Source organism: Mugil cephalus, chromosome 19 (genome assembly GCF_022458985.1).
Source record: "Mugil cephalus isolate CIBA_MC_2020 chromosome 19, CIBA_Mcephalus_1.1, whole genome shotgun sequence".
Taxonomy (NCBI): Eukaryota; Metazoa; Chordata; class Actinopteri; order Mugiliformes; family Mugilidae; genus Mugil; species Mugil cephalus.
Window position 1 is genome coordinate 16,928,937 of NC_061788.1, and position 144,179 is coordinate 17,073,115.

At 41.1% G+C, this 144,179-nt stretch overlaps 4 protein-coding genes across 6 annotated transcripts; 3 read left to right on the top strand and 1 right to left on the bottom strand.

Moving 5' to 3' along the window:
• Nucleotides 1–18,176: 18,176 nt before the first annotated feature.
• Nucleotides 18,177–47,775, top strand: phf24 (PHD finger protein 24). Of its 3 annotated transcripts, none has more exons than XM_047570398.1 (9): nt 18,177–18,529; nt 28,296–28,723; nt 30,114–30,299; nt 36,676–36,754; nt 37,853–38,055; nt 39,268–39,434; nt 42,787–42,819; nt 44,164–44,241; nt 46,293–47,775. In XM_047570398.1, the coding sequence occupies exons 2-9, from the start codon at nt 28,298–28,300 to the stop codon at nt 46,387–46,389; spliced, it is 1,269 nt and encodes a 422-aa protein (XP_047426354.1). In that variant the 5' UTR covers nt 18,177–18,529; nt 28,296–28,297; the 3' UTR covers nt 46,390–47,775. The 3 variants fall into 3 exon arrangements, with proteins under 3 accessions (XP_047426354.1, XP_047426352.1, XP_047426353.1); XM_047570396.1 differs by lacking the exon at nt 18,177–18,529 and adding an exon at nt 18,639–18,909; XM_047570397.1 differs by lacking the exons at nt 18,177–18,529; nt 42,787–42,819 and adding an exon at nt 18,643–18,909.
• A 6,408-nt stretch (nt 47,776–54,183) lies between these two features.
• On the top strand, nt 54,184–61,976 carry prkab1a (protein kinase, AMP-activated, beta 1 non-catalytic subunit, a). The gene is made up of 8 exons (XM_047570141.1): nt 54,184–54,284; nt 55,908–56,090; nt 56,187–56,356; nt 57,137–57,230; nt 57,597–57,711; nt 57,922–58,055; nt 58,143–58,211; nt 59,677–61,976. The coding sequence occupies exons 2-8, from the start codon at nt 55,941–55,943 to the stop codon at nt 59,752–59,754; spliced, it is 810 nt and encodes a 269-aa protein (XP_047426097.1). The 5' UTR covers nt 54,184–54,284; nt 55,908–55,940; the 3' UTR covers nt 59,755–61,976.
• Nucleotides 61,977–62,112: 136 nt separating this feature from the next.
• LOC124996814 (phospholipase A2-like) lies at nt 62,113–65,398 on the top strand. The gene is made up of 4 exons (XM_047570142.1): nt 62,113–64,213; nt 64,320–64,467; nt 64,544–64,677; nt 64,796–65,398. The coding sequence occupies exons 1-4, from the start codon at nt 64,165–64,167 to the stop codon at nt 64,912–64,914; spliced, it is 450 nt and encodes a 149-aa protein (XP_047426098.1). The 5' UTR covers nt 62,113–64,164; the 3' UTR covers nt 64,915–65,398.
• Nucleotides 65,399–67,996: 2,598 nt separating this feature from the next.
• Nucleotides 67,997–69,599, bottom strand: ppp1r3c2a (protein phosphatase 1 regulatory subunit 3C2, duplicate a). Its single transcript, XM_047570034.1, has 3 exons — nt 69,484–69,599; nt 69,295–69,372; nt 67,997–69,165 (listed from the first exon to the last, which is right to left on the bottom strand). The coding sequence occupies exons 2-3, from the start codon at nt 69,306–69,308 to the stop codon at nt 68,166–68,168; spliced, it is 1,014 nt and encodes a 337-aa protein (XP_047425990.1). The 5' UTR covers nt 69,309–69,372; nt 69,484–69,599; the 3' UTR covers nt 67,997–68,165.
• Nucleotides 69,600–144,179: the final 74,580 nt, after the last annotated feature.

A 144,179-nucleotide genomic window follows, 5' to 3' on the forward strand; every position in this document is an offset into this window, starting at 1 on the left:
TCTTGATCTCCTTCTGGGATGACTATGAGTCAGGCCTTCTCATCCAACATCAGTGTCTGACCTCACAAATGTGCTTCTGGGAGAATGATCAATCTATCTGTACTACATGTATCCCCTAAATAGATTGTTAATTGATGGGGTCAATAAATATGATTAAGTTGCTTCCTGTCTATTCTGCTTTGCGTAATCTATCCCAGAGTATTTTGAGGCGATCCACATAAAAGGTGGGAGAATGGGAGGACTCAAATAATCATTTTGACGTAAAGTCCACCACCCCACAGGTGGACTTTGTACTCTTTTGATGCCTTCGAGATTTTTCTTAGAGCAGATGCCTATCGAACTTTCCTCCCCAACCCATTTTGCACCGTTACACGGGCAGGTCGCGCAGAGCCAGTGGGCACAGAAGATGATGGATTACTCGGAGTAGTCATAAAGCAGCTTCAATAACGTATCAAATGGAACTTTCGGGGGAAAAAATGAGCAGTTCTTGACTGCCGCATGAACCCTTTCTTAAAATGACACATAGGATCCACAGATGGTCGAGATATTGCGAAACCAAAATGCAACGGATGGCAGTAAAGCCCAGTGTGTCCCTACTACGATCGCCACGGAAACAGGCTACGCTACACAACATCAATAAATATTCCAAGTCATTCATTGATCAATGTAATGTGACGGCTCAGGCATCTGCATATGTGTAAAAGCTGACAGAGCGATGACGTTTTTTCTAATAATTTGTCGCGCATACATCTGCAAAGTTAATGAAAGCTATGCAAGGCTGACATGAAATTGCGGTCATAATTTTAAAAAAGCCATCGCAGGATTTTGATGTGCCATAAACCTCCAATATATACTGTATATACAAATTTAAAGACACATGCAGGAATTCTGCCACGTCTTGTTCTTGATGCAGCATCTTAAAGGGGACTCCATTGCAGATTGAAGAACCGATTCAAAGATGTTTTATGAAAACATGTCCTGGGCCCAGTAAGCTCCCTCCATAACAAACGGCAAGCTCAGATGTTCCGCATATGACTTGATGTGCAGTCCTATTTATAAATCCGTTGTGGCAACAGCCAGAATGGCTTCGCTCAAGAAACAAGACAACCATAACAGTGCTTCTGAGATAAGTGGCAGTCCATTTCCCTTCACATTAGGGCTCGGTCAAAGGGAAACATGTTCTTTTTTTTCCACCTTCTCATTGTTCACAACTGCATATCCGTCTTTCATCAGCCCGGAGACTCGATCAATTATGCATGCAGGCTGAGCACGCCTTTCTTACTCGAGTACATGAGAGCTTCACGGCTAATATGACGATGTGGCGCCGAGGTTTTCGCGCGTAATGACAGGGCGTCAGTGGCTGCTGCTTGTGGCTACACCTTCAACCCTAACACATGTCGCCATGGAAGTTTGCAGTCTGTTGAGTCACATTTTGGAGTTGGACTTTAAGTTGTAAGTTTGAAGTGTAAAAAGTCATCTCAAGTTCACTGAGGCTGAAAAGACGACTACAAAGGGAGTTTATAAGCTGAGTGCTGTCGTATGTCTGAGAATTAATGACGATGTTAAAAGCCCTGAAAGCTTCGTCTCACAATCAGCTTCTCACAATAAGTGACTGGCTTCAACGTGGAGTACACACGCTTTTGCTTTTCAAATATAATTCCCTGCATTTTTCCGAGGAGTGTTTCTGTTATCCTGCCACTGGCTTGTAGTGAGCGGGGCTCATTTAGACAAAAACAATCATCCTGCTCATGTTGACACCACTGTCAGTCAAACCTAATCAAGCTATATCCGCACAGTGCTCCCGATGAGGCAGATTACTAGTTTTTCCCTGAATCTTGAACTTTCATTATTCACTATTTGGTGACTCATATGATTTTAGGGTGCTGTTATAGTATTTTCTTTTTATGCCACTTTATGTGTAGTTGGTTTAACAGTTCAAATCAAATCCAACATTGTGAAGGTGTTACTTTGGCCTATAGTCACTGTGACATTATCTGTCACTAGTTTCAAATTTTGGAAACAATTAACTCGTCTTTACAACAATTGCAATTAGTATCAGTAATTTTTTGTGCTTGTACATTACTTAATTAACAATCTAATCGATAGAAGTCACACAGCCAAGCCTGTGGGTGACTTGCTGAGAAACACTGAGAAACATTCTCAATGTTGACTCAAGTTTACTCCCTTCACAGTTTGTAAACTATGTGATGTATTTTGAGGGGCTTAAGTGGAGGCAATACATCTCAAACATGGAAAAAGAAAACGCATATTTAAGAGAATATACTAATACACTCACTCCTTGAGACCACAAGTGCTATTTTAAAAAGTTGACTCTGACTGATGGGACTGTATTCAGCGATCCCTACACTCTCACTCACTAGATGGACGATTTGACCAAAGGAGGACACAGATGGTGTCTGTGCTGTCTCTTATCATGTGAAGCCTCTCCAAGAAAGATATTACAAGAAGTAAGTGGAACCACTGTGGAGTGTAACGTAGCAAATGCAACTTCTGCTTGGACACCCCATACAACTAGCGTTAGCGTTAGCTATCCTAGCGGTTAGCATTAGCATTAACCTTTAACAAGAATCCCCCAAATAATTATTAACTTAACGGAATTTCAGTCACATTTAGTCCATTATCTAGGCTGAAACTGATGAAGCATTACATATTCTTACCTGATATCAAGTGTGCGCTGCAAACACGAGCGTTGTTGGTGATTGTCTAACTCCAATCCTTTATTTTAACTGTATCCAACCGAAGTCGTATATCACTGGCAGTGGCTGGTATGTAATAAAACCTTGGCACCCAAAAATAGAGCAAGATGACATTTTCCTGGTTGACAGTGACTGTTTTCGCCTCAAACTCTCATGTTGTGCCTCCAGCTAACGTCATGATGTCATACGTTTACAGTATTTGGAAGTGGTTGTCTGTAGAGACATTGCTGTGCAAAATCACAAGCTCGCACACTCGACATCATCCACTGCTCATTATTAATTTTTTTTCTGCTAGAGACAATAAGCAGATCCAACATTTAACTGATGTCACAGAGGCTACACAGTTATGACCTCTGTGAAGTGAGTTTAAATAATAACACATGCAGTTACCACTTATTGCCACAGGTGTCGACAAAGAGAACAAAAGGGGTGTTTTTGAGATTGCTGCGCTAACTGACGTGTTCAATGCTGGATTGTGTGGTGAAATAATCGGAATACTCCCTACACCACTGCAGTTTTAACTGAATCTTTTATGACACTAAAAGCCCTGCATATCTGAATTCACTCGCACTCAGCTGTCCACTAGGCAATTGTGTTGGATGGAGCAGAAGTCAGAGCTCTTCCGCACAAAATTGGAAAAAACACTTGTTGGAAGTTATTGGAGAAAATTATTATTTGATGTGGCAGCAAGATTTTCTTTTAGACAACCCGTAAATCTTTCCTAATCATTCCAGATTTATTTTTTTTCTAAAGTAAACATTTGACAGACTGAGATAACACTTTCATGTTGAGTTTCAATTATGAAAGGCTGCTCATGCGGTGACCTCTGTTTGTTTCACTGTAATAGAGTTGTAGCATGAGATATTTTACTTATTAACATACCCAGTGATTTGGGGAGGCAGCTGTACTGTAATTGTGGAGGATGTGCGGAAGAAAGTAATTAGATCATTGCAACGCTGTGTTTTGCCTGCAGCTGTCTGTTTTTCATTAATTTTTCCTAAATGAGTTTGTCAGATCCCTCCTTCTTTGTTAGTACAGAAGTCCAATTATGTTTTTATTTGTGCATGATTATTTGGGCACTGAATGGTGGCTGTTCACAGCAATGGATTGTACTCTGTGACACCGGGGGGTTGTTTTTGACTCAAATAAGCAAAATTGAATTCATATTAAGAGAAGATTGAGGTGATGATGATTTTGTTACCCACCAGCAACTTACAGATGATACAATGATCCTTTATTTTTGTTTGTTTTTGTACTTGACGTGCAAACTGCTAAGCACGCTCTTTCTTATTGGTATCCTCTCCCATCAGCTGGTCCTGAAACATGGCGTTTCCATTACAGGAAGGGGTATTATCAAATATTAAATTGTGCTAAAATGCTCTGTTGGGCTGCTGCCATGGAAATACGCACTGTGATTTGTGCTTCAAACATTATCCACTTCTGATTTCAGACTGATTGTCTACCCATGAAAGGGTGAGGCAGTTGGTTCTTATATGCACGGCTAATAGCTTTTCCTTTCATTACTGCCTTCCTTGGAGTGCACAGAAATTAACCTCCATATGTTAAAAGTCTAAATAAACAGCAGGAAGAAACCTCGTGGAAAACTTCTCTGAAAATAGAAGAGCGAACCCGACCCTGCCCATTGGTCTCGGGTGGTCTAAAACGTTGTTCTGTTTCTGTCACTTCATGTCTAATTAATTAAGCCTGCCAGGTCCTGTCAGAGTCCCCAGCAGCAGAAGCAGGTTACCTTGGTAACCACTGATCACAATACATGCTGGTGTAAGTAGAAAGGGCTGATGCTAGAGTAGATAAATATGTCTTCTTTTCCGAAGTTGTTAGTTGAACTAAAAGGCAGACATAGACAGCAGGGGTTCTACAAACGTGCATGTGAACTGAGCATCTTTATGCTTTTGCTCACTTGGTAGTCTGGCATGTCCACACTCCAATTTGGTACTGAATCTGGTAAAATGGCATTTGGATTTCTAATAATACAGAGTAAAAAGAAATGGCTTGGCACACAATTTTCCAACCAATCAGAGCTGTTTACCAAACAACAAATTCAGATTACAAGACTCTTCTGAGCATCACTGCATAAAGAACCAAAATGGTTTCATTAGCAGAGCATGATCAGTTCCTAACGTTAGTGACTCCAGACCAACTTTCCCACCAAAGTTTTTGGGCAGGTTCAAGATGGTTTAAAAGCCATGAGATTAGAGCTCTCACAGGTATTTTCCCCTTGTTTCTAGTCTTTGAGCTAGGCTATCTGCCTATGGACTCCTCTAGGTCTTAGGTCTTGGGATTTTGTTTAAAACTGCATTTGTTTTTTACCTCAGAGCCATACAACAAAGAGGGTGCATTGAGGTTGTATAAAGAGTGTCGAAGCACACCAAATATATGATTCTAAGTCGCATCTACCCCTTAGACTATACCATAGCCTGATATACACTGCCCTAAAAATGTAAATACACAGACTTCAGCAGCTGTGCTATTTGTCTGAAATGTATTTCCTCATCAATGTCTCTCTGAGACTGGACAAGCACAGAAAATTTGTCTTTCTTCAGCCTCCTTCTTTTGACATCTTTTGTGCACTGCACTGGAGTTGATTTCAGCTGTTGTTTAGCAGTTATTTGCTCCAACCCCAGTGCACAAGGAGGCCACCAGCCTAGGCTACTGCATGCCTACATCACAGGGACATTAACAAAGGTTTATATAGGACGCTTTGGTAAAAGAAAACATAAATAACTTTCACTTGACAAGTTCTGTTGGCTAGGCTAGTTAGTTGGTGTCTTCTAGTTGGTTGCTAGCTGGTGGCTGACTGCTAGCCTGCTGGTTGGTTTTCAGTTGGACTGGGCTTCAAAATGTGTTTTACCTGGGATCTTGGCACAAGGGATGGTAACATCTGATCTTGTGTATCTTGCAAAGGCTTCTGTCCTATTCAGGTAAGCATCTATGACGACAAATAACTACTAGACTTGGTGACTGAATATTGAAAGCAGTTATTAAAAAACAACCTGATTAATAGTTTTGTTAGGTAACAAGATTATTTTAGATTGCAGAATTGGTCTTTGTTTGGCTTAAAATAGACTACGTATGAGAAAAGCCTGGCTGCAAAATGCATTGCTGACTACTCGCTACATTTATTCATTGCTATTTATATGTGAGAGTGCTTGTTTCCTGTAGTTGACATGCAAAGGGCAACGTATCTTATGCCGTAACTTTTGATCTGCATTACAATGTTACAAAAATAGATGAATCACAACACATTCACCATCAAATATCACACTACTTAGCATAATGCATAACGCCGAAAGGAGATGTGAATGATTATCAAGCCTCAGATATGCCTCAAGACAGAAAACATTTTTTTAAATTTTTTTATCAGAGACAAAAACTTGCTCTCATCAGATTTAAAGGGTGCTTTATTCTGCACAGATTGATTATTGCTGCCATAAAATGCCGTTCTGTTCATTGCTAATGCCCAAACAAATCTAATATGGATCCATAAAGTCTCCCTCCGATTTATTATTGTCTGAGCAACTTTTTGGTATCGCTGGAATTTTTACTCACAGATTTAGTTAATGTTCAACTTCTTTGAACGTTAACCAATTTCTTTGTTTTTAAGAGTCTAACCAAAAAAAAAAAAAAAAACTTATTTGATCCCCTTCATCTTCTCTCTACCCATTTATTTTACAAGTATGGCATCTTGTTAAGGCAATATCTTCAAGCACTCACGTTCTGAAAATATGCTGCCTGGTCCCACTGGGAGATAAATGAGGTAAATTTTCTTGCTGTGCGAGTTACAGTCTGTCCCTGTTACTTTATCCCAGCCATAAATAGGCAGAACCCTGTGACACATTTAATTAAATTCAAAAGCTCAAGCTGTCAGATGTTGTACTTGGCCCTCCCTTCTTTGCGTCCTGATGGATCCTTGTGGTCCAAGATGCCAAACCGGTGCCAGATCCACAGTGTCAGCTCTGGGGATTGATGCTGAATAATGGGGCATTGTCACATCTCATAATAAATCTACGTTGCCCGATGAGGACGTCAAATTGTCTGAGGAAAAGAACCCATCTCCAAATCATTAATCAAGCCAGAGGATTGCGGAAATGAACAAGCACATGGACATTTTAGATTCGATTTAGAAAAGGCTGAGCTTGTGTGACACGTGATGGGTAATTTGCGAGGTAAACAATGCTCAGTGTGTCAGGACAAATCCGCTGATCTGGTTTGATGAGGGAGAGGAAGGACAGCACTTCTTTCAAAGCCTCGATTTAATGGGAGGTCTAGCGTAGCGCGATTTGACAGGTAGCATCTGGATAAAATCACACCAGCTGGGCTTAGTCAGAAGGTAAGCCACATGTTGATGATTGAGCTCCACGGTGTGACAAAAAGCAGCTGTGCTCCAGAAGTAGCACCGCTACCAGATTAGTCTGTGTTCTCCATCTCTGTTTTGTCATACTGTTCTCCAGTGATGGACAGGTAGATAAGAGATTAGCATTTGGCAGCAGTCTATCGGCTCGCAGCGTGAGGACGGAAATCCAATTACCACTTCATTTTATCATATCATGTCGGGGTGCGCAAGAGTGGGATAAGCTGCTCCAGAGAAGAGACATTAAGAGTAGTCTTAAAGGGGACAAACACAAAATTTAACACTACAGTATGCTTCAGTTACACATTTAAAAGTGTTGTCTAACGTCTTTAGCGTCCATGATGGGATGTACTCGGGGGGTGAAACAAGTGCAGGATATGGAAGGCATCAGTGAGGCATGATCAAATTGTTAAGGGATTTAATTTGATTGCTCGGATGTGCATTACTCAGCGAGCGTGTAATCTTTGCTCAGCCATGATGATTTGAAGTTGGATAACACCCTCTACTCAAGTGATTGATCCTGAACCATTCCTTTTTCTGTTCCAACACGTTGCCATGTCGGACAATTTCGGGACAACAATGTGGTGATTGAAATCCATATACTGCATGCGACTTTTGCGTATCCGTATGGAACACCCTTTGGTCTTCTTCTTCTGTCTAGTGTTGTTGTTGTTGCTGGCTAGTTTCCAACATTGACTGTGCACCATATAAAGATGGATGAACCCTCTGTGACATCACTAATAGCTCACTGTGCATGGCGCCAGTCATCTCGGCAGTGTCTGACTCGGCCAAACTCCCGGCTAATTCAAAAATGGGCAAAGAGATGGAGTGGGGACATTAACTGCAGAGATCAAAACAGTGTCGTTGCTATGTTTTTTTGTCCGTTTCTGCTGTGACGGTGGGCATTTTAACTTTGCAGACTATGACCACAGATTTGTTGTCAGAGGAACTCTAAAAGATGATCCTTTTAGAGTTGCAGTTTTTGACAGTTTTTTGAATGTATGCTAGACAGTTTGGAAAGCAAATGAACTAACACGCTTGTGTTATTCAGTTCTCTGATTAGGCTGAGAGTCCAAATTGTTTCCAAATTCCAAACAGAAACCTTGCCAGAAACTGTGTTTAGCTGCACTTCAAATGTAGATTTCAGAGAGCTGCTGTACAGTGCGCTCACTTGCCAGTTCATTAGGTACACAAGTGAAAATGAATGGATTCTAATATGTCATGAGCTAATTCTTCGCTTCACAAAGGTTGTGGTTTTCAGTATTTGTTTAAAATAACTGAGAGAGATCATGATTCAGCTGTGTTTTCATTGTGGTTTGTAGTACTATTGTTTTGACACATTTCTTGATTGTTTTGTTGACCTGTTTTCAGTCAATGAAAGGCTAAATAGCACAAATACTTTTGTGGTTAATTCAATCAAGTTTAAACCTCTATGGGGCGAGGAACCACATTAGGTGTCTTCAACACATTTTAAATGATGCCCCTCAGTGAGGCTGAGAGGCATGTGGTTTTCACCCACCCAGTCAACATTGTTCAAGGCGACAATCTCAAGTCAAATCTCAAGTCAAAATATGGTCTTCAGCAGATGAATGCTGAACGTGAAAAATGCCTGAATCAGCACTTGTGTTCTAATGCTCTAAAAACATGTTTCCATTTGTTTACCACTTAAGGGCAAGGAACCATATATGGTAACTCAATGGATCTTGATTTTGTACATGAATATGGAAAATAGTTTTTTTGAAAAAATCCACAAAAGTAAAAAAATAAATAAATAAATAAATAAAAGTCCTCTCATGACCTACAATAACACTTTAGGGTTGAAGTTTAGAATGTCAAAGTATTTCAATGAGTAAAGGGTTAACAGCATCACAAACTACATCCTCCAAAGTTGAATGACCACCTTTCTGATTCTGTCTCAATGAAAACTGCTCCTCAAAAGTGAAGCCAAAGCTAGTAGAGCTCCCCCTGGAGGCTGACTGCAGTATAGGTCATAAGCTCCACCTCCTCTATGTAAGGATGAGACGTGGGCTGAACTAAAACTTTTTTTAATATAATAATAATGGATTGGATAAGTTTCGTTTTAGTTATTTGATTCTAGAGAAACAGGATGTGACATGATGGCGACCACCAGTTGCCATGTCTACCACTCTGTAAAACAGTTCGGTTGGACCGTGAGACTTGTAAAAAAAATAAATCAATAAATGAACAAGTACAACGTATAATCCAATATTTCCTTGTGGGTACAGTAGAGTTTAGTATTAATTATACAAAAATGCTAGTGAGTCTGGCAGAAGTGTGACCAGGTCGTCGATATTGGTCGCGCTGCGCAGACTTTGGCTTCGAACTCGCAGATGGTGCTGCCCATATCCCTGGGAAAATAGCATCAGTTTGGCCAGTGCAAGGAAGTGGGGACATATTGTCCTTATTTATAGTCTATGCTTTTCACCTGTGTAGCCAATGAACTGGCAAGTGAGTGTATTTGTTTACATGCCCCAAAATTTAAATCAGAATATAAAGATATAGTATTATGAATGGGGGACCAAATGCTGGACTGTTAGGATGCTTCTATTTTCACTGGTGTACCTATTTAACTGGCAAGTGCATCCATGGTCAATAATGTTGTTTTAAGGCATACATAATTTACATAAAGGCAGAACACTACTCTATATCTATCATCTATTTTAAGACTAAAGGCGACCGTTCAGGCAGAGGCACCGTAGCAACATAATTCATGACAGCAAACCGCAATAAAATAAAAGCCTCAGAGACAAAGCTTTTTTCGCAAAATCTTGTTCAGTGCCGTCGCCACTTCGATTCATTCCAGAGTTTATGGGCTATTTTTTAATCAGCTGCTCCAACAAATCCTATGACGCAGTCAGCTTCATGACACCATTTCAGATTTATCGCTAGATGCCGTATATTTTACATAATGTGGTGTCTTTACCTGACCCCGTTTGACTCCAGAAAGTCCCAGCTGGAGCGTTTTAATGATGTTCTCCATGCAAAAACATTAATGCCCCTAAGAAATGGATGTTTGTGCAGCTGTCAATTCGTTTTTGTAACGGATGTCTCTAACCTATGTGCTATGCTATCAAGCTCATTAGAAGAAATGGTACATGTGTCACACTGCATTTTTGTTTTTATCTGGAAATGTATTCGGCTGCTTTAAATAACAAAAACCTGCAATCCCTTTTATCAATGTAATTTTTATTCTTGATCTGCAGCTTGTGTATGTATGGTGTAAACAGTATGCACAGGTTATGTACAGTTAGATTTTTGTTTCACCTTGAGGCAAGGAGTATATATTCACAACTTCCTCCCCCTCAGATATTTCAGTAGCAACGATATTTTAGGACTGCACCAACGCTTGACAGGCTGTCTGCCTTGAAATGCCTTATGAGGGTGGTAGTGAGATTAAAAGAGCAGTAACATATAAATGTTTATGATGGTGGTTTGAGAACATAATCTGGAGCCGGTGCTGTGTTTTTAGTTTCTCTGAGGATATGGAGACTGGCTTTTGAGAGTTCAGGATTGCGTCTGCTCGCAAGTTATATTAGAATTAATCATTATAGTGAATTGGAGCAAATGGCTCTTTAGGGATAATTTACTATACAGTATAGGGCAACATTTATGGCACAAAACGGATGTTTATTCCTTACAAATTGAGTTTTCTGTGGCAGAGTGTGACAAGTCGCCTGCAATAACGCTTATAAAACGGAACCGCATCAGACTTGCTGGTGTCTGTTTCGAAAAAAAAAAAAAAAAAAAAGACTCTTAAACTTTCACTCCGAAAGACGCATAACATAAAGTTGGCTAAATTGGAGCAAATATAAATCAGTTAAGGGTCTGATCAGTTGCCTGGCAACAGTATTAGTATTGGCATCAACAGGTATCGCAAGCTTAGACTCTTTAAATATATACTTAGGAAGGTTCCGTGTGACCACAGCAGATGTAAAGTGTAGTGCAGATTTCTGGCTGAGAATGAAATATTAAGTAGGATCATCAGCATAAGTACAGTTTATGTGGCACAAATGGTTTTATCCATTTATACAGAAGTTTTGCAACATCTCTTCCATCTTCCTCTCCTAATCCACACTGTGTTGAGAAGCAAGGCTGAGTCATTAATCTGATCAAACAAAGCTGATTTCCATCCGCAGACTTCACTCTGACTGATGCCAAACCCGTCCAGTCACGATCCTTCTATAAATGTTTAGTCAGTGCGGCTTGGAGAATTCATTTCAGTTTACCAAATGAAAGCATTTTAACCGAACACTTCCGTGCTTCAACTGCCATAGGCAGTTCACATCTTTGACCTCTTCCTTTGACTTCCTTTGACTGCGACCGTCTGCTCTGTTCAGAGATTTGAGCTGAAACGTAAAAAATAGAGGCAAAATGATAAAGTTTTTTTTTGAGTCGACACAAAGGAAAAGGATTGCATACAGTAAAAGGACAAAAAGTTGCAACGATGAAGAATGTAATTCACTATTTGCTGAGCCTAACATGCCTTTACAATCATTTACAATGATCATGCCACTGGAAGATTTAAAGCTTTACTTCATTCTTATGCGCGGTTTATGCCGCTGTATCAAATTAACAGCCCGTTGGTTTTGGATCAATAACACAGAAGAAGGGTTAACTGAGGAGGTTAGGAGACAGAAACATTTGTATGACTCGGCTTTTCTTCTGTTTCAGGCGCCATTGTTGGAAGTAAAGCAGGAAGTGGAAACAAAAACTAACTCACTGACTAGTGTTTACAGAGCAAGCCAGACTGACGCACAAGTATAAATGCTTTGCACCAAAGTAGGCTACACACGTAGGTTACACCATCTACATCCCCCAGAGGCACAAACAGTGCTTTAGATAGCCGTAGACAAAAGCAAGCTTCTCATTTCTAGCTGTTGCTGATCCTAACATGTATATAGCTTGAGTACTTTAAGTGCTTTTTTTCTGTGGGCCACTTACTTCCTGTACATTTCCACAGAGAAAGACAAGTGCCACTTAAATCAAGTCAGCCAGACCTGGCTGTAGTAAAGCATCCTAAGGACACATCCTCACGCACAAAATTCTCTAGACATCCCTCAAGGTTTTTGTGAATGGATGCTAAGTTCTTATATTGTCTCAAATCAAAGGCTCGAAAGTTTCGCATCAGATCACAAGCTGCAGGTGTAGCTCTGTGGTGTATGTTGGTTCTGGGGGCCCCCAGGCAAAGACGAGCACACCGCTCCATCATACGTCGTGATCAGACAGCCCCACCCCCCAAGCCCCAATTGACAATCTGTCAGTAGATAAAAGGAGGACTCCTAGGGCTGTTGTTGGAGTATCATCAAGAGGATTTATAGTTGCTGTTGAAAATTATTCCAAAAAGTACCCATCTGGAGCCCCCGTTCCTTAATTGTTTTTGTGATTTATATTTTATAATTTCTTGGTTTGCCTTTTCTGACGGTGCACCCCTGAGGGTGTACTTGGCATCAAAAAAAAAAATGGTTTCAAGAATACAATTAAACATTTTGATGGAGCACAACTTCTCTACTTTCGACAAAAATTATTATACAAAAATCTGAGCCAAACAAAAATGATTTTCACTGGAGCAGCTCAAATCTTGATTGGGCCACCAATAGTCCGGGCCCAACGCCAATCACAAGACAACGTGATTGAAACCCTTAACTCATTAGGAGAAAAGCCTTAGTGAGGTAATAAATGAAATGAGACGAAGGTTTCTCTGACTTATTTATTTTGTGCAATCAGACATTTTGCAATGAATGGAGTGGCCTGCAGTGGCTAAACGTTTTATATTTCCCATCAGAAGGAAAGAGCCAAAACTTATATATCTATAACACACAAAGTTAGTTTGCTATGCTAAGACAGGATAATTGCTTTTGGGCAGCTGTGTTCTTTCATAAGTCATTTCTGGGCTTTAAGATATTGTCTTTTGTAGGATATATGTATAGAATATATATCTTGGTACAAGATAGTGGTACAACAACATTACTGTGACTCTAACATGAACACGTGCATGTTTTAATAGTCTTGGGAAATTAATGCAAACAAATGCAGTGCAAGCTCTTGTTTTTTTTTTTAATTACTGTGAACACTGTGTCAAGGATCACATGAAAAGAACCAGAGTACTGAGCTTCACTCTTCTCAAGTGTCTGAGCAAAAAGAATAAAATGGTGTTTGTCTGCTTTAGTGTTCACTAATATATTCAGCCTCTTTCATGTAGGTTCGAGAGGACGAGCAAGTTCCAAGCGACACGTTTTGTATTAAATATCATCTGGTACAATGACTGAGGTCGTAGTGTCAGTGACGAGCGTAAGGAAGGTTTTCCATCTGAGGTTTTCCGACAAAGGCAGCTTCTTGAATGTAGCGACACCCTGGTGATGTTGCCATATAGAAATACAACCACAATGCAGGAAGTATTCTGTATGAACATAACAACCCATTGTGATTCATGAATAATTCATTAAGTGAACTGAATGAAACGGGAGTGTCTGAGATGAAATATGAGAGCAGTGTACACAGGCTTATACCTGAGCATACAGAAAGAAACCTGAGGCTAATGACTGAAATGCGAGACTTTCTGTATGAATGACAATGCTGAGGGGAAAATGCCATTACACCTTGACTTGACAACATCACCTGTGGATGAAGACTGTCAGCGTTTTTGGCTTAATTAAAATGGTACTTTGAATTAACAAGGTGCACAATTTTTAATTTAAATAGAATTAATTGGAACGCAGGCCAGCTCTGCCTCTGTCACATTCTTAAAATCCCTTAACAGGAGGGATCTAAGAGAATCTCCAGCAACGGGAGCAGTGTGTCACCATAAACTGGTAATTACTTGAATTTGGAAGTTCATTATGTTCCTGGTATAAGTATTCATTTTTATACAAAACTATATGGTCAAAACTGTGTCAAAAAGATTGATTCTACTCTCATACCTGTTCTATAAATAGTGCCTATACACCTCTGATTCATTCGGGTTCAGGGAGTAATTGGTACAATTGCATTTAACCTTGGTTTAATTCATGTTCACCGGGTAATAAAAAAGTTCTGATATGCCCTCAACACTGCACCCAAATAAGTTGGTCTGAAGGATAAACACTCCCAGTTTCAGAACAATGAGCTAGGTGTGATACTACCTTTAGCTTAGCATAACAATTGGAAATGAGAAAATGGTTAAAAAACAATCCAGCAACCTAACCTAAACCTGCAGTCTACCTACCTAGTCTTTATACTACGCTTGTTGTCTTCTGGATGTTGTCATCTACAGCTAGATCTATGTTTCGTATCTACAACACAGGCACATTGTACGAACGGCGCTAGCAGGCCTCAACAGCCATCATTAGTTAAGCAATTTATTTCCTTGTCAACATCTCTCAGTGGCCGGACAAGCACAGAAAACTCACTCATCCGACGGTTTAACAGCTGTAAAAACCATCTACTACACGCGGCTACTAATGCTTTCCATCTTTTCCCTGTTGCAGTGACAGGGCTGACTAGCTGTTGACTAGCATTGTAGCGGTGCAATAGCAGGGCCGTGTCAATTACAACACAGGGTTGTGTCATATGCGGAATGGTGGGGTGTATTAGGGATGGACAGGAACAGGAGTACAAGAATCTGGTGAACAACTTTATAGTGCGGAACGAACCACCTTCCAATCAGTACAAAACCGTGGAGATGGTGGTGGATTTCCGGACGTCCAAGCCCTCCCTGCAGCCTGTAAACAGCCTGTGTAGATATGATTTAGACCCCTAAGTTTCTGGGTCTGAACCACAAGGTTAAAGCCGTCTCTGAGTCTATTTCCTCAATAGGCTGAGGTTGTTTAATATCTGCCGGAAGCTGCTGGAAGAGTTCTACCTACCATCGTTGCCAGTGCCCTCTTCTATGCTGCGGTGTGCTGGAAAGGCAGCACTAGGAAGAAGGACACATCACAGCTGGACAGCGTGATACAGAAGGCAGGCTCTGTGGTAGGGGCAGAGCTGGAGTCCCTGATACTAGCGGCAGATGCAAGGACCTTGAGCAAACTCTGGTCTATCATGAACAATGTCCACCACCTTCTACATGACATTGTATTCAGGCGGAGAAGCTCGTTCAGTGCTCGCTGCCGTCTCTGTCCTGCCCCGCGGACAATTGTGGAGGTCGTTTGTATATTTTTTACACAGTATCATGTATAATTTAAATATCTTTCATATTTATTTCTATGTGATGAAGCTACCGTACACTGAATTTCCCTCGCTATATAACTAACTGTGTTTCTTTTCGGACAAAACGACTGATACAGCGTTCTGAACATTCTGCATTAGTGGTACTAATCACGTCTTTGGTCCAGATTTGTATTGGCAGTCGGGCGATTTATAACATGACAGCTACCACATACTGTAACTGGTCATTTCTTTAATTGCTGCTCTTGTAGGAAAACTCCCTCACAGCAGAAACAAAGCGAATGACATCGGCGAAAGGTGCAATTACGGCTCACTCAAATGGACCAATCAGGTGCCATCAGGTTCATTGTTCTCACTCACAAGAGAAAGTAATTCTGAGCTGAAAGGCGGTGATTGCAGTGCTCCAAAAATCCAGCTCCAAATCCATGGGAATGCTGTTAAGAATGCAACTGGACTGTGAATGGACTGTTAATGCTGACAAACCGCTCCACAGAGACCATTATGACCATGCTGAAAGGGGAACTGAGGCCATTACTATTTGCCTTCCCAGCCCAATTCTTCGTTTTTAAAACGTTCTAAGCTCGTCTTTCCCTCCACCGGATGCCGTCATTTCGACTCCGTGTCTATAAAATTAAAAGTGAAATATCAGTTTTAATAATGAGCTCCAGCAACTTTAAAGGCTCTTATTCATGCTCACCTTCAAGTGCAGAAGGTTTTCAGTGTTAATTTTTAATGAACTGGAGACGCTGATGGGTTTGCCTGTGTGAAAATCTAACTGTGATTATCAGAAAATGCAAAATACAATTTAAAATATTCTGAAATTTGGGGGAAGGAAAGCTTTTTCATTGCTCTGCATAATGACTACACAGAAGAAGTGTCATGAGCAGGAAGGTGAGGGGCTCACATTACTCCTGTGACATACCACAGCTGACCATTCCTTCCTCTGGCCTCCCGCTGAGAAAAGAGGCTGAGCATCACAAGACCCGTGGGTCAGTGTGCACTTACGCCTTCATTAATAATGCATGCCTTTCCATTCGAACCAGCAGGCTATGGAACAACTCAGTGGGACACAGTGCGTACAGTTGTTCATACATTAAACATATACGCTGCTGCTGGCCACTGGAGAACCCGTCTTTCAAACTGCTGTAATGACACTGACTCAGCTGTCACCTTTGTGAATCGTCACTCTGCATGCACATGTATTCTGTCCACGTATGTGCACGCTCATGCTGGGATGTAGCATGTTGATGTGATAATGTTGTGGTGGGTGTTGGAACAGCAGTATTATGGTTTTGTTATTTACCTTCATGAGAAGTATTTATTGTTTGGATAAAGATGTCAATATATGTAAATCAGCTTCAAATCAGTTATGAGCTTCTTATTTCTGAGCAAAATATGGAACAAGAATTTCCCATGGAATTAATAAGGTGGCTCTTATCTTATCGTGGCAAAACGTTACGTATTGCATTGCATCGTGTGGTTTTGTATCATAACAATTTCGTCTCGTTTCCCATGGTATCATATCATACACAAGGTGTCATGTTGTATCGTATCTTAAGATTTCGTATTATATTGTATTGTATCGCATCGTACCATAATATATCGTATTGTATCTTAAGATTTACGATTAAATTTATGATATTGTATCATTTTGTTTTGTTTCATATCACAACATTTGGGATTGTATCGTATCATATCTTAATATTTCGCATCATATTGCACTGTTTCGTAGCACTAGTAGTTATTTCATATAGCATCATTTTGGACTGTACCATTTCATATTGTATGGTATCTTATCATATCGGTATTAGCCATTGTTAGCAATTAGCATTAGCGTTTTTACTATATAATGGCAGTAGATATATGTGATACGTACAGTAGTGTTGAAATTACTTAGATAAACCCAATCCCCAAAGTTTTGAGAAATATTTTAACAGCTTTACAAATTCATCAGGGAGAAAATGTCAAGTGGCTGAAGCTTCATAAATGTTGTATTAATGGATCCTGGTAGTTTCAGCCCTAAAATGACATTTTTATATGTATATTTCATTTGTGAACAAGAAATTCCAACATCCTGCCTGTTTCTGAATGAACTCCAGCAAAAGGCACAATACACGGTAATTGTCCAATCAAAGGTGATTGAATACTTTACTGAATACCTTCTGCCCTCATCATGTGAGTGGAAGTGAGGCAAATATTTAGCTAAACATGGTCCCCTAGGAGTCAACATGAATAGGCTCTCGATTGAAAGGCCTTGGCCAGAAACTGCTTCACTAGTATTCTCCCTAATCATATAAAAGGAGGATGACATTCTCATTACTGTGCTGGATTGGGTATTTCCTGGTGATTAAGGGGAGGCGGTTCCGACTCCGAGACTTTATTCTGAACATTTGACATAAGTTGCTTCTATAATGATCATTATTACAGTCAGGATGACTCACCAAGTGCTTTAAAATGAAGCAGGATATTTAATCTGCGCTCTGCAGATGCAGCTATGCATGCATAAGATGCCTCAATGTCACACATGTGCTAAATTCCGTCTCCAGGCTTTCGTTACTGTGCAGCAAACCACCCCCTCCCCCATTCGAGCCAAAAAAATGTGACTCAGGCAGGATTCAAATAGTCAAGATGCGCACGGGTGCTCAATATGAGCCCCATTTTATGGTGAAACAATTAGCTGCAAAGGAACGTTTATTTTTATTTTATTTTATTTATTTATTTTCCTTTTGGGAATTGCAGGGTCCTGGTGGCTCCGACCAATCAAGACGCTCCGGATTCAAACACCGAAGAGCCCACAAGTTATTAACCTGAGTGATTGCGACTAAGTCACGGGAGATCTCCGTGGAGGGAGGGAGAGAAGGAGGGAGGGCTGCAAATGTGACGGTCATAAATCCGTGATTTAACTTCAGAGGCACGTCTGTGAGTCTGCACCCTGGTCTGCCTGAACTGTCTGCACACTGTCTCAGATGCTGAGGAAGTAGCTCAGAAAGGAGGGGGGAAAAGAAGGGAGGGGGAAAAAAAGATTTCAGCACCGGAGCTGTCCGCGGCTGTCTTATAGAAGGCTCTCTTCCTGCGTCCGTAAATTTTCTCTGCGGGACTTTGAGGACAAGGGGATAACAAACTGCTGTGCCATTCATCTCTCCGCGGGGCTACCGACGGGCGAGTAAAAGCGCACATAATCCATTCGAGCCAAGTCTTGCCATGCTGGACGGCCGGGCTTGAGACAGGAAGGATAAAGTCCCCAGCAAGTCGCGGTGAACGTCAGCCTCTACCCTTTACGGTGAGTTTCCTGTGGGTTCTTGCTCTTTAAAATGTTGCGTAACAAACTGAAAACTGCCTCACACTGGTGTAGATTCAGCTTTTATGTTGCAAAAGCAGTGACGGGACTCGCATAGGTGGACGCCTTATCACAGCTGCTTGTATGGGAAGCATATTTAGGTCACTCTCCATCTGGGTGTGGATGCGCGCTACGGCTGGTGTCTCATTGCTATCCTTGGCATCTGTGTCTGATTTTGTATCCTTCTCATTGTATATCTGTGTCCAAAAACACAATCGGAAACTGGAGTGTATAAAAGGGGAATTCTTACACTTGGCGCATGTGCGTCATTTGGAGGGTATCTGTTAAAGCACTACTGCCTTCTTGTTCTCTGACCTTACAAGGTAAGTTGCATTCATGGGAGATTCTGCAACTAAGTGCATGGCTGGATCATTTAGGACCGGTGCTCATCTCTGCAGCAGACACTCTAGTTGGAGTCCACTTTTCCCAGCACTGTCCCACAGGGGAGTGCTGCTGTCCATTAAGCTCCCCATCAGCCTTTGTTTACTACGCCATTGTTGCCATCCTCTAGCCCATATAGGTGCACAAACAAGCCAGTTCTGGTGTTAACCTTGGGGCGAGTCCTGCCCCTCAGTGTGTGACAGACCCCTGCCGCCTGAGCCGCTTCATCGCCGCCCGCTTCGTGCTTATTGTCAAACTCTCTCAGAGCGCTTGGCTGGCACAGGCTCTCTGCCTGGCAGTGCCTGAATGCCTACATGATGTCTCCAGTCTAACGATGCATTGAGATTTAAATTCCTCCTCCATTCAGACACATTCAGACACTTCCTTTTTTTTTTTTTTTTGGTTGGTTCTACAAGCTGAATTTCAAACTCCCGTATGCATTCGCGGATCCTTGGGCATGATTTTGTGTGTGGGGAATGTTGTTGCGGAAGGATGGGCAGGAAAGGCAATGAAATGCCAGAGGGAGAGTTACTGCTTCATGCACACAGCAGTGCATCTCTTCCAGAAGCAACGAGGAACCGGATCAGCACACGCCAGGGGAAAAGCAACAGAGAGCCATCCTTAAGCTTCCTGATTTGATTTGAACATGTCTGTGTGTCCGAGGGCACGTATATGTTCGCGTTTCAGTCGGCTGTTGATGATTCCACTTGGTGGCTATTGCAGGGATCTGGGTGAACTCGTTAGTGTGATTAGTTCCAGGTCTCTGCTTCCCTGGTTTGTGGGCGAGATCCTCAGCTGAGGGCAGATTCATTCACATGAAAAGGCATGCTTTGTGGTGCTTCCATTCAAAAAAGTACCCCACCCCCCACACCCCCCACCCCTTCTGAAACAAGGAATGAAAAGGAGGACTGATCTGGATTCCCATCAGCACATATCAGTGACAACCAATGTGTCAATCTTTGGGGAATCATACAGTCAGAGAAATACGCATCGACGCAAAGCTAGATACAGCTTAGCACCATTTTCAGGCTTTTCTTATTTAAAATGCACAAATAAACATCAAGTTTGCAGGACAGTGTCACTTGAAAATAGTCTGTTTTCTCGTAAAACACTGTATGCATCTCCAAACTTCTGATGTCACACGAGGCAATCCGAACAGCAAAACATACTCAAGAAGTGTCCATACAAGTGCAGCTGAAATCTATAAAAACTGCTTGTTGTGAAGGATTACAAATCAAATATCTGAGGGAGACAACTCTGGTAAGGTTATCCTAAAAATATGCTAAAAATAAACATTAATGTTTAGCGTATTACACCCGTACAATGCTTCTATGGAGATCCATCTTTAAAGGTGAATTTACTTTATCTTAACTATTCAGCCTGCCACGCGGACTTAAAGAATAATCAGTTCCTGCAGCTGACTTGTCGAGCGGCGCTTTGCTGTCGATGTTTCCTAGCAGCATTGGGCTGTTTTCCTTAACCGACTAATGGCTGCCATGTCAGCTCCTCTAATTTTCTACAACTTCCCCATAATGGTCTCAAATGACACCATGCAAGACTATGAAATGACTCAAGACATTTTATTTGTGACCCATCTTCAGGGCATAAGGCTGATACAGGTCACGGAACGCAATCTTACGTTTCCTCATTAAAAATAATCATTGGTAGGAAACGTTGATTATTCATGGATTGTGCCCTGGAAATTGAAGGCCGGTCCATCTTTAAAGGTGAAGTTTCTTAATCTTAACTGTGGGTCACGTAACCACCCTGACCTTAAAGCAATATCCTCTCGGGTTTTAGATGAGAATCTGATCAAACAGACCTGCATACGTGGCTAGTTCGAATTTAAACAATAATTACTTCAGCAGCTTTGACATTGGTATTTCTCAGCAGTGGCGTCCTATTTTCCTTATACTGATAAATGGCTGCCCTATCCGCTCCTCTAATTCTCAATAACTTCTCCCCATGGTGACACATGGACAGCCGCTCTGACTGAATGCTAATATAGACTTTAAGGTGTCCCCGTTGGCCTCTGCTTACGGGAGAAAATGGATTCCAGCTCTAAAGTAGAGATTAATTTCCTGTTTAAGCACAATTCACTCAGCTCTTGCTGCCCAAAAAACGACTTCGGCTCCGATTTTTATAAACGCGACGATAGAGTGCCCACAAAACTGCACAGTGCCTTATGATGTAGTGCAAGAAGTTAGTGGGTTTCACCCAATTTGTCCGACGTGGTTCGGTAGTGTTAAGAAAACACAGAGGAAGGGAGGGAAAAAAGATTTGTAGAGCACTTTGGGGCCTCCTACTTCCAAAATGATCAATATTTAATGAAACCTAGATGCTCCTGAGAGCTTCATCCTTGGTGAGCTTGTCATAGTCCATTACTGACATGAATCAAGATCATGAATGCATACTGAACTCAGAATGTTCCTCGTGTATGTAATGTACATGAAAATGTAATGATGAATAATGATTCACTTCTCCATGTCACATGGACGAATTGAGGACATGTCACCTTAGACATAAAAATGAGGGAATTGCTGATCGTGATGTCCAGAATATTCTCTTGCAGTGCAGCTCTACAAAAAAAAAACACATATGCCAGGTTCTGCCCCAAGGAGTAGCCCTGTTTTCCCTCCCTTTGCCCTGATCTTTTTATATCCAGGGGCATTTAAATCATTCAGAGGGGTCTAGGATGGAGAGCAGAGCAGCGGAGGCAGCTGCTCCTGCAGGAGTCTAGCAATCGTCAAGCCTAAGGGACTTTTATCCCGCCATCCTCGGCTTGTATTGCCCATCAAACGTAATTCGCAGGGTGAATCTGGGTGACTGCCGGGGCCTTAGCGGCGTCACTTTTTAATGCAGCTGGCACTTCAAAGGAAATTGGACAAAGAAAAAAGTCACTACAACAAGCTGCGATAAGGAAAGAGACGCGGATCGGAGGATCACGGGGGGCGCTAGGAAGTGGCGAAGGTTCCAGCAGTTAGCTAAACAACTGTTTGGAGGTAAAACCCATGCAGTCAGAGCTGAAATGTTCCGTCAGAGTTTAAGTAGTGTGAAGTTTTTGACTCCCCCTTCTGGTGTGAGAGCAATTACACAGACACTGTTGAGTGTATTACATACAGTATTGCCTATAGTCTACGGTCCCTAAGTAAAGCCATAACAAGAAGATTGAGCTCATGATATAAAAATTCTTCTTGAACTCTTCCTAGGTACACTTTTATGATTTCTTGATGATCAGAGATCATCAGAGATTCGTGGAACCCAAGTTACATTTGTAACCCTCGTTTTTCTACGCACTCCTAGTTGCCGTAGGCTACTCTGCCTCCATACATACATACATACAGCAGCTCTGGCAGACAATCACTGCTGGCTAACACTAGCTAACACATTGTTACTGGTGCACCGACACATAAATGCTGCCACCAAAAACAAATGGAAAACTCCAGTTTATTGAAAATCACACAGATTTACTCGAGGCTGATTTGCTTAATTGGTGTACACTAGCTCGGCAAGGCCATGAACGCATCGGATGGTCCATTTATATTTAAAAGTCCTGCACAGTTGTTTTCGTTGCCAGAAATAACTCTCGAGAAGATATATTTAACTTTTTCATTACAAGCATTCAAGCATTCATTTTGCAGTGACAGAGTCCGAAAGACACAGATGTGTGCGTCTCCCTGAAAAACACAAACACACACACACACACACACACACACACACACACACACACAGGTGTTGGGCTGCGCATATACTACTGTCTGTCAGGCAGGAAAAGGGTTGATCAACTTGACAGGCTTGCGGTCAGAAGCTTTGGGATCTCAAACTTGCAAAGCAACAAAGTGACAGGATACTCAGTGGTATCTAATGCACCGAGGTATCAAAGCAAGGCACTGACCCATTTGTGTCACAATCGACTCGTGCTTGAAAAGAAGGGGGGTAGGGATGGTGTATTTAAAATTCATAAGTTAACCTGGAAATGACGACGTCCTCACTTCTAGCTCTGTTACATGTAGCTACCGCATCCCGTCCTCATTATCACCACACAGAAAATTAGACACTACTATATTATTAGATTTTGCCTTTGACTGTCAAAAGGATATTGACATTATATGCCTTCTATCTATTGCTGATATCGTTCTGATGGAGTCCACAAAGACCTTAAGGCTCGTAGTAGCACTTAGCTTATTGTTTTCGGTCCTTATTTCACCCATGCTGTTTATGGAGCCTGTTCACTTTACCGGCTATTAAAGAACAATTTGGTTCAATAGTTGATTATCTCATTTATAATGGCATAGCCCATTATCTGCGCTGCACAATAACTGAGGTTCCAGCTGAGGTTCCTGCTGTGCTAGCAGCGTCTAACCAGTGTGTCGGCCATGGGTGAGGCTATTTTAAGCTCTGCCTTCGAGCATTCAAAAGCTTTTAAACTTTCTTTGGTCGTGTGAAGGAGAAGAAAAAAAAAGTGCAGCAGTTCACAAGTTGCTCTTCGCAGGCGTCTCTGGCATCCACAGGCTGTTTAATATCCGCGCCAGCACTGCTCTGAGACCAAGTGGGAAGGTCACTTCAATGGATAATTAAGTCCCTGTAATAATCACTATGCCATCCTCCTCTATTCAAAGCTTAGGTATGAGCAGTTTAACAGCAGGCTTCTGGGAAGAGATGTTTTTTACATACTCGAGTGGTCCAGATCATATCTAAGCTATTGCTGCTAGATAAATTACATTTTTGTTTGCATCTTTGTGCAAATGTGCACTTCTTTCTATGTAATTGTCGTTGGAGTTGGCAGAGATTGGGACAGTAGGACAGGGTGTTCACGTACTAATCAAACTACTACCGCAAACATACGGACAAATTAAGGAATATCCTACTGTCACTTTAAAATAGTTTTGACACAGACTATTGTATGCACTAAAACAACTTGATCGCTGGCTACAGACCCAGTATCATGTTCCTTCTTGCCTACATATTCATATGCAAATATCTGTCTGTAGAAATGAATGAAGCGTGGACTTGCGTTTGTTGTGTCATCCTCCATGGGTTATGTAACCCTCGAATTACAGATAGCGTGTGATTATTACTTGTGGACAACTGACAGCTAAGGCAGCCAAAGGTTGAGATTTGGGAGCTCTCTAGACAGGGGCTGTATTTACTCTGTAATAAACACTGAGAATTCATGTGCTCATAGTCATGTAAGCACTATACCAGCTGTCTGCACGCAGTACATGCATGTTTTTTTTTTATGCACATTTTCGATATAGGTGTCCAAATGCTTTCATCCAAATAAAAAAAAAAATGAAACCTTAAAGGTAAATTGTTCTTGATTTAAAAAGAAAGTTTTTATTTAAGTTTTACCTTATAACAAAAGTGTAATGCCAGCGATCATTCCATACGTGTAGTACTAGCTGAAGTTAGTTTGTAATACTTTTGAAAACCATCACAGTGCATTCACATACACATTCTAGGTGTTAAGGGTATAAATCTTGACTTCATGGGGATTGGCATTTGGTGTGTGACCTGTCTTTGTTATGAGAGTGTTTAGATGATCGTAGTTTATTTAGTGCATCGTAAACTGACATTTTCTTTATTTCTTCAAATTGAGTCATTCCTCTGTTAACCTGAAAACCAATCACAACTGCAAGCCGAACCTTTCAGTCTAATCTGATCTGTGCTACGAGACAACCCACTGAGCCGACTGCCGTCCCTGCGGCGGGGACAGCAGTCTGTTCAGTATTCCACGGCCCTGCGTACGAGTGTTTCGACGCTCGTACATGCTCGGTGTGTTTCTGCCGTGGATCCGACTGCAGCTGCTGCTACCGTGGCTGATATTTTAAATGAGGTGGTCGTCCTTCAGGGAGACAATCATTTCGTCCCGACTCTTCCACGGAACATGACTTGGGAATCAATTTTAAATGAACAAAGGATTCCGAGTGGGGGCATAATACACTTGTGAGATGTTGTTAAAATGAGTGCGACGGGGAGCGAGCATAAACCCTTACCCACTGCAAGAATGCTATGGCTCTGATGACTTGAACTTTGACCCCACCCTTTTAGAGAAATGCCACGCAAAACAGATATTCAGTCCAATCAATAAAGTGTCACGTTTTTATATAGATTTATCCCATCTGGCTATCTATCCCTTCATGGCTTGCATCTCGAAGTTTAAACGCATGAAACTAGCGAGAGCGCCGACGGCGTTGGAAGTCTGCGCGATGCAGATCGGTGTTTCGTCTTCTGCAGTCCATGGAGCGCAGACACCAGCGGCAGCCCAAGAACATAAGGCCTTGCATGCTATTAGAGTGGTAGCCTGGGAAGGAAGAGAGGGGGAACGACTCCCATTTCACTTTGGATAAATGCGATTAAATTTCACACAGGCACTTATGTGGAGCATGGACGGATGGGATTGCATATCAGAGCAAAGACACATGTCCCATAAGTACCCTATAATCAACTTGAATCCACGATGCAGCCTTTTCTCCAATAACACAATTCACGGGCGAGTCTCTTTTTCTCCGACTTCATCTTACAGTGCTTGGTTACACTTCATATTTAAGTTAGAATGATGCAGTCATTTGACAATATTAAAGGACATGCTTTATTAAAAGTGCAGGCAAAGGAGTACACCTGTGCCACTTTTCTCACAAAAGTCATATCTCTCACAATTCAACCATGATTAGGTCCAAATGATTTTTATTTCCCATCTATATCCCGTGAATCGACAGATCCCACTCTTTAATTGCCAACGACCAACATTAACGCTGCCAGAATAAAATTGCGTAAGGGGTTTCAGAGATATGCCGCAGTCTGAAGGTGCTGCCTTTAATAACCAGCATAACCTCATCAAGAACCTGCAGGGAGAGCGAAGTTAATTTTCTCTTTGGGGATCAATAAAGCAGATCTTACCTCATTTCATCTCGAGCCATTTCATTTGGCGAACAGTCGGAGCTGAGGGGAGAGGCGATGTCAGATATCCACAGCTGGCTGAACTCAGCAAGATGTGTTGACTGATGCTGTGCATGCACCGTGGGAGTCTTTTAAAAGAAAGTCACTAGATTCATAAGGACACACACACACTGAAGGTTACCTCTCTTGGGGTTTTCGGGGCTCTGAGCCGAAGTTAACCTCTTGACATTATTATAGAAGTTAATTTACCAATAAAGGATGAGGTGGTGGTTTCAGCTGACTCATAAGGTTGAAGAGCAGGACCTTTTGGGAGCGAAGCCCCTTCTACGGCTCACAACAACGTTCTCCTGAACATGTATGAATGTGAAAGTTGGCTGAAAAGTCAGCACATGTGTGTAGTTGCAATGATTAAACATGGGCTTATGAATATGTCTGGACAGTTTCTGGGTTTTGTTGTTGTCACCTTTTTCTTGACTGATGAAATGGTTGTGTGCGTCCAGAAAACATGAATTACAAAGTCTTTTACTTTATAAAATAGTTTAATTTTGAGATATTCTGAAATTTTATACATTTTTGCTGCTCACAGAACTGGAAATATATTAATGGTCAACAGCTTTCAAGGGACTATTTCTTTGGGGGGAAAGTAAAGTTCCAGTGAAAACTCTCTATTCCGTGAGCTCTTCCAAAAGTAAGTGGGGCATTGGTTCACATTGGAAAACATACTGCTGGGATTTTTTCACTGATGTGAGCCTCACAAGCAAAATTCTATTCATCTCCATCGTACTGGAAGGAGAGCAGACAGAGCTCAGCAAATACAACCAAAACAAGGTCAAACACCTGAAGGGTGTTAGTGTTCTTTGTTTGACGACCTTCTGCCTTTTTAAATGTGGAGAAAAGTTAGGTTTATTTCCAGGCTTTAAATGTGTGTGTTCTACACTAATGGGTGTCGCTTTGGTTTATTGTTTAAATCTAAACAGAGAGGCTGTTAATCCCTCTATCCAAACATCAGGGCAAACCGTCACAGACATTCATAGTATGGCAGCATTGGATTTGTCAGAGCTGAAAAGCAGCTATTTATTGCCGTTCAGACGTACGTCATGCTTGATATGATGAGCTGTGGAGAGCCGCAGACACATTAGGGCAAAGTATAGATTTCTGCGTCAATATGCACCATATACTTTTCTCTCCTTGTTATGAGCCTTTTAGGGTGAAGGCAGTGCAAACTCGCGCATGTTCTCTCAAACATCAGCCGCTGATTCACGAGAGGTCTGAACTCTTCATACCCGGCGTATGTGCAATAGTGCAATGTATCTTTTTTTTTATTTTTCCAGTGGGCTGTGGGATTTACTTTCCCCATCCTTATATTTGTAACTTGAATTGTGCAAATAATAATAATAAAAAAGCAATCTCAGTCAATGCCCACATCTTTGTGTGGATTCAACTGCTTTATGAAAAACTAACAGTGAGCCCCAGAAACGTGGGAGCCGGAGCAGATGGGCCGGGTTTATTAGTAATAAGGAGAGGAGTTAAGGGACTTCGTTGCTGATAGAATTTGAGGGACCAAGCTGTTCAGCACATGCAGAAAACAGCAAGACCTGATGAACAGATATTTACACAGTGTGATCTTTTTTTTCTTTTTTTTTTTTTGCTCTTATTGACTGCAACATTGTGTACTTACAGTGTTACTCTTCTTTGAATTTTTGTCAACTCTTCTTCAAATGTGACCAGTGTACTTCTATTGTATATATAGAGGTACCACGATAAGATCTTCATGTGTGTTTGAACTATAGATGAGCAGATAGTCATTAGGAATCCACAAACGTCCCTTTTTATCAAGTGCTTATACTTGGGTACTCTCCAGTGCTGAGTACAGATATGAGTACCTCATAGTAACAAACACACATTTATTAGCCTGCAGCCAAGGTTGTCTTCATTGCTTCAATGCTGTGGGCTTCGTCTGTTTGTTTTTTCGGATCACAGGAGCCCACTTTTCTGGTTAATTCCACATCGGCAACCCTTCTCTTCTCAGCTAACCTGCCTACGGCTGGTTTCCTTCCTCTTTTGGTTTTATTGGCGATAGGTAAACTGGCATGAAAGTCACTGTGACTGTCTGCAAAGTTAACATTGGTTACTTATTGTAACCCGAGGTTCTATGAGTAAAGGCATGATATGTTTGCTGTAAATTCAAATACAGGATTTTTATTTATTTAAAAACATACTGACATTTTTTGACTTTCAGTTACTTGCATTGCATTACTGATCAATATGGCATGTCTCTAATTTTGCATTATCTCCACACCTCTGTGGCTTTTTTGCTTATTTTGACCTTGCTGTCGGTCAAATGTGTTAGTAGCAAGTGGGAGCCGTGATTAATTTTGTCCTCTGCGTTAATGGCTTTCTGTTTATTTCTTTCTCCATCTGTCTGTAGCCATGGGAGTGCTCATGTCAAAGAAGCAGCAGGTGGAGAAGGTGCAGAAATGTAGCGCCGTCGTCTCTGCTTTCCAATCGGGCCTTAAGGATCGCGCCATCTTAGCCAAACAGGCAGAAGGAGAAGTGGAGGAAGGCGAAGGGCCTGCCAAGACCTCAGCCAACTCTGACGAGAAAAACACAGAGGAGGGTGAACAAGAAGTGACGGACAATTCTGCGGGTCCCTCAACCTCCCAGCAGTCCTCCGCCCCGACGAGAGATGAGTGTAAGGTCAACCAGGAGGCTTGGTCAAGGTTACGGGACGGGAAAGGAGTGGAGCCAGAAGATCTTGACAAGAGTCATCAGCTCACACCGCCAGCATTTGTCCGACCTAAAAGGGAACCAGATGATGACCAGCCTGTGGAAGTGGAGCTGGAGACGGAAGAGAAGGTATTAAATCTTTGCCAAAGACAGCACTGTGTATGTACCGCACATGGAAATAATGACTAGTGAATCCCTAGCTTTTTTAGATTAAAAAGATAATTTCAACATGTCAAAGAATCTCCATGCCGCAAGCACATTATCTCTTTTCCTCCCTTACATTATAGTATAGAAGTGACTCCTCTCTTATTGAAACACTCTTATTGAAGCCGAGGAAGTGTGAGTTCGATGTTGGATGGACTTTTATGTCCACACTATCCTCAATATGTTCTTGCTGCTACATGTGAGGGCTCGTGGGTGGGCTGCTTTGGCTCAGTCGTCCAGAGTGACACCAACTAGCAGGGGATGAAGATCACAAGAAAACTGAAAAAGAGTGAAAAAAGGCAACTGGACTGGACATTTCACTAGTCATCCGAGTAACTTCTTTAGTTCTACTACTCGGATGAGTAGTGAAACGTCTTCAAGAAATTCTACAAGTCCAGTTGCCTGGACTGATGCTGATGTCACAGTTTTATTCCAGTTAAGTGTTATGTAATTAGTTTTTTATTTGTATTTTTGGAGCACCCTTCCACTTGCATGCAGGCAATCTAAAAGTTGTTTCTGCCGTTTCTGTCACTATCCACGTGCACAACCGAGCGTAACTCTATGAGCGCCCTCCAGGAGAGAGCATCTGAAACCGTGGGATGCCATTTCCACATTTAAATCTCTGCCCTGTCTTTGCCAGCCAGCTTTTCACTTTGGGTGGAAAAGCTAGAAGCACTCTTGCCTTCTGACATGTTTGCAAATCATGTTGTACAAATGAATTCTTAACCCAGCGCTTAGAAATACAGAGCAGTCAGTTTAGATGTATATCTGGATGCTGGTTTAAAGTGACGTGAACAAAGGGTTCATGAATTAATACTCTCATGCAATTAGGCCAATATGTTCCGATGAATTTGCGTGTGAGTGTGATGAAGGAACCTTGCTGATGTAGACAGAGGCATCAAGTCACATAAGGTGGGTTGTAACCATAGTTCTAACTAGCTAGATAAACACGACTGAGCATGCTATGACAGCTGTGACAAAGTGCCACCTCGGATTTGTGTCCAACCCAGAAGCCAGAAACAGAGATATAAAACAGCAAGGAAAGAAATGTCTTTATGTGTTTAACCGACCACAGTCTGCAATCATTTCTCCTGGCTTGACAGCCCAGTGCATTCTGGCTGTAAAGTGACTGGCATAGACATAAATATCGCTCTTATATCAGAGGTAGAGATGTTGCAGTTATCCTAGCCGTTCTGCCCAGGCCTATTGGTGGACAGATAAATCCAGGCTCATTTGGGTGTGCTTGGCTGGAAAATGGCATACATGCAGCCTACATGACAAAAATCTTTATGTAAATAACATCTTTCTCTTTCAGCCACCGAGCGACGAGATGTGCGAGGTGTGCGAGGTGTGGACAGCCGACGACCTGTACCCCTGCAGGATCTGCACTCGGGTGTTTCACGACGGCTGTCTGAGGGAGTTAGGCTACCTGCGTACCGAAGCCTTGCAGGAGATGAGAGATTCAGCCCACACTGTCACTGGATGGAGCTGCTACTATTGCGTAAGTCAGGGCTTGCTGCCACCAACATCACTCACTGTATATCAAAACATGCAGATTTTCTCAAATGCTAATGCATCAACGGATACAAAAAAGAAGACACCGCATAGGTTTTAGTGCGCTAGGAATGCTCAGAAAGGAGATGGTCTCCGAAACAAATACGTTTTTGTTAAAATAGGCTTTTCAGATGGTGGTATTGTACAAGTTAAACTATTCTTGTGACATACATGGCATGGTGCAACATATTAGATATGGTCCCAGTTATATTTGGTTTCTAAACACAATAATATTAAATAAACATGTGCATGTTCTTGAAGTCCTACAAGGGTCGGTCAATTGGAGACATATCCACTTCTAAGTAAATTCACTATAAGGCAGCTATAACATCTTCTGCCTTCGAACTATGTTTACTGCACGTGAACACCACCGCCTTGCATTGTTCACAATCTGGAAAGTGGACACCTTTGGTAAGGGCCAAGTTCACAAGGCGCAATCGAAGACATTTTCAGAAAAGGTGGAGGTAATTGGTAAGTCAATACACCGACCAACCACAACATGACGACCACTGACAGAAGTGAATAATATTGATAGTCTGGTAACAACACAATGTTCTGCTGGGAAACTTTTGGACATCATGTGGTAGACATGTACAAGCTAACTAGACCAGACCGGGCACCTCTACCCCCAGCAATAACACACACAAAATCTGTTTAGGAACAACTCAAAAAACATGAAAAACTGCACAAGGTGTTGACCTGGCCTCGAAATTTACTACATCCCAAACTGATCAAGTATCTGTTGGATGCACTGGAACAAGTCGGATCCACAGAGGCCCCTCCCCTCAACCCATAGGACCCAAAGTACCTTAACAACCACCAACAACATTCTGTTGCAACACACCACAGGACACCCTCACAAGGCCCATGACTCAGAACTGTTCTGGAGGCACAAGGGAGACCTACACAGTATTACTCATAATGTTATGCCTGATCTGGGTATATTGTAATTTCTTCATATACATTTTATATTTCTTACATTAAGGTACCTCCTGGTTAGTTCTATAAACTGACAGTTAATTAGCAGCGGTGTTCTCAACCAACTGAACTTGTGTACAAGACTTCTCAAGTCAAGCTCCCAAGTTCCATTTAAAGGCAGCATGTGCATCTGATTTGGTTTTAAGCAGATCCGTGGATTTCGACAAAAACTCACCCAGGTGGAACTAGTCCTTGAAAGTGTTGTTGGTGGATGGTAAGCTAATGTGAATACTGTAATAGTTTAATTTACTTGTTTTGAGTCCTTCTTTCCTTGTAATTTTATAATATACCTGAGGAAAATGTAAACCTTCCCAGTGGCCTCATCCTTTCTTTATTCCCTTTAATTCCCTACTTTATTCCACACATTCGTTAGCCTGAGCACTGATGCCCCCCCAGAGAGAAGGTTCCGGTTCGAGCCCGACTCGGGCCTTTGTGGGGGGGGGGGTTGCTTGTTCTCCCTGTGTCTGTGTGGGTTTTCTCCAGATACTCCGATTTCCAAAGACGCGCTTGTGAGGTTCACTGGTGATTCTAAAGTGCCGGTAGGTGTGAGTGTGACTGCGAATGATTGTTTGTCTCTGGGTTGGCCCTGCAATAGACTAGCGACCTCCAGGGTGTACCCCGCCTCTCGCCCAGTGACAGCTGGGATAGGCTCCAGCAACCCCTGTGACCTCAGTGAGAATAAGCGGTAGTAGAAGATGAGATGAGATGAGATTCGTTGCCAAAATGTTAGCTTTTGAGGCTTCAAGACCGCAACAGCTGCCTAGCATTGTTCATACAACCTTCGGTGGATGTTACTGCATGAACGGTAGTCATTTTGTGTTCAAGCCTTTCCATTTATAACCATAAGCTCTCGAGTCACATTGAAAGGCAGCATTGAGTTCTGCACTATAATTAATACACTCTCTCTTTCAGCTACGAAATCAATCATGGCATTCCAAACAGGCGTTGTATTGCGTGATGAATGCTAACTGGCTGCTGATGATATTAATGACAAGCGATGTCGCATTAATTGTCACCAGACAGGTGAAGGTTTTTTGATGTCAAATTGATGCCACCCAACGCTTTCCACTGCAGGTCCTAGTGGTGCCGCTTTCAATACTTTGAATTGTCATGGCCGGAACATCCCTAGTGGAACGAATGCAGTTAATGACGACTCAGTTTGCGTTCAGTGTAACTGACTGTGAAGTGGCGGCGCTAATTAGCTGCAGCTGACTAAATTTGCCAGTTGTCATTATGGTTTGTGAGTTCAGCTGATGCTGCCTTCAACGTTCGACTTGCCACAGCTACACTGTCTGATGTGCAAGAAGCTGTGCTAGTGAAAATGTAAAATAGGCCATTCTACTCTAGAACTGATGAGTTGATATATTTGCCATGGCTAGCAGGTAGCTGTTATTAGCAATTTTATTTTTTAATCACAAATGTGAGACTGCAGGTACTTGTCATTCCAGCCAGAATTCAAATGAAATGAGGCAACGCTTTGGCAGAGTTTTCAGTGTTTTTAAAACAATACAACAAATGGCAGCTTCTCATCAGGAATTCAAAGCTGGTGCCAACACCCACGACTCTCTGGCGATCATCACCCTGTGAGAGGCTTAATGCAATCTGGCTTAATTCGAGCGTAAACAGCTGAAGAGGGCTTTTGCTGGAGGACCCTTCAGACTAGAGTCTCTCTCGAGCCCTGAGAAGCAAAAGTCCTCGCCAAAGTTGCGCAACAGGGGGATGTTTTCACACAATCCGAGGGAGGACACCGAAAAGGTTCCCTTTCTTTGGCTGACTCCTTCATGTGTGAGGGATGAGGGTTGAAGGAGACAATTCATTGAGGGGGAGGTGAGAGAAAGAAAGAGAGAGAGAGAGAGACAGTGAGAGAGAGAAATGTTTTATTTAAAAAGTGCAGTCTAGTCCTGTACCAGCTATTTTGTTCGCACATATCAGTCAGCTGTTACAAATCCCCTCCTTTTGTTGCATCTGACATTTAATTTCACACAGGCACGAGAGGCTGCTGCTGCTGCTGGCAGATGGGCTGACTTCCCTTGAAGGTGGATTTACAGTCAGCCTTCAAAGTATGACTTCTATAAGTATGGCTCAGAACCAGCCAATCAGATGGGAGAAGGACTCAAAACTGACCCTTTTGCATAGCACTAACTTTTTTTTAATGCTTTCAGCTAGTATTTTATTCTTAGGGGTGAAGGTTTCATGGTTTTACTGAAGTCATAGTTTAGTATTTCCACCTAGAGAGCATTGCTTCCATGGAGTATACGATAAAAACACAGAAAAACAATCCTCTCTTCATTTTTAACAGAATAAAAAAGGAATTGGATAAGTTGTATTATTTGATTGTTTGGCCACAAGGGGGCAATGGAATAAGCTTCTTAAATTTGTTGCGTTTTGGCTACTTACACACCAAGAAGACATAAAAGAATATGTGAACTTATGTGGAATTTACCTGATGAATGGAAGTCCAATATTCACTCTTCTTTTAACTTAATTGTCACCATAATTGGAAAAAATGATGATGCAAAATTTTTCTAGGAAGCTGTTTATCAGAGCTTTTTCATTGAAACCGTCTGCTTCTTCTGCTGGTAGTGAAGTTAATGAGTGTGATTTTGCCAAAGACAATGAGGAAAATTAAGCTAACAAGAGGATGGAGGAGAATGTCAGGGCTCTGTGATAATTCTCGTACAATACATTATGACATGATCCACGGTCAGCTGATTCCCCACAGAATGTGAAATATTGTTAGGTTTGAAATCTGTGAGGACATGACAAATTCTTTGTAGAAATGTCTATTTGCGCTCAAATCTGAAACGCCGTAATTTTTCTCACCTAACAGAACAGCCTCAAATAACCATCAGTGCCGCCAGCACAAGATTAAAATGCGTTGTTGTTTTTGTACTTTATTCCTCAGCAGGGCTTTTGTGTCCTAGAGAACATATTTTTCTAGATGCATGAATCCAATTTAGGTAATTGTAAATAAAAAAAAAGTTTGATAAAATAAAATAAAACACAAGATTCGACAATTTCACAAAATAATCCACAACACATGGGTGCATGTTTGTCACATTGTTTGCTGGCAACTTGTGCTACCATGGGTAACATATTAATAACTTGATAGACCAATCAAATTACAAACGGAGAGAAATTAGAGTCATAATTTGTTTTGATCTCGATTCTTAATTTAGTTTGAAAAATGACAGACAGACGCAGATGAACAGATACCTTATGCCTTCTTGTGGGAATGTGCTAGCTGAGTACAGGCTTAGTAAGATGTAGCAACCAGAGAGCAGCTGACTGATTAAAACCCATGGCCACAAAAATGACTATATTGTGCGAGATGGCAAAACGTAATGTTAAATTATCAACTCAGAAATACAATCATGACATTTAATGCCACACAGACACTTATGCGTGGACTGAGAGTAAAAGCCATGGAATCTCCCAAGTGACTGAAGCTATGTGACGCCTGTGCCTGAGTGGTGGGAATTCCTAATGACCGATGATGAATGTGTGACACAGTAATGCGGAAGACATCATCACCAATGGGAACATAACTCTGTTTCACATTCTGTATTCTATTCAGGACTCGTCGCCCCTTCCTGAAATGTGAAATGTATCTACGCTGGGTTATGGAAGTAAGCCTTTTGTGATAAAAGACATGCAGAAAGTAGCCACTGGAGGACAAGTACAATAAAATGTCAAAGAAATCACCAATGCCGTCACCATTGTGTAGTCTGTTGCCATGGCTCTCGGTCAAATCAGACGGTAATTCTTCCCTGCGCTTAAATGATATACATCACAGTTTGACAAAGGATGTGGCTTCCCAGCTGAGCGCAGTGAGTTTGTTATCTTGGTTTGAGATTTCGTGTTTAGATTTGCTTGACTTTGAAATGGCTGCAGGTCAGTCACGAATGAATCGGCGCTTAAGCGGATGAGTGGAAGAAAAGGAGGGTCGACTCAGCATCGCTTAATGTAAGGGAGAATCTTGCATGTACAGTATTAAGTGCTTCAAAATCTGCAATCCGAGCTGAACCACCCACCACCTAAAGCAGCCACATGTCAGAAGGAAAAGCTCGTGTTTGAATCAGGGTACATAAATAAATGAGTCATTACACATACAGTTGATCTATAAATGCTGCAGACTGTGGGGAGGCAAGGTGTTGACAGTTACTATGATTTTGGTGACAGGTTGAAAAATGCAGGAGAGAATCTTACAGCACTTTGGCAGCACATGTTCAGCTGACATTGGCTGCTATAATGAGGCCAGACAACATTGTGTTAGCCGGGGAATACTGAAGCATTTCCTCACCAGCTCAATGCACACCCTATTTTTTTTGTTGTTCATTAAAAATGGTCATTATAACGCCATTATATCTGGGGAGACCACACTCCGGCAAGAATGATGGTGTGTGAGCATCTTTTAGAGTCAACCGTAGAACAAATATTTTCTCTGTGCTGAAACCCAAACTCTAGCTAGTAATCTAATAATTACGGGCTTTATCCATTTCCCTTAATACAAATCACATTTTGCACTAATTTGCTGTGAGCTCGGGGCTGCTTTTATCGTCCTCCATCGGTTATTTTTTAGAGAGTGGGCGGCTTTGCATTTTCATTTAGATTTCATAATGCGAGTTTTATGAAAGCCCGACAGATTGGATGGGTGATTAAGGGCCATGTAAACAAACTGGAATTGGCATACCTCAATAATCCCAAAGAAAATCATTAAAATTTCATCACGCCGCTTATCTGATAAATAATGCACAAATGAAACATAAATATTAAAAAGAGGTGTCTCCTGCGATTTCCATTACCCATCAGTTTGCTAATGTTCAGACCAGGCTGTGAGGGAACTTAAATACTGAACACATGTTTACATCAAAAATGTATTTAATTTTCCTGTTTGCTTCACTGGCCAATTTATCATTTACCCGCATACTGTAATAGTTTAATACACACACTGCCCATATACTGTATAATGGAAATTTATGTTTTGGTTAGGCTGTTTCAATTCAGGAGATTGCTTTTAACTAAAGTTTACACCAATTGTCGCCACACGGATTGAGTGTTAAGTTTTTCATTATATGCAAATCTGTGATATTTCTCTGGAAACCTCTTGCTTTCTTTTACTAATGATGCCATTTTGAAAAGTGTGAAATAGAACAGCACACCAGTAGTTGTTATAATGGATTCCCAATTCAATACCTAGTGCGCCTGTGGCCAATTTCCAGAAGCACAATCTGGGACTAGTTCGAGCATATTGCTTATTAACCATTGGATATCATACAACCTGACAATAAGCAGTTCTTGATTATTAAGTGGACCCTCTTCTCCCATCTCTCCCTTTCCTGCAGGACAATCTAAATCTGCTTCTGACAGAAGAAGAGATGTACAGCCTCATGGAAACCTTCAAGCAGTGCAAGATCATCCCAGGTGAGAGAAAATACATTTAAAATGTGGCACGTGGAGGTGACAGAATTCATGCAGATATGTCTGCGCAACATCTGAACTTACTAACCTTGGTGACCCCCAGCTTTTCCTCTCACATGATCATGAAGTTAGCATTGAGTTGCCCAATATTTTGGTTAATGCCTTGCCATGAAGTCATCTCAAATTTTCCTCACCCACAACATTTTTGGGCCAGAAAGTAAGTCTGGAGTTATGCTCTGGCCAATTAAAGCGTATGGGTGAGCTTTATGCAATTACACATTATTACAGGAGAGTAACAGGGACATAGTCATACACATCACCTGGATGCTGGTGAGTTGAATTTCTTCATAATAAAATCCTTCTGATTAGTTGTTTGACCATCTCTGCCAGATGGAATTGCTAGCATGGCTGTAAACTCATAGTGATGCCTTTATATTTTCAGTAAAAATAAATGAAATTGTTGTTTAGCTTGGGGGGTGACCTGACTGTTGGACCATTAAAAATCCATGTGGGTGTTTAGATTTGATCTGAGCCAGGTTTGATTCCCGGCCAGCCAGTCCATGTGCTGAAAGCCATTCCTCTTCACTCCCAGTTGCCTGTAACTGTCTTAAACAGTTACATGGATTGCATTCAATCCATGTACATTACTTTAATTTCTTCTGATGTAGAGTGTTTGGTAGATTTGAGTACAGCCTCTCTCTATTGGTCTGTCCAATAAAGGCACAAAAGCCCTAGAAACATTGTGCAATAAACTAGAGGGTTAGTCATAGACCACCATAATCCACAGACATATTCCAGTACTTCCCAGTTTGCTTTCCCACTGGTTGTCCATGCCATAAAAGGCAATGACATTAAAAGCTCAGAAAATTGCCTGCCCACACCAAGTTGTTTTCTTGAGTTCTAACATTATTAGCCTTCAACCCAATCTACTTCAAAATGTTTGGTTGGTCCTTTCCTGCTGCTTGGGCGGACAGCAATCAGTAGGAGGTACTCTTGCTTTTGTTCAAAATGAATCACCATAAGTTAATTATATCCGGAAGACTGCTAGGTGACTAATTAGGTCTATTTGATTATGTGATGAATTGTTCTTTGCTACCGTAGAGTCGTGCCTGGTGTCAGATGAGTTGTTGCAGTACCGTCACTTCGTATCCAAGCAGCAGTTTGATAAGGACCTGACTGATGAGCAAGAGGAGGAAGTTCTGGCCCAGTTTGCTTCTCTGGATCCCGAGAAGAAGGGTCACATCGAATGGTCGGACTTCCTGTACTTTGAGTCCCTGGCAGTGTTGCGGAAGTTTCGTACAGAGGTATACTAGTGGCTTTAGAAAAAAAAGCTACAAACAGTACAAAGCATCATTCTCTTCTGCAAGGATAAATTACAATATCTTAAGAACACCTGTGAAGGGTCTTTACTTGTTGGAATAGGCAGAACTGGTTGACAACATACGTATAGGCTTGTTTGGGCAAAGTTGTACAAAGACCGATAAAGTGTGTTCAACCGTTATTCCCAAAGTCCTTATGTTCTTGATGTGCCGTCTGTAAGTGGCATCTTTATTTGTTTCAGAAGCTAATAGCAACAACAAACTTCCGTGTCACATGCCTCTCACAAACTTGTCCATGGTATGCTAGCAGTGCTCAAGCAAGCCTCATCCAACAGCCTTCCCGTGCTACTTCTACAATAGCTCCTCGCCCCCGAACTTTGGTAAAATTTTGGTATTGGGTTAACAGTTTTTGGACTCTTTTGGACAAGGCTGACTTATTGCTCTCTTTCCTTAAGAGTACTTAATACCAGTTTCAGTTTGGTTTTCAGGTTCGGGTTTGGTAAGGCGACAAAATTACTCCGTTAGTAATTGTGGCTTGAGCAAAAAGATATCCTTTTACAACATTAAAAAAGAGAGACAGAAAAATAGTAGAGAAACTTATTAAACTCAGATATGGAAACAAATCTCTGCCATTTCCTAGCTACTATGGTAACAAGCCAGGAGGACACACAGGACCATGTCATAATCACAGTCTGAGTAAGGGTTATCTCCAAGCATCAGTCATTGTAGCATTTGACAAAAGCACATATCCCTTTGGACACAATAAACACTATCTTAAGCCATTGTGGTTAAATAATATTCTCTGTTGGGATTTGTGAGATAGAATGGCTCGGGGACAAAAACCACCAAAACGTTGGCTCGTATCCATTGGATTGAATTACTGATTTTATTGTCACTTGATCACAGAACAGTTTAGATATCGCCCTTGGTTAATGGCTCGGAGGATTAAATTTGCAATTTGTGGGCCGTGTTTGTCTCTGGGGTAAATCAGCACCTGCAGATTATGTCACACAGCGCTAATGTGATTGAGAACCACTGATGCCAAAGAAATGCTCCCTAAAAATACCTTCACCAGGCTGTAAATAACTGCTAAATTACTGCAATTAAAACCATATAAAATGGATGGAATTGTGATTGATTTAAAAGGTGTTGATCCAGGCCTCCTAATCTCACATTTGTCTGATTTACTTTTCCCAGAACTCACTGGTGCGTCTGTTGACTGCCAAGGAGAGAGACAATGCTCGGTCAGTGTTCCTGGGCCTGGACCTGGATAAGGACGGTGTGATCACAAGAGCCGAATGCCGTCAGGCCCAGCAGTCCTGGTTCCACAAGCTTAACAAAGACTCACAGTCCTGCAATGTGAGGTGAGTGGGCAACACAGCAATTGCATGTACAACTGGCGGTAGTTTGGGTCGTCAGGATCTCATTTGTATGCAAAGCTTAGGGGATAGACAGTGGGAAAAGCAGCAAGATAACAAGTGTCCTTTCCTCATTTAAATATTCTTCTTGTGGCTGACTTAAATCACCACGGCGGCAGCGTCCATTTTCATCACTTCGCAAAAGGATGCACAGCTTTATTTAGAAGAATTACCAAATGCCAAACCCAGACTCTCTTACTGGACTAATTATAATTAATCCTCTTCTTTGTATCGCAATTAACTTGTGTTTTAAAGGTTCACTTGTTAAAAATCATAGCAAGCCCTCGAATGCTGCAGGAGTAACCTTCCACCCTCAAGTTAGAAACACCAAAAGCCACTTGGATTTATTAAAGTGAAGCTACCAAGTAGTAATCCTTAAAAGGCTTTGCAGTCTTTTGCATCTTAACACATATATCATTATTTTTCTGTTGACGCAGCATGCAATGCCTTAATGTCTGTATATATGCAGCTTATTTAAAAAAGACTCCTTTAAAGGATTCTGTAGCTCGCCTTAGCTTTACAGAGCTGTTTATCCTCTCATTAAGTTCTACTATTACTGCTCTTAGAGCGTTACTTTTGCTAACCAGACTTAAAACTTGGGACAATACAGATATAGAGACGATTAGCACATTTGGCAACAGACTGAACGTAGCAGACATTTGTTGCTAAATTATACGTGAAAGTCATGCCGTGTAACTTTAATGCAAATGTTATTCATTTGTAGTGCTAAACTCCCTCTTAGGCAAAAGTCTTTGAATCGCAATTTGTGTTGAGAAGTAGCAGGGCAAGGGGCGACTCGATCACAAGACGCACAAATACAAGGCAGCATGAAGGAAAATCAATTTAACTGGAATTTATTAGAGGGTGAACAAATGGCTTTGCAGAGGCATGGCAACAAAAGAACCCAAAAAAGCCAAAATACAAGGGACCAGGGAACACAAGCGGTACAATCAGGTGGTCTCAACACAACATACAAACAGACAAAAATCTGGCGAAGGACTGGTCTGTATATGAACATAGAACTAATGGGGGAACACAGGTCATGTTAATGAGGGAGGAGCAAACAATCACACAGGCAAAAACACAAGGGAAGGTAGAGGATTCATTCAAAATGAAACAGGAAACGAAGGGAAATGACATGTTCAAAAGTCAATCTTATGAAGAGAAAAGAAAAGGTCTAACTAACTAACTGACATTATAAGGGAACTCCTACAACATTTGGAACTTTTTCATTTTTTTCTGACTTTGTACGAAAAACAGCAAAGTTTCTATGATGTCTCTTAAAATGGAGACGGAATATCATCATGAACACAGACGTCCCACTGCTCCCTGTGCTGATTACATTATTTGCATATAATCATGCTTTGCTTCCTAGATGACGAAAAGGAAATTATCCATCTTCAAACCCAATGGTGTTGTTCAACCTATACTTTCAGTATCGACTGTACATGTGATGAACATATATGCAAATATGCAGGCTAAACAAGAGTTGAACGTGTGTGTGTTTGCCCTGGTGTGAACGTTTAATCACTTAACATGCTCCTTGGCCGATGGAGCAAATAAAAAAAAAGGCCCAGCTATTTTGGAGGCCACAGTCTTGAAGGTGGAGCCGTGTCAACAAATTCACCTCGGGCCTCGGACATCTGATTGCTTTCTCAACAGCGAGCTGGAGTTTTTGTTTACTTCTCCTGCTTTTGTTGACACTGAAAATACGTGCCCGGCTCTTGCGCACTGCAACAAGTCTGGGGGCATAACGATGTTGTTTCTGCGTCCCGCTGCGGAGTAGCCTCTAAGCTTTAGTGCAGTTTTTCAGTTCAACTCAAACGGACGACAGAAGAATCAAAGGCGTTATTTGTCATCGGCATGACGGCTGATGCATCAGATAACTGCCCACAACAGTGCAACACTGATAAAGACTTACGATCAGAACGCTTGATGAAAATCCTGCATATTTAAACGACGTTAAAACAAACTTGCCAGAATTGATTAAAAACCAAATTACATTGGAAGGTTCAGTAATGTGTGTTTCATTACCTAATTTGTATTCCGAGTTTCCACTCATTTCGATCGCCTGCACTTATCTGTCTGCCAGTTTTGATGTTTACCATGACTGAATTCCTGCTATTAATAAATGGGTTGGGCCAGCCGCCTTATTGCTGGAACAGTCAGTTCGTAAAGTCAGTTTGTGTCTTCTTTACTCAATTGAGGTTCTAGTCGTTATGAAATGACTGTGAGGACATGGACACATATTGTGAGGCAACATAATGCAACAACTGGACAATAAATGAAGTCTTTGTAGGTTTTTTTTTTTTTTTTTGAGACTGATCAAAGAAAAGACAGGTTTCACACAATACTGCAACCCAGTGCAACACCGCTACAAAGCATGAATCAACAACGCCATTAATAATGGAGGAAAAAATCTATTTGGAGCCAAACTCTGGTTTGCACTGTTAGTGTAATAGATTTAGATTTGAAAAACAGATCAGAGCAGAATCGTCTATTTCAGATATTCGAAAAATACCCAGATATCTTGAAACATATCGCTGCATATTTAACAGTTTTATGCCCACAGACGGGCCTCGTCGGAGTAATAATGAAAAAGAGCAGTAAGCTCTGATTGTCTGTGATGGGGTTAGATTTGATCATTTGCGTCAGCGGCAGAGTAAGTATTCAGGGCCGTTGCTGGTGAAAATTCTGCATTAAGTAAAAGTGAGAACCTGCCATGAGTCTACAGAATATTCTTCTGTGGCATGCACTGGAAGAATAAATATGCGCCGATCAGGCAGAACATTATGGCTGCCTTTCTAATATTGTGCAGGTCACCCGTGTGTCTCCAAAACTGACTCATCGGAGAAAAGACATAATTTGTTCCAGTGCATCTCACAGATACTAGACTAGTTTGGAATCCAGAGAATTTGGAGGCATTTTTTTTTTTTTTATAATTGTTCCTAAATCGTTTTTGTGTGTCATCAAGGAGTATCATTGCTGTGGGGTTGGGGTCTCTGGTCCGGTACTTGCCTAAGTGACATCCACATGAATGCCAGGTCCAAATGTTTCCCAGGAGAACATTGTATTATCACAAGACGATCAGTGTTATTTACTTCTCCTGTCCTCCTGTTTATAAGTAGCATGAAATGCCAAAACGCTCACTTTTACTCTGTATTGACTGTACTGTCCACCCATGTCTCTGTGTGCATGTGCTCATTTTCTGCTTACTGTAACCTCTTGTGATGTGACATCTCCCATGCCCCATCATTCCATCCCTCTCACCTATTCAACATGCGGCATTCCCCCACAGACTCATGGGATTCTGCTCTCCTATGAATTGTGGGTGAGTGTGACTCAGCACTGCATGGCTCGTCTCTTTCTTCCTCACTCCGACGCCCTCTAGCACTCCGCCGTCCTTGAGTGTTCTCAGACAACCCCCTCGGTTTAGATTTCATGGGTAATTTAAACTTGCACTAAAGAGGGACAAGGGACAGAACCTCGTCCCCAGACTCCCTTTCTTCACGAGCATAAAGCAATCAAAGACACATGAATGAAGTTTAACGAGCATAATGCGATCTCTTCTTCTGATCGGGCCTCGTTTTAATGAGGGTAAGATTCAGGTTGGCCGGTAATTATATGGATCAGAAGGAAGCCTTTTGTTCTCTTTAGGGGAGCATCTCCTCAGAAGTGTGGATGGTGTTCATCAGTTCCACATATAACCCCAAAATGCAGCCTCATTCAGGTTCACTGAAAAGCAAAGAAATATCGGATGGGTCCGAAAGCCCTGCTCTGCATTGATCGTCAGGTGACAGCCGTTGAGAAGCTGCCATACGAAAGCGAAAAAGGAGTTGTTTTTTTTCGAGGAGCCAGATTGGTTTAGAAGTAGAGCCTTTGAATTATCAAAAGAAAACAGGACTCACATAGGTGTGTGTTTGAATTTTGAGTCAAATTGAAAGGGGAAAAAATTCTTTACGGAGCATATTTTATAGAAGCCATTTGATTCTGTATAAAAACACTAACCTTAAAAGGAATTGACATGTCTCCTGCCAGTGCAAAACGAACAAAAAAATAGAGCTCACTTTCAACAATGTATTTGCTCAAACTGAGAAAGCGTTCTCATCTGTCTCATCTGCCGAGCTGCTCTGTTTCAATTTACGTTATTAGATTAAACAGTAAAGTCAATATCTTCAAGCAACTGTCTCAAAAAGTTGGAAAAGACACAAGACAAGACAATCGAGAACAATTTTGCCTTAGATTAATTGTTTTTTGGATTAAATGGGTCGAGCATAAATACCAAACCGCCTTCTGCTTGTTTCTCTGTCTGAGATTAATATCTTTGACTTTTAGATGTTGGTGTACCAAAGCAAGTAATTTAAAAAAGTGACTTTTTATATATTTGATTTTGCAAGAAAAATAATCAGCAGAGTATCCCATCATAAAATAATAATAAACAAAAATGCACCAGAATACTGGATACGCAATCTCAGGGCACATTAAAAAACTGAAGACCATACAGTATTATCCAGGTAAAAACTAGCAATGCCAGCATGTCATGTTAAAAGTTGATGGAATGATAATAACGTTTTAAGGCTAACTTTCCCTTGTTCTTGTCCCTCAGTGACTGCTGTATCAGCTACCTCATACTGTATTTATCTGTCACACTGGTATTCTTTTCTCTTTGGCACAGCATAAGTCACGTTGGCCCCATATGTGAGAGCAGCCCGGCCAGCTCTGGAAGCGAGACGAGCAAGGCTGATGACAGCAGGTTTGTATGCTCATATTTTTAGTGGGTGTGCATAGGGTACGGTTGTCAAAGTTATTAGATACAGTAGAATATAAAACCCCTGAGCAGCTGAATGCTACTAGTCTAGCCTTAACTATGGGGGGAAGAAACTTGAATAAAACTGACGCCAGAGCTGAAAAGCAAAACTTTGCGACCCAAGTCTGATTCTAAATGGGAGTCAATCCCAATCCACCTGTTGAAATCCCCAACTTTACAGCAGAAATAAACATGTTCATAGCTTGGCACAGTAATACAGTTTGGGTCTCCATGTCTAATTTGCCCATACGCTCTATGGTCAGTTTACCAACTTAAACTGTATTTAGGCTTAAAGTGATGCATAATTTAGGGCCAGGTTGCTTTTAGTTAAGGGTGAGTGTCATCTCAGATGTCACCTTAGCTCTAGCTTAAATTAGCCAGCAGTTAGGTAAAGTCAGTCACTGATACGATGGAGATGGCAGGGGTTGCAACACAGTGCATCAATCCCATGAATCCCATGAGTAATGTCACACAGATTTGTCTAGCTTTATATACAGTTAGTGCTTCTACCAGGATTTACAGGCCTGCAGTAACAGTAACTCTATTCTAGCATGAGTAATTCTACCCATCATGGCATGGACCCTCCAGCAATTGGTGCTGATGTAAGTAACCCTGTTGTGTGGTTCACCATTCTTTCACAATGTTCCAGCCATACTTTGAAGCAAATACAAACATATTTGCGATTGACATTCACATATTTGAACTTGGTCATACGTCATAGGTCCCCTGATCTGCCTTCTTTGCTCTTTATTGAAACAGCTATCAGTGTGCTATTTGAAGGCTTTTAGCAAAACAAATACACTTCAGTGTTGTTTCCACATTCTTTCTCTCAGGAACTGACACCATCCAAGGAGCATGTGAATGCACTTCATGTTAAAAAGTAAAAAATTGTGTGGACCCACAAATGACGGTCATAACTACAATGGCTCCCAAAGATATTAGGTGATTCACGGGCAGCAAGAGTGTGAATTTTGAGTGAAACCCAGAACGCTGCAGCTGATGACCAGCCGGCTTTACTATACGCTACAAACATCCTCAAACTCGTTTTCTCGCTGTCGTAACATAACGAGGGCAGATCCTGTTTTGACATATCACGTCTTCTGAGACTTTTCTTCGTGCCACATTACATGATTTTGCAATAATCGCAGCTAATACACCGACACTTCAGGCAGTGACTACGGGGAGCCACAATTACGAAGGGAGCCACGTAACAGAGTTGTATCAAGCTGACTACTAATTAGCAGAGCATGCTTAGACAAAGGCCTGACAGGTTTTATAGCTACGTTCCCAGAGCATCATGAGACACATTAAAGTGAAACAGAGGCCAGATGCAGTATAATTATATTACTGTACTGTATTACAGTAAGCTGTGTGGATGCACGATTCGCACACAGTACATTTAATGTACTCTAAAATATAGACAGAGACAATACACTCAAACTGTAGAAGTACACAGCACTTCTGTTGAGGACAATTTTCAGCCATGGATTTTTACACGTTTGGTTCACTGGAGTGAGGTATGTACAATACCAGTCAAAAGTGCAGTCCCCGGGTGGCCCGGTGGAATACAGATGCACGCTGCAATATTAACGCTAGAGAAGCTAACAATGTAGCTCGCTCTCATAAGCTAACTACTGAGGCCACAATGTTTTGGTGATTAACTGTCCCTACTACATTTAGCTGTTTAAAGTTAAAGGTATGTATCTTAATGGCAGTTGCACGGCCACCCTTCTGTTGCACATTTCAAATTTGAACCTGTATTATTTGAATAGCTTAATATTGAATGCAAAATTACAATAATAATGTATATTTATGAATAGCACTAGGCCAAGCTTAAAATAGAACACATATAGTAGGTCGTGGGTCCCTACTTAATCTCTCCATCAGTTTGGGGTCCTTGGTCTGAAAATCTTTAAGGACCCCTGTTTACAAGATTATCTGTAGCCCAGTTTCAGGGAATTCTAACTAATAAAGGAAAATGCATTTGTTTTCAACAGACCTATAACCTGGGCAGACTTTTTAAAGGAGAGTGCCATCTACATTTTGGCTGCACGGCCCAATAGCTCTGCCATGCACATCCGAATGCCTCTATAGTCCAGGATCCTCGACCCGCAGCCAGCAGAGAGAGGGAGAGGGAGATAGATAGGGCGTACCCCATAGTCTACAGATGAATGGGGGGGAAGATGGATAACGCTGACACAAAGACATTAAGATGGCAACCGAGCGAACTGGATGAAGCACGGCGAGGTAGCAGATCAAGCCTCCGACGAGTTCTCTCCTCCTCTGCGTCAACTCGACATCACAACACTGACAGCACACACCGCTGACTGACACGCCAACAACGCAAGTGACAGCAGCTGCCACAGGTCCCAACTGCAACAACTGACAGCTTCCAAACAAATGGGAGAGATAGGACGAGGCAGACAGCCACCCACTCACAATCTAGTCGGTGGTATTCCTGAAAAACTTTGAGTGAGTACCATGCACACAGTCAGACAAGCACCCAGGACGCTCCCAACAATATGCTAGGCTCTACGGCCCTCCAGCTACACCACACACCTTTCCAACTGGGTACATTAGCGTGACAGGCTGGTACTCTTTCAAGTGTTCTTTCCTTCGGGCCTCATCATGTCCTAATAATACCTCCATGCTTGTGTAATGAAATTGCATTATTCACCATCAGAATTGTTAATCATGCTTCTCAGAAACAAATTGGTTATTGGCACCGCTTAATTTTGAAGAAATTTCAATGAACCCCACTTCCATCCAGCTTACACTTTCAGAACATATACCAGACGAGAATGAAAGCTATCCGCATATATTATACTATAAGAAAACTGCTATACATACCAGTATAAATTATTATCTTGCATTAAATCTGTATTTATTCCTGTATCCTATGATGTATCCCCTGTCCCCCCTCCGCCGCCGCCTCTCCATTTTCATCCAGGAATCTGTGTTCTTCTGAAATACTAACTGTGAAAAAGGATGTGAAGTTTATGAAAGCTAACCCTGTATGTGACATGCCCTGTATATACTGCCATTGTGTTCCTGTTGTGCTCGCAGAGCTGCACCATGAGGAGGCTGGAAAATATCCGCTCCTCCTGTTCTGAAGTCATTACTTGCACTGTGGGAATGGGACGTAGCTGGACGGTGGGTTGACATGCTCACTGTAAGGGAAATACTGAAAGGCGATGCCAGATATGGAGCAAAAATATTTGTCCTTTGTTAATGCAGAAACACTGTCTAAATAATTGCTATGAAAAACAGTTACAGTTACAGATTATATAATAATTTAACTGCACCTGAAACTGCCTCTAGCATCACTGGAAACATGCTGTAACGAGTAGAACTTCATGTAGTGTTTATGCCATGTATTGGAGGTTCTATGCCAAGTGAATAAAGTATGGTAATGATATGAAACTTTGTCCGAGGGATGTGTCTCAGTGCTCAAATAAACGCATGGCATTTAGACTCTTTCTTTGGAATCTTGCTTGGTATTGTTTGTCCATTTTCAATGCATGAAATAAAAATATAAGTATTTAGCAGAGTATTGCAGTGTGTGAAACACAGCAAATATAAAACACAATGTACGTGCATTGTGGTGCATTACGAGCAAAGTCATCTTACTCATGTGAAGATAATAAGGGTTTGAGCCAAGGCAGTTATTTACAAATCCACAAACTCAAAGGTACTAAACTGAAATCTATTTACTAAATAATTATTTCTTAGATTTCTAGATTACCTTTCAGCTGTTAGCTTTAACAGACCTGTTTGAATTATTAAAATATATTGGGCCCGCACATCTGGGATCTTCGTCTTGCAACTCATCTCTGCCCCAATTTAGGGGAAAACAAACACAGATGTTACTGTAATGTAAAGTAGCAGTACGAAACAAATCAACTGAAATAACTGAATTGGTTTCTAAATGGCGTTAAGACACAGTGCCAAGTAAATACAGGCCCTCTTTGTCGTCCATAAAATAGGTACAAAAGATACGTTAAAAAAAAGAAAATCAAAAAAAAATCAATTTTCTTTCATTCTTCAGCATCAAGCTTGTGCAATAACTCCTCTTGACACTGACAACTGATCAAGCTATGTAATATGTGGTACTTTGCTGCTGGTAGTCTGAAAAAGCCCCACTATGATCTCTTCTTTGTTGTAACATGGGCTAAAATCATTAACCACCTTGATTCTGTGAATCAGATGAGACCATATGGGCTCACTGTAAAATGTGCTGTGGTCGTGCTTCCGACAAGCAAATGGTTGTGCTCACAGAAGCGAAGTTGGGGTATCACAAGTGGCTCATTTCACACACACAGCTGCCAACACACCTTCGAGGCTAGAAGACCTCTCATTAGCGCGTTGTCTGTTGTAGCAACTCACCTGCTGCAAAAGTTATTAATTAAAACTGATTTGAGTTGTTTACACTGTGCTCTCGACGCAGCACACAGAACCTGATAGCATGCTCTTCGTATACTGTAACCTATGCAACCACCGTGTGTATCTTAAAGTAAATTAGCACTGAAGAGACCATTAGAAATAATGTTCGAGCAAACTCCTGGATTGAGTTTTATAATAATCTGCTAGAATCTCACCACTTCAGAGATGAGGCTGCTTTAGCTTCAGTGCGTAACTGGAGAACCATCATTGTGCCGTGCCAGAATGGAAAGCTTGACAGGCATAACAGTCAATTTACTGTAGCAACAGAGTAGTGCAGAATTTATGCTTGTTCAAAATTCACTGTCGTCAAACTCCCTCGATGATTGCCGTGGCGTGATAGAACTGGTGCAACGCCAAGGGCGGTTTGAACGGATTATAGACTACATTTCATGGAGTACAAAGAGCTTTCCCCGGAAACCTGGCCCATAAAACCTCGAACATGCAGTATGGATGTCAAGAAGGTCATGGCTCGGGGACAATCTGAAGTGGCTATCATTCAGAGCATGGAAGCTGAGTATCGGCTCTTGGAGCATCACGGCCAATAGACCTTTCACCTGCCTATAATTAAAATGAAAATAACTGTTTCTCACTTGTAGTAGTCAGACACTGCCCTGTAGCTACAACCCCCAGCTACCCTGAGGCCGTTGTTACTTAAGCAAAACAAAAGCACAAAGTCTTCAAAGTCCAAGCCGTGAGACACATGCGGCAGAAAGAGAGACCGAGTGCAAAACACACCGACCGACTGTGTGGGAGAGAAATCGTTCACATGAGAGTGTTACATAATTGTTTCATAACAGATTCGGTGATGACGTTCTTGACCAGGCTAAGTGCTACATAAAATGCTGAGTCAAATGTTAAACTCGAGCTCTGGATTAAGGTTCAATCAAGGTTACCCCACCTGAACCGCCCCGCCAATTACATAATGATGTAATTAGAAACATTTGCTCCCTTCAAGTTACTTGGATCCTTCGTCTTATGATCAAGTTACTCATTTTCTAAACAAAGGCTTGGAGCATGGTACGGGTTTGCAGCAAATCATGAATGAGTAAAAAAGCTTAAAAATTGCTTTTATTTTCATTCCAGTGTCACTTTTCTTTTAGTGGCATTAAACAGAAATGTGCAGACAAACGAGCAATGAACAGTTTTTTTTGCAAACACAAAACGTGTTTTATAATATGCAGCCCTGTGACTGACTGGCATTGTATCAGCTGGTAATGGCCCATACTGTCGTAGTTCCAGCTAATTTAAACCCCAGGTAGACAACATACAAGGTGTACGACTAATTGACCAGAAGAGCTTTAAAACTAGCAACGTGCAATGTGCAGACACATACTGATTATCTTGCTTTAATGGCACCTTCAGTTGGTGAGATGTATCTTGTTCTCAGAGTTCATTGGGTAAAAGCAGGAAAAAATGGGAAAGTGGAAGGATCTGAGTACTTTGCAATGCCCAGATTGTGATGGCAACTCTAAAACTGCTGCTGTCTTGGGGTGTTCCCAATCTCCTGTGGTTAGTAGCAATTGAAAATAGTCAGGGTTGTGAGTGACAATGGCTCATCAATGCAAAGGTGGGCACCGTGTTGTTGAATCCAGTGGTCAATGCCGGGTCTGATAAAATGGTATCCATAACACACAGTGCATAACAGTTTGTGTTGTATGAGGTCTGCATAGCCACAGACCAGTCAGGATGCCACTGCTGACCACTGTCCACTGCTGTCAGCGACACTTAAGCTTCAGAACTGGACCACCGAGCACTGGAGGAAGGTGGCCTTGTCTCATCGCATGGATAAACTTGCCTGTGCCTTGCCTGTGCATCGTTTATCCAGAGAACATATGGGACCAGAATGCAAGGAACACCCTCTAGCTGTTGCTTATTCGGGCACATATCAAAGTAATATCCACATAAATGCCAGAACATTTCATCAGAACAGGATCGTTAGTGTTACTATATTCACCATACTGCTATGGTTGTTCGCCATTGTGATCATCTCTGTATACTTTATAATCTATCTATCTATCATGAAAAAAAAATATGTTCCAAGACATGATTTTCAAGTCGATCCACAGTGTCAGGGCAGCAACTGAAAAGGCGCGGCCACCTCTCAGCTTCCTCTTTGTCTTTGGCATGATTAATGATGACTGATCTGCCAACCCGAGAGAGCGTGAGAGAGCATGAGGGAGCAGGTCGGACGGATACCATGGGCCAAGGGCATAAAGGCATATAAAAACAGAATTAATCCAAAATGTACCAGGAGCCAACAGACTGTCGCCAAAAATGGGTTAATGTGCTTTTGTGTTTTGGCTGAAACAGGTTGTAGTCGAGCAAATGACGTACGGCTCTGCGCAACACGAAGCGTGTTCCAGTTGTCAAAGGGAGTTGGAGATAAATGCTTGGATTAAGATCTGAAGTAATGCCAAGGAAAAAATTGTTTCACTTAGGTCAAGTGTGAAATCTCTGCCCAGTCTTGCACCCAGGTCAGTTGCTGTCTGCGTCAAGTGTTGACTTAAATGGCCCGGATTAGCATGGACTTTGGAAGCATCACTGCGCCCAAACAATATGACCTCAGTCTGTTTATCATACGAGTGCAAAAAATGAATGGATATCAGTGAATGGATTTCCACAAAGCACCCTGAAAGTTCGTTTACAGAGAAAGCATCTTGCAACTTTGTCAACATTCTACATTTTTGCTATAGTTTTATCGATGAAAATCAACAATGACGTAATCCAAGTATTGCCCACCAAATATTAAAACATTAGTGTGATGTCTCATGATTATCACAAACATGGGCCCTCTGCTTATGATCAGTTTCATATACACCATTTTAATCTATACTCATTAGCACATAGCACATATTAACCCATATCTAAAATAAGAGCTCACAATTATGTTCAATTATCAATTATGAACATTAAAATTCTTATATTTCTGTTCTTATAAGGAGGTCTCTAGTAGCTAATCAAGCATGAAATCAAGGACTTGACGGAAAGGTGTCATTTGCGTTCATGCGGAAAAGTGCGCTAACACTAAATTCTTTCCTTAAGCCCAAACAGAAAGACAATTCTGAGCCATAATGTTGGTATTTATTGCATGCTATTTTTTTTTTTTTTTTTTTTACACCGGCATCAAATGTGTTGCGCGCACACACAATATGTGAGCCTGTGAGAGTGCCAGGGAAAAGTGTGAGTTTTTGAGTCATCTCTCCCCATGCCATGTGCAATCCAGAGGAGCTCAGTACAAAGGTTATCGCCGCATGTCCTACAGAGAGTGCACCGCGGCTGGCTGCTGGCGGTGCTCCTGTGGCTGCTGTTGCAGGGCGACGGCTTCACTCAGCGGGGTAATGGGTAATGGTAAACAAGAGTGTCAGTGCGGTCATGGCTCCAGGGAGCCAGAACGGAGCCACGGCAAAATGTCAGGCCTGACGGTTCCTTCATGGAGATCATCAAGCCTGTTTTGAGCCATTAGAGGACTTCTTGTGAGAATTCGAGTCTTCTCCCAGTTTGGGCTTTAGCTTTAATGTTTCTGGCTAAGTAGAGTAAAAAGCTATCAAAGAACACATTCAGGTTGTTTTTTGAATAAATAAAGTCAGACCTTAATGATGTAACTGGGATTTGCAGTGATATCTACATGGAGAATGGAAAATATTTTAAGAAAGACTGAGGTGTGAGTGTCCAACCCCTAATGACTAATCAGCTATTGCTGGATCTCATCCAGTCTTTGTACCACTGCCAGCTGCTCTTCAACACTTCAAGCCTAACAACATGTCATGCCATCCAGCTCCATTTCCCCAATCCCATTTTTAGATCCACCTCCACCTGTAAGCAAAAAAGAAAAAAAACGAGAAAAAAAACAAAAAAAACACCCCACCTCCTCCAGAGAGGTCAATTCTTCCTTAGAGCCCACTCGGTCTCTGCAGCTGACCCCAGCCAATTATATTCTCCAGGTTCCAAGATAGACCTAACGTGCCGTGCTCTCGTTACATTGCACGCCTCTCTCTCCTGCATCATCTGCAAGAAAACATGCATAGAGACTGCGGAATCACGTGAGAACAGTTCCATTGTTTTGGAGCCTAGACAAGCAGATTCTTTTGAGAAGAAGCTGACAACTTAAGCCGGTTATAACAAGGCGTAAAAGCCGTGCAGGGAGAAATTAAATCTCCGTAATTGAACACCCTGTGCGTACTGACATCTGTGTACCGCAATCAAGTGTGACCGTGACAGTAATTTGGGTCTGTGTCTGCTGTGACATTCTAGATAATAGTTCCTTGGGGAATATAAATTATTTTGTTTTAAAAGGGTCCAGTTAAACCAAACTTCCCTTCAGCTCAAACATTTCTGCTGCCGGACATTTTTTTTTTTTAGCTCCTCATTATGTACAAAAGCCTCCAAGCTTTCACTGCCCCCCGTGCATGATGCTGGAGTGCTGTTTGTGTATAATGAACATAGTTAACAATATAGCATCTTTGGAAAAGTTAATGGAAGGAAAGGTGGTGGAAGGGCAAAACAAACATAAGACAATGCTCTTTTTTTTTTTCTTCAGTTTTTGCTCTTGATTCTTCCAACAGAAATTAATGTAAGGGACGAATGTCACCCCATGAGGTGAAGGAATACGACTCTAAGAAGCTATTCTGTTCTTAAAAGTTCCATTTGTTACCATAAGATAAAATAATAGAACCCACATAAGTAATAATACTGATAGCTATTGACTAACAAATGGCCCTTGTATCATGCATGCTAGATTTGATTATTTTAAATGTCATAAATGTACTTTATGTTAGAATATCTGCTTCATTTATTAACAGGAGGCACAGCAGCATCGGTACTGGAGTCATAACAGAGGTCACCAGATACAAAGTGTGGCCTAGAAAAATATGAAATGTGAACATACGCACTGTAACAGATGAAACTATTTCAAATATTTAGTTATTTATTTGAAGTTGCACTGCCTCACTGTGAATGACGCAGTCAAGAACAAAGCTGATGTATTGTCTTGCTCTGTCAATAGTATAAATTGAACTCAAGGTGCTAATAGTAGGATTAGTCATGGAATGTAAAAAATCAAAGACAGACAAGTATTACAAGTATTTATCTAAAACGTATAGCGATGAAATTGCTATATGTAATAGCAATATCATATATTTGGAAATATCATCAAATGCACACTGTGTACTGCTGTAAAGTACTTTGTTATAGAAGATACATTCTGTGGCTCACAATTATGCATCAAGAGCTGCATTGTACTTGACTCACGCTGACATCTAGTGTTGAGTGCATGGAATTACATCTCACCACGAAGAGCAGCAGACGTAAAATATATAAAACGACCATGAAACACTAAATACAAATATTAAAATGCATGTGGCATATTTATGCATTAATAAATGCACCAGAGGGCTTATACAGTAGTTTTCAGAATGTAACTCGTTTTCTGACGAATCTGCGCATGCGCAAGTGGGCGGGTTTGTTTTGCTTGACCGAATGTTTTGTTTTTCTGCTCAGATGGGGTTGCCAGGCTAAGCACGAAGCTGCGACGGTAACCGGTTTCACAGGTAAAATAAAAAAGCCAAATGACGCGTGCATTCATGGCTGTGCCTTCATTCCTTATTCTTTTATCACTTCCGTTTATTAGACACCGTTTGCATCTAAGGCACTTGAAGCCGGCTACCACAGCACTGGGGTGCTAGATGCTATGAACCGTTAGCTTGAGAATACCGTGTAACTTAACCTCTAATCGTGTCTCGGGTTGACGGGGGACTGCGTATATTACCTACAGTGAAGTCAGTTTAAATGAACTGTGCCGAAAGAGCTGGTAATGGAGCCTGTTCGTCGGGTGGGGGGTTAAGATGAGCTACCGTTAGCCTCGCCGGAAGTCGCAGCGTTTGATGGCAAAAACGTAAACACACACTGCCGTTATGTGGTGCGTTATCTCAAAGATAGCATCACGGCAGAATGACTCGAGGTCTAAGCTTGTTTTCAGAAAGTTTTAACATGATATTGCAGTGAAAAGTACCCAGTCGTCAGCTTATTAATCAATAGTAAATGCTGCCACTGTATTTTAAAGTCTTGTCAGTAAAACTGTTATTTTATTTGTATGAACAAGCTCATTGTTTAACAAATGTTAAGTGCAGTCTAGTTAAGTACAAAGTACAGTCTAGAAAACCAGCCCTCCCATAAACCTCCCTTTTGGCTCACCTTAAACTGAGATTATAGATGAGTAGTGTCATGACAATACTATTATGTATAATACCCTAATAATTTTTCCCTAAGAAATCAGGAAGGTGAAGGGATCATAATGGCGTTGCCTTTTTAAGTCTCCAGAGGCCCCCTGGCAGGGCTTTTATATCACTGGATACGTGCATGGCAACATATAATAGGTAATCTATTAATGCTAACTGACATTATTTTGTCAAGGTCATATTACTGCTGTTTCCTTATTCGATTGACCAAACTCAGTTATACAATGCAGGGGAATTATACATGAGTGAAAGAGAAGTAAAATAAATAAAAATACCAGTATATTATTATGTGTTCAACAGTATCACAAACTACATCCCCCAAAATGATTGTTGCATCACTACGTTTCTGATGCTGTTTCAACATAAGCTGCACATTAGAACAGTCATGAAGGCTGATCTAGTGCAGGAAGGCTATATTATACTGATAAATACATCAATTTCCACTAGGTGGATGGCATCAGTGTAAGCCAGCAAGTCCTGAATCTTACAAAAAAAAAACAACAGCGAGGATTTAATGGTGTTATGGAGGAGGTGGCAGAACACCCCGGTCCTTTATAGAGATATAGTGTCACGTTGAAAGGAAATGTTGTGTCATGATCACAGGATTCCATGTGCCCTGGTGGTTTGTTAAAAAGTACCCACTGCTGCTGTTCAGATCCCAGCCGCAGGGAGTTCTGTGTGATCATAAAGTTAGTAAACGTATTACAAATAAGGATTTTGACCTGCTTCTACTTGTATGTTGCTGTTTGCACATTTGGGTCAGTCTCCAACTCACTGTACATCATTTTAAGCTGTAACTTTAGTGTCTCTTTTTGTAATTCCATCTCAAAATGTAGATACTACTAATGATAATTGCTTCATTTAAAATATCCCATCTTTTTCTCTGTCTTTTTTTTCTGGGCTGCCTTTACACAACTGCCTCATATCTATTCACAGTGACCTTGTAACAGCCTACTGGAAGATAAAGCCATGGGGAATACGAGCAGTGAGAGGGCTGCGATGGGCCATGGGGAGAAGGCTCAGCGGAGGGACAGCCGAGGTACAAAAGAGGGAGAGAGGCCAAAAATCCTGATGGATAGCCCGGAGGATGCAGATATTTTTCATGGAGAAGACTTGAAGGTAAATCTTAGAAGTACACATCTGTTACAAGCACAGCACTTTGGTGCCTGCGGAACCCGTAGTCCTCACACGATGCGATGTTTTTGTTTGTTTTAGGCTCCGTTAGAGAAAGAGGAGTTCCTCGCGTGGCAGCAGGACCTGGAAGCAGAAGACAAAGGGCCAACTCTAGATCGACCGACAGTGTTTCGCTGGACTGGTGACGGAAAGGAGGTCTACCTCTCTGGATCCTTCAACAACTGGGCCAACAAGATTCCTCTCATTAGAAGGTGAGAGCATGTCCTAAGCCGATATGCTGTGTTTCAGGTACAACTTTAACGTTTCACAGTCCTGGTACATTCTCTTGTTAATTCTTCAAAAGAAAATGTTTTTCATTTAACCTGAAGAGTATGGGTATTCTTAAAAAAATGCTCATTGTTCTTCATTTCTTAGATTGTTGTCCAACATTTAACTCCATCTCTTAAATATTCGTGTGTAGACATGTCAAATTCAAATGTAATGACAGCAATCAGCTCTCTAATTAGAGAGAGGAGGCTACAAAACTGAAAGTGTTGTTTTAACAAATTAAATAAACAGCAAAATAAGAACAAAATAAGCTTGTGGCTATTTACATGCCTCTGCAGGTCTCATCCACAACTTCTCGTGCTCCACCCACAGACACGTTCACTGCCTCTGCATGGCTTGTGGAGGTGTAGAGCTGCAACAGGCTATGCAAGGAGATCATCTGCTATCCACACTGTTTGAAGTTCATCATTAAACAATATATATATATATACATATACATATATATGGGCAGACAGACAGGGTTACACTCATCGTGAGAAATCATTCCAGATTCATAGCTTAAAAAAATCTCGTGCTTTGTCTGCCTACTGTGCTTGAAACAGACAGGTAAAGCACCCAGAGGAGCCCTGTGTCAGAAACTGACAAGTAACGTTATTGAAGTGTGAGTGGAACCTTTCAGAGTCTGCATCGCTCCTCAAACACATGAACCCGTGAACCAGCCTTTACTCACTGTGCCAAATATTCTCCCTTGTCATCTGTCAAAGTCAGAACACCTTCGTGGCAATCGTTGATCTACCCGAAGGGGAGCATCAGTACAAGTTTTATGTGGACGGCCAGTGGACCCACGACCCAGCAGAGGTTAGTGATCAATCTCTGACCTGAAACGTTTATGTCGCTCACAATTAATTTAGAGCAGAGAGGCCTTGTCAGACTGCATACGGAATATATTACTTGGGAACACCCATGACAATTTTCTGAAGTTATTGCTGTCAGCCTCCGGAAATAAGACAGAGAGGTGTGCTTTAACCCTGAAATCCTGACAGACAAAAGCATATTTTATATTAATACCAGCTCTAAACCTAATGCACTGTGTGGTGGGAGACATGATTAGAGACAGAGTGGTCTTTCTCCTTATTATTGTAAGATGCTTTGGTTCAGTCGAATTAACAGTTCTCACATAATTGGCTGGTTAATAGTTTTATTTGTGATTTTGTTTCCTAACAGCCTGTTGTAACCAGCCAGCTAGGCACAGTCAACAATGTCATCCAGGTGAAGAAAACAGACTTTGAAGTGTTTGATGCTCTAATGGTGGACTCGCAGAAATGCTCCGACATGTCAGGTGAGTGCTGCAAAAAAATGTCCACTCTGTTAGGATTCACTGCTGCAGGAGGCAGTATCTGAAAGCAGCGATGTTGAAGTGTGCCAAAAGAAATAAATATTTTAAATCCATCATTAAAATTAGGTGGTTAGTTCTTAATATTTAAAACGTTGGTTGAACCTTGAAAGTAAAAAAACATTGAACATGATATTCTGCCCTTCCCTTCACTAGACCTATCCAGCTCACCTCCTGGTCCCTATCACCAGGACGCGTATGTTCCTAAACAGGAAGAGAAGATTAAGTCTCCACCCATACTCCCGCCTCACCTCCTGCAGGTCATCCTCAACAAAGACACTGGCATTTCCGTAAGTAGCTGTAACTCAGGCTCATTATATTATAAATGTTTGAGATTCTTTGGGTTAATCATTCTTCCGTGCTCTTTTTATGCCCAGTGTGACCCTGCGCTACTCCCAGAACCCAACCATGTCATGCTCAATCACCTCTATGCTCTTTCTATTAAGGTAAGGTTCAATGTTTCACGCCGAAGTTTCTCGGGACTTGATATGTAGGAAAACTTAGATGACTTCTTGAGAAATGACCAGCTTCGTTAGTGTTTTTAACCTGAAGTGTGAGCGGCCGCCGCTGTTAGCAGTATTGCACAACAGGTTGCGTCTATTGAATGCCAACAGTGATAAGAAGCTGCTAATAGAAGAGAACGGCAATGCTGAAGGACAGATAATTGGACTTATTTCAAAATTGTGAAAGGAAAAACAAACTAAACACGTAATACCTAAATATAGACCGCGCAGTCAGACTAAATGAGGAATAACACTTGTACCTTGAACTGTTCTGAACTTTTTTCCATTTCAGTTGGTCAGTTTTTTTGCCGCTTTCCATTTGGTTGATATTTTTTGTGTGTGTGTGTGTGTGTTGCATCCTCCTAGTAGAGAGGCAGGTTTTAAGAGCTTTGCAACCGCGGTTCAGCAATTAAAATGCTGCACTGAATGTACTGCTATGGAAAACAAAGTCTGTGTGTTCGTGCTGAAACTGTGAGAACTATTTTTGTATCTGACTGATGCTACTAAATGTCAGACTTACTGGAGGATTCTATCGCCACTAGACTAAAAGAAGCAGAAACAACAGAAATAACAGAGCACTACAAACGATCTGAGACCTTGCTTGTTACCGATGCCCGGCCAAGAGTTTCGACTGATGCGAGCGTTTTACAGAGCCGCTGTAACCCCTACCAAAGCACTCGCAGTTCGGGGCCAACCCGATTAATATCAAACATATTGGATGTTTAGGATTAAAGCGTGGGGGATTTGTCGGTGGTGTCCCAACAGCCAGTCTACAAGGACACAGAGCAGTTGATGCGGATGCACAGCCACAGCGAAGATTATCGCCATTTTCTGGGCATTCGCTGCACATTATCACAAAGTTACAGCAAGTTGTTGCTCTTCTTCATTTGGTTTGATTGGCGGTTGGCTTCCAGGGGCATCACTGCCTACCCATCCGGGCTGGAGCGTGTATCAGTAGCTTTACGGCAAGCTGTTGCACCACAGTTTATCTTTTTTTTTTTCCAACCACTTCCTATGAGATCACGTGAGGCGGCACATTCAGTGCTCGCTGATCTGGCACGATAATCTCAGTATTATCCTGCAGTGTGCCTAGCGCTAGAATCCTCCCAATTTTGTATGGTTCGCTTGGCAAGTCTTGAGATTAGAGAGAACAATATCTGGGAAGTTTCTCCTTAAATGTGATGCAACCTGATTTCAATATAGGCCGAATTTTGAAACTCCTCTTCTCTGAGCCCAGCTTAATTTAAGGGAGAGCTATCTTCCATCGCACACATTTTCTTAAACCAGTAACTCATGCACATGGAATATTTGGTTTTCACTGTATCTCAAGGTCCACACGCATTAGAGCTGGAAGCATGTTCTGCATTTCATCTTTGTTTCCCCTCCGTGCTGTCTTTTTCTGTCACAGGATGGAGTGATGGTGCTCAGTGCGACACATCGCTACAAGAAGAAGTACGTCACCACCCTGCTGTATAAGCCCATCTGATTGAAGACTCTCTTTTTAATAACAACCCAGTGTATTACCGGTGCACGGAATGTACAAAATATAAGCTCCGCAAGTTTATTTATTTTTTTCTCCCACATAAAAAAGAGACACGGTGTGAAATGTGAAGAAGCAGCTCTGAACCAGGTGGAGGAAACGGATAAAATAAGGAATTAAGTATTCAGGTATAATAATATGGAATGATAATATTGGAAAGCAAAAAAGTAATGATTAAGTCAAGACAAGGAATGTATAGGAAATAGGAACAGATCAATCATTTGAAAAGATTCCTGTATACATCTTCTTCAAGAGGTCATTTATATGTTGACTTTAAATTATTTAATACAGTCTGGAAGGACAAAGGCCACCATATCAATTCATCTGAAGCTTGAAAGGCTAAAAGCTCAGAGGTTATATATTGTACACTCCTTTTATATCCAGTTATTTTATACATCTGTTTAGGATGGTACATGTCATCCCACCAATCCTTCCTAAGCTGCCTTTATCTGTTCACTGACCGCCCTTTATCGTTCTCTACAGCAGTAGAATACACAGGCAATAATGACTGACGTGTTTGTAATAAACCCAAGTGGAAGGAATCGTGGTGATCGCTAATGCTGGGAAAACCTGACCTCAGATAAACAAGGCTGCTGTCGTCTTTCCCACTGTTGAGAAGGTTCTGTTGGGAATGTGATTCAAGGTCAGAGAGAAAAGAAAAATGCACTGCAGTAGCTCTCCACTGTTTGTCTTTTGCTGTTTATGTTGAACGTGACGACATATCTCGATAGTGATAATCACACAGCGCACATCTTCCTCGAAGTGTTAATAATATCTAATATATCTTTTTCTACACTGATTAACAACGTGGTTTGTTTTGTTGACGCATGTTGTCCTTTAAAAAGAAGTTGAGGCGTTGTGGCCGCGACCATTCCAGTCAAAACTTGAGGCAAAGAAAAACGCCTCGTAGCAGATATTTTACTTTGTAGGATGCGAACACTCTCAGCATGACGAGGTTTCAGAAGCATAATGAATATATTTTTGAACATTTATGCAGGTTTAGATGTACTGTTGCACAAATATGTTTCTTCTTTCTTTTACACAATGTGAATGCATTCAGTTAGGAGATAGCTGATGCCTGCTGGCTTTACTTTAAGATGGCATCATTCGTTTGTGCCATACACCACTGCTGACTGTCACGATTAGGTTTTATATCATTGGAATCATATTGTAAATATGAATCAGTGCACTTTTATTAATAGTATACACAACAAGTGGGTCTTTTTATACGTTTCTACAGTAGCCTACAATGGACAAACTAAACACTGACTACGTAACATGGACCATATTTCTTCAGCACGACTGAAATCATTCTGATGAGTGATTCCTATTATAGATAGATATATGCGTTCACATGCCCTTTACAACACTTTTTTTTTGACATGGGCAATGTGGTTCTGCCTACTGCGGAGCAGAAATATAGAGATATAAGAAAAGAAGAAGTTTTCTTCTACCTTTATCGTTGATACAGAATTCTTTCAAGTGTTTGCATGTTTAATGGTTCAGTGGAATATCAGAGGTTCACACCACCCCTCTCAATCCAGTTCTCAAATCCTTTCCAAGTGGGCCGGATCAGGCCACACTGTTACATGAGGCATTTTGGGCTTATATTCTGATTATTACTGAAATACTAATGTCCACCTTAATGGAAAAAGCCAGTGACTCTAGAGAACGCCTTTTGGGTATTCCGCACCCATGGAAAGACCTGTGGCGTCATAGCTAGATGCCAGTAAATCCTCCACACTGGACATTTAAACAGGAAACACTTGCAAGTAACAACACTGATAAGAGGACCAGCATAGGATCGTGTGGCACACTCAGTACTGTTCACGGGTTTCTTGTGATGGTAAGTTGGGACTGTTAATGGTCAGTGTACGTTTCATGAAGTCTGAAGGACTGCAATGTTGTAGTTTTTTCTTATGTTGTTTTTTTTCCTTGAACTTGAATCAGCATCAATGTAATGATAGTATCTTGGTAAGACTGTGAGAGATTTTATTTTCATTTGTTTGTGTTAGCTCTGCTGCTGTCTAGTAGCCTACATGCTAAGGATCTATAATGTGAAGATGCTAGACGTTCAAACACATTTCATTATCACTAGATATGTTGTTGACCTGTTGAAGCACACTTTCTGTTCTGAGATATATTTCTATTAAACTTTAAGTTACAAATGCTGTTTGTTTTATTTACTGTAGCCATGGCGCTCGTCCGAGCCTTCTGTGGTTATTGTTGATTGATCAAACCTTTCTAAACAGAAAGGATAATGATCATGTTTTATAGGCCTGCAAACACCTTTTACATTCTTTACATAACTGGATGCTCCGACTTCCTTCTGCCTTCCAAAGACATGCTAATTAGGTTAACCGGTGATTCTAAATTGCCCGTAGGTGTGCGTGCGAGTCTGCGAGACTGACAACTTGGAATCCAGGGTGCACCCGGCCTCTCGCCCAATGCCAGCCGCTATCGTCTCCAGCCCCCCTGTAACCCTCTACACAATGGAGCGGTTACAGATAATGAACCAGCGAATTCATTTTCAAACATTATTCTGCTCTCGATGCGGTACAACGTGATATAAACAAAAGAGCCCAGAGAACTCACCACGGTTCGCTGTTATAAATTCACAAACACGCCATATAAAATCTGCATCATTCTCCACAGATACTGTCCACTTGCCTTTAAGCGTTTTGCTCCCAACCTCGAGTGCTCTGCATATCAGCACAACATTGATTGTCCGTGTTTTGCAGTTCGTGCCCGTATTTTTTTCAGACAAGAGGTTATTGCGTAAATTGCCTTTACAAAAGTTATGCAACGCAGTTTGCCTCAGGACTGCTTTTTATACATCTGAATTCTGCTGCGAACTTGCACGTACAGTAAATGTACAAGTGTCAGCACGTTACAAATGCATTTTCGAGACCGTTCTGTCTGTCAAAAGAATCTCGCTTTTGCTTCCGTTCGTGTCAGTGCGACTGCTTAACACGTTCACAGATTCGCGAGATAGTCCCACCAGGGTTTCTGAACCCTTCCCAGACCATGACCCTTCATTCAGGCCGCGACCCCCCCGCTACAGCGCTCAAGCGGGACTTTGGATACATTTATATTCATGAAGTTTGCCCGAACAGATAGCTCAGAGTGCAGAATACCTCTCGGAGAACACATTCCTGGTCAAGGCTGGTCAGCCCTTAACATTATTTATTCATTTTTTTTATCACCTTCATTCCCCCATTTCAATGAGAATGGCATCAGATGTACAGTAGTGATGGACATGAAAGTCCACGGTGTACATCTACTGGATTTTTTTTGTTTTGTTTTGTTTTGTTTTTATTGTTTTTATTGTTTTTCAAGTACAAGCAGAAAAATATAGAACAGAATGAAATGAAAGATGGCCATACAGAACATATTTTCTGTGTCCTTTTCTTCCCCGTTGGATTAGTCGCTGCAGAACAGGTTTTCACTGTCCTCTTGCAGAAAAACACATAAATAAAATAAAACAGATTTCTCCACGCAGAATGGGTTTCCATAGTCCTTTTTACACAGGAAATAGGAGGAGATAAAAGAAAGGGGTCATCTCTCCACACGCATTTCCAGTGTCCTTTTGCGAATAAAAAAGTAGACCGAATATTCAGTGTCTATTATTCAACTATTTCTTGGAATTGAAATTGTTGGACACTCGTTGCTCAGTCGTTTCCTGGTTATTGCTTTTTTTTTTGCTAGTAGTTAATAGTAATTCTAACAAGAATGTGTCTATTTTCCTCATATGGAATGTTTCCAAATGAATATTGATGTGATTACTGCTGTAATGTCTACCCAATTTGAAGAAATATTAGGACATTCTAGGAATATGTGAAAATGGCCCACAGATATTTTACCACGTCCTCTCCACCATTGTAAACTTTTAATTTTAGCAGTTATGAAGAATCTTGAAGAAAAATGAGGAAGTTCTTGGCCAGATCTAGTCATGCTTTTAAGGCCTTGATTAATTCTCCCAAATTAACTTAAAACCTCTCTGAAGTTTGGTAGATATTACATTTACCAGCAAGGGAAGGACCTGAAACATAGTTTATTATGCATTTATGCTTATTAATTAAGTTTTGCTTGTGATCATACAGGTACATTAAAGTGCTGCTTAGACTAAAGACTGTCAATTACAATCATAGCAAACATATCAGTTCAAACAAGTGCGTGAGAACATCTGCCTGCTATTGCATGTGCTTCTGTGTTTGTGTTTGAATCTCAGAGTCACTACACTGGGAGTTGTGTGACCCCGTCTGGTGTGAACAGCTGACGGGATAAGTCTTGATATATAAAAAGGTGAGATCATAGATTGGGAGCTACTCGGTGACTGAAGTCGTGGCTTGTAAGATGAACTCCCTCCACACCTTGCTTCTCCTGGCCGTAGGCCTCTCTGTTGGTGAGTACAACTCGACTAAAACCGCTCACCCACGTGCACGTCTATGAGCGCACGCGTTTTCTCGCCTGGTGCAAACTGTGATTGCGTCCTGTTGCTTGGTCCTCAGCCCAGTCCCTGGACAGCAAGGCCCTCCACCAGTTCAGAGAGATGATTCTGTGCGTGATGCCCGACAGCAAACCTCTTTTTGACTACGCCGACTACGGCTGCTACTGTGGATTAGGAGGCTCTGGCACGCCCGTGGATGATCTGGATAGGTAATAATTCGGCCGCTCAGCCTGGTTTTCAGGCCACACACGAAACCAGCACGTTTCAAAACTTATTGACCTGCAGGTGCTGCCAAGTGCACGACCAGTGTTACAGCGATGCCATGCAGCACTCGGAGTGCTTCCCCATCTTTGACAACCCTTACACGGAGTACTACTACCACACGTGCGACACCGCAAACAAAAGGATCACCTGTACCAGTGAGTAGCAAACATTTTTTTTTTGTGTGTGTGTGTGTTTCTCAAATTATAGTAGAGCTTGTTGGCCTTGCAGTACTCGCAGAGTGATGTGAGCTTTGTTTTGTCTTCTCATCTCCAGGCAAAAATGACAAGTGTGAGATGTTCATCTGTGAGTGCGACAGGAAGGCCGCCGAGTGCTTTGGCCGAACACCTTGGATCCCCGAGCACGAGCACCTGCCCAGCGACCGGTGTCAGTAAAAACCACCACATAAAAATGGAGGATTTGTGTTCGTCCTGCGGGTCATGCTGTGTATTATGTATGGCTAGCTTATTCAAGCGTATAATCCTAAGCATCTTACCAATGAAGGGCACTACCTGTTCTTTCTTTTCCTTTAATCGCTTGCACAGGTAGGAAGAATTAGCATAGGTCGCTACCAGTTTGGTCTGCCTCTTCTGTTTACTAAACTGTGCTGTAATATAGAAAGTTAATTTTTTTTAATACAATCTATTGGCTTTAAATAAAAATATATTAAAAATATATATAAAAAAGATTTTAATTTGGTGTGAAATGCTATCACTTGAGCCTGCCTGTGTATGGGAACTTATTATGCTCATCTGCGGAAGTGTTTTTCATTATAGAAATTCTGAATAGGTGCACCGCATGTATATTAGTTGTTTCTTTGATGATATGGATAGTAAAATACATAAATAAATAAATGAGAACCTGACTCAGTGACACAAAGCTCTGGTCTCAATAGGCAAATGTAAAAATATGATCTTTGACAGTAACAAAACAACAATGCAGAGAGAGAAGTTCAGCTGCATCACTTGATTCTACTGCCCTTGCTCAGTGTGAGCAACAGAAAAATGAGGTCACCATAAATCATTGTGTGTTTTTCTTTCATTGCTCACTGCTCATTTTGTGAGATTCTTCCTGCTGACAATACTTCCAGATTCCAGTACTTAGTTGTGTATAAAAAAGGGATCTGATCTTTAACTTGCAACAATGTTGAGCAAATAATTATTTGCTCGTTGTTGCTGGAATTAGTCTACACGCAAACATCCTTAAACTGGATGTTATGAAACCAAATGATATAACGACCATATTTAATCCCCGCCCCTATCGCTGCTGAGCCAATCAGCTGCTGAGCCGACCTGTCTGAACTGAATGCTGATCTGTCAGGTTCCTCGCAACTCCCCAAGATCCGATACATTCCCCAGGTGAAATCCATGTATTATTTGAATAGCTTAAAATTGAATGAAAAACGATAATAATGTATATAAACAGCACTAGATCGAGTTTAATATAGAACACGTGTAGTACGTAGGGGGTCCCTACTTAATCTCTCTTCAGTTTGGGGTCCTTGGCCTGAAGAACATCGAAGACCCTTGTTATAAATGGCTCTATAACTTTATGTTGCTGTAGACACTGTAGACAGAGCTCTCACTGCTTAGCAGCTTACTGGGCACTATAGAGAGAATCAATCCAGGCGCTGCAATCTGCTGCCTTGCTTTCAGCGAGCCGCCTCTGTTAGCTGCCCACATCCCTCTTTCTCTCTGTGATCACAGCTGCGGCTGTAACCCACTGGATCAGGCTCCAGGCCATTGTTCAGACAACACAAGCATCAGCACTGTAAGCACCGAAAGCTGGCTGCTGGCCACCAGCCAGCTGTGTCTGCTGCTAGCTAAAAGATAAACTGAGAAAAAAAAACTATATATATATATAAAAAATGACAAATGCACGAAACAACAGTGACCAGTGAAAAGCCTTTCTCTAACCTAATACCGTTTGCACATTATAAGATGTCTCACAAACTAAATGACACAACACGTTGTTTAACAGCAGCTTGCTAAATGAAGGTATTTTCCACTGGGGTGTTTTCCTCCCCTGATGGCTGAATGCTTGTATTTATCCATGCTGCTTTCAAATGATGATGTTTTCAGATCCTGTGGTTATGAGGAAAGTTCTGCAGTTTCAAGGAGTGTCTTTGAGATTTAACACTATTGTCCAGACTGATCCTAGAGTGCTGCGGGCATGCATTTGCAAAATCTCTACTGACTGCGTTGCATGCGACCTCACCTTCCTATTTTTCCTTCATTAACAGTAAATCTAGTGCAGCACTTCCTTCTCTTCCTTCGGCTCTTCCTAACTGGTGTGTTTGAGTGCTCACTGGCTTCTTTGGGGTAACCGAACTACTCTACGAATATGTGATTTTTCCTCAGGCCTCTTTTGATCTTGGTGAGCATCCCAGAAAACACCAAACTAGAATGACAAGCCTTTTGGCGTTTAAATTATGAATGATTACACTCGAGCTGTACTTCTGCAACTGCTGGTAAGGTATTGGTTTCACCCTCTCTTGGATTTCACTCTTGCTTCGTACATGCAGCAAGAGCAAGTAAATATTCCACGACCTATCCAAAGTATGAGTGTCTTTTTTAATAACCACTTTGGAAGCCTAATATCAAGTGAGCGTGCCCGGAGCATTTTTTAAATAAGACACAAGCTTATCCTGGCACAGTCGGGGTTCATAAATATATGAGGACTGCATGTGCCACCAGCTGACGTGTAACATCCCAGCTATTATCACTCAGCTGCAACGGTTCACACAGGTGGTGGAGCAGGGAGGACACTAACTTGAGAGGGAAGAAAGTGAAGGACAAAGAAACTAGTCCTACAAGAGAGGAGACTAAGAGGGGGATGGAAACAGAGAGGCTGAGACACTTTCACCGTGTCTGCTACAGTATCTAATGACGACTCCACCCTCACATGTAAACACAAGCCCACGCATTATCCTTAGTACACGCTGGCGCTGATGCTGCCATGGTTACTTGCTATTTGCCATACCAGTCACGTACCGCACAAGAAGTAACAATTCACAGCATGTTCTTCAGCTTCTCACAGCAGGTTAGGGAGTGCCGGGAACAGGCTGCCCAATTTAAATTATGGGTGACAGATATTTATTATTGTTGACTCACTCTGTCTGGTATGCATGACATAACAAATGAAAGCACACACCAGAAACCTGAGCCGAGAGCAGGGATGGCCGTGTGAATGTAGAGCACGTCATGAGCGCAGGCCATTCATTTGTTCCCTCTCTTGGAGGAGCTGTATTAGCAGCTGGCAGAACAAAAGGATTTTCAAATAATTGTGTTGCTTGCCGGTTCGTGCGGTTTCTCTCAAGCTAAGGCAGGTCTTGTGCTTCCGCTTTTCCTCCTGGGCATCTTAATCTGGGCTTACATGTCGTTCTACAACAGGCAAACGGGGATTTCTGCACAGTTAATTTTGAGCTGAGCCAATGTGTACACTCTGCACGGGGGAAGAAAAGAGAAATACAACTTGTTTTTGTGAAAAAAATATTTAATCAAAATATTAATGCAGAAGCTGTTATTTAAAGCAGGCAATGCAGCTCAAGAGGTTGAGCTACAGTATATTTGAACAGTTGGCACAGTGGGCTTCAGACCACCCAACAGACAGTTCACACATCAACAGAGTCTCGTGGTCTTTGCCTTTACTTCGCTGGACATAGAGTTTTCCATTCCGCTCTGACCGAGTTCGATAAACTCTTCTGAAGGTACGGTAGTTCAGCAGGGTTGCGCATGGTGTCGGACACATAGGAAAACAGCGACGCTGGCCGATGCTTTGAAAGTGAAGGGTAAAACCGTTTAGTGCTGACTTGGACGCTGTTGGTGCCTTCTTTGTCCACACACAACCTGTAATTCTGTCCCCTGTTGTTGTCCCAGTGTGTCGTGGAACCAGGTCCCGGCCTGAATGACACGCAAAACTCGATCCTCTCCTTTGGATCTATGTTCTGGGGTAGGCTCAAGTCAAAGGTGTACATGTCTGTGTCAGAACCCCAGCAGCGCTGCTGCTGCATGAACCTGCAGGGAACGTCGTGATGGCTTCGCCAAGAGTCAAAGGTCACCTTCAGGTGCACGGCCTTTTCCATGCCGACACTGGCGACACAAACCTTGCCACTCAACGAGTGATCGGCTATGTTGCAGCTCTCCAGCTGCACATGCGTCTCGCGCAGACGTGCGAGGAAGCCCTTCAGGTCGAGCATAGGCTGAGGGAAATCCAGCCGCAGCTTGTGGCGCTGCAGTTTGCTTGAGGGCGTCTGCTGGTCCTCCGCTTTGGCCAAAAAGGGCCTCATCACCAGGGTAGGGTCCGGGGAAGGCGGCTCACAGATGAACACGCGCACGGCGGTGAGCGCCAATCCTACAGCGTCTGCAAACACCACGCGCTTCTTGCTCGCACCAGCGCAGCCGTCCCTGCGGATGCAGCTCCGCAGCATCGAAGGCACAGGGGAAGAGGACCGCGACGAAGCAGAGGAGGACAGATGCAGAGAGCGCATGCTTGTCCTTGGTAGACTGTCGCTTGGCTGACAACGGCGCTTCAGAGGAGTCTTGGACAGCAGCTGATAGATGGGCTGGCGCTGGCCGAAGCTCAGATACATGGCCAGGTCGACTGGTGTTACGGGCCCCTGGGGGTGACTGAAGGTATGGAGAACTCTGAGAAGAAACAGATGGTGGGATTAAAACTACTTTACAAAGACGCACAATAGTCGCAATCAGTATTGTAGCATATGGTCATGTTTATGTGATCGCTGCATGGACGATTAAATGGAAACATTAGCATACCTTGTACAGCTCATTTTGCAGGCTATAGATGTTGAGTTTGCTGTATCACCAAGACGGTTATTCTGAACTCAGCATGACCTATAAGGAGAAAACAGATGATAAATACCCAAACTTCTCAGCAAGTTCACCCACAGCCAAGAAGTTGTACACATGGCGAGAAAACCTTAATGCAGTGCAAAATATACTCACAATGTAGATCGGCTAATTGGTGAGATGGAAAGAGATGAGTATGCTTTGTCAGTCTGTGCTCTCACTGGAGCTTTTGAGCGGAGTTAAGGAATGAGGTCGCGCCTTCCGTGACGGCACATACGCATGTGGGCACGGTTCAGCCAATGGAGTGAAGCTGCTTTGTTTATGGCCTGCCTCTGTTCTGCGACCTGTTCACTGAGTGAAAGGTATTTCCAAGGCTTTCCTTTCCCCGAATTGTTTTAAGAAGACTTCTAGTGTGTTTAAGGGTGAAGCACGCAGGCCTGTGCCTTTTCCTTTCGCAGAAATGTTTGCAGTGAAATGTTCGTTGGATTCTAGGGGGAGAAAACGGAACAGTAGCTCCAGCACATCACATGCTCCTTTTGCATTGTAGATCACATCAGCAGGTGCAGGGCTTTGATTTTAAGAGGAGGGAAGAGAAAATGCTTTTATAATGTGAAACAACCAACATTCATTTTGGTCTTCAGAGGTTTAGCTGCACACAGCATGCGCCTGCATTTAGCTGGGCACAGTGATCGCTTCATTATCGATCACCTGCAGCGCTTCATCCAAGCGATTCTCCTATTACTCTCCTATTACTCCTGGAAATAATTCAAATTAATCTGCTACCAAAGAATGGTTCTATAGATGCATTTTTGATGTAAGTAAGCGGTAAGAACTAAGCTCACTGACCTACTTCATAACACTAGGTAACTTGAGTTTGGTCAGGTAAATGATTTCAAATGTGAAGTTTCAGTGGTAGGAAATGTTATCTGAGTAGTCTGATAAAGCATCAACATTCTGCATTAATACACCAAGTTTACTGTGTCTCTTTATTGCCACTGTAATGGGAATATAATACAGTTAATACTGTAAATCTTGATCAGTCTTGCAAAATGAAAAACAAAGAAAAACTATTCCTTCAATGCACTGATCGAGCAGATACACATAAATCATTGGTATGAAATAAAGTCATATTGATATTGTATATTGTAAACCTGGAAAAGGTTTATATAATTGCCCTAGTCATGTGTTTTGTCTACAGACTGTAACTAAGTGAACATAAACTAGTGCATACAGGTTTGGGCTGCGATTAATGTGGGAGTTCCTGCAATACTACCCCTGGGAAGTATCACGCAACCTGCCAGTGTTTCAGATTGCTCAGTAGGTAACTGACAAAGGAATATATCAAAGGAATTTTAGGCGCTGGCTAGCAGAAACTTGTTAATCAATTTCAAGCTGAGGTTTCAGGTTGCAATAATTGAGGCCCTCCCTGTTCTTTGACTCTGGCCAATTGGTTCTGGGCGAGTTCTTTCAGACCCACGCCTTTCTCTGCGTTATTACATAATGCCTATTATGTATGTCTTGAGTTTTGTAATGGAAACTTACTTATAACCTATTATAACCTCTCATTCTTTCATCAGTATGAGCTGACAGGAAATAAAAGGGCAGAAAATGAATATCCTGACTGCATTATTCCTTCTTTTGAGTTTGGAACATCTAAACCTAAAATGAGAGGAAATTTTGCATACTCTGTTGGAGCTGCAGGTGGTTCTGTAAAAGAACAGTTAGCGGTCCCTCTCTGATGACCAATACATTCCAATTCTGGTGTATGCATATGATTGGCAATTGCTTCACCACATGCTACAGAAAACAACATAACACTTTATTGATACCCGTTTGAGAAATTCAAATACTACAGCAGCACAAGTCAAGTTGTGTTTTCTGCCATATATTGATAACGTGTGCAATGCAGTTCAGTTTCTTGCGCCTGTATTCTCAACGTGCAGCACGTTTTCTGGTTATAGCCGGGGACAGCTACAGAGACAGAGCTAAGAGTCATGAGGGCTGCATGATGTATTGGATTTGGGGATGCCAGAGGGCTGGAACGGCCTCCAGTGAAACTTTCTCAGGTAAGGTGAGGTAACCAAATAAAACAATGAGTAAGGCCTCCTGCGTCAGTCTATCCATCTACAGTCTCAGTTTATTGATTGGGCTGTCCTCTGGCATGTAGTGGAGGAACATTGTCTGTGTTCCTTTTTTGGTAGGACTTATGTGCTTGTTATTTATCTGAAAAACTGCACCCGTACCTATAACTGCACTAATAAGGCTTCCAGCTTTCTTATATTTATTACTTAGGTATTGTATGGCATAAACCCAAGCCTAACACACGCACATCATTGTGGATTACATCGTAACAAATGACATCAAAAAAAGTAGGGCAATCATGTCAGCTTCACAAATGTTTTATTGACATGAATTTAAATTTAAAAAGGAAAATAAGTCTGAGGCTTATGAGACAAAACGTCAGTAACGAACTTTATGAAAGTTCAACCACACAAATTTCTGCCACTCTGTTCTGTCCATCAACTCCACTGTCCCGCCCTGTTAAAGTGAATTCTTCCTCAAAATTCAGCTTCACCGCTCTTGTCCAGTGATTTGTTTTGCTGCGTTCTCCAAGTCCCCGTTCTTTAAACCACAACAAACTCTTTCAGGGCGTCTTAAGTATTCATCAGCCCTCCATCAACACCAGTGTCTCTCTGGCACATCCCGTCCCGTCCCTATGTCCCACATGTCCCTATCAGTGTCTGCAGTACATCTGGTCCAACCAGTCAGATGACCGATGAAAAGGGAACTACAAGTCATTTTCAGTGGATACGAATGGACATCAATCATGTGTGGTTTTGTCAGTCACCAGTGAGAAACACTTAATAACGATGCAGCTGGCCACAAAATAAAAAAAAGTAAAAATTCACAAGTTCTTGCTACTAAAATGATGCTCTTTACACAAGCTGACTCTGTAACCAATTTATGATTCCGCAGCAAAGATTAAACTCCATTGATCTCACACTGCTTTGCTGTATTTAACTTCACGTTTCTGATCACGTTGCCACTGAACAGTCCCCTTTCTTTTCCAACAAGCAACAAGAAGTTTAATCCATTCTTTTGTGAGTTCTCAGTTCTTCTCAGCTTCCCAGAGCCCTTAGCCCACCCCTCCCGGGCGCAAGAGGAATGAAAGTGAAGGACTCCTGTGTGCAAGTAATAAATCGCCACAGTGAGAACAGCTTGAGAGAATTCATGAAATGTTCACACTTCGAATTCAATGAATGTGGGAATAATCAATCGTACGTAGCCGGGGAGTCTCACCATGAACTTCATCTCCTCTTTCTGTGTATAAATAATGTATATTCACACTATCATATTAACCCATAATTCCTCCAGAGTCGTGTTACTTCTGCAGCATGTAAAGAATGTCAGATGGACGCACTTTGTTTTTCCACTCCAGTACGTAAAAATCTGCCCGATTGTCCCCGACAAGTTGTATAAATTAAAACTTGTTGAAGCCTAAAAGTCCATTTCAGCCATATGGGGCTGCAGATGTGATGGACATTCATAATTCAAGCAACATGGTCATAGAAGTAGGACTCCTCAGTGTGTGCATCAAGGTTCACACAGACCGCTGTTGTGCAAAACCAAACCGACATCAATACCTTTTATTTTATAAATGGAAAATGTTGGTAATCTATTTGATATTTGTTCATCCTTTCATTTGTCCTTAGTCACTAACCATCCTTTATTTGGATTCATTCAGCTGGCACTGCTGTTAAATCCCATTGTGAAATGCACATGAATCCAGTAGAGCACACTCTGAAATGAACTGATCTTTTCTCTCCTCCAGGCTGCTGAGAGAGCGCAGCCCCAAAAGTCATGATGCATACCAGCCGACTGGTGTCTGTTGCCTGCAGATGTTCAATGAGCTCACATAGAGGCATACGGCATGCGTCATTAATCTCAGTCTTTATTGCGTCTGTCTGTCCCTGTGCATTATACCCCGGCAGGTCTGTCTAGTTTTTTTTTTTTATTATTTTTTTTAAGTCATTTAAATGTACCCAAATGGCCTCATAGAGGACATTTGTATTCATAATGGTGTTAGATTTTTCTTTTGTATCAATTACACCTGTAATTTCTCTCCCTCACAAAGTACACTGCGCCCTCCAGAACACACCTCTTGCAAGTAATTGCCACTAATGTCTCTATAACGCATTAGGCGTCCGTGTTAGCTAGGCTGAGCTGTTTGTTCTAACACATCAGGGAGCCGTCGGAGGTTAGCTGCTCATACTTACAACAAAACAAATAAGACCCCCATTTGCATGCTTCGATAGTCATTAAAAATATAGCATGTTAAAATCCTCGTGAGGTCAACTTCAATGTGTGCGGGCGAGTCTTTACATGTCCACTTACGTAATGAAAGTAAAACATCTAACCTGATTCACACAGGTGAATGAGGAGAATGCAGTAATTCAGGAGCAAAGTGTCTGGATTTTCACCCATGAGCTCGCTGCAATGCAATGCATCATGCCTTTATTACTCGCCTCTTGCTCCATTCCTTCGTTTCGCCTCATTTGCTCTCAGTTGAGACAACCTGACACGAAAGCTTAACCTGCTTCATGCCACGACACGAATGTGAAAAAGTGCTGACGTAAGAGTATAACTATGTTGCTCGGTTGTCAAGGCATTAATATGGGTGTTCTTCGGGACGGCTGCACAAACCAAACCGACTTGTCAGGGATGTACTGCATCTATGTCTGTACTGAAGGAAGCTGAAGGCTTAAGTGTCCACAACAGCAGGGAAAACCTTTTAACACAGGTGTGTCGTTATGTTGCCTGTTGAGCAAAGATTGAAGTTATCTACTGTGAATGTGTCCGTTTGGGCTTTTGCATCATGATTTGTGCCTTTAATCTCATATTTGCACACACGTGTTGCACATGTCGGAGTTGACAATAAAGCTGACTTTTGACTACTGGCATGAAATTTCGAATATCGAGATAGAAGCTGTACCTAATATGTGAATATGGTTATAAGAGACATGGTTGAAGAAAGCCTTTATATACTATGATACTTACAGGTAAAAGTTGAATTGTTTTAATGACCATGCGTTTTGCTCATCTCAGCCCAGTGCTGCTTTGTGGTCCTACATGGTTGCAAACAGTCATCATCATTTTTTTTTTTTTTGAACATGCATGACATGTTTCCCGATTATAGACATAGACAGAGCTGCATGATGCACTGATTTGGGGATGCCAGAGGGCTGGAACGGCTTCCAACCAGACTTTCACAGGTGAGGTGAGGTAACCAAATAAAGCAATGAGTAAGGCTTCAATTCCCGATCCTAGATTATCTGCGTTTCCTTATTTGGTATGGCTTATTGCTTATTTATTTAAAATGTTACTTAGGAAATATTCTCTAAAACTGTAGCAGTTCCTATACAGTAGCTGTACTAATAAGGCTTCGTGCTTTCTTATATTTAGTACTCAGGTATTGTTGTTGGGCAGAAAATGTATGTTGTTAGGCATAAATCCAACCCTAACACACACACACACACACACACGTCACTGTGGATTAAAACATAACAAAAAAAAAAGTAGAGCATGCATGTCATGTACTGCATCTATGTCTGTACTGAAGAAAGCTGAAGGCTTAAGTGTCCACAACAGCAGGGAAAACCTTTTAGCACAGGTGTGTCGTTATGTTGCCTGTTGAGCAAAGATTGAAGTTATCTACTGTGAATGTGTCCGTTTGGGCTTTTGCATCATGATTTGTGCCTTTAATCTCATATTTGTACACACATGTGTTGCACATGTCGGAGTTGACAATAAAGCTGACTTTTGACTACTGGCATGAAATTTCGAATGTCGAGATAGAAGCTGTACCTAATATGTGAATATTGTTATAAGAGACATGGTTGAAGAAAGCCTTTATATACTATGATACTTAAAAATTACAGGTAAAAGTTGAATTGTTTTAATGACCATGCGTTTTGCTCATCTCAGCCCAGTGCTGCTTTGTGGTCCTACATGGTTGCAAATAGTCATCATCATTTTTTATTTTTTTTTGAACATGCATGACATGTTTCCCGGTTATAGACAGAGACAGAGCTGCATGATGCACTGATTTGGGGATGCCAGAGGTCTGGAACGGCTTCCAGCCAGACTTTCACAGGTGAGGTGAGGTCACCAAATAAAGCAATGAGTAAGGCTTCAATTCCCGATCCTAGATTATCTGTGTTTCCTTATTTGGTATGGCTTATTGCTTATTTATTCCAAAATGTTACTTAGGAAATATTCTCTAAAACTGTAGCAGTTCCTATAACTGTACTAATAAGGCTTCGTGCTTTCTTATATTTAGTACTCAGGTATTGTTGTTGGGCAGAAAATGTATGGCATAAATCCAACCCTAACACACACACACGTCACTGTGGATTAAAACATAACAAAAAAAAAGTAGAGCATGCATGTCAGCTTAATGAATGTTTTATTGTTTTGAATTTGAACTTAAGGAAATGAGCACAAGGCTTATGTAGCATATTAAGTTCAATAAGGAAGATAGGTCACACACGCACTTCCTCTGTGGTTACTGTACTTTGGGCTATTTCTGCCACTCTATTCGTTTTCTAGGGTGCAAACCCTTCATTTATCACACCTCCAAATCCTGAAAATTATGCTCTCCGCTCCACATCCAAAGCTAATGATGCAAACTCCTTCAGGCCACAACAGGCTGAACCTGTCTTATTTGAGCCTCAGACGTCAAGGTTCCACTGTTCACAAAATCACAAAAAGCTCTCAAAGACCTGACAACACTTTGGATGCCGATGACGCTGGCAAGGGATTAAAAAACAAAACAAAACAAAAAAAAAAGATCTGAAACATATTTGACACTAAATAATTTACACTGTGAGGAAAAAAAGAAAACATCCGTGTGTGTCAGTTTGTCCTTCTTCATTCCATCACATGGTCTGCAATGAACGCTTGCAATGCTTGAGTGCATGAGTCTACAATCAGAAATGGCCAGAAAGAACATTAGCTTAAAATTGCAGTTCACCAGTGTAAATACCAGGTAAAAGACCGGCCCTTTTGGAATAATATGCTCTAGATAGACTAATCAAAGACAGAGTCGTTTGGTCTGCATGAGATGTGTAGTTTTACTGTAGCCAAAGACTTTTCAGAGGAACCTCAAACCAACAGCAATTGAACTACTTTCGGTCATCAATGCTACTGTAATACGCCGCATTAAAAGACAGCTTTTAAAGATAATGCGAGGCCACGTGCCCAAAGATTGAAGTTAACCTAAGAACACGTGAATATACACGAAGGAACGGCTCAGAGAGAAGCTCTGGTTTCAGAATGGCCTGGTCAAAGCTCAGATTTAACTCCCACTGAACCATGGGGAGATTTGAAACGCGCAGAAGCTGCAGGAAAACGCTCAAATTTCTAGCAACCGGATGAATTATGCATGGAATAGCAGTCAAAAACATTAGCTTCTGGAGCCATGGGAAGGATATTGAATCAGCGGATAGTTCCGTTCAATAAATGATTGAAATATTGAAACGCATTTCCCTGTGGTGACGTTAAATCACATTTAACATGAGGATCAAATGGTAAAGCAAGGCGTGTGCAGTATATATCTATGTGTTTTCCCCAATTAAAAGGTATATTCTTGAACTTCGAACTTCAGAAGATAATAGTCCTAAGTGGACTTCTGAAAATCACTTTGTCAGGCATGTTGCTTGAAACACTTTCGAAGTTGTGCAGTTTTTAATCTGAAATGCCTCGGACACTTCAGAAGAGTCAAGTCCGTTCTGAGGAAATAAATAAATTAATACAGTTATAATAATAGCATCTTCAAAGCCAAAACTTTATTTCTTTGAGGGAGAAAAAAAAAACACATCTTCAAAGCCAAAACTGTATTTCTGCTGGCAGAACGATTAGGATTCCTCTTCTAAGAGGAACGATGAGAGAGGCTGATGTAAGCTTGCAGGGGTAGAGCAGCAAATTGCACACTGTAACCCCATTACCACCCTTGGCTGACTGAAGATAGCGCCCTGCAGGACCTCTATCATCATTTGTACTGACTTCCTGTACAGCCTGTGGGGATAAGGGAGGAGCACCCTCCTGCGGGAAGAGAAGGGAGGACTCCTCTTGGCTGTGAGTGCCACTGTGGTGATTTTTATTTATGTATTTATTTTCCATTTAGGTTCACATGGTGGAATGCAGAATTATCCAGTAATATATAATTCTAAAACATAGGTCTTCAATAGGGGGTCCGCAACCGCTATAGAAAAAAAAAAAAAGAATTCTTAAAATTCTTTAAATGCACATTAACATGAACCCAACATATTTTAGTAAAGGGATAAATGGAGGCAGAAGACGTTCTTTATCTTCCAGTCTTCCAGGAGCTTCCTCAACAGCTAACCATACCACACAGAGCGCCACACTAGCTGAGACCTGTCAATCTAAGCCTCCAGTACACAGTAGGCCCCGCCCCTATCGCTGCTGAGCCAATCACGAGGATGCATGCTACACCCAAAACAGTTGTGACTCATCAGAGAATGGACATGGTCCTTCTGAGGGTGTCCCGTGGTGCCTGGCAACAGCATGTTGTTAGTGGTTGTTACCTCTTTCCCCATTAAGAAATGAATGGTATTGATATGGTATGTTGCGTAATACTGCTAAGAAAGCATAACGTAATGTGCAAAAAATATTAAATAAAAAAAAGAAAACATTTTCAATACCAATACACCTAGACCGTTTTAGTCCTCAATTCATGAAATTAATAATTCAACAAAAAATTTGATAAAGTACTCTCCCAACCTTCATAACTACATAACCCCACCCCCCACCCCCTCCCCAATGAAAACATGTAGGAAGTGACATGTCAGTTATTTCGTTCCATGCTTTTAAAATGGCGGGAGAGGAAATCAGCGTCTCCTTAATTTTTTAGGGAATCCTATAATTTGATTTGGCTGTGCAAAACAAGGTGGAGATCATGAAAACCTGACAGATGAAGCCGAGGCTCTTACATTCAGCAGACAGAATGTCAGGGCATCATTTTCATCTAAATGAGGTCTGGGGAATCAAGATTAGATTAACTGATGAGATTTGCACTGCCGTCTGACCACAGAAGCAAAGTGGTTTGTTCTTTACTATCGCTGAAGATGGGGAATATTAAATCTCGCTGGGGTGGTGGAGTAAAAGTAGTGCGCTTGCTGCCATGTTTGCCCTCGCGGGCTGCAGTCCAGTGCTTGGAAAGGAACAGATATGAGCCCAGCTGTGGGTTAGCCTCCGAGATTTTGCCAGCCGTCCTGATTCGCGGGTCGAGGCAGCAGCTGGGACACACGCCGCTGCTGTTGTAGAAGTTGCGGCAACATCTAACAGCAGGACGGTGGATTCGAGCAGCTCGTCTTCCTCGGTCAGGTACACTAGTTTTCACACTAGTTTACGCTAACTCTTTATCATCTGTGTGTGCAGGGAAATAGCCATACCCCATCTGCTGCAGTGGCTTACTCAGTACAGCGTCACAGAGGGCTTACAGAACTGTATATAGCATCATATATCAAAATAGCGGGTTGGAACTATCGGGTTTACAGAAAATGTTACGGGTTTTGGAGGCGGATACGATACAGAAATCTCACATGGCTCCAAACTTGAATTTGTATAAACCAAATATTGGGATAAAAAAAAAAAAAAAAAAAGTGTTCCGAATGGTTGAGCCACTATTTCATCATCAAAGTTTTCTGGTGACCTTCCACAGTAGCTCATGGTTTGCAAAGAAAACCACCCTATGCTGAGGCATTGTAAAAAATGGGTTTTTCAATGGGACTAAAAGTACTGTATAAGTCATGAGGCAGCCATGCCAAATGGAGTATTTCTGGCAGAGTCAAGCCAGAACCCTGTCAGTGCCGGGGGAAACATAACTTAAATATTACGTGCATATAAAACTAAAGGCTGCGTGTGCACAAAAGGAAGGGGACAAATAGATTGCGGGACGGCCACGTTCTCTATAAAAACGCTGTAATGTTTCCCTTTAGAGTAAATTAAAAACATTAAAGAAAAATCTATGAAAGCGTGACACCGGCCTCATGAAGACAACCACAGCTAACTACATTACAATGATTGTAATTTACGCACGCGAGATAAATATATAAATAAATAAAGATGATATCCATGGAGACCCTCATTAAAAACTAATGCACCCCAGAAATAAACTTTCATATGGTAATAGGCTACCATAAGTAGAACAGGGAGGATGTAGATGTGAGAGGCGTGAATTCAAAATCCCACAAGGTAACCATTTCCAAGTGTATGATGTATAATGCACTGAATGTACAGCATAATTATTTATTTCTTACTGCAGGATGCGGTATTTTGTCACACAGACTCACTGATATTTATTTTATTTTGCAGTGAGATAAATGAACTGAATAGGGGGTTTCAAGGTTTTCCGAGCGTTGCTAAAAAAGCATGACTAATATGGGACAAACTTTTTGCGTATAATATATTTCTCTTTCTAGGCATGCATTGTGGAAGCCTGGGGAGGACAAAGTACGTTCACTTACTTTTGTCTGTTTATTTAGGAATTTATTTTTGTGCTAGTTAAAAGACAGCGAGGGATCGGATTGACCTCCAGAAAAGCCTTTAGAGCGTATCAGCCCGTTCCTGCTCACTTTCTACTCCACCCGTCATCTCATTGCAAGTGTGGTGAAATATCTCCAAGAAACTCTAAAAGTCTAAAAGTTGTCCTTGTTTTCAGATAAGTTTTTATAACAAGATCAAAATGTAGGTGAGTATCTACTTGTTACAGACCCTAGTCATGTGAGTTTCAGCAAGACGCTGGTTCTATCCAGTCTTAAATATTAGCCCTCCTGTGTGGTTGAATGCTGCCAAGAAAAATCTGTCTTGCCCTCAAGTGTGGCAACAGGTCCATTGTTCTATACATGCACAATCGTCTAGCACAGCCAATCGTAGAACAAAGATTGCTTGCAAGTCTTACTTTATTCTTCTGAAGCATACTGTATGTGTTAACAAAAAAAACAAACAAAAAACATATTGTTTATATAAGCTGATTAATTACAGTCATGACAGATGTACCCATTCCACTAGACAGGCTTCAGTGGTTCATTTTATTCTGCCTATACCAATTTCTATTGCATTGAAGAAAGCAGTGAAGAAATCAGAGCTACAGTATGTCTGGAACACCTTAAACCATCCCAATGATAGAGACCAAAGAGTAGAACATTTCATAATAGTAATTGTGAGTTATAGTTGGTATTTTCTGTATGATATAGACTGTTACTTCAGGACCGTATTACATAAGACTGTGATTTATTGTATGGATTATGATTTTATTTTATGTTATATTGTACTTTAATTTGTGTGGACCCCAGAAAGAATAGCTGTTGCCTGAGGTAACAGCTAATGAGGATCTGAATAAACTAAACCATAGGTCTTTAATAGCAGGGTTGCGACCCCTAGGGGGTTTGCAGAGGTACTGCAGGGGGAATTGCAAAATCTCTGGTTGATTAGACATTTTTATACTTTTTTTTTTTTAATTTCCCCCCACAAATTTTTATTTCTGTAAATACACATTAACATGAATCCAGCATATTTTTGTAAAGGGATAAATGGAGGCAGAAGACGTTATCTTTAAATAAGCACATCATTCATTCAGCAATTTCCTCCTTAATCTCTCCAGCAGTCCGGGGGTCCTTGGCCTGAAAAACGTTGAAGACACCTGAACTAAACTAAACTAAACTAAATCGCTGGAACCATGGATTCATTTCACCGATGCCACATCCTGTTCTCCAGCGCATCAAAACAGACACAAGGTTCAGTCAAAGTAGTTGACATGTGTCCTAGATAAACGGATCTATTTTTGGCTCCTACTGTATGTGCTCTGATTCGCCGCGTTCTCGTGTGATAGCGTTAAAATGCATTCAGGTCTCCTGACGCTCCTCGTCTGGTTCAAGGCTCGACGAGGCGTCTTGATGCAATTCTACTGATGATAGCTTTGTGACAGTTAATGCAGTTCCATGTGCCGCTGCTTCACACATTCAGCGTCACTTAGACAATGTTCTTTGTAAGGGTGAGGACTGAGGAGGGTTGTTCACTTGGGGAAAAATCTCAGTGAAATGAGCGCGGTTCCAAAACCAGACGTCTCCTGATTTACAGACAGATTTACAGAGCATTTTGTGGACATCTGTGAGGAGCAAAAGACTTTGTACTCCAGCTGTGGGGGAAACGGACCAGTCAGGTGAACCCAGGTGAAAGCTGCCACCCTTCTACACCTTCAAGATGGAAGAAATTTGAAAAAGTTTAAAGACGAGATCACTTTTTTTTCCTTCTTTTATTTCCCCCCACATATGCGGTGGATTGAATACAATGGATCCTCAGAGTGTGTCATCCTGCTATTTGATGGCTTACGGGGATTTGTTATTTATCCATATGTGTGTAGAAAACTGCAGTTTTAATCTCACTAATCACATTTCTGATCTCGTTATGTTAGATCTCACAACCTACAAAGCAAAAAAAAAAAAAAAAAAAAAAAAAAAAAAATCATGCATAAGGCTTCAGCTGGAGAGCTTCCCACCTGTGTTTTCTTGCAGCTCCACCGGATGGCAGTGGAGTATCAACCATAATCATAGCATCAATTGTTCCTTTTTTTTTCTTTTTTTCCCCCTCTGCATCATTAAGGCCCTGCACAAAACTTAAAACGCAATAAAAAAAAAAAAAATGGCACTGTAGCCACTCTATTACGAATCCCACAGTCACAACTGGCCCGTGGCCCGCAGCTTTGGCCTCGGCTCAATCAGCCTGATAGAGCCTCGAGAAACGCTTTCCACAAGCGCAGGCAGTCCTGTAACCTTGGTTGGAATATCAGCGCATGATGTATGTTGTTGAGAACTCTCGCAACTGGAGCAGGTCTTCTGCCAAGCTCTCTTACTGCACTCACTCTGGTTATTAGTCCGAGACACAAGCCACGTGCAAACACCGCCATGTTTATACTGTATATATTCTCAGAAAGTCTCCAGATAAAGAACTATGCTGCATTTTATATTCTCTCTTTCACCTCGTTTTTTTTTAAGTTCTTCAGCTGCCTGTGCCTATATAAGAAAATATTAATGTAAAACATAAAATAGAAGCCACAGATACATTATGCTGAAAGAAAATAATGCACACCAGAGTCATTATTATTATATGCCATTGATGTAGTATGAGACAGATCCCCCGGTGCTCGAGTAGAATACACACTCTCAAGTTCCTCCGTACCGTACTCCGCAAAGCACGGCGATGAGAATGCACATGCAGAATTTATTGCATGAAGGAAAGTTCCCACGCGGTGCAAATGATTGCGGGTAAATAATGGATTCTCGTCTGGCGGAGCGCGGGGACGGACGCGAAAGTCTCGCGCGCGATTGCTCATTTCGACCCATTTTGCAGTTGCAAGCTACACGACGCTGACCTTGCACAGGGCAAATCGGGACAGCTTATTTCCTATAATGTATGTCATGATCCCACAGGCATTGCATGGTTGAGTCTTGTAGCGATCCAGTGGCTTTCTGCATCAAGCGAAGGCCTTGCATCACCAACCAGAGCCTTGGCTGTAGCTTAGCTGCGGTGTTTTTTTTTCTCATCGTACTTAGCCACCACTAGACATATTCATTAAGACAATAATGAGATTTCTGGTTGTAATCTGACCTTAAATGGCCCGCCAAAATGCCTATATACCACTCTGCAGGTCCTTTTGGTTTATCTTAATTACAAAACAATCTAATCAAGTGTTTTATGACTCTCCTGCAAGAACATTGCCGTATCCTCAAAATAAAAATTCCTGCAATCGTCAGAAGACAGTAAATCCAGTGACACAACCCCGGGAGCAGTGCTGCAGAGCGATGGAAGCAGCTGTGCGCAAGTATGTTTTGAGCAGTAATGCAATCTGTTGAACTAATATATCTGATGTTACTGTTTTCCATGTCAGTGTGAGTAAGTCATCCCTTGCCTTGAAAAGAGATAAAGTCGGATTCAAGACGCTTTCAGCTGAAAGGCACGGCTGAATGAATTAGCCAAGGAGGCAAGGCAGGCAGGGAGGCAGAACTGTATTAAAAATTCTTCCTATACTTCCTCATTCCCTGTGATGCCGTTTGATCTCCCTCTTTTATTCTTTGTACCCATGTTCATCACCCCTATCGGCCTTTTTCTCGTTACCTTTGGAACAAAAACCTCTTAGAATTATCGTGCCGATCCCAGGGTTCACAAATGAATTCTGATCATCCAAGGATCGCTTCCGAGAGGTGAATTCCAGTGCACGTGTGTCATTCTTTGAATGAGCAGAGAAGCTGCATTCTTAACTGCCCCTTTCAGTTCTGCTCCGCCAGCAGTCAGTACGTCATTTAAAAGATTTAAAACCAATTATATCGTGTCTAGTTAGTAACATTTTTAATTGAAGCTCACAAATTCGGGTAAAATTATTAATCACTAACTGATCTACATTATGCATTAGCATTATCCAGATCCCATTATAATCTGAAAAAAAATAATACAGCCTTTCAAACTGGGTGAGAGCTGCACTCCTACAATATTTCAGATTCTGAGAGGAATTACTTCTTTTACAAAGTGAACTCTTTGATGAAAAGCTTTTTTTTTTTTTTTTAATGCAACTCTAATTGAATGATGGAGCGCAGACAGTGTTTGTGACCTGAAGGTACAGTGCATTTCGTAAGATAACACAATCATTTTCAAAGAAACCTTTGCTGTGCCCGCCGTCATATCCGCCCCATCCAAACAAATTAACTGTGAATATCTGCACTTAGTGCCTTCGAAGGATGAGTCATAACGAAACCACGTCTGTGTCAGGCTTCGGACAGTGCTCAGATGCGGCAATAAGGGAGAGAAACCTGCAAATGGAACTTAGAAAATTTCATACTTTATTAACTTTTAGGGAAAATAGCACTTAACTTTTTTGACTTACTAAAAATGGTAGCTAACTTGAATCCAAACGTGAGACATTAAAAGAATATGAAATTCTATCTGAAATAAGGTGTGAACACATCTCACATTTTTTTTTTGCCACTATCTTTCACCATTTAAAGCCAAGATTTACACATGATGAAATGTGTAAATGATAAGCGACGGCCAACGATCACTGTAATTAGTTTACTACAATCACTGGAGACAAAGGCAAGCAGCTAGCTGGAACAAGTGGTATTATGAGCTTCCTGAAGACATCTCACCTTCTCCAGATCTCAGTTGAAGAATGTGAGTTGGCCAGGGTCCTGGTTTTAAATACTTGGATATAACATGAGCTGAGATGACTGCAGTAAAACCAGGAGAGTTTAAAGATTTTATATAAATGGTAAATGGTCTTGCTCTTAATGACCTGCACAACAGAAAAATGTATTTGGTGAAGCCGGCTGAGGATAAAGACAGCCATCCTGATTCAACTTATGCTGAACACCTTCACATACACATTTTTATTCCAATTCTATTTAAAATAAAGCAGTTGGATTTCTTTGACGTTCCCCTATCACCCAAAATGCGGTACATTTGTTGTGTTTTAATTGCTCAGTAGTCCTATGAGAGGGATTTATGATGACAAATGCTCACATTTATAAACTTTCTTTGAGCCGAGATGATAAAATGCTCTCTTTCAGTTGTGCAGAATATCTTATTAGACAGAATCATTCTTTCACATTTGTTCCATTGATTAGGAGATAATAAGCGCTGCTCACCCTCTTCACTCCCTTAAACCTATTAAAATGAATGGTATGCTGTTGGAACACATTTTCGTTTCTGATGAATCTCATCTTTTTTGACCTGCTTCGTGCCGACATCCAACCTATTACAAAAAGATAATTTAATAATGTATAAAGTTCTGAGTTTCCTGTGGTTTATTGGTGAAGTTGGGGTTAGACGTGAGGTCAAGCTGGGGTTAGCTTGAAGCCAGGGATAAGGGCGTCTGTCTATTTGCTATAACCTCTGGAGTGTAATGCGAAAGCCTTTTTCATTATTATTTATTCCTGCAATGGTATTCACTAAAATATCATTAAATACAGGTTTAGCACTTGGTATAAAGGCAAACGGTAGGCCTTCCATATATAGTTTTTTTTTTGTTTGTTTATTTCCCAGATCAAAGAATCTAGTCTGAAAATCTTCCCTCTCTTTCATTTTTCCCCCCATGGTATATTGGCATAAGTTAATTCCATGCCTCCTTCTTTTCTCCATCTGAATTTCATTGTGTCTGCCTAATCAGCCAGAAGCAGAAATGATCTGCTAACATTTCATTTCTCCATGAATATTTGATTGTCAGAAATTGTCCCAAGGGAACGAACTGGGGCCCAAGGTTCGGTTTTGATTTGCGATTAAACTATCAAGAAATCAATTTCATCTGCTTTGAATAATTCAGGGTTTAATGGAATGAGAAATGGCAAAAGGGGCATGGGTTATGAGACGGGCTGAAGAGTGTGTATGTGTGTATGCAGTGCGTGTGTGTGGCAACGGGGCAGGCGGGGTTGATGCGGGGGGTTCTGCAGCTTAATATGAAAGCAGGGCCCAGCAGTGTGGTGTAGCGTGGCTGGGGAGCTACTGTCATTTCACCTGTACTGCTGGTGTGGCATGTCAATAAGGTGTCTGTGTCTGAAAAACCAGTGATCGCAGCAGACCTAGTACACATATTTCGGATTACTTATTCGGCCAGATGTGTTACTGCACCCCTGATCTTTTCCCTTTTCTTCTAGGAATTGGAATAGATTATGTGAAAAATGCCAGAACATTTTCTGTTAAATATGTGCTGTAATTGGTCTCGGAAAAGCTTTCATGTTCAGACTGAAGGAGCATTTTGGTCACCGATCATTTTAAACTCCGCTCGGGCGCCCTTAACTGGTATTATTAGCCCCGAGTTAAGATTCTAATAAGGGAAACACAAATGAAAGAAATAAGGGCAAAGATAGGAGAGAGAGACAGGAGTCTGGTTTCTTCAGGGCCTTCTTCGTCTGGCGAATTTTGCTCTTCTCCCAAATGAGCGCCTAATGGCAAATGTTCAGAAAGACTCTTTGATATTATCTTGCTGCTCAGAACCATCTCACTGTGACGCGCACGCATATGTCATCATCTCCTGTCGTCTGTTCAAAAGGAGCGGCATCGCTGGGTTTTCTTGACGAGGCACAAATAAATGGAGCTGTGCCGGCTGCATGCAGCCCGACCTGACAGTTGTTGAATTAAAGAGGTGGCTGTGTTGTCAAAAGGCTAAGACTGCTCATACCAAACTGGAGCCAACAGCCTCATCTCCTGCGGAGTTGTCAAAATGTTCCGTTTTTTTATTTGAAAAAAAGTTAGCAAGCTAACTCTAGCTGCTGTTTGTCACTTCTTACATCCGACGCATCTGCTGCTCATCTTTATTTTAGGTTCTCACCTCTGGATCCCCCCCCCACAAGACTGGGGAATTGTTGTGATGCACTGAGAAGGAGGGGCCCTTTGAAGGATTCTCAACGCATCTTATTTTAGGGGTAATCACTCGCTACGTACAGTAGATGGCATGTCACAAGAAGAAGCCAAGATACAGAAGTATTTTGTCACCATCAGTGGGCCTCACTCAACAGTGTCCACAGCCATTGTGCAGCTGTTGATAAAAGAAGGTCACAGTCCGCATGTGTCTTGCGTGAGGAGGGAGTTGATGGTTGTGATGCAGTTAGGAATGGCCTTATAGATGACTTGATGATGTTACCAGTCTTTATGAACCACTGTGGCGTTAACAAAGATGGCACCGACAGTGGACAATATACTGTATGTGTACAGTGGACTTATAGGAACTTTTTTTTAAGAGACTTAGAGGAAGGTAATACAGTATGAAGGCAAATGAAAACATGCCACACTATGTATTAACTTGCATGTATACTTATGGCAAATGCATTTTAATACGACAGGTCACAGAATTGTGGGGGCAGCTCACTGTGGCTGCCTCTTATTGTTCCCTGCAATGTTTCAAACTGATCCACCTAAAGTGCACTGTGATTTCTGATGACCAGTTTATAGTAAAAGTCGATTGTGTTTTGCCATTTAAAAGCTTTTTTATTTGAAGCTGCAGCAGTAAAAAAAGTTCCGTTTGCAGAGGCTGCATTAAGTTGCACATGACATTAGATTAATTCATGTCCAATGTCCATATCCATTAATAGAGATTACATAAGCAGTAACTTAATACCTTTTTTATGTATATTCGTTATTAGAGACTTGAGAGTTTAGCGGGTGAAAATATTAAATATTGCAATTCTTTCATCTGGAGGATGGCAGAACAGCTCCTCAAAAGTGAAGCCAAAGCAAGTCGAGCTCCCCCTGGTGACTGGCGGCAGTACAGGTCATAAACTCCACACAGTAGCATGGCCATAGCAGATGGGACAGTTTGTTTTAAAGGACAGTTTCTGTCATTTTAGGTAGCTAATATAATGTTGATGTATACTAAAGTGACCATTTTTTCTGTTTTAGTTAGTAATTTGATGCTATAGATACAGGATGTGTCAGGATGATGACTACCAGTTTCCATGCCAACCATGTGGGACCCTGAAAGTAGGAAAAAATAAATAAGTACAGTGTATAATGCAACATTCTTGCAAATGATGGAGGTAAAGCAGAGTGCGGCTCTTTACATACAGTCTGTGGGCCATTGCTATTGCGTTTGCTAATTTACTAATATGAAGTGACTTAACAGAAATTTAGATCAGAAAGTTCAAGCCACTTTAAACCATGGCAGATCCATATATATCTGCAGCCCTTGAGAGTCTACATCGAAGCTAGCTTGGCTTATGACACAGCATCATTTTAACTCCCTCATAATGATAATAACAACACTTAATGTCATAAACAAAAATCAGTGTTGAAGACAATAAATATTAACCTGCTTGAAATACTGGAATAAAAATCATGGGGATCATAAAAGTTGTAGCATCTTCTGGCATGCCAAATTCACTCAGTAGTTTTCAAATTGTTCCACAAAAAAAAAAAAAAAATGGAAATGTCAATTTCATGGTGGCATTGGAGCAAAAGTAAGAGGATCAACTCAGTCATTACTGCTTATTCTCTTGGAACCTTGAATGTCTGCACCTTGGCTATCCTTGGCTTGGCAACTGACCAACACCCCCATCCCGTTACTGCGGCTACAACTCAGAAATAGTATTAACATTAGCCTGCTATGTGTTTTCAAAATGAAAATACACTCTCCCATTTAACTGCTTTTCTAGGGCTCAGTTGTATACTGATATCTCTTTGGATGCCTTGATATGAGGCAGATCTTGGAAACCTCAGACAAAGGGGATGTGGACCCAGAAAATCAAGGTCAGCTCATCACCTGGGCAAGGATGAGCTTTAAGCCTGTAAAATCAAGGTCTCTAGTGCTTAAGAGGGGGAAAGTTCTGCTTCTCACTGTCGGGAGCCACCATCCCATACATCACAGAGCAGCCACTTAAGAGCCTTGGGGAGTACAGTACTTTGACTGCAGCCTCAAAGATTCTGCTTCCATTCAGAAAACTAGAAAGGAGTTCGAGGAGTGGCTGAATTGGGTTGACAAATGAGGTCTGCCAGGAAGGTTTAAGGCCCGTATTTACCAGCACTCCATCTTGTCCCATAGCCTGGTCTCTGCTGGTGTACATGGTACCCATCACAGCAGTCGAGGCTATGGTGGAAAGATCAACATCTACCTGCACAGATGGTTGTGTCTCCCACACAGTCTGAGCAGCTACACCCTGTATGGCACCAGTAACATCCTGCAGCTCCCAGTCAGTTGCCTTGCCAAAGAATTCATGGTGTCCAGAACACGGAAAGCCCTGCAGTACGGGGATTCCAGAGATCCAAAGGTGGAAATGGAGGGCAGACAAAGGTCTGGAGGTGACCAATTCAAGGCTGAGGCAGAAGGCTCTGGTGGGGCTTATAGCCACAGGGCATGTAGGCATTGGCTACTTCCCTGCAACTAGGGTTGTCAAGACTAACAGCAAAGAGCCGGAACATCTCATTCAAGAGGAAGTGCGGGCAGGCACGGAGGAAGTACATGCCATCAGGATGGTGGGAATGGGGCAACAACGAGCATGGACTAAATGGGACAATGTTCTGTCACAAAAGATCACCTGGTCTAACATCTGGAAAGCAAACTTCCATCACATCTGGTTCTTAGTCCAGACTGCATGGTGTCCAAGTCCAGCCAATCATGTCTGAGGCAAAACTGATGCACCATCCTATCCTCAGTGTTTAGGATGGGGGATCCTTGGAATACCTCAGCAGCTGGTTTGCTTGCAGACGGGCGCTATCGCTGGCACCATGACCAGGTTCTTAGGGCAGTTGCTGACTTTATCAAGGGTCATCGCAAGCCAAAGACCATCATGTTTCACAGAAACAGAGAGAAGCCCTAAATACAACCATGGGCAAAGTCAGACCTCAGGCCAGGATAACACAGCTTCAACCATTGTTGTGTCCAAATCTACCAAGCATTTGATCATTCTGGAGTTCACAGTGCCCTAAGAAAAGTTCATGCCGAGGATTTTCTGGGCAGTCACTTTGCAAAGTGTACACGCTTTTGGGCCTCATCAGGGAGGCAAAGAAGAAGGCCATCAGGTCCACAGTTGAAGCCACAAGGCGGCACAAGGTATGGGTAAAGAGCCAGAAAATGCTGCTGGGACACAGGCTGGTGTCTGATCAACCCCGGTCAGGTCACTTGGGCGTGGGTGTCTGATATTTGAAAGACCCAAAACACCCATTGACCTCAGGTTACATTACTGATGATATGTCTCCACACATCCGCAAGATGCATCTTTCAACTAAACCAGTGACACTGCATCTTCGTCTGCAGATAACTTGCTACTCCGTTAACCTCTGACCTGCCATTAGAGGAGAGGAAAAAAGGAACTTTAAAAAAAAAAAAAATTCTAGTGTCTGTCTAGCGCAGAGGAAGAGCTTTATGAACCATACGGTTCTGATACCATCTAAAGTCAGAGTCATCTAAAGTTTACCAGCAGTGATAACTTACTCACCAGTAATATTGTCCTGAATTGCCAGTTGATACTTTAGACAGTTAAAGGGAGAAAAGTAAGGACAGAAACAAAGCCTAATAGCTGTGCTAAACAGGCACTTCCTCTTCCATTCCACTTTCCCACATTTCTATTTTGAAAAAGTGTTTTCCCATTTGACAGGTACATCAGTGTGTACCACATCTAGTTCATTTCCTTCTTGGTCTCATCCACATCTATTTCCATCACCAAGTCCTCTCTCCAAATTTCTAACCTGCTCTCAAATTGCTCTGCCTCCACACCCGTCGTGATAAGACAGCAATATGCATTTAAGTAGTCCATTTTGGGCATTTGCTGTGGGAGGATAGCTAGTGAGTGCCTCATTTAAATTCACACTTTCTGTAATATTTCATAACTCGACTTCTGACCTCTTGTCAACAGTTTCTTCGCTCTTGATTGCTGGGACTACAATGATTAAAATTGAGGAGAGAGTGCAAGCTTTTATGGATGCTGAGTATGAATACTAAATTAGTGATGCAGCTCAAGAACAGTTTGGGAAATAGGACTGACAAGGAGTGTTGACACATCATCAAACTGAGACTGATTGCTTGAATAATTGGTTTGTACCTAATTATATTAGAGTGCCCTCTTGGGTGTGTGTGTATGATTATGTGTGTGGGGCTTTCTGTGTTGCTTCGCTGCCTGAATGCTGGGATAGGGGCTGGCCGGAGGGGGAGCTTTGCTCCGAGGAAACCAGCAGGTTTGCTTTTTAGCAGGGGCTTCGATCAGATTCACAAAGCAATTCTCCTAGAGCTCAATTAAATTTTAAAAGTTCACAATCGTGTTAGGGGGCTGTAGGGAAAGACGGAAGTGATGGAAGGACGACCTGGTGTTTTTGTTCTCAGCCCATGATAAGAAGGCAGCCCCTAAGTGAGTTAAATGAGAAATAGCATCGGCACAGCTGTTGTTCCATTAAAGGCCCCCTGAGGAGGCTTTAGAGGGGGTCTGAGAGGATCCGATATGGGCCGTGTGCCAGCAGGCCTCACTGCTTCTCGAACTGATTATTAGTTAGGAGACAGAATTTCACATACGGTGTGTGGCTGTGAACTGTTCATGAACAGATTTTAAAAACATATTAAACATACATTGCCACATTTGACCTCTACAGCATATACATGCATTCATTCCATTTGCTGACCGTTCTGGCATTCTGTTTAGCATTACCTGGAAAAAAAAAAAAAAAAAAAGGAGAAGAAGTAGAATTTTACAGAGGAGAAAAGCAAGAGATTTTTTATCTGGTGCTTGTTGCATTAGATTACAGATCTAGTCCTCTTGCCAGTGTGGAGCTGTTGATCTCATATAAGTGCAAGCTCCCACAAGAAAATGGGAGGCTTTGCACTGCTGAGATGAGAGCTACACTGGAAGAATGTGACCAGAATGGGAAATGTTTAGTTTTATGTTGATCTCGTTATGGTCACCAGGCAATGCAAAAACGGACCCAGGAGCAGAACATAGATCAAGAGGTTTGCAGTTAACGGTGATCTGTTTAAGTAGATAGCCAGCTGAAAGTGGCAGGCCGGGAGTAAAGTAGAGTGGTACTGAGCTGGGCTGGAAAGCTGAGGCAGTTGAGGTAACAAATGGTGATCCTTGAAGACGGAAAGGAACAAGTTGCAAAAAGTAAAGCATAGACACAAAGGCAAAATCTTAATCTTGGGAGACCTGAATCAACGAGTTACTGCGCAGGCAGACCCAACAAACGGGCAAGGAGTGAATGAGAGATCAGGGTAAATATACTGCAGGGCTTGATAGATGGATTGGCTTCAGGTGTGCGGGCTGATAACAGACCAGGAACCATGGCAGTCATGCAACCTCACATTATAATGTGATTGAAAGTCATTTGCAAATTTATCTTTCAGCTTGTCGTTTTGGTGAAATTTTAACATCTTTAAATAAATTACTGATCTTGGACTGATCTTGTCCTTCAAAGACTTGTAGAGACTCTGCATGCAATCACAACTCACTTTTCATTCGTTTCACTTTTCAACGCAATTTTCCCAACTTCCCTCTACCAAACAACATGGATGAATAGTTAACAAGAATTTGTCATTGACTGTGTGATCTGCTTATGGAAGTAGTTTGCTGAATGAAAAAAGGTCAAATGATACTGAAGTCCAGGTTCATTCATGAAACTGATAACATGAATATTACTCCTGAACTAGATGGATAAATTGCCAACGGTCACTGTGCTAACAATTCTTGCAAGTTGGTAATTGGCATCGTGTTATTTATTTATTTATTTTATATAACAAACTAACCTTTTTACACCACAAACTCAACATATTTTGTCAAAGGAATATGTTGCCTAGAACTGATTCATGTACAAATAAAAATATGTTATATATATGTATATGTATATATATATAGGATCTGATCTGCAATACCAATTATGTTGAATTCAAACAGACTTTGAATAGTTAGTGCTGCTCCTTTAGTTCTTTGTACGTGCACGGAATTCTCCCGAGGGGTCGACTCCACAGAGAAAGCTTAAATCCAGTTCTTACTGCGACCGTTAGAGATATCTATGTCAGAACCCCATTTATTTTCCCCACATCCGCATTCATATCTTGAGCCCCCGTGATCACGCTCCAGCATGTAGCAGGAATCTCTCCTTAGGTGTATTTTCTTTGTGGGCTACTTATCTTGATTTCCTCTCATGTCTGAATAAAACATAAAGCCTAGTATAGAACATATCCTGATAGTGAAAAATTGTATCTGACTTCTGCTGCCTGAACTCAACTCCCAACCCAATCCTTAAGCCTATATCTGAGTGATAAAAAAAAAAATCCTATTTCCCACTCTGTTTGTGGTTCACTTTCATTATTTCAATTTTGCTTTATTGCATCCAGAAGCCTTGGTCTGCTTTGTTTTCGGGGTTGTCTACAATTATAATTTATTTTACTGCTTTACCATTGTTTCTGACGACTCCGTAGCACTTTGCATTTTGGGGCGATGATACGGTGTCATCTGCAGACATATCCTTTGCGCTGCAGACTTGTTTTTAGTCTCTACAAATCTTCGTTTATGGTCACTCTCCTGTCATGCATACCACATTTGTCTTTTTCCATGTGCCATATTTTTGCACGAAAGCAAGATCCATTTAGATATATCTGGGCTGAATGAGTTGCACCAGCCCCCAGGGCACTTTCCATCATCGTACGCCCTTGTTTTTCTTTATCTCTTCCTCTCTTGTTTGGAGAAGAAAAAGAATAACTTTCAGCACCTCAGCTATGATCAAATCCTCACAATAATTTGTTATGTGTTTTTGCTAGTAGAGTCACGCTTGCTGTGGGGCCTTGTGTGACATCCTGCTGTTCCTCCCAACAGAAAAGCAAAAAAAAAAAACCTGTAATTAATGGCCCAGTGTGGGATCAGGACTGTGGAATAAAGGCAAGAATGTATGCTTGGAAATATTTGACACAAGGAGTAGAAATGAAATTACTCGCTCCAACCATAATGCCTCCCAGAGCGAGGAGTGTAGAGTGCACACTGTTGGGGATTAGCGACTGTAATGGGGTTTTGAGGATAGTCGGGATTTCAGATCTGGAGCGATATGGTGCCAGGGGTAAACACCAGGCAAGGGACTAGAGGATTTAGCCAGCAAAGGCTTCCCTCTCCACGTGGACCTAGTATCACTGTGTTCTAAAGTACACCCATTTCCCACGGTCATTTACTCAAGCATCTCCGGCGGGGATTTGGTTATCCTCTCTGAAAGGGCACGGTAGTCTTATAATGCGGGCCCTGCACGAGCTCGGGCGAGAGGGAGGGAGACAGCTAATGATTCAGTGGGAGGGGATGATGGACAGAAAGCAGAAAGATGCAGAGAGAGCAAGATAGAAAAAAAAACAAAAAAAAAAACAGAAAAAGATAGAGATTGAGTCCTCACGTGGCTATTGTGTGTGGATGTTTCCAGAACCACTGGATCAAGTATTTTCACTCAACTGTAGCACCTAGAGATTAGATGAAGTTTATATCTCTCCTGTTACACATTTCCCTGCAGTTATTTGACAGTTACATTTACCAGCTACCCTCCGGATATACTAAAATGTTGTCATACATTGTGGTATTATATATTATTTAGAAAACAGAACATTGTGTAGACATAGTCTTCAAAAAAATAATGACAGTAACCAATGTCCCAAGGCCCCAGAACAACAAGCAGTATGGCTACATTTTAAAACTATGGTCAGATGGTTTCCATATACATGAACATCTGTTATGAAAAAGCCCTTGCCAAACATGTTCACAAAGTGCTTATTAAGCTAAGCTAAGCTAAGCTAAACTAAGCTCAGCACTAGGTAAATCTCCCTGTATTTTACAGAATACCAGTGTTTTAAATCTGACATGTGTGGCGACATTTCTGTTTTATCAGCTCGGCTCCGATGTGAACAGGAATGCCACGTCGACCCGCTAATTTACACGATGGCGCTGATGTACCTGCTTGTCACGTTCTGATTTTGAATTAGCTGTGAGCAGCTCAAAAACACAACAAATTTTTCTTGTAAAGACTGATCTCTGAAGGGCAGAGGTTTTTGTCCATTTTTTCAATCAAATAAATCAAATGTGTTTTAACATGATTGTTAGTGGATGTGCATTGATGAATTAGCCCTCCATCATGTTTGGGAAATTGCACCAATTGGGGAATGCATGTGTGACTGTGTTTATATACAGCTTGTACAGCGATATCGCACACTTTTTTTAACGATCATGGCAGCACACTGGCAAGACCGTGAGATCTGCGTGCTGCTCCGCATCTAAGGAGAAGAGGAGATTCAGTGGCTCCATGAATTCACTTTCTCTGGAGGTCAGGAAGGATACAAACAATAATAATAAATAAAAAAAAACTAGGAAGCATCCAAGAAAAGTTTCTGAAACTCAGTGTTCAGAAGGAAGACTACACACAGACCGTCACGGCTGTGACTCATGCGAGCATGCTGAAAGAAAAGGGACTGAAGGCAGGAGGCAGGCATGGATATCTCCTTATTTCTGCTTGGCAGGTTGACATTTGGAAAAAAACTTTTGGAGCAGGTGATTACATTTGTCACAGGACAGCTTTAGTATCATATAATGGTGATTCCATGCACAAAGGAGGCTGGGGTGGATGGATGGCTCAACAAAACATAACAGTTTGACGGATTTGCTTGTTTTGGCAATTTTATTTTTAAAAGTATAACTAAGCATTTTGCAGTTTTTGATCTCTCAATCTCAGGGACTTGAAATCTTAAAAATGTTCTGGATAAATATTTCAGAGGATTTGACTGGATGGGATGCTTGTTTTGTTTTCTTTAAAAATACAAATTGTAAGCTGCAACTTTTCAGGCACTGTCCATGTATTTATTTACTCATTAAGATATTGCAGTAGAATATTTTGATCGCATTCATCTTACATGAATAAGCAAAAAAAAAAAAAAAAAAAAAAAAAAACAGCAACAAAAAAACACACACAGCTGCTGAATGACACACATCAAAGCAGGTTTCCTGGTATTATTTTCTATGTACAACCCTGTTAAAAGTGGCAGCTAGACTGGCAGTGACACTCGTCGATGCCGCACTGCACGACACTTTACACCAGTCGATATTCCCGTCCCTGCTCTCTTGCTTGTTCCTTCTCAATCCTGTTGCTTTTCTTCTCATGTGTGAAGAACAGTGTATCAGGAGAGACTGGTTGTGGAGGTCAAATATCCTCAGCTAAACAACAACTACAATTGTGCAGCCCTGGAGATTAGCTTAGTGAGTAGTCGGTGTGCATGTACTTTTTCAAGAAAATGTCTCCACATTGTTGAAATCTAGAACTGGTGACTCACCTGTGGTGTTTTGTGTAAACGGTGTGCAGTCTTCCTGTTGGTGGGCACCACAGAATGCAGCACAACACAAACACCTCATTCCTCAACTTTCACTCGACTGGCCATTACTATTTATTTGATTTCTTAAATTTTACAAATGCAATTTTACAGTTTAACCCTTTCCAAGTTACACTGACAATGGTCCTATATAGACCCATTCACCAACCTTTTTTCACAATGCGAATGACCCTTTGCACATGAACCAAACTGTGCTCAGGCGCTGTTCTACATGAGACTGTTCACACCGATTAAACACAACTATCAACACCACTCCTTTTCAAACCCCGAAGCACGAACCGTTCCCCGTTGCCTGCTTTTATTTAATGGGCCCGAGTTCTTCTTCCACCGCTGTTTTAACCTGCACATATCAAACCTCCCTGTCCCAATCCCTTTACTTTCCTCAGCAGGGAGCACACTCCTTCCCCACGCCCTTGAAGTGCTGATGCCAGGTTTTACCCTGTGATTGGCTCAAGATGGCTGAAACCGCAGCTCCCTCTTAAAGTGCTACAGTGGGTTACCAAGCAGACATGTTCGGAGACAGATGGAGTCAGAGAGCGTGTCGGGACTGTCTGAGATGAGCTTCACATCTGCCGCTCACAAGGAATCGGGCCACAGACGGCGGGGGATTACACGGTGGAAAAGAGGGAGTCAGTAAGAATCTAAGCTCAACTTTAACCTCTCACCCAGAGGTTGAAGAGAGTCGAGCGGCACGGCAGAAGAGCCAGGGAGACAGGTCAGGATGGGAAATGAATGAACGCAGCCATGCAGGAAAGGTGAAGTGATATCTGTGCAGGCTGACCTAGATGCGGACAGATGCTGCAGTCAGTGCTCGCAACGCTGTGTTTAGTTGATCAAATTAATAAAACACACAGGCAACCGTTGTAAACGACACAATTCTTAAACGCATCTGCCACAATTAAATTTAATTAGCACGCCGCGCTTGATTAATTGGAGCGCGCGAGGTTGCGCAAAGCGGGCGAGCAAACACAGTTGTGCACATTGTGCATTTACAAGGGGAGGCTGAGGAGAAATTGCAACAACATTTTGATTTAGTGGAAAATGTCACCCAGACGCATTCATAGAAATAAGCGGGAGTTCGGCAAGCAGCGACCGCTTTAATCAGCCAAGACACTTGTAAATAAAACAGCCACTGAAGTCAGAGATCACCAGAAATGTTAGGCGAATATTAAACTCTTGGACGTTGATTCTTGAGGTGTCTTCAGCATAGGCAAAAATAAAGCACCATGCATCCTTTAAATGGCATTGCCTGAATTCTTTTTCTCAGCTTAAATAAATCTCACATCTAAATGTTGCTTCTTGTAAGTGTGTAACGCATAGCACCCAGTGATTTCTATAATTTGGGTTTTAAATAAGTAAGACAGTTTGTAGAATTGGTCAAAAACAAGACAACAAAGAATCAATGGAATGAATCAAGACAACATGATAATCGAAACTGACAAGAGCACATCTACATTGTAAATAATGTTCATACATGGCATATAATTAGAGATACTGTTCCATCTTGCAACCTGACTTAAGTTTTTATGGAATTTATGTTGAGGGCACCTGTAATTGGTTTGATGGTGACCCAGAGGGATATCAAATTTCAGACTGCCTATAGCACGGGCGGCCAGGCTTGAGGCGTGAACTTGCGGCGTACGTTTGAGCTGCAGTAACTAAATAAGACAGAGCAGTTTGAGGCTGAGCGTAGGCAGATCAGGTTTGTGCCATCACATATCCCTACACTCGCCGCCACATGTGAAAAAAGCGATTGCATTAATTGAATCGGATCAGAACTTCTCCCTCAGACTTGTGTTTCCCAACCTCCCTACTGTAGGTTATAGTTAAAGACACATTTTTTCTTTCTGCTTTTGACTTCCTTCATCGCAGTCGTTTTTATTCAACACCAGTTGTGCAAGAATATAGGCTCTTGACCTTTTAAACACAGATTTATCGGCCCCGTATTATTATTTGCCTTAATTAGAAACCTTAACGCTAAGGATTCGATTTTTATCCATGTCAAAGAACAAGTTCTACAACCTTCATTCAAATAATAAAGTCACACAAATTATATTCGTTGCAGCTTTAAGTATCTTGACATTTTTTCCTCTTTCTGCATGTGCTGATGTTGGAAAAAAAAAGAAAAAAAAGAAAGATGATCCATGCTGTGCATTTCTTAAGACTCGGCTAAGCTTTTAAACAGATCTCTGTCTCAAGGGACTTCTCTTCCAGGGCTAATAAATAGCAAGCAGAGTGAAGGTCACCTCCGTATATCACACCACTGGCAGAAATGAGAATAATAAGAAATAAGCAGAAGTGGCAGCTAGGGCACCGCAGAGGGACCTCGGAGACACAAACACATCTGAGCCCTCTATCCATATATCTTAACCCTTCCAAAAAAAAAAAAAAACCCTCATTACTGGATCTGATAGATCCCGCTAGTTCATTAACAGCAGCATTAATACATAGTTTGTAGGTCAAGCTTTTGATGCACTTCATCTAGGAGAGGACCTTTGATTTACAGAGTCACAGACGCAAACTCCCTGTTCTGCTGCTTACATGGATTGGCGCGCTGTCATGAGAGCAAGGTGGGGACAACAAGCTACACCGTGACCCCTCAACCTCAGAGCTCCCTGACCAGAGTCCCCTAATTGGCTGCTTTTTGCCCCTGGACTGCATTACCCATTCCAATTACACCCGGTGTTTGCATGCCGCTGAGCACAGTGCAGATAGCTCAGGCAGAAAGAAAAGACATAGACAGAGATGCCAACAAGTTTAAGCACTCTACTGCAATTAAATGGAAATTATTATTCTGATGGCTACAGTTATTTAAATTTCCAAATCTTAATTTACACTCAAAAACTTATCAGCTTGCAAACTACGATGGATATTTAACGACCCAAAATATACAGCTCCATCTTGAACGGAGCACGGTGTTACCTCAGGCAGAGCGCTGAGGTTAGACCTGCATTAGCTGATTGGCATCAGCAGCTTAATTCACGCTTCACCGGAGACCTAGCTACCAACTTGACTAACAATATCTGACCATGCACAGCGCAGCAATTGTAACCTAACACCTCCCGTTGACACCTGCTGATTCACTCGTGCCAGTGTCTTTTCAGGTCCAGCCCCCGCCCTAACTGTCTCTTTTTAAGATGTCCTTGTTTGTATTGATTAAGGAGGAAATCAATCTGTTGGCACAATCCCTGTTCCTGCTTGTTTCACTTGAGAAAAACCTCAAATAAACCTCAAACTGTTTTAGCCAAATCTTTTTGTGTCTTGACAAATTTTACGGATATATGGATTTGGCAGATCGCCAATCAGAGTGCAGTCCATTTACTTAGCTGCATGGAAACTGTGGCTCCTAGTTGACCCAAACCCATTTGCTAACTGCTAGAAACATCAGAAAAAGGCTTGTATTTGATTTTTCTGTAGCTGTAGCAATTAACTATTTACAATGACAGGCATCCACAGAGGCAGTGCACCGAAAGTCTAGCACAGAAACAACCTGTCACACTCACATGCGCCCCTGCAGCCAGAGTGGAATCACCCACGAACAAGCAATGTGGGTGGACGATAAAGCACTCGGAGGGAACCCACACAGGTTCAGGGAGAACAAAACAAACTAGGCCACAACCTTCTTGTTATGAGGCAACAGTACAAGCCACTGCACCAACATCTCCTGTGCCATAGCAAAAAAGTGATGCAACAGAATGTTGTTAGTAAGGTCGTTTGGGTCCTATGGGTTTATGGGTCCTGTGAATGTGGAGGTCACGTCAACACCTTGTGTTGTTCATGTTTGAGTTGTTCCTAAGTGTGTGTGTCAGGATACGTCCTGCTGCCATCAAGGAGTGTCATTACTATGGGTTACAAGCTCCAAACGTTTCCCAGCAGAACACTGAATGGTCACAAGATGGTCAATGCTATTTACTTCTCCTGTCAGTGGTTTTAATGTTGTGGCTGATTGATATATATCACAAGTATGGTAATTATCAAGAGAGTTTTATTTTGTACCTCTTCATTTAGTTTAACTTACAAAGCGATTAGTTAAACACTTTGATCTGAACAAGGCCAACTGGGAGAAACTCAAATAGAAACATGCAAATAAGAAACAACTGTATTTGAACAACCGGGAAAATAAAAAAGAACCTTAAATTCAGACTTCTACTACTCAGTACCAGGCGATTTTAGGTGAATTGTGTGTGTGTGCAGAAATTCCACCACCTCTTCAGTATATTTCAGATCAAATTGTAATTCCTAGTGCCGTGTGCATATTTTAATATTAGCTTTCACAAACATGCCTTATCTTCTGCGCATGATCACTGGCTTTCTGGCTTTTGGGATCTTTTTTTGAGTTTTAACATACACATTCATTTTAATTCGGTAAAAAAGAAGAAGAAGAAGAAGAAAAGAGAATGAAAAACTTGACAAAAGACCTCATAACTCTCACCCCACCTGCAGAGAGCTTGCAGACCTGACGAGGGAATGAAATGAAACGGAGAAGAAACAGCAGGGCTCAGAATCCATTCAGACCAAGGCAACATCTGTACCCCTTAAAAAAAAATTGGTCTAAGAGAGAAATGAAGGACAAAGGTGGATGGGAGAGGAAATGGAGAGCACCAAAGAAAGATGGAAAGGGAGAGCTGAGGGGGTGCAGCGCAAATAAGAAATCTTAACACAGAAAGGGGAAGATGGAAGCAGAAATGAATAAGTGCGGGCAGTCAGTGAGTTGTCTGATCAGGAGGACGGGCTCCTATCACACACATACTGTCAGTGAAGGAAGGAGACGGGCCTGATGGATTTGTATGATAGATGTGTGGATGGAGCCGCGGCCCCAGCTGCTGGGCTTAATGAAATGTGTCCCACTACAAGATAGAGCGCTCTGATTTAAACACATCCTGCCACGCTATTCCTCTTCTCCCTAATGCAGCCAGAAAGCGCCGACGCCACCACCGGGCCCCTCTGTCTGTTTGTCTTCCTATTTGAAAGTCAGCTTTTTCATTTGGAACCCATCCGCTGTCTCTCGTCTCGCCCCCGAAATGAATCATGCTTCTATTCTGTGCACCTGTAGATCATTGACGAGTCAAACTTGATCTAAACTGTGCTTTGTTGTTTTTGTTTTAAGCCTGGGCCTCATTTCCGGCTGCAGCTCTGCAGCTTCAGCATGTGTCAGCTTTAAAACTGTTTATGCTCGATCAATATTTTAATGAACCGGGAACATAAAACACTAGACCATGCTATTTTTTTTTCTTTTTAAACGCAGGCATAACAAGGGAGGATTTTCCTCTCTTTTCTATTTCCCAGTGGCATCCATCTTTCTCCTGTTGCCTCCTCCCTTTCCCTGCTCATGTCCCTCTCTGTCATGTCGCCCTCACTCCTCCTCTCGCCTCCCTTTCGCTCTGTGTATTTTCTCCCTAGGGGTTTGGTAGTCCTGTTTTTCTGCAGGAGTTCAGGGCATAAGGCCAAGGAGAGCCCCCGTCAGCCAAGTGTTTACAAAGCTTTCTGCCATGTCAACAAGGACAAACAGTTTCCCTCTCATACTGCGCAGATCCCAAATTCCAGCATCGGCGTCCACCTTTTTGCTTGAATTCCATGGCACAATCGATGTCCTTCGACGCGATGCTCGTGTGTGTGTGCCTGCGCGTGAGTTCCGTGCGCTTATACGGACGCGCTCGCCGAAAGCCCGCTTCCTCTCCGGAATAATTGATTTAACAAATTGCCGGCCATGTTTCATTCTGAGGAAGTGACAGGAGCAAAGCGGGGAGACGGAGCCAGGAGATTAATTAGGAAACAAAGTCATCTTTATGGAAATTAAATGCATCCCTCTGATGATAGCCTTCCTTTCCCATCAGTCTGCCGGGTTCCGTCCCTTGTGCGTGATAAAGCACTGGGAGGCCTCCAAAACATCACAAGGATTACTGCCGGCGCCAGAGCCCGGCGCCTACACAGCACCCGCCAGCAATGCCAGCTCCAGCTACCACTTTCATGGGTGATGTGTTTTGGGCTACATCATGGAAAACCACTGAACCCAGAAAAAACAGCTGCTCCTGAAAACAGTGCAGTGTCCTCTTCCGTCGGAAATAAATAAAGAAATAAAAATACAGTAGCACGCAGTGCTGCATAAAATTCCTATCGTGCAAAGCCAGGCCCTTGCATGCGCATGGCTCTCTGCTAGAGCTTTTGGTATCGCAAGAACCCCTTAAGAGACAAGAGCATCAACTGCATGAGCGCACATTAAACTAGTATCCATTAAGTTTAGTGCACACTTTCATATGACACTCATGCCTTCATGATTGTAGGTGTGGGATTAACTCTGCTCAGCCAGCAGCACTCCAGTAACCGAGCTGGCTCAGACCTGCTCTCAGGGTTTGGTTGGGAGATTTCTAAATATGCATAACTCACCTGACTGATCCGGTTGACCGCAATGTCAACCACAATTTAATTAGTCGGAAAAGGAGGCTTGGACAACAATATCACTAAGAGAAAGCCAGCGGATCAATACGTATCCGTCTGTCTGAATTGATCTGCAGCGTGTCCCTTTCTTTCTTGTTGTTTTCATGTAAGTTTTATTATTATTATTTTTTTTGATAAAGCCAGTCATCCGGCTCCTCTCAGATTTCAAAATAGATGACTCGATGTGGGCCATTACTAGAGACAAAAATCAATGGACAATAGAGTGGATTCGGGCTTGCTCCAGAGTGTGTTATTATTTGATCGGAGGAGAGCACACTGACACTTCATCCTGCTAGCAGTAATTAAATGCTGCATGTGGTAAAGAACTGTACGATAAATATCCTTTTAACAAATACCAGTGCACTCACAGGAGAACGGACTATCAGGGCTCAATCTGCCAGCTGCCACCAAAATAAACTTCAACCAACAACTAAAATGCTTTTGTGTTGACATCCTTTCGAGCAGTGAGATGGTAATTTAGTTTTTTTTTTTTTTTTTTTTTTCCTACCCAGGTAGGTGGAACGTGATTGCTCTGACCTGGTAAGAGTGTTCATGGGGAAAAAATAACTACAATTCTTTACTTTTCCAGAGCCCCTCTAATGCCATTTGTTACTTAAAAAAAAAGAAAGAAAAGAAGTAAAAGTAAAAAAAAAAAAAAAAAAAGAAATGTTACATGACCCTGGCTTCATCAGAGTGGCTTTCACAGTGAATCCCAAAGGCTGCAGCTATTTTGGAAATCCCACAGGAATGAAAATCAGCCATTGCTATTTGGTTGTTCGCTGCAGCACTCTCCAGAGAAATTTTCCCTGGCAATACATTATAAATGACACCTTGACCTCAAGGGTGCGGAAGCTTAGAATAATGTTTGCATGAGGATTATCTGTGCAAAGCGACCTTTTATGTGCGCGTGTTAATGTTACCCGGAGCATATGTGATCACGAGAAATTGGAAAAACAAAAGGGCCAATTACAATAACCATCATTACACCCTAATCATCTGGGGTTGCACACCGAGAAATGAAAATTAGGATTGTGCTGAGTTTGCCTATCCCCAGGGGTCCTGGAGCATCTCTACTGCACTGCCTTCCAAGCTGTTTTTGTGCCTCACTGTGCCAATTCAGCTCTTGCGTTCCTGCTCCCCTCTACCCACTACCTCTCGCTCGCGATCTATTTCATTTGTACCCTCCTTTTTTTATTGTTCCCGGCCGCTCACAGCCTGTTCTGCGATTTCATTTCCGAAGATCTTCATGTTCGGTTTCTCCCTTTGTAAACAAGCGTTGACAGGAGCCGGGCTGAAGAAGTCCGATGAGAGGAAAGAGAACACCTTGGAACTCCTCCTGTACCAATGTCCCAATGCTTCTTTTCCCGATTTGTTGTGTGTGTGCCTTTGCTGTGTGCATGCTGATGTGCAACAGTCCAATAGGAGAGCTTAGGACAATTAATTTGATAGAAATATCAAATTAAAAAATCACTTAAGAATAATAAAATGAATCTAATGAACAACTATTGCTTTTAGGAGCCCTAAATAATAATTAAGTGCAAACAGAGAGCAGACTAAAGGAGAGTTTTAACCCCTGAGACTGTGAACACATTTACACCTACTATGTGCAACACAGAACATTAAGGAATACAAAAATGGAATTTAGGTGTTCTGATGCATGAAAGCAATGAACAAAATGGAAAGCTATTTCTTCTTGGGAGTCGGCCTCTATCCAGAGAAGTTTAGGTGTGCTTTGTCTTAAGCATGTTTAACACAGAGACTGTATATAAATATGGATCGATGCATCCCCTCTGCCATGCATTGGCCAAACTGATGCTATTTTCCAAACTGGAGCCAGAGTCTGCGCAGTACATGTCGAGAGAAGAGCCATGTATTTGTATGACTCATGTCATACAAATGTTTCAGTCGCCAGTTTCAGTCACCAATGTTTAACGTGAAGCAGGAAGTAAAAACAAAAATTAACCCGACTGGCAAAAAAGACACCGTGCCGACGAGTATAAATGCAACTACGCGGCGTCTAGGTCCCGTAGTACTCCAAAGAGCCTTGCGCTTTACTCTACCTCCACCAGTTACAAAGAAATGTTGGATTATATGCTGTACTTTATTTAATTTATTTTTTCCTACTCTCACTGTCCCACAGGTCGACTTCGCAGAGTGGTTGGCATAGCAATCTGTAGTCATCATGAGGTCACATCCTGTTTCTATAGGGTCAAATAATTTACTGAAATGAAATCTACCAGAATAAAATAAATAAAATAATAATAATAATAAAAAAAAAAAAAAAAGTATTTTAGTTTGTCCCAAGTCCAATCCACTAACACGGGGGAGGTGGAGCTTATGATCTATATTGTAGCCAGTCACTAGGGGCGCTTTGTGCACTGGCTTCACTTTTGAGGAGCTGTCATGGTCCAACTTTCATGGTGTAACTTTTTTTTATTTCTGTAGCACTTGCAGTTCAGTAGGTTATCTGTATCATTTTAAATTGAGGTGAAACTTTAATGTCATCTCGCACTTAGTGTGCAATGACTAACAAATATAAAATAGTAAAATATTTTGCTACCTTGGTCTTAACATCATCTATATGTACTGTCAATTCCTTTAAGTAATTATCTCTACTGTAAATATACTAAATTGCTGTCATACTCAACTCTTCTCTGTTCTCTGCAGGCCTCGATATTGTACATTTGATGACATTTACTGTGTTGTTACATTACGAGCAATATTAAAATATTTTTATTTTATGTTCATATTACAGTGTTGCTAAGACAGAAGAATGAAACATAACGGTATTGTACCCTAAAAGCCTTTCAATATTGGCAACTTAATATTTCTAGATTCAGACCACCTTTATCTAACTACAGCTAACTTGAATTCTTTTCATTTTATTAAATGTCATGCTGATGGTCCACTCGGGTGATAGTCATTTTCATTTTGAAAACAAACTGACTCTTCAAACTCACCAAATGTGAATGGATAAAGTAAATCTGTTTGAACACTTTCTAAGAACCATTGATTGACTTATTTGCTCAGGTTGGGTTAACTCAGCTGGTTTTCCATTTTCAAAACTAATAACATGACTCTGAGCTAATTAAACACAATCAACCCAATTATTATTATTGGAATTAATTATTCAGGTTTTGTTTGAGGGCTTGACATGCCTTCCAAGGCATCAATTAAAATCTAATGAGTTAACAAGCTCCCAGACTTTACAAGTAGTTTTTTTTGCACATGCCAAAAATTCTGTAATAATCAAAGTAAGCTAAAAAAAAATAAATGAATAAATAAAAAGTAAGAATGCATTAACTTTGGAGATTGTAATTATATAATATCCGTTTACTGCAGTTTTTCGTAGTTATTTTTAAACAAAATGAAACATGAACTATGGAAAAGGGCATGCAAATAATAAAGTATTACACATGCTGGCATTCATTATTCAACTGTACAGTACTTTAATTGTACAATTATTCTACCAAATATTCCGCAGAGCTGCAGCTGAAAAAGTATAATTAACTGTAGAAACTGTGCATTGTGTATTGCAGACTATGCTTCATATCTTTATTGAAGCCTTTCTTACATTGATTGTGTGATGCACATATGTTCACATATCTCATCATGTCTTTTCTTTTCTTGCTAAATAATAATGTGACCCAACGCCCCCTCTGCAATGAATGAAGCGTTTCTGATTCTGGACTGAATTATCTCGAATAACTAAGTCCCCAGGGAAAATCTTGATGCAAGCTTGTTGTCCACGCGCTCCTCTTGAGTAAATAAACATCTACCCTATTCACAGCTTTTAAACCAAACCACAATTCCCTTTCTTATCTAATTTATAAGACCCAGTTACTGACCTAGATTCTCCTCTCATTGCTGTTGCAGGTACAAACTGTGGCCGGTGAACAGTCTAATACAATCACAGCTGTGCTTGTGTTGATTAGAAGTGTTAACTTCTCTGGCTGCGTTAAAAATGTCCTCCTTCAGCTCTTTGATTGCCGCCTGGCGCCTCAGTTGCTAGGTTAAAAACTACCGACGGCGCGTATGAACGAGACTTGATCAGGGTCTCGGTGAAAGAATGAAGGAGCATTTGTTTTGGCAGAACTTCAATCCTCTCTCCGAGTTAGGATGTGTTGTCTCGTTTCAACTTCACAGTCAAAAAAGGAGACGTTTTCACCACGGGGGATTCGAGTGTCTGAAGAGAGATGAATTTCCAGAACAAGACAGCCATGAAAGCAAATAAAAAAGAACACAAAATGAAAGGCAACTGTTAGTGAATAACAGCCTGCTCCAGTGCACATACACTAACTTGCAAGTGCACTCGGGGAGAGAGATAAAGAGAAGGGGGGAGATGGACAGATGCTGAAGCAGAAAGAAGCTAAATAAGTGATGAAACAGTCTACTTTCAGAGAGAAGATGAAATGGAAAAAAAAAATGTACATTGCAGCCAGCTCCAAACTACATGCTTTGTGCAAAAATAATATCATGGGCATTGACATTGGCAGATAATTATGTCCTCTCAGGGTTAGAGTATGCTCAGTTTTGTCTGTGAAGGTTGTGAGTCATCCAGGTTAAAAAAGAAACAAGCTGAAACAAGGGCGACTTGTATTGTTTCTTAAAGTGTATCAAAACATCTTCATTTAACCCCACACCACTGTGCAGCTGCCCTTCTGGTACTAACCAGTTCAACTGTATTCCACACATATTTTTTTTTTTTTACAAACCTCATTTGAGGTGGACATGCCTTTGTCAGGGATATTTTGTAATTCACTGCTGAGTATTTTAAAGGACACAAGAAACTGTGAGAATCCAAAGCTTGAACTGAATAAGCCGTCAATCTATTTCAGAGAGCAAAGACAGAGAGAGAGAGAGCTACCAACTGCCAACCTGGCAACTTGTCATGTATTACTGTCTAGCAAGGATATCATTTTCTTCTTCCTCCTTCTACAGGTTGCATTATGCCGTATTTTTCAATGATATAAACAGCCATTGCATAAAGCACACTGGACAACACCGCGGCTGATAAATATAGCTAGGTTGCTGGGTATGAAGTAAATTATGAACCACTAGGAATATAATGCAAAAATACACACTGTATGAAATGTCAATGCATTTGGTTAAATGGGAAAGAGTGAAAAACTGCTTACATCAGCTAAAGGTCATGATAATTTCTGTACAGTGCTTTTAAGATACAGTGAATTCCCTGCTTCAGTTTCATTTCCTACTGTATGCTTAACATGACCTCCTCCTGCAATGATAGTTATGTCACACTCCATTTTCCTGATTTTGGGGAATATAATTGCCGCCAAGTGACAATCCAATTGGAGCAACCCCTAGATTCATGCATATTTATTGTTTTGTTTGGGTTGGATCATCATCACTTTTAACCCTTTTAATGGAAAGTTATGTTAATTTCCTTTACAAATGCATCCAATGTATCTCAGTCTTTACTGTCTCCACTGTCAGTGATGGCCATTCTCGCGCCGAATGCAAATTGCCGTCACAAAGGATTGACAGGAAACCGCGTGCCATCCGGCATGACAAATTACTCATAATGTAAATCAAATTCTTGTGTCTTTCATTGTGGAGTACTCACAGAAAACGCAGTTTGTTTGTCAAAGAGGTTAGAGCTGATAAAGATCTGCCATCAAAACAGCATCTACGAAAGATGACAATTGTCAGTTTATGATTAGCAGGTCACTTTGTATTCTTCACAAGGGAGTAAGGCTGAGACTCAGTCAGTCAGCTGTAAGATGAAAAGCCGCAAATGACAGGCTGCACACATTCAGCACCTCAGCAATTTCGACAAATTTTCCTGTGCTGTACACAGCATTAAATCACACTGTGGGAGTAATTATTATTGACTGACCTCTTTTTTAAAACAACATGGCATGTGTGTTTGCCTGAAATCTCTTTCTAATCTCTTGTACCTCTGAGAAAGTTTTATACCAAATCAAGCAGGAATGCATTTTTCTATGTGAGTACTTTGCCCGTTTCTTGGTTCCCTTGTCTCCATTTGTTCATCCACATAACAGAATTAATTTACTGTTTATGAATTTTTTTTTCAGCCACTTCCAAAACCATGTTAAAATACTGCTGAAGTAAACAGAACTGTTCATACCTTCACATTAAATCTTGACACAAAGCCAGAGGAAAAAACCCGACCTTATGAAATTGCATTAAAGTTTAATTTTAATCATGATTTCCATTACAAAAACAAATAAAATCACCATTTTGCAGCTTGGCATTGATGTAAATCATATTCAAGGTTGCACATCTAACCAGCAAAGCAGGTGTTTTTGAAAATATAATGATCAATAATAAAAAAAATAATTACTTTCATAATCACAAAATGACTGTAGTTAAGGTGTGGTTTGATTGAGGCAATAAAAAAAAACAGAATCATCACTGAACACTGAAAATTTGTTAAAAAAAGCAAAAAAAGTTAAGTTTTGTAGTAACTAATGGCAGGGGAGAAACATGCCTCAAACATTTGTTGACCCAACCATCCACCCCGACCTCCACATTGTAGCACAGTTGCACTGCTTTTGCTGTTTAGACTTCGCAGGTTTCACTGTCTAAACACAATAGGTTCTTTAGTGTAGAAAAATAGCAGTTTAAGTCACTAATGCACCATCACCATACATTGTGTTGTCATTAATACACCATCACCACACATTGTGTTATCACCGATGCACCATCACCACACATTGTGTTATCACCAATGCACCATCACCACACATTGTGTTATCACTAATACACTATCACCACATATCATGTTGTAGTGTTCTTACTGACAGCTGATCCTCCTCAGTCTTCTTGATTTTGGTCCTTAATTTGACACAAATGAGCTAATCATATCAATATAAATCCACACTGGGAACCAGTGAGGACTTGAAGGGAAAAAGAATAAATTGTGAAATGGAAGGAAAGTCATCCCCATTATTGAAAAATACCTCTCAGTTTTTCTCATCTCCCCTCTTACTAATGAAAATTCAGCCGGACACATCTTGGAGAAAGAATCTCCTTTATTAATTTCATCCTGCTCCCTCTTATTGGTCCGCCCACAGAACCTAAATGAAATAACCCTGTCAGGTCTAATTCTGCTAGGACATTGCTCTCCTCCGCATAGAGGACACACACCCCCAGCATGTTACGACTGAGGTGTGTGTTGTGAATAGCCGGTCAGGATTTGTGCATGGCATTTCTGCGTCACACAGTAAAGCTAAGAGTTTGAACTGTAATTTCAAGCATAAGATATTGATTGGGATGGGACTTGAAATCAAAAAGATCGACAATGCATTTAGATATAAAGTGTTCAAAACAAACATACGAGCTGTCTTTGTACAATGCTAGGTAAGTTTTTCCAGTAAATAGAATATGAGTGTTTAAAACTTGTCTCCAGTGCATTTGTTATTAGTGACCTTGTTGTACTGACTAGTTTAAAGTACGCTTGTTTATCTTTGTCTACACATGTACGCACACGCACACACACACACACACACACACACACACACACACATACATATATATAGGATCATTCAATCAGGATTATTTATGTTTGTTTGCTGTGGTTGTGTGTGTGTTTGGGGATCCACTGGGGACCAAATGAGTGCTATAACTTCTCATCCTCTTGAAAAAAAATAATTTAAAGTGGTAAGAAGTGATGATGATGTGACTTTTCACTCAAGTCTTTGTGTTTGTATGTCTGTGTTGCAATAGGTGCTGAGTTTGCACGCGTCTCTCTCCTCGTGCTTTGAGGCCGTGGAGGTGCGCAGATAATGGGCCAGCTTTACTGAAATGTCATGGCACAATTAAAGTCACAGTCGCCAGATAATTGTAGACAGTAATATCCTTGTCCTCTTTCTTCCCAGAGTCTTCCGACTGGAATGAGGGCAATTGGAACGTCGCTGAAAATGGGGAGAAATAATCACGAGAATGGTTTAGTGCAGTTTTCTCAATAGTAGTTTTACTGCAGTGAAAAACATAGCAAATCCCCTTACACCGTGTAAGTGAAGACAAAAGCAATCAGATCACTTCATCACAGTCAACACCCCCTTTACGGGGGGCTCAGGTGAGATCGCTATTAGGTATTGCCACCTAAACAAAACCCCAAGCGATTGTATGGGAACCTGAATATGGCGAACATCTCATTTAATTCTTCTACTAACCACTTCAAGATAGCCACACAAATGTCAAATGAAAGCAAGCAGATGTGTTGCTGATTACAACAATGTCTGTCTCTTCACTGTGTGACAAAAAAAAAGAGTTGCGAAAATAACATTTGCAAGATCGGAGAGTATGTCTTACCTTTGCTGTTTTGTGATTAAAAGCTATATTCCAGCTCCAATTGGTTGTCAAGATATTCTCCTTTGAATTTCACCGAAGGCCTCCTTTTACACATGGTTGGAGTGAATGAGTCAGAACTGTTGTATTTGTATTTAGTGATATATCAGTGAAACAAAATTAGTTTTTCCGACTGGTACCTGAGAAAGGTCAAATAATGCATTTGGCCAAAATGCGACAAAAAGGCACAATTGGTGGTTCCAAATGGACATAAATGGGGTAAAACATCTCTAAAAGTTCAAATTCACCCTTTTACCATCTACTTTTGCACAGGTACTCATCAGATCTTACATTATTAATTCATATTTAAATTGGGCTTTTAAACCACATATCAGGGGTGGTTTTTACTCTAAATAATGTGAGTTTTTTTTTAGGCGAGAACAGAAATTTATATTTTCTACTTTTTTCCAGATTAATTTTCTCTGACACAGTAACATATATCATTATTCTGACACTTTTGTAGCAATCTCAGCTCTTATACAGCCCTCAGAGTTGTGAAGATGTAATCCATTTATTATTATTATTAGGCCTACAATTTAAGGCAGACCTGAAATATAAGACAGAAAAAATTTCCATTCTAAAGCCCAAGGGTGGGTGTGTATCTCCTTTAGGCAGCTCTACCATGCTGCTGGAGCAGGACAGACAGGGAGGTAAGTAGAGGGGAAAAGTGGGTCAGATTCCTGAGTGGACTACTGTACATCCAAAGTTGTCTTCTGTAGCAGAATACTGTGAGTTATGGGCTATTTGCACTGTGAACAGGGATTGTTTAGGTAGAACTTCTAATTGATTTACAACAGTACCTCAAATGCTCCAGGTATTTGCCTCTCAGTCATAAATATGACTTGAACTCGCTGTAGCCTGGTGTAACTAGTAAGGGTTGTACAGACTATTAGCTAGTCACTGATCAAGTGAAAGTAACAATACTGATGCCCCAGAGAATACAGGTGAGGAGCCCAGTGGGCTAACGCTAGTAGAGGAAGGGTCAAATTCCTCTCGACAGTCAGTTAAGGACTTCACAAAACGTCATGTGATGACAGAGAGAAGGAGGCCGCATATTGCAGGTTAATTTTCATTTCAACATTGTTAGACCTTTACCTGCTTTACCTTTACCTATACATGGAGAAAACTTCAGAGAAATATATCGCTTTTTCTTTTTTTTTTTTTTAAATCCCAGCTACATTATCCTTTCTTACAACACACTGTGAATGACAATGATGATTTATATAGGCAAAATATATTGAGATATATAAATATATATTTTTGTCCTTGATGTCAGTGAATGCACCACGATGCAAGAAATGGAAGTTATGGTAGAGCTTGGAGTTTGCTGAGTGACAGCCGAATATTTAGAAGTGCAGGATTGACAGTGTTTATGGTGTTGGCGTGGGCTTCGACAGTAGCCAATGTTCAAGCTTCAATCATCTTGCAGAAAAGCCTCTGTAGCTTCCTTTGTCTGAGATGCTACAATATGTATTCAGGTCAAGAATGTAGATTTCATTGTCGTAAAGTATTACTTTCTACCATGTTTTTATGTGACATCATCTGTGACTAATCAACATCAACTTGACTTTCAACCAACATTGGTCAACTTTTTAAGTCGTTCATTCTTATCGAAATGTGATTTCAATATGGAAGACATTTCAGCACAGAGAAACAAATAATCTGACAACCAATTAGACCCATCACAGCCCAATTTATTTGGTCGACTTGGCATATCTTTGCCAGGGCATAATCAGTTCCCAACGGACTGACCCAAGACCAACTTTCAAAAAATTTGTGAAAATGGGCTGGCTTCCAGACTAAACCCACTGAAAAGCAACATCCACGCTTTTTTAATAGTCACCTGTCTACTTTTAGCTCTTTGTTTTGCTTCAGTGGTCTGGATTCACTGTATATCTGCCTCCCAAAGGATTCCACCCCACCTCCTCATTCAAAACTGTAGGCAGTTGTTTCCAGCAGACAAACAACCCAGACGAACTGACAGTGCCTGTCCGGCTGCACTACCTGCCCAGCATGAAATGGCAGAGGATGCCCATAAAACAAGTTCCTGGTGAAGTCAACCATCTATAGCAAAAGTTGGGAGCAGACTACAGCTGAGTGAACTGAGTGACTTTTTTTTCTTTTTTTTTTTTTTTTGTACTTGTACTGTACATTTGTCTGTAATATAAAGCTGAATTACTTCACTAACCTTTAACTATATTGCTCAAAGTAGTTGTGCTATTTGCTTCGTTCCTTGAGTAGAACTTTTTTTAAAATTATTTTAACTGAACTTCGTTAAATTTATTTGTATTGAGATTCCCCTTTCTGCCATATCCCATTTCAATTGATTTCTTTTGTTAATAATAAATCTTAAAATCATAATTTGAACATGTGACTGATTTATTCTACTATTTTTTCCATAATATTATTGGGCATTCTTTCCTGATTTATTCTATATTTTCCATATTTATTTATCTCAATGCTTGTATGGACAGTGCATTTTTTTTTAGTATGAGTGCTTTATTGCATGTTGTAGTATGGATACAACAGTGGCTTCAGCATTTTCAAGATCTTTCATCTTTTTCAGGACTTCTGTGCATGTTCAGATCTCACTGTGTAACTTGGGAGATCCCTGGAGGGACTAAATGTGTTTGCACAAAAGCCCTGAGCATGCTGCCCTTGGAGTTCAATCCCCAGAGTCTTGAGTTTCTGAGAGTTTTGACTTGTGTTTCACGTTCCAGCATGTATTAGCTCTGCAACATGCAGTTTTGAGGTATGAGCAACATGACGTAATCTGGAAGGTGACACTTTAGAAATGGGTGTTATTAAAGGACAGTGGTAGGAAATCCAACCTCTGAACCAGTGGGAAAAAGTGAGAGGTGGACACAGTGTCATGGCAAAACTAGAGTCAGTTAAAATAGTTGTTTCACTTCAGGTCCTGGGGGGGATGTGGCCAAAAAAGGACCAACAGGCCAGGTTTAACTCTGTGTCTCCTTGAAAGTGAACAATCTAGCCACAAAGGGACTAGACTAATAGTTCTGCAGGACCTAGCATGTCAGCTGGTAAAGGTTTCAAAGTTTATAACCTCACATGTCACCCTCGAATAGACTTCAGTGGAGAGTTAAAGTGTAAAACTGCACACAGAACTTGTAAAATGATCCACACTGCAAACATGACAGCGCAACAGAGACATAAATAACTGCTCTCTATTAAGTTTTAACTTGCAAGTGGCTTTTCTGTTATTGCAGACAAGCAACGGATCAGTGAATAATTCACCACCTGAGACTAAATACCTTGTAAATGTCATATTTCTTGGCTTATGGAAAGACCAACCCTTGTATTCAAGCTCATATTCAAGGAGTGATTTGCACACAGTGGGTTATGTAATGTGGTTGGCCGCAAAGAATATACCAGCAACATTTTTTGGATTCTGACAATTAAAGTTTAATTTTTTTGGATGCAATTGGAACAGCCTTTGGAATGTGACACCCTACTGGGCTTGATATTTGATAGAATCTGAATTGGGACACAGTGTTTCTCTATGGTGCTGGAACATTACAAAAACAATCTGCCCGTCTCCCTCTATGGAGCTAAAACAGACTAAACCCACATGTCCTGATTCCATCACAATGTGTGCAGCCTGTAACATATTTATAATATACCATTGTTTTTTACTGGGCCAACATAGTTAACTGTTTTCAGTTAAACTGAAATATGACACACACTGTATTAATACTACCTCTGTGACTGATAATATTAATCAACCCTCTAAAATACCCAAACTATTTTCCCATTTGTTAAATAAAGTCATACAAGGATAAGAAAGCTCTTACGTTTGAAAAATTAGGTTGGACTTTTTATTGCAAAGCACTTCTTCAACATTCTGCAGTGAACTGTTTTGACTTCTTCCTTGTCTCCAACATTTGTTCATGGTATTTTACTAGCTGAACCTAGTGGAACCAGAATGTAAATTAGCCATTAAAACCACCTTTCATACACTTCTGAATAAAATCACAGGGCACACAGCTCAATTAAACTGGCGTCATGTCTCAAGATGAAAGGCTTACAAAGTCTTTTACTGAAAAACAATGATGTATATATATATATATATATATATATATATATATATATATATATATATCAAACACTAAAAATAATATTCCCTTCTTACTTTAAATGCACTGAAAGATGCATTTTAACAGAGTGAGAATGTGTATAATTGTCTGATGACTGGGAGTTGTTTGACTTGCTTCATGTAGCCTTGGTAAGTTAATAGCTTTTGCAGGAGCAAGATGAAGTGTATTTTTTAATGAGGAGAGCCACATGATAAGCCCTCTGGGTTTTTCCTTCTTCTCCGTGGTATGAAAGACTCCAAAAATATGACTTAACATAGTGAGTAAAAACATTAGCGAAAGAAAAGTGCTGGATGACAGCAGTGGATGTGTTGACTCATTTTGCATAAAGCATTGAAAAAAAAAAGTTTAGATCCCACTTGGCTATGGCATTTGTTGAAGATTGCTACAAGCAAGCAAATTTTAATTCACAACTTTGACACTAAACTGGTTATTAACTGTATATATATATATACTGGCCTAATTCATATGTCAAAGGACAAATCTGTAAGATTATTGGTTGTGTCATGCTGAACAAAGGTGCAGTTTAAATATCTAAAATGATTAGAGACTAATTTGCCATGAGTGCAGCTTCAAATGAAGCTACTTCAGATGCAAAGCCCCTAGCTTAGGTTTTTGTAAATGTGGAAATGTTGTTTACTCAAACCGCAGGCAGAGGTTAAATTGACTGAGGCAAAAATAACAAATCTGTAAGATGTAGGCAGCCTTGTAGTTGGCAACCCTGTAACCCTGCTCTGTCATGCTGTAGGTAACCTTCTGTCAAACACTCCAAACATCCCAAATAGCTACAGTCTGGAAGTCTGGATGATCCACTTTTGCATTCTGCTCATGAGTCAAAGCCCCGCTGAACTGCCACTTGCAACTTGATAAATCATTGAGCAATCATTCAGCACAGACACTGGTAGAACTGCATGTTACTAATAGTGCCAAGCTTAAATTACTTGCTGCACTCAGATCTGCTCAAAAGCATCCTGGTATGGATTCGCTCTTCTGTGAGAGAGGCCGCTCCTTCAATCTGTTGTTGCACTCATCTTTTCCGGCTAATTAGAAATTTGTCTTTGAGCTGCCGGAGACATAAACCATGCCCCGTACCGCAGTGTGAACCTGTAACAGGCTGAAACATTTAATGAACTTCACGAGGGACCTACCTAACTGGAAATCTTTCATTTTTCCATCTGAATAACCAGTCTCCAGCTGAAAGGAGACATTGAGTTATTTTAGCATTAATCATTGTCTCACGAATCATTTAAACATAAGCGCAAAGGAGGTCATTTGGACTTTACGAGCAGTACAACTTTCATAACCCAAAGTTATACGAGCTTTTAGAAGCTGAAAAGAAAACTCTCTTGTCACCCAAACTCCCAACAAACACATGCATTGTCTTTAGCCGGGCATTTTAAGTGCATGTGTGAATTAGCCCTATGTCATGTTCGGGGAATCGCACTAATCAGTGAATGCATGTGCGACTGTGTTCAAATACAGCTTGTATAGCTATATGGCACACTTATTTTATAGATTATGGCAGTGCACTGGCAAGACTGTGAGATCTGCAAGCTGCTCTACATCCAAGGAGAAGAGGAGATTCAACGGCAGATATCGGGTACTGTGCAGGCCACAGTGATTTATTCAAATATCACCCACCCTTTGAAAGAGCGGGTGATATTTGAGGGTTTGACCGGTCCATTCGGCAGTAGTGTTAAGAGGAAATACCTAAATGACTGAATGAGCAGAAGCATCATGGACGCACCATGCTGTCCATTATTTACCTTGCAGTGTTACCGTGCACTTAAATGTCTAATGACGACGTTGTCAACACAATGATGTCAACCCGCTATTTTTGATGTGAAAGCGATATTTGTCACTAGAGTTTTTTGAGTGTCAACACTATCCAACCCAATTTAAGTGTAACCTGATAAGTTAATATGCTGGATCCACCCACTCCTTCCTGTTGCACTCGAATCAAAATTTATCTATTTTTAATGGAAATGGAGGAAAGCATCTGATTCACATCCATCTTTTCACAGCTTCTTTTAACTCTGGCTACAGATGAATGCTGGAATTAATGGTTCAGTTTTGCAACAGGAAATGCGAGCAACTGCTTGGTGCCCCGGGCCTGCGGGGGGGGGCCCCCCAAGGCCTGACAAACTTGAAGCTACAGCAGTGGCAATATTCTAAATTTTCAATGACAGTAGGGAACTTAATGCAAGTCTTAACTTAATGTTATTTCACTTGAATAAGAAACCCGTGTGTCCAGCTCTGTTTTCCTGAAAAAGTGAGGATTTTTTGTTTTGTTTTTTTCTTTGTTTTTTTGCTTAGGATCCTGATAGACTCTTAAACCTCTGACTGGAATATAATGTTTGATATTTTGGGGTCTTAAATACTTTCAATCTATCATTTAATGAAATTGCAGGTGAAAGAATTTGTGTGTGATGTCTTTTTCCACTATGTAACGTGCTTATTTAGGAACATTTACAACGTAGAACTGAATTAAATTCTTCTGAGGGACAAAATAGTAATTCCTTGCTAAACAATCATACAGTTGTATTTGTGGATAATCATAAAGTGCACATTTCACTTGCATATAAAACATACCCAATGTCACTGGGGGGGTTTCCCCTCAACAAGACACATCACTCATTGACGCATGACGGGAGACTGTGGTACCTCAAGCATGTTACCTCCCAACCCCTCCAGTGGGAGAGAACACTTCTCATGATGCGGCACAAACTGACAACGCCAAGTTCAGTAAAATCACTGCACAAATAGCCTATGAAATTATATTTTTCTCCAGGTATTTTGGGACTTATGGTTGAACACACTGTAATTGCTCTAAGCTGCTTGAAGTGTTGTTGTATCAGGCTGCTATATGCAGACCCATATGGTAAAGGACTCAATGACATTTCAAAAAAGTCCAGACCTTTTAGTGTTGGTTAATTATTAGTAAAACTAGTGAGGATCAATCAAATTAATGCAATAAAAGACCTTAGAGACTATATGAAAACATGACATTTTAGTCATTACAATCTTAATCCGAAACACAAAAGAGTAATTAAATGAATTTGACTTATCAGAGAGGACGCTAATTGGGCCGCACCATTCATGGTAACAGCTGCAAGGTACCATGAAGGAGGTAATCCTTCCTCTGTAAAAGCCTTGCTCAACATTATTTTTACTGATGGTTGAGATGTGATTCACCACGGTTAATATCAAACCCTTTACAACGGAACTAAATTGTTTATGGTCACTTGAGCAATTGCTGCTTGCCAAGGTCAATTTTCATGATACCTCTGCCTACACGCCTTTAAGGTCAGAAATGATGAAAGACAGGCCACAACTCATACTGTAACTTGCCATCACAAGAAACCAAATAAAAGCGTTTCATCTTAGTCACAGTTGTTTTCAATAATTGCTATAGTCTTTTCTGCAGCGAATTCCTTGCAGACACTTTGAGGTTGATATTAAACTTGACATTAGGCAAGGACGGCGGAGGGTCATTTTGCAGCTAAGACCATTACAAAATATTTTCATCTTCTTTAATTGAGAGGGTGAGTTCATGGTCAACCCACTGTAAGGCTAAGTGTCACTCATTACAGGCCACTTTACCAGCTTAAAAGAAAGACTGCTCATATCCACTTCAAAGGGCCTTTGTAATCCCTAACGGCTCCCCAAACCCCTCAGAAGGATTAATATTCTGCTATTATCAAGATCATAATATGATACCTGCACCTTTTTCCACAGTGGATCCCCCTGAAAGCTCAACACAAAATGTGAAATTGCTATAAGATTACAAATAAATAGGCCTGGCTAGCACCCAGTGTGAAAAAGCTTAAATTCCATTTTTCTGTATTCACCAAGTTTCAACGTTCAAGGCCTTGAATCACAGGGAATAAACTGTGCAGAAGAATAAATTCTGTCCATTCTTGTCTTGAGTGTGTTATTTACAAGCTTTTATTTTGCCTCACAGATCCCTGGAGTTTTAAAACTCCAAAAATGTAGACTTTTCTCACCTATTTAGTGAAATAAGTGGGCTAGTGACCTGACATTTGGTAGAGTCATGATTTGCCTGTTTATGAATGTGAATTGTAATATTTTGTGTTCCCAAATGCAATTCAAAGTTTTGTCCTTGGCACAATGAAAGGCACAGAACCAGATAAACAGGAGTCAGTAACCAGATTTTAAGGCCCTGTGTATAGCAGATCAAAAGCTGTCATCTCTGTATGGATTCACGTTTATAAAATAAAACACTGAATACGTGTTCAGAAACGTGTTAAAGCCTGACATTTAAATTTCAGTATTACGTTTTAATCTCCAAATATGATTATATTTGATTGAATGTGCTGGAAACATAAGCATACAACTTCCATCATATTTTGGTCCTCAAGGGGATTCGAGCAGTTATTTTCCATCTTAGAGCTGCCTACTTTAAATAAGAAGTATGGAGCTCCCTTGAGAAAGAGCTAAAAGAAACTGAATTAGACAATAGGTCTGTAATTCTTTCACAAATACCTACAAAATGTACACATTGTGTACATTCATAGACATGTGTTTGCTGCAGTCATTTCCATGTGCTCGTAATAGCCTACAGTCACAATGGGGGCACAGATTTACATAAAAACATTACCCCTGTAGTGCAGCTTAGCAAAAGTTCATTAAAGATGGCATTTTATAAAGAAAACATAACCACTTCCTTTGTGTAATTCAGACTGCTGAACTGAACATGCAACATAAACTGTTTTTAAGTTTTACGTTGTCTAAAATATGTCATATTTCAAAGAAATTAAAAGAGAGAAGATGAAACATTATATCACTAGCGGACTTGTGAACTCACATTTCTCAAATCCAGAATTACTATGGTCTGTAGTTTTTGTAATAAAGTTATTTTTAGTAGGATTATTATAATAGCGCAGGGCTACGCCATAAGTGACGTGAGCAGCATTAGCTATAGCAGAGTTATGGGTACATGACTCATCCAAGTTAAGTACTGCCATTGTGTCAGCTCATGTTACTTACAGCTATTTCAACGAAAAGCCCATATGAATGGCCCCCTCTTATGTTCTCGTTCTCAGAAACGGCAGAGATGGATGATGTTTAGTAATTCAGCCACGGACAGTTTTCTTTGTATTTCTCATGTGCACATGTCAACATTTCCATCGGCTTCATTCTCTCTCTTTGCATTGCGTACATCACAATTTCCTCTTATAGAATCCAACAGTTGTCCGGTTGCAATATATTCACAACCTACAGGCAGTGTTACCACTTGGACACCAATGGTTTTCTGTACATAATTTCCATGATAATAATCACAATTTTGCATTTGAAGGCCTGATATCAAAAATCAGAAATATCAGAATCTCAGATTTACCTTTATGTGTATTTCAGTCTGAGTCCTATCAGATTTGTACTGCCAATGGTAATGAAGACAACAGCTCCAAAGATCTCGCTTTATTTCACAAAATCATTCAGCGACTGTGAGCCCTTTGTCTTGATTGACAAACCTTTAGCTACAGAAATTGTGCACTGCAGGATAAAACTATAAGATCATTTGAGTGCAGTGACAATGGCTTATACCAGTGTTTCTCAGCTCCATTCTAATGAAGTTATATACCTGTGATTATCCAATATCTGGGCACTCTCCTAAATATTACCGTACTGTTGGTAATAATATACAGCTCTGTTCAAATACAGTACCTATCATTTCCAATTCATTAGCTGAGTCAATCTCCATTTGCAGTTTCAACAGTTTTACACTACGTATAATTGGATAGCTGCTTTTAGTGTATGAAGTAGCAGTCGACTTACACACAATGTACTTTTCCTTAACATTTAATGTAAAGGAGTTTGTGGACATTTCACCCACCATGAAGTCAAATGCCAAACTGCAATAGTTTTTGTCACCCGAGGTTATCGCCAGAATAAGAGACAGGTTTTGAAAGCGGTGCACGGACCATGAATACGATAACGCTAAACGTCAGGTCGGAGGGTTTATCTATGGACGTTAAGGCTTTCAGCCTTGTCAGTGGCAGAAGGGGAAAAAGAAACACTCTGATAGATTTAAATACTCTATCCTATATTTCTTCCTTCATTTCTCTTTAATTGCATGGTTATATCGTACGTGGTGATATGTTGTGCTCGTGGGGTGCGTGAACTTCACTGCATAGAAATAACAGCTCGTAATATAGATGGTCAGAATAAATTAAGCAAAGATAAGATAATTAATTAGTTCAGGAATGCTCCACAGAAATGCAGAATGAATTGATTAAAGTGGAGGGATTTTCTTCTCTAATTGCTCTAAGTGACAGGAGGCGTTGTTTGTCTTTCATTACCATAATGACACAATTTTAATCTTTGAACGTAACATTCAAATGTCTGTATGGTTTCAAAGCTTGCATTTGAACCTGTGCATGTGTGTGTGCCACCGCGTGAGTGCTTTGTGCCTTGGGGGAGGGGTTGTCAAAATAGCAAGTAGTAAAACAGACATCCTCTGTATTTACATTCAACTGTTTAGTAAATGCAGATTATGAAAATCCTAATGCTCTTTCATCTCACTATTAATTCAAACTAGTTAAATACTGTTGACATGCTAGTCCATCTCATATCCTAATATTTGCCATATAAGGTTGTGTATAAGTGTAATGAGAGAAAACTTTATTCTAGGAATTTTTTCTTTCTCTTACTTGGGGGAAGTGAGATAAACCAGCTTAGATCCAAACAAACAATCGAGGACAAGTTATTTTTAACATGGTACATGTGTACATCTTCCTTCTCCGTGCCTGTCTGGTAAAAAAAAAAAAAAAGTCAGACAACTCGAATGGCAGCCTGGCTTCTTAAACTCAAAGGGAAGCAGCAGCATCACATCTGGATATGCACAACTTCATCATGAATCTTTCATCAGAGGGAAGTAACCATGTGAGCCAAGTTTGCCAACTCTGATCAAAACCCTAAGTGCAAGCATAGGAGACACACAACACACAAGGGTGGGGCTGGGGATGGGGTGGAAGAGGGAGCCCCCCCCATCTCTGAGCTGCAGAGTGTCAGACACTAATGCCTCTGGATAGAAGCTCAACTCTAGGGTATTAACTCAAACATGGACGACTAATACCACAGGATAAAGCGTTCAGCCTCACTTACAGGGGCACAGGCACTCCCACAGGATCATAAGGCCTGGGCAGCAAGCATTAAATTACCACAGACTTGCATGCGGCCATGCCAGGGGATGGATTGGAGGCAGAGGGGCACAGCTTGTACCAGTATACACAGCCTGGAGACTTTTGATTTTGAGATGTGTAGTGTGGGCAAGCTGCCAAAATAAATATACGACTGAGTAGAAAATATATTGAGTTTGTTGTGATTGTGATGGGAATGAGACAGATAAGCAGTGACCTAATGTTTAAAGAAATGTCCGAACTAATCCTCACGTATACCACATTAGGACAAAAAGGAGCAAAGGCCACATGGGGTGGCCCGTCTGAAGTCCTCTAGCAATGTGTGAAACAGCTCCAAGAAATAAAAAACTTGCAGGTACATCATTCCAAAAAAGGTTACATGTAACGCAGGTACTTACAGGGGGATGGTTGTGCTGCATTCCAGCTGTGTCATGGTTTTGTTCCATTTCCACACACTGTACCCCACTGAGAACTCCTCTCAAGCAGAGCTTTATGTCTACCCACTTTAGCTTACTCGCTGATTAGGGCTCTTGTATTTTTGTGCTTCCACAGTTGCAAAGTTCTCCTTTTGTTCCCGTGTACTTTTAAAAAATGTTCAGTTCACGAAAAAGTTCTGTCTTCTTTCCTCCATGGTCAAGGTGGTCTATTCCTCCTCCGTTCTCTTTATCGTTGCCGCTTTCCCGTCCTATCAGAATCATCTCATTCTCACAATTTCAATACTCCTGTACTCTGTGCCAGTCAGTTTAAATTGCAGTTCTCTCAGTATTCTTTTCAACCATCCGTCTACCCATCTCCACCTCATCCCAGCAGTCCAGACGGGTGTCAGCTGAGGTCTCCATCAGCCTAAACTCCAGGGGTGTCCTTTAGCTATATTCTACCTTTATCTGAGAATAGTCTCACAAGACGTTACTTCAATAAATGTTGCTCTTTACCACCAAATGATTTCTTTTTACTGGAGCTGTAAACAGCTGTGCTGTGCCTATGCTGGGGAGAAAATGAAGCAAGGAAATGTATTTTTGTTTTGATTATGTTTCTGTTTAACAACAATTTCAGTTGTTTGTAGTATGCATGAGCGAAACTCCGTTAATTATATACACATAGTAGTGTGCAAAAGTTTTAGGCAGGTGTGGAAAAAATGCTGTAAACTAAGAATGCTTTCAACAACTGAAGTCGTACGAGCTTATTGACGTCAATTAACAAAATCCAGTGAATGAAGAGAAATCTAAATCAAATCAATATTAAGTGTGACCACCCTTTGCCTTCAAGACGGCATCAATTCTTCTAGGTACACAGTTTTTGAAGGAACTCAGCTGGTAGGTTGATGGATTTTTGGCTGCCGCTCTTCCATAAAGACCACTTCTGGCCAGATGTCTCCAGACAGTAGATGGGTGTACCTGGGTCCCACTGGTTTCTGCCAGTTCCGAGCTGATGGCTCTGTTGGACATCTTCCGATTTTGAAAGGAAATAAGCTTGATGTGTTTATCTGCTGCACTCAGTTTCCTTGGCCGACCACTGCGTCTACGATCCTACATCATCCCTGACTTTGTGTAAGTGTATCTATAGGGATTAATGCTGGTTTGAAGGCAAAAGGTAGTAACACCAAATATTGATGTGACTTTGATTTTTCTTTTCTTTGCTCACTTTGCATTTGGTAAATTAATAAAAAACAACAACAATAAACAATTCTTATTTATATTTGTGGAAGCATCAGAACATGGAGCATTTCTGAAGCATTTGATTTCCCGAGCCCCTACAACTTAAACAGAATGGGAGTAAGAAAGCCTTGCACGTACATCGTCCCAAAAAGGCAGCATGTACCCAGGGTATTTATGCGGGGGTGGCAGCGTCGCATTCCAGCTGTGACATGGTTTTGTTCCATTTCCACACCTCACTGTGAACTCCTCTCAAGCAGAGCATTTTGTCACAGTTTAGTTCACTTGCTGATTAGTGCTCTTGGAGTTTTGTGCTAGCACCACAGCGAAGTTCCCACTTTGTTCCTGAAACACTTACTGTTTAAACAACCAAGCAGCTTTAGTTCTTTTAAAGATCTTCTTCAAAACATGCCTTTTTTTTAGCATAAAGGTTGCTAGCTTCTAGCAACTGCCCAGATAGTGAGAAATACATGTTGCACACAAATTGACTTTCAAGCATGCATAAGTTAAAAGAAAAAAGATTTCCTTTACTTTACTTTCTGGAAATAGACTAGAAAGACACAGACAAACACATCAGTGCATTTCAGCTAATGGCTGTAGTCTTCAGGTATGCTACACACAACATCCATGTTCTATACTCATCTCTGCATTACAACGGAAATGTCTGTTTTCACTTTAAACTTGCACACACACACAATTGATATTTTAGCCGGCTACAGGTGGTTACAGCAATTATTCCTTCACTAGCGTGCTCCAAGGTGAAGCACCATTTCATACGACACACTCATAAAACTCACATTTGTATTACCATTAATTCAGAACTTAATGTTAGGTAATAGTCACCCACGCAATTGTCACATGATTTTTGTTGTGTTGCTGCTGTCTGATTTGTGTGAGTCCTTGGGTACCTCCATGCTGCTCACTGACGTTTTTGAAGGCAGGAGTGTTTCCCTGGTCCATTCCTCAAATTTCAAGTTCCTAGCTCCATTACTTTTAAAGGAACTATTCATTAAAGATTCCCTTGCAATTTTGAAAGCCATTTCATAATGCCCACCTATGATACGTTGAGACATTTTATAGTTAAAAATAAAATAAAAGTACTTCAATTTGCCAATTTTATGATTATGATGAGTTAAATATTTTTCATCTGGTATATTATCAGGTGAAATATACCCAGTGTTAGTGATGATATCATTAATTATAATGTTTGTGTTCATTTCACTACTCATTTTAGTTGACTTGCTGATTGGTAAGGTGGAAGAACAAAACTCCAAGAGCACTGAAGTTCCCAACCCAAAGGTTTCAGTTCTTCATAGTATACACTAGCAAAACACTTCAGTATGAATCATTGCAACAATATAAGTTGATGTTCACACTGAAAATCAGATCATGGTGCATTACTAAAATGTTTGATTTCCAGAGTTTTGTGCATGGTGAGTAAGAAAGCCTATGGCAAGTCAGATAACCACTCCCTAAAACTGTGGTGCAGAAATATCAGAATGTTTGTAGCTTCAGGCGGCTAGGATATAGGAGCAGACAACCACGTTGTCCGCCAAGAACAGATATCGGAAGCTGCAGTTGGCACAGGCTGAGTCCATGCCACAAAGAATTGAGATCATGAGCAAGTAATAGTATGTTGTTCTTAAAAAGAAAAAAAACAAAAGCATGGAAACGAAGGCTGACCAATGAGCCAGTCTCACAATGTTAACCCTTTTCCATGCTTTGAGACAGTTTGTTTTAGGAAAGGCTCCCCCACCAATTGACTTTGATTGAAAGTTCCCAGAAATGTTGCTCTTGTGCTGCTCTGTGGTGCAAAAGCCAGTCACTTTTCCAAACATGTTCATACTTCCTCTTGGGTAGAGTCATTGAGCATGTTTATTATTGACATCAATCTGCTCTGCTTTGTGTCCTGTTAGACAAGTAAAGGATGACTTCATGATGCAGTTTTGAGAAGTTTATCTGAGCTACTGGCTGTGATTATGTCAAAACGCAATGACATATTTTTAGTGCCTGGGACATGTGACATCAATTGTGTTTTTATAAACTGATTTCCAAACCTTACTGAGCCACGGGTAGGACGTTGATGTTTTGGGGTTTCAATTTGGTCTGCATGTGCGTAGCGAATTTCTTGGTTAATTTTGTGCCTTGGTATGGGGTTATGTGGTTTAGCTCTGTATCCTCAATACGCACCCCTTACCTGAACCAGGGTCTATATCCTAATCCCACCCCTTCCCTTCCCGGGGAGATAAGTAGCTCAGACACCTGACCAACACAACTTGTCTTGGTGACTGAAAGTCATTTAATGCAGGGGAAACGGGGTTGTGCGGTGGCAACATGAAGAATGGTGACTCCAGGACACTGGAACTCACTGTTAAGCCTTCTTGAAGTTATGTGGGCATAACTTAACGAAACATCAGTGAAGGGAGGTGCCCACTTGAAATCCCCAACGATGTGCGGCATACTGCCTTCTGCTGTTGGCTAGGCTAGTTAGCTGCAAGTTGCAAGCTGGTAGCTGACTGCTAGTCTGCTGCTTGGTTTTCAGTTGGACTGGGCTTCTAAAAGTGTTTTGTCTGGGATTTTGGAACACGGGATTGTAACATTTTATCCTGTGTAATAATGAATCTTTTTATTTATTTTCGTGTATGCTATATATAATATTCATATAAACTTGACTCAGGATAGTGCTGTCTGTCATTGCTTTCCCCCTCTCTAAATCTTCCTGTCTGCTGGATTCATCATTGTCCAACAATTATAATGAAGTGATGCTCCAGTTTGGAATCTAAATAATTGTAATAAATCCTAAGTGCACTTCCCCTAGCCAGATGACAACACTTGGGCTGCTAAGAGAGAATGTTAAAAAGCTGAAAATAAATGCAAGGCTGATAAACTCCAAGTGTCCTCCAGTGTTATAAATTTCTTATTGCAGAAATGTCAGAAAGAGATTAAGCATGTGAGAAGGACTTATTTCTCCAGCTTATTTCGAAAAACTCTCATCTGCTGCCTCTGCCATTCCTTTTTTTTAAGCATTCATTTCAATTTAACATGGACTCCAGTGTATGTTCTTTCCTTTTTTTCCTTTTTTCTCTCTCTCCATATCTTAGATACTAATGCTAAAATCAGTTCACGATTCAATAGAGCCTAGTTGCCCTGGTGATGCAGCAATGACCATGAGAAAATATAAAATATTAAAATATTTCTCATGACTTGGGCTGACAGTTGGGAAATGTGCAGTTAGGTCTCCTTGTCAACAATAAAGCGATGCTCTTGTTGAGGTCAGTTTATTAATATGCAAATAAGATGTATGCGTGCCTGACAAATGCAGAATATATTAAGCCTGACACAGGGTTGGTCTTTTTAAAAAGGTACATGCAATATCATTTATGGACAATTTTTTGGAGCATGACCTATGTAGCTTGGAGGATTCAACATCCTTGCCACCTCAGGGCTACATCGTTGAAAGCAGCTTTCACAGTTAAAATTGTGTTTTTTTGCGGAATACTGAAAATATAAATAAATAAAGCAAATACTAGAAAGAAACAGAAGCGTAATAAAATGCCTTATCCAGGGATGAAATTGCACTGCGGCATTCGAGGGTGGCCTCTTTACTCCTGCGGGGGGGATGTGGGTTCAAAATAAAGGCATGACAACGACAATGTACGGTTCAAAGGATGGTGTGTTTCGACATTTTTTTTTTAGCTTATCATTCTGCATGCATCTGTCATAAAGACCTGTCGGAAACCACGGGCTCCCTCAGGTTATTTCATCATTTTATGTGTCATCGCATGGGAAAGCACAACGGGAGGGTGTTAATGCGATAAGAAAGGGGCTACAGAATGGAATGCAGGGAGGTGTGCTCCACCCGGTTGTTGAGTATTGCTGGCCCGACACCAAAGCCACCCACAATAATTACATAAATCCAAGCGAACATGACATAATAAGCCACATACACATTCTCTATTCATGGTTTAGTGGAAATAAGGGAAGATCTGAGCATTATGACCTATTATGTATAAGAAACCTATTTTTAAATATGAAAGATATCCTTGTGTCTGTTGCTAACATCTCTTTTATGTCACAGTATGTATGAATAAGGGTGATGTGCTACTGCAGGACTTTGTTATTTCATTGTAAACATTTCTGCCATTGGACATTTGCTGAAGTGGATATGGTGCACTTTGGTTTTGTAAGCTAAAATTAAATGCATTTGTTTCCAACAAGTAACAATCAAGATGGTGTTACAAAGCCTGTGGTGGAGATAATAATGCCGTCTGTACTTGTACTTCTGCAGATTGACCGAAAAACTTTCTTTAGCAAAATCACTTGTACATGTAAAGGTGAGCAGCGTCGTTAAACTTCCTTGGAAAATAATGGCAGAAAAATGCATAACATTTGATGACTGTGATGAGTTTTATGGATAAAAAAAAAAAAAAGCTAACTGATATTCTCTGCCCTGGAGGTGAAGGCCTTCCTCATACTTTATCTCTGGAAGTGCTCACTGAGCTCTCTATATGTGGTTCTTAGCCTTGTATGTCTGAACCTCCTCAGTTAATCTTTCCTCAATGTGGTCCATCTTTATTGATTCATAACAATCAACTCAACTTTATTTATATAGTACTTCAACAAAAACATAACCCTGCATATCAGTTTGAAAACTGTGGAGGTGGAGAAGTAGCCAGAAATACTTCGGTGGAATCACGCCACTACCAAGCAGACCAATCATAGTTACATTTCTTGGAAGGAGCACGTCAGGTACGGCGCTAGGGTCATCACAGGCTCTACGTAGGGGTCTGTGCTGTCACCGTAGCTTCTGCATCAACATAACGCAGAAGTCAAAACCACCCACATAACAACAACCTGTTCTTATAATTAATGTTCTCTGATTGGTTGTAGGACTATACAGTTGTGTGCAGAGGTACTTTTCTCTGGTGGTTCTTGCAGAAAAGTGTTAAATCTCTGCCTCTGTGTTGTGAAACATATCGGTACATGGGTTAAGAAGGTTCCTGTTATACAGCAAATGTTGTGTACACATCCTTTGTAGGTTCACTCAATAAACCAAGCGAGCTTCCCTAAGTCCATAGTCCAGATCTTCTTCACTTGACATGTTGAGCACATGGGTTGCTAGCTTGTAGTAAATACCCTGACAGATAAAGAGAAGGCAATATGTAACCAGTGGATAAGTTAGACTAAACAATATGGTGCTAATCATAGTAAGTAGCATGTCCTTTCTTTTATTCATGAGTAGTGACAAAAAGGTAGATACTGTGTATTGAACCACTTTTCTAAACTCAGTTATTTTTCATCTTTCTTTGAGCTAGTCACTAGTGTTCGGTTTGTTTCAATAGGAATGTTGGCCATACTCCAAGCCCTTGGAGAAAATTATAGTTCATACAGTGCACTCATCACAGGGCTGCACATGCAAAGATGAAGCATTGAAAGCATGTTGGAAAGTTGCTGTGGATATTAGTTTTCCGGGTCATTGTCTTTGTGAGTGTTAATGTCTACTTTCATCAAAACAGGAGTAGTATTTTATCTGTCCAGAAGTCATATTAATCTGGATTTGTGACTGCTAATTTGTTTTTTTGTTTTTTGTTTTTTTTTTAGCTCCAGTCTATTCACAGGTGCAGCTGGATTTTGAAATTGAGAGCACGACAACTGATTCCATGTCATCATTAGTTTCCTCGGGGGGCATTTCACTGCATCCAAGGTGGCGGAAGGTTAAGTTTTAGGTCCCATTTTATTTTCATGCTTGAACTTGGACATTCACTGACGCAAATTTTCATTATGCTTACAGTGGTGGTTATGCCTGCCTGTAAAAAACAGAGAATAATGGATGTCAGAGTCACAGTTTGTTTTTGAGTAGCAATTAATGTTAAGGTGCAGAGATTTGAGCTTTGATATTTTGAGGTTGACCTATACAGTTTCTAATTCAAAATACTATATAGGTTCACTGAGGTTCAAATTTTTCTTTTAAATGTGGAAAACTCCCATAACTGTCTCAGGAAAATGTGTTGTATGCTACTGGAAGGCAAAGCAAATAATATACCATTTCTTTTATTCTTATCATTATGAGTGCGCATGTGTGGCAGCAGCAATAGACATGAGGGAAAGCGATATAATTAGAAACAAAATGAAACATTTATATTGGATGCATCTTGGACCACTATAACCTACAGGGTTTTGCAGTATTTTGTAAAACTACCCTATAACAATGAGAGCGTTTTAAAAGAGGCATCCCACCAAATTCACAAATCAGTTTAGTAGTCATGTGACAACATGTTCAGTGTTCTGGAGGAAAAGAGCAGAATCAAACACAATTAGATTTCGTGACTGCAGTGGCTGCAGTGTTATATTTTGAAAAGGTCCCTTTCTTATGTGTCATGGCTCCACTTTTGTTTTTAACCACTCACAGAATTTCCACTGTCACCTGTTCCATTAGTTAATCAGCCCCGTGAGTGTTCAGTCTGTTTTGCTTCTTTGAGTTGTTGGGGCTTCTGTGAATCTTCCCTGCATGGCTTCCTTGTATTCCTCACCTCTGTTCTTTCACTGGGTTTTTTTCTTGTCAAAGATTTGAAGCATTTTGTTACTTATTGATTCCATCATACCCTGCTCCTTCGGTTTGTTTGCTGTCTGACTTTTATATTTGAACAAGTTCCCTTTACTTTGAATGAGTTCGGCCTGTTTTTGTTCAGTTTCGCCTCCTGCACATGGGCCTCTTATTCGTGCAGTGAATTCTTTTAATGGATTATTTTCTTATGAATAAAGTTACTTTGAGTACTTTGGCACTCAATAATTTACAATTTATTTACTAATAACCGCAATTTCTGCCTTTAAATATGACATTTTACCATGAAACAATGACTGTAGTATATTGGTGTACCTGTTCTGAATGAATGGTAGACTCAATGTCCTATAAGAACACATAGGGCCACAAAAGCTCTGGAAAACAGGAACAAATAATAATTATAAAAAAAACATTTCAACAGAGGTAACTTCACAACTTAAGGCAGAGAGGGAGCGAGGAGCCAGTAGAGAGCCAGATCTGGAGAAGGAAGTGGGGATGGATTGGACACCCCTTCTGCATGAACCAGCAGCTACTATCAAACGCCAGGCCCTGACTTGGAACCCCCAGGGGGAAGCGGAAGAGAGGAAGGCCTAAAAACAGTTGGAGGCGAGACACTGAGGCGGATATGAATAGATACGGTACCAGCTGGGGAGAGGTGGAGAAGACAGCCCTAAGCCGTGCTGGATGGAGAAGAGTCGAGGGCCTAAGCTCCACAGAGAGCTACGGGCCTAAACCAATTAACTTCACAACTTAACAAGTGTAATGGAACAGACGATTTGACCAAAAAGAAATCGAATGGTAGGACTGTAAGTCTATATACACATGGGTGAACGCCAGATGGGTTGACGAGATGAAGGTGAATCTAATGAGGATCGGAGCACATAAGAAGAAACCAGTCAAGCAATCAGAGAGGGAAAACACAGTAAGTGAAGCAGGACAAGAAACACCAAGGAAGGAGCTTACAAAATAAAAGCAGGAAACACATAGAAACCAAACAGGATTAAAGAGGTAGCAAAAAAAAATAAATAAAAGGCCATCAAAAAGCATTACTGTTTATTTTCAGCTGGGCTGGGAACGGGTGCTGCCATAAAAGAGGGTGAACATGAGCATTCCAGTGCATGAAAAGTGACCTATTTATTTAATCAATGTCATCAATTACTTTGACACATTGTTTTAGGCCAAATAGAACAGCGTTTTGGGAAATGCAGGACAGCTGGCCCCATACGAGGTGCAACAAGACCAAGACCCAGCTGCATCGATCTTGATTACGCCATCTGAGTTAGATAAATAGATCCCTTAGGAAGTGCATTGTAGGACTGGTAACTCTGTCTCTTATGAGGAGTGATAGGGTGCGTGCCATAATAAGCTAATGTGTTTTCACTGTATTTCCCTACTTGAGCGATAACAGTGACAATAAGAGGTTTATGATTAATAATGGAAAGTGTTCCACTGCAGAACTAAACAAAAATTAACAGCCACAAAACTGGAGCAGGCAAGCACAGTTTTCACCCCCCCTCTCTCTCCTTCATTGTGCTAGCTCACACCAGCCCGGATGACATTTTCCTATTGACTGTTAAACTGAAAAACAAGAGAATGTGGTTCCTGCCAGTTCGCTCTGCTAATGCAATTTGCAGTACAGTGATTATCTACTGTAGTCATAGGTCGGACCTCAACAGCCTCACGTAGCTTCTGCAATACCATAAAATGACAGTTCAATTTACACTGCGAGTGTAAATAGTTTTAATTACAGAAACAGACGATAACAATGGCGACCCGTCGGCGCGGAGACCTGGTGCTTTATCTTTTTGTACATACTACGGTTTGTCCAAGCTGACTGTGGCAAAGCTTGCAAATGAAGCTAGAATTGCGGTGAGATTTAAATAGGTTTTTGTTTTCTTCATGCCTTCCCATTAGAAGGTCGTTAGAAAAATGCCAAATAAATACCACAGGAATCCAGGCGACTTTGTTCTGCTTTAGCTTCACAATTTCCGTTTGTTTTTCTTATCAGCTAAATGATGCAGCTAATGCTAACAACTTACTTTTTTTTCAGCATTATTGTAAAATATAGAGTAGATATATAGAGTAATTGAAGTATTGTAAATGGTGATGGTAAGAGACGTTCATTCTAGGGAAATTACCACAAACACATTGAGTAAAGCCCGTCATGGCAGGTTCAGTGTAGAAACCGTCCGTGATGTAACCGCCCGTGACGTGGTCTCTTGAAACTCCTCGACGATGCGATGATGATTGACATTCTAAATGTGACACTTTAATGCTACTTGAGAAGCACATTGTATCGCGCTCGCGTTATTATCTTTCCACTCCACTGCTCCCTGAGCGATATCTGCATCAGCCCTCATCATATGTGTTTGCACACATATCTAACGGTGAAAGCAGTGCAGTATTCTTTTGTTTATGTTTATGTATGTTTTGGAATGTAGGTTCTTTTTTTTATGAATTTTGCATGAAGTTTGGTGGCCAATTCCAACTCAATATAAAAGCCTCAATTTTATTTATTTTTTCTTTGGGATCACAGTAGCGGTGGGTGCAGTGGACGCTTCACTTGAATGAAATCACCTGCTTGTTGCTGTAGTGCTGAGACCATCATAGAGATGTAACTTTCCGGCGGCGGCTTTTAAGACCCTTTAGGTGATGTGGTGATTCACACTGCGAGAGTGACGGTTTAATGCCACTTGACAAGCCTTTAGATTCGCCGTCTTGTTATTATTCAGCCCCTCTACCTCAGTGGCTGCTGTTGAAATGACCATGATCATCAGCCTGAGCTTAGCTACTGTTTTCGCTGGAGTGACAGAGTGTTACAAAGTACCTGTGCAGAATAAGGACACAGTGCTGTAGCTACGCATGTCTTTTCATAGCTCGTTGCCATTGTCAGGATAATCGAATAGCGGCATTTTGTCAAAGCGCTGGAGTCACAGAGATGAGAACAAGGTGTCCTTTGGCGTCGGTTCCATGACACGCAAGCTTAGTTAGTTAGACACCATGAAACTGTAGCCAAAGGTTCTGTGCTGCTCTCTGGCCATGAGAAGCTTCCCATGATCTATTTTAGCGTCTTCACTCCAGCAGGTTGCTTTTAGAGTGAAGAAACGAATCTCAGATACACTTCTATGTCACCGATCTTGATGACTTAACAGTCACCTGACTGTACAGGATTATGATAACATTTTCTTTTATGTGAAACCTGTTTTCTGCACGTTATAGAGGGGCGACTGTTTGAGAATGAGTAATGTTGAAAAGGAATATATCTTCATTGTGACTGATTGCATTATGTTTGTTGTAAATGTGAATTTATGGAGTTGAGACCTATAACCTTCGCCCCATCAGTAACTAGGCGTATGCATGGTTACTGATGATAAAACCTTGTGGCTCCAATATGGAAATGGAAAAAGAAGAATTTAATTTTTGATGAATGTGCGTGATGAATGAAATGGTTGGGATGACAACAGGTTTGTCCTCGATTTGAATCCGCTGTACAAATACAATAAATAATGCTCAATATGCCTTTAAATACAATGTTTTGTGTGTAACATTGGGTGGGATTATTGTGCATCATCTGGTATCAGCATTAATGCATTAAACGTCTATCCACCACCTATCAGCCCCTCCCTTAACTGCCCTGTCTGTTTGAAATCATACAATCGCTAATGAGCTAGTCTCTCTCCTGGAGTATAATAACTTACCTCAGCCATATCGGGCTTCAGCTTCTAGACCCTGGTTATTGTACAACAGCTGCTGCAATTGCTGTGGGCGACAGTGTTAACTTGCTTGATGAGGAGGCCACTTGATAAAAACAAAAAATTAAATTTTTTTTGCCACTAATGATAGCAACATGTTGTTGTTCAGCTGCCGAGAAGTGAGTGCAGTGTTTATTTACAACACAGACTTCACGTGGAGAATTCATAGGGAGATGAGGGCATGGCTGGTGGAAATCATACTGGTGTTTGCTTGTTATGTTTTTGTCCAAACATTTTTGCTGTTGCACTATACTGTAATGTTTTTTTTGTTTTTTAATATAAAAAAATAAAAATCAATCCGTATTTCGTATTAATTCTATTCATGCGTTCAGTTTTCCAAATGGGTGTCCATTTTTTATGCTGCGGACATCGTTATGCACGCCGTCCACTCGAATGCAGATCAAGCTTCCTCCTGTTTTCGGTGACCTACAGACCCCTCATTAATTAAAGGCTTTTTCTTTTTTCTAAACTCTGAATGCATGTGTTCCACAAGAGCACGAAGCTTTGATATTCCCACTCTGATCTGTGCTCTCGGTGGAAATCCAATACTGTGTCTACACAGAAATTGTGGCGTAAGCAGCAGGTTTAGCCGAGCAGCAGCAGCAGGAGGGAGTAATTTGTCCGTGTGTCTGCATTCGAGGCGTTCAGGTACGGCTTTGTGTGTAGTTCTCCGCCGCTTCGGATGAGTTCAGAGCCTAATAAACAAGAGTCTGACACTCAAATATGTATCAAATAATGCTTCTTATGTAGGCACAACGTAGGAGCCATAATAAAGGTCTGGATTTGAATGTTTTGATGCATTTGGTTTAAATTCACACAAATAAACAAAAAATCTGTAAAGTTTGTCTTGGTCTATTTCATCTGTCACAGTAACTGAAAGCAAGTAACTGTCAAGCTCTGGCTTAGATTCTGTAACAGATGGCGTATTTTGCTAATAAACTGTTGGCTGTCCTTCGTAAGGTCATTAGTATACACATAGAAATCCCTAGCCGCTCATCCTAAATGGTTTACTCCAACCATCACCATAACCCAAACCTAGACCTAATTCCAACCAAGATCCAATCTCCTAAAACCAAGTCTTGACTCTGAAACAGCTCCTTTATGGTTAGTACAACTGAGACCTTCTGACATGTTATTCACAGTAACTCAAAGTGAAATATTTCCTGTACATAAATACATTTCTGGATTGCTGTTTTGACACGATGCATTGCCATTCACATTACGAACAAACTGTAAAGTCAACCGATGTATCCAGTAGAGACTGATTCTTTTATAGATTGGGATACTGAAGCGGAACTGTTCAAACGGCCATGTCAGAAATATTTCAAACGGGTCCAACGTTCAAGATTGATCGTTTTATTCTCTCAGCGCCCACCCTCCCTCTCTGCTAACTGAGTGGCATAAGGGGGTGTTCAAGCTGGAAACATCCAGTGGAGCACGATCCCTGGAAATCGATACAGGCCAGCACCCTTCCTTGTCATGCGGGGCCTAGCTACTGTGAGTCATGACACAGAGACAGGTCCTCTCTTCCGAAGGCCCAGGCATTTATTCTCTCCCTAGCATAGCCATTTGGTTTACTGCATAAATCACCTCTAAGTCGCCTTAAGTCCAAATCCTCATGAGCTTTGAATGGCGTATAGCACTAGGACTGTGGGATTGCTGAAAATTGAATTTTAGTTCTGCAGATTTACTTATTGTTGGGGGTAATCATTCATGGATTTGGTTTGGTCTCAGTTGCTTTTTTTTTTATATTCGCAGTAGAGATAGAGGGATTTTATATATGCATGCCATTAGAGGGTTATAATGGGCCACTGAAGACAGGTTTTGCAAATTGGATGTGACTTGTATTATGCTTCAGAAGCGTTTCAATTCATGCAATAAGCGGCGAGGATGATCGTCAGAGGTGGCCATTTGATTTGAATAATTCCAAGGGTCATTTGTTTATCCAGTAAATATATAGAATGAACCTTAAAGAGCACGGGTAATAACAATGATGCTGTCAGAAGTGTGGTAAAATATGACAATGAAAAAGAGGTTAAAAAGTCACCTGATGATCAATTTATAACATCAAATTGTGATTTATCATATCATCAAGCGCCCCAAAGGGTGTTTTAATGCCCTACAGGGCAGCGTCATGAAAACAAATTGCTATTAGCATCATAATTTAGTCAGCTGTCATGCAGGAGATGTGGGCTACACGTTGGCAGATATCGGTTCACTGGCCTGGGTATGTCCACTGGAGAGGCCTTTAAACTGTCTAGGACAGGCCGGCCATCAATAATTCAATGGGCGTGCCAGCGCAAAGGTAAACAATGGCTGTAATTAGGGGAGGTCTGCACAGCGGACAGGGAGATTAATGAAAGGGCAGTCATTTCCACTCTAGTCCAGAGACAAGAGGTCTTTCATGGTGACGAAGGCGCTGCCAAACTAAGCACAGCCATACTGAGTGCATGTGTGTGTTTGCTTATTCCACTCGCGTGTGTGCTTTTGCCCATTTGTACTTGGATAAAAGAAAAAGAAGGCTGTTAACGACGTCAAAAGCTACTGTTGACTGTGCACAGTGGTGACCCCTAAAAACCATGACTGTTCAAATATTCATGCTTTACACATACAAAGGTCAGTCTGTATATTAGTGCGAGTGCTTCATGCTCGGAGCTTTCAGTCACACAGATCTGTGTCTCTGCGTTCGTATTTTAGCATAAAGCTGAATATCTACATCCCTCCCTTGTGGGCTTGCTTTGTTTGGGATTTAAGATAATGTCTTAGATTGTCGTCCCTCTGTTGTTTACATCCACTGCTGCTAAGCCGCACTGCAAAGCAAGAAGCGGGACTATTTAATCTTGCAGTTACAGTACATATGAAAGAAAGCAGGTATCAAGGCAGCATCTGAGAGCCCTCCACTTAATGTCAGTGTTATGAAAAATAATACTAAGAAACATTGATCATCTTTTGAAAATAAAATGTTGTGCTGGTAAAATTTTGTACCTGGCATTCGTGTGGATGTTATTTAGACATGTACCACCTACTTAGACGAGACCAGGCACCCCCGCCCCACGGCAATGGCACTCCTTGATGGTAGTAGCGTTTGCTATATTGAATATGACTACATACAGGCATGTGAAACCATAAGTAATCTCAGGATCCAATGCCTACCAGTTTGTGACATAATTTGATAAAAACAAGATTTGAAATGAGCAGCACATGGTTGAAACCCCTGAAGCAACACTTCAATGGATTTGGGATTTAATCTTTTTAGTAGGCCATTCCATGAACCTATGTTTGTTTGGCTGTTCTTCTTTTCACGCCATTTCCTAGTGGATTTGTTGTTGGCAAATATCATTATCCTAATGATGAGCTTTCCTTTTCAGCTTCAACTTTCACATTGACAGCCTCAGATTATGGTCAATGTGCTCATATTCGTAAGTGAATCGACGGCTGAGAGCTGTTTGGTTTTTCAAGGAATAAAGGAATCTTGACTCACAGCTTAAAGGCACACACATATACACAGACATTTAAATAACACTTACGAATGAAGAAAACACCCTCATAGAAAAAAAAAGAAAATATGTTTCCTTGATCGCACATCAACCACAAACATTTTCACCACCTTGCTCCACAGTTGAGGCTTCTCTCCTGAAAACCTGCCTTCTCTGTTATCACTGTGGCCATACAATTTTCTATTTCATTCATCTATCCAGGAGACCTTTTCCAAAGACCTGATGTTTTCTAATGTGTTCACTGGAAAACTGTAGTTTTGCTCTAATGTTCATTCCTCCCATGTTGTTTAAAATTATGCATTCCGACTATAGATCTTTTGATAGTGATATAGTACCAGCTCATACACCATGTTTTGCATCCAATGATTTTCCCTTGGGCTGAAATCTGGGCATGGCATCGCTTTAATTTGATCTGCAGACTGAATTAAAGCGTAATCCAGTCCATGAACCACTTTTTAAAGTCTTTAAATCACTTTTACACTAATACTGAATACATACGATTTGCATACTTAATTTATTTTTTTTAACTACAACAACTTGGGTTTATAAATTGTTAATGGGAACATCAACTTATATTTTAATAAATACAACTCTCTCAATGCTTTTTTTCATTTATTTATTATTTGGTTTATAGGCACTCATTTCTCATCTTGTAGCAAGTCAGAAATTCATCGCTTTCCACCATTTTCACTTCTCTGTTGGACTCATTTCGACTGCTCTGTTTTAATCCCACATTTCCCTTACCCCGTGTATTTCCAGAGGAGGCGTGCTTAACCGTTCTACTAGGTTTACCACTGATGAACGCACACAGCTAGAGAAGGAAAGGTAAACACATAGAAGGTGCAATCCACAAGGCAAAACAGTGCTTTTACAAAATCTCTACAGCAACTTTGCTCCAATTAAAAAAAAAAAAAAAAAGAAGTTGAATTCAAAGCGTTGCTTGTTCTTATTTGCCTGTGCCAAGTCGCTCGGGGAGAACATCCTCTGTTTGACCTCGTTTCCTTTCACTAATACTTTTATCAAACTGAACATGGCTGACCAAGCAACCGCTTCAAGCCACTCAGCTCAGTTCACTCCAGCAGAAAAGCGCGTTTTTTTTGGGAGCAGCGCTAGCGTCGACGTGGACAGGATTATTAAGGCAACAAAGTGAAGTATTAGAGGAGATTTCTAAAGAGCAGATGGCAAAGACTTTAAATTCTTGCAATAAACTTAAAAAAAATAATAATGCAGAAGGTGCCAAATGGGTCTTATCCGAATGCATGTTGAAATAGTTTCTTTGAGTGCTGGTGCGGAACACACTGATCAATGAGCTGGATGAGAAGCAGGTTAGGCGATGTGTAAATAAAATAAGGCTATAACTAAAACTAATCCTTGAACTATAAATGAAGACGTAACTATACCAGAACATGTTTTCATGACAAATAGTTGAAAATCCCCAATAGAAGAAGTGCTCAATTTTGCCACTATTCTCTTTCTATTCTTTCTCTTAAAAAAGGTAAGGACCTTGATGTGAAGTGTTTTTTGCCCATACTTCAAATGTTGTATTAAATTCATTTGGTTGAAAAGCCACTTGAAGTGAATGCTGAGGTCATTCTTCTATGTCGATCTTCCGGTACACAAGTTTAGGTTGACAAATCACATTTTTCTCCAACTAATTTGAGAAACTTTCACTTTTTCATTCCATCCCATGAGGCGTTGTTTAAAATGAAACTTTTTGGAATCAGCAAATTATGCTTTACATTGAAGTACATTATATGGCAAGTCAAGCAGCTCAAGCAAAAGGATTTCCTCCCATTCAGCACCGCGGACAGCGACATTAAGCAGCTCTCGACTGAAATGTGCGCCGAACTTTGCGCTGGCACACACGCTCTTCGAGTTCGCTTCCATTTAACTAGCTGGATGAGTTGTGTTGTCTGGTCTGGCCAGAGGAATGATCCAGCATCTGAGCCCTGACACACAGAGACAGCCTAGGAGAAAAAAAAATAAAAATCTGCCACCGCCTGTCTGAATAAAGATGCTGTCGAGAAAACACATGTGATGATAGGATTATGTAGATTATGCTGAGATTTTATTCTCAGCCCAAAACCAAGTGGATGACTTTGCTCCAGGGAGAATAATAAAGAGCGATGAGAGTTCAAACTGGGGCAATTTGTGCACATCAAAACCTCAAATGCTTCTTTGAAACCCAAACTTTTTGGGGTGAATGCAGGCACATGTGAATTTGCATTTTCCTGCAGTTCCTGAGAATATTTACTGAGATATGCTGACCTTCACATAAGAGATTAGAGTTTATATTCATGTGGCCTCTGCTGAAGTTTCACTAGAGCCATGCTAATCCCATCAAACTCAGCTAAGTCACTGTGAGCCATGTGTCTCAGTACAAGGGTGAGTGTTTATTCAGATGTTTGTGTGTGTGCATGCATGTGCCTGGAACAGTCGGGCGGCAGCGATTTAAGCAGGATTTGAAACGTTGGATCAGAGCCTCCGAAAAACAATGCGTTGTGAGCGCACCACCTGTCAAATGTCACACAGGAGGGAAGCCCTCAAATCTCCCACAGTGCTTGATCTTATGGCTGCAGGGACAGAAAGGGACCCCGTGAACAAAGCCGCTGCATGTATATCCCACGATTCCTTCATGTGAATCTTGCGCGGCTCATCTATCTGTGCTGGTGCGGTGGCTTCCTGGAACAGTCACAAGGGCCACTGCATAATCAGCCAGTTCCTTTATGCCCAAAATACCTCATCTGCATTAACTTCATCGCAGCTGATTTATCTCATCTCCACTGAATTGATTGGCTGCGAATCACCAGGATTGTACCACAGATATAATCAGGTTCATGTTTACAAAATAAGCTCGAGGACACAATGCTTGAAGTGAAACGTTCAGCGGATTGCACGAGTAATTCACCGGATTGTTTTAATGAGGGAAGAGCCTGCCCACTGGAAGCATTTGTTTCTTGCTTTGCATATTTCATAATATATTATTGAGGTCACCTGTATCGAGACCATTTAAATGCGTGTTTTTTCTTTTAATGTGCAAACGGGTATTATGATAAGGCATGATGTATCATTTACATAGTTTTGTTTATTCTAACAATTCAACCGAATAAGTGTGGGAGTGTGTATTTTACATTTAAATATGAGTCACTGCAGTCGGAATCCAGAGGGTCCGCGTTAAAAAGAACAAAACCGACAAAGCGCGGTGCGTTTGTTACACCAACCCAAGATGGCTTAGTTTTGGACAGGGTTTGTTTGTATTGTTAGAAGCCGTGTAGTTATTTCCAGCAACTCTGATCTGCCTGCACAGCCTGCAAGAAAAGACACATCACTGACACAACTTTGGATCTTCTTCCTTATTGTCGGCTTTTGTGCATATTTTTCCTGTTGCATTTTCAGCATTTCACTCAAATGCGCTACTTTAAGAATGACTTGCGACGTATCTAGATTAACACTCTGCTCTGGTGCACTTGTCTTTGTTTGAAGTTGTGCCCCCGTCTTAAGTCATCCCCTCAGAAGCAACGTGTCAGGTCTTATTCCCACACCCAGCAGGTTGTTGTTGTTCTTGATAGCTCACCAACAGGCATATTACCAGCCCCGGTTGTTATTGTCACTGATGTACAGCCCAAAGACATTGCCTTCCTCTGTTCACAGTTCCTCAGAGTGTTATGTGTCATGTAATAAGAGTGTACACCTTCTGTCCAAGCTGGGTCTGCGGGGACCCTGAAGGTAAGGAGGAGGAGGAGGAGAAGGAGGAGGAGGTGGCGGCGGGGGAGTGATGCGAGAGTGAAGCGGCACGTCTGGTCGCTGTCCCTGGGAGACGAATGGGCCGTGGTCACCCCGCGACGTCCCCAGACATCCCCAGATGTTCCCAGACCTCATGCGGCCAGAGTGCTTGACAGGCCCGAGAGACGCAGAGTCACAGCATGATTAATCACCACACACGCTGTAGCGAGCAGCTCGGCTCCCGCTGACACCCTGCAGAATAACCGGCCACTGCACTGCAAAACATCCCCCTCTGCAAGGAAATGTGTTGAGCAATGTGGACGCATTTAGTTTGGTAAGTGTCGAAGTAATGCACGGTAGGTTGATGAGAGAGCTTCAACAGCAAGCGTAAAAATGAGGCCACTGAAAACAATTTCTTAAACTGACACTGAAGTGTTAAGACTATAATTAAGAATGCTCTACAGAGCCAGCCTAGAAGTGAAATAAATAAATAATAATAAAAAAAAGTTATTTGCTGAGTCGCACAAGCCCACACTCATTCCATGGGTGTCAAATGTTGCCATTTCGACAAAGGCAGTTGTGTTGCAGAAATATGCACAAGGTGCTCTTTGGTGTCAGAGCAGTGACTCACAGGGTTTGACTCCACTGTGACAATATTAGACGGTGGGAGGCCACAGACTAATGTTCCGTGCCGATCTTGTCACTGTCACCTATTTTCAGGGAAGTTTTCCTTTCAGTGTGTGGCTTATTTTATCCCAAAGATTACCTAGTAGTTGGTGCCTAAACCTAAGCTAAAAGGAAAGGGATCCTCCTCACAGGGTACCCAGTCTCTTGTTTAGAAGGTTTACATTCTTCTAAAGACCAAGGCAATGCACAGTGTTTTTTACTTGACACAGGGACAGAGTGTATACTCCTGGTTCAGTGTTGCTGTGGGTATGTCAGCTACAACCATGGTACATTATGTATAAGGGTCACACATATCACTCATGTGACAACAAGTGTGGAAAGAGAGGACCTACACTACATGTGTGGGATCTCTCCTTGTTTCCATGTTCCATGTTTACACAGTAATTTTACTAATAAAAAATATGTCTTAATTGTTGCAATTAAGAGGGACATGAGATGATGGACAGAGGGATGAGAGGGGTTGAGAGGATGAATGAGAAGGGTCAAAGCAGGGGATGTGAGTGACAGATTGCACTGATAAACGATGGTAGAAGAACCCAAGGAGTGACACTCATAGGCGGTGTAGGCTTCAGCGTCAATTTGACTCTGTTGCTACGGCGACAGCTCAGACCCTACGCATAGGGTCTGTGATTGTTCCACTTCATAGTAGCATGTTTCCACTTCAGCATTTCCGGCTGCTTCTCCGCCGCCGCAATTTTCAAATTGATTGTTTTGGCTCAATACGGATGGAACACATCGTAGAAAGGTTGCCTGAGGAGGTTCATAAACAAACAAACATTTGTGCGTCTCATCTTCAGTGAATATCCAGAGAAAGTTTCTGTCGCCATTGTTTGAAGTGAAGCAGGAAGTAGAAATAAAAACCAAGCCGACTGGCAAACAAGACACAGCGCCCTGCAGTCCTGCAGTGCCTTAAATGAGCCTTTAGGGTGAGTGGTGAGGACTAAGATGAGCAGAGAGTCATGGGGTTTTTCATTGTTCCTAGAGAAATAGATGTGTTTGGAATGGCTTTTATCTTGAAGTTAAAACCAATCTAATGTAATACAGCTTGTAGTATAATCAGGTAAAAATGAATGGGCATCAAATAAAAAGTCAAAATCAACGAGAAAAGAAATTCTGCAACTGTTAAGGAAGTCAGTGTATCTATCCTTGTCTCTAACCCTCATTTATAACATTTTAATGAAAATGTACATGTACATGCCTAGTGATCCTTGGCGTTGTTGGCAGGAAGATTCAGGATTGTCATCTCTGGACAGAGCTAGGTTAGTTAATTCTTTCTTTTATTCAATCCAAGTCATGTTCTCCCGGCTGTACCTTCGTCTTGAGCCATAATAATAATTAAGAATTCTCTTATCCTCTAATCAATCCCTTGGCTAGGAAGCCGAGGAAAAGACAATACATCTTAAAGAAGGTTCCTATTTTAATGTATGGTAATGTACGCCGATCAGGCCTAATATTGTGTTCAGTGAGTTGTGACTCATCAGGGAAGGTCTAGGTAGGTGTTACATCTCTATGTATCATCCACATGAATACCAGGTCCAAAATTTTCCCATCAGAAATTGTATTGTCACAAGAAGGCTGATGTCATTTCCGTCTCCTGTCAGTGGTTTTAATGTTGTGGCTGATCCTGTAGATTATTCATACCATATTTGTTCAGTATGCAATCAAGTTCCTAACAACTTTTTTTGTATAATTACAATGTGCTTTAATCATAAAGCTGTTGAACTGGAATAAAAAAAATAAAGTCTTACTGTAAAAGAATATTGTGTATGAGATACAGTGTTGGAGGGGTTGGGGATTTTGCCCTGACATACTTGTTAATTGTGAATAAGAAAAGTTTTTTAACAAACCTAAGATATCATACTGGATTTTTTTTTTTTTTCTCATCACATGCAGACCACACAGCGGAGACAAGAAAACCACCCACTGCTTGGAACAGAAAGATTGTGCACTGCTTAAATTATTATGTTTCGAAGTGCGCCGATGCAACAGCCGCTCGCTGAGACTTGTTCTTTTCATGATGGAATTTGACAATGTCACGCAGACTT

Coding starts and splice junctions, on each gene's coding strand:
- phf24 (XM_047570396.1), top strand. CDS start 18,846: ATGTGCGTCATTTGGAGGGTATCTGTTAAAGCACTACTGCCTTCTTGT. Junction 30,300..36,675: donor GATGGAGCTGCTACTATTGC/GTAAGTCAGGGC, acceptor CCTTTCCTGCAG/GACAATCTAAATCTGCTTCT. Junction 36,755..37,852: donor GCAGTGCAAGATCATCCCAG/GTGAGAGAAAAT, acceptor TTGCTACCGTAG/AGTCGTGCCTGGTGTCAGAT.
- prkab1a (XM_047570141.1), top strand. CDS start 55,941: ATGGGGAATACGAGCAGTGAGAGGGCTGCGATGGGCCATGGGGAGAAG. Junction 56,091..56,186: donor TTCATGGAGAAGACTTGAAG/GTAAATCTTAGA, acceptor TGTTTGTTTTAG/GCTCCGTTAGAGAAAGAGGA. Junction 56,357..57,136: donor AAGATTCCTCTCATTAGAAG/GTGAGAGCATGT, acceptor CATCTGTCAAAG/TCAGAACACCTTCGTGGCAA.
- LOC124996814 (XM_047570142.1), top strand. CDS start 64,165: ATGAACTCCCTCCACACCTTGCTTCTCCTGGCCGTAGGCCTCTCTGTT. Junction 64,214..64,319: donor GGCCGTAGGCCTCTCTGTTG/GTGAGTACAACT, acceptor CTTGGTCCTCAG/CCCAGTCCCTGGACAGCAAG. Junction 64,678..64,795: donor CAAAAGGATCACCTGTACCA/GTGAGTAGCAAA, acceptor TCTCATCTCCAG/GCAAAAATGACAAGTGTGAG.